Source organism: Eurytemora carolleeae, unplaced genomic scaffold (genome assembly GCF_000591075.1).
Source record: "Eurytemora carolleeae unplaced genomic scaffold, Eaff_2.0 scaffold247, whole genome shotgun sequence".
NCBI classification, from domain to species: domain Eukaryota; kingdom Metazoa; phylum Arthropoda; class Copepoda; order Calanoida; family Temoridae; genus Eurytemora; species Eurytemora carolleeae.
The window spans coordinates 140,049-284,227 of record NW_019396307.1 but is presented as its reverse complement, the minus strand read 5'-3'; the positions used below and the strand labels follow the sequence as shown (position 1 = coordinate 284,227).

The window sequence follows — 144,179 nt, the reverse complement described above, 5'->3', positions numbered from 1 at the left end:
AAAAAAATTTAGAGCAAAAATTATGAGAAAATCTATTTCTTTTCTAACTGAAAAATTGATAATTTTCAATTGCAATTTTTTAATATAGAAACCTGCGGAGTTATGCAGATAAAACCAATCAATAAAATTGACAAAATAAATCTGTTTTCAGACAAATTAAGAGGTTTCCTTAATTGACAATTGACAATTGAAGTGCACAGTCCCTTTAAAGCATATGATTTCCTTACCTGGTTACCAACAATACCTCCTAGTAGTCCGTCCAGCTTAAAATCTTCAATACAAAATTTATTTAACTGGAAAATTTCAGATTAAAAAGCTTCAAATATTTGAAAATATAAAATCATTTTTAAAATTAAATTTGTTTTGTCAAGAAATTTCGTTTGTAAAATATAGGAATAAAATAGTTTTCAATTTATATTGTAATTTTGTTTAAAAGTCTTAATTTTTATGAGAATATGAAATCTTTTGTAGATGAGGCCCGTTTTTAAATATTCTGATTCAACGGTTTTTTACTTTGAGGAAGTTCAACAAGAGTGCGAGATGTGAATCCTATTTCAAAATTACAATCTAGACTAGTTGCAAACTTCTCGGGATTCTAGACTAGTTGCAACCTTCTCGGGATTCTAGACTAGTTGCAACCTTCTCGGGATTCTAGACTAGTTGCAACCTTCTCGGGATTCTAGACTAGTTGCAACCTTCTCGGGATTCTAGACTATAGTTGCAACCTTCACGGGTTTGCAATATAATTAATTGCTCACATTTTCGTGAAACACTTTTATTGTCCAAAAAATATAAACGTCTGAATACGGCCCTCAATGAATGACCTAATAATGAAAAATGGATGAATTAAGATCTAAAACGTACAATGACTCTATTGGGTCAATTGACGAAGTTTTAAATGACAAAATTTGAAGAGATGGCATACAAATGATAGATCCTTAAAACCATGGAATAGGTCATTATAACAATACTTTACTGTGATTGTTGTTGCTACGAAGCATATATTTTAACTAGACACATTATAAATCACTAATTTAGGGAAGTGATTCTTTTGACTCTGCACAATTGCTGTGTCCCTGCTCATTGAACCTTTTTAAGCTGTAACTTGATTCTATAAGTTGTCTTTTTTTTGTTTTTTGACTATCACTGTAGCAAATATTTTCAATTGCATGGGTTCTCTAGATTCTCTATGAGTGCAACATGCGGATATGACATGAAAATAAAAACCTCAATAAACAGAGTAAAATAATATTAAAATATTTTTAAACATAATCTATTTTAATTTGCATAAAATAATTTTTTTCAAATTTGATTATAACAAAATCACGAGCTGGATAAATATTATTCATCAAAGTAGAAGGCAGGAGGTAGAAAATCCATCAGGAAATTCCAGTTATAAAAAGGAAAATAGTTTTAAATATTAAACTTTTAACTTTTTTCTACTTTGTTTCTAATTAGACGCAGGGTCGTATACAGGATTTATTCTCAGGGGTAGGGGGCTGTGGGGGAACTTTATAAAGGGAAATTCCAGTATCTCCAACCAACCCCCCCCCCGCCGTGAATTGTTAAAAAATTAAATGAAAAATGGTATCTATTAAAATCTTTTGTTTTTACCTTTTCAGACATTTTATTTAATCAAAAAAAAACTATTATGGAGCATTTGTCCAATGTTCCAAGAGGGGGAGGGTGCCCCCCAAAAGGCTTTTCCAAACCATGGTTAAATCAATGGTTAAGTTCAATATCTTTTCTTTGTATGCCTGAAAAAGAAAGGTTTTTAATTTAGATTTGTTTCTCTATAATAAAACACTTTTTAATAAAAATTATAATTGACTTTTTCATAAAAGGGTAAATACATCAATAATTCTCAACGACATTCATTTTCTTAATAAGAAAAATAATGAAAACACTTTCATCAGATCTAATGAAGAAGATGCATGTTTTTGATCTACACTGACACAAGAATAAATCTACGGCTTTGATTGTACAAAAGTTATGATTTAGAATTTTGAATGAATGACATGTATTGCCTATAATAATTGGTCTGGTTGTTGTTGATAAACATGCAGGAGATATCCAGGCATTTCGGTTTTTTCCTAAACAAAATAATTTGATTTTTTGTGTTGATGGAAAAATACATCAACATTTAGATGTTAAAAAATTTCTGAGATAATAACTTTTAAAGGAGATCCGTTTTAAATCCTTGATATGATATCTACAAGTACAACTACAAGTAGTTTTCGGTATTCAATGTTTAAACCATAAAGTAATCAAACGAAGAGGTGAAGCTTAGCTCAGATGTACACAACCGACCTCCCTATTAATGTATTAATAGAGTGGTCGGTTGTGTACATCACGATATGTTTACGTATCTAACTCTGTACACTTGTATATAGAGTGATCGTATTTCTAAGGGGGATTTTATGAAACTGACCAATTTTTAGATTTTCTATCTTTATTTAAAGAGAATTCGATGATGTTGACTGCAAACATTTGACTATTTTCAAATTTGTAGGTTTCCAATTTATTAGCAAAAAGTAATGTAAAAAATATTAAGTTTCTAGGGCATGAATTTAAGTTTAAACATTCTTATTTCAAACATTTTTATTGTTTCTTCTCTTCAACTCTTCATCATAAACATGACAGTGTATGCAGGGTTACCCACAAAAGATGAAACAACGATGACGACCTGGAGNGGGGGGGGGGGGACGTTTGGCTCCTCCCTCTAGTTTTTTGACCAATTTTTTTACTTTTCATAAATAGAAATTTAAAGGATTTTTTTTGTAGCTTTTTTTCATGCATAAGGTAGGGTGCAGGGCGATAAAAAAACGGAGTTTGTAAAAAAAATCTTAAATAGTTTATAACTTTTTGTGACTGAAGCTACAGATCTGAAAACTAAATATTTGAAAAGCACTTGAAAAATGGGTGTAGAAACATATGTCACACTTTGATATTTGTTTTAAACAAAAAAAAATATTTTTACATTTTTTCGATCTTTTTATGCATTTTTTTCGACCATTCCTAGCACTATAAAAGTAATCGATCTAATTTTATTTCAATGAGCTGGCCTTGAAAAATTTGGCTATGAACATGCATTTAAACCCTATACATATTCGCCATAAGGCCTTTTCGTAAGGGGGAGGGGGGGACGTAGGACGCCCCCCCCCCCTTCTATACAGAGATTCAGAACCCCCAGCTTTTATAGGGTTAAACATAAACAGCAATCTAAAGGTTGAATTTAGTTTCTGTCTCAAATATTGTCTCGTCCTTTATGGGTATAAACACACAGTAATTATAAGAAAGATTCAAAAATATAATTTTATTCATGTTTAAATAAAACCAACATATTAGATTTTTGACGAATTTTAGTTTTTTTTCTCCTCATGCTTCTGCCTACAAAGATGCAATATTCGCATTAAAACGAATTTCTGAATAATTTTCTTTATTAGTTTTATCCTGTGCATATTTTGGATAAAAATGGCTTCGTCTTCGTTATATCCATATTAAGTATCTATCTAATTTTCAATACTAATATTCAAATATCTCCACCAAACCACCCCTTAGAAATACGATCACTCTTTATACAAGTGTACAGTGTTAGATACATAAACATATCGTGATGTACACATCCCACCACTCTATTAATACATTAATAGGGAGGTCGGTTGTGTACATCTGAGCTAAGCTTCACCTCTTCGTTTTATTACTCTATGGTTTAAACTGTGATACTACAAATTATGTTTAGGAAATAATCCAGCATGAAACAAAAACAATGCAGAAGTTATTTAATTCCGATGTTTATTGGGACACCCTGTATTGCATGCGTGTTTTGAGTATAATTGTAGTTAGAAAGCAGCTAAATATTTTGTTATTGCTTTAATTGATATTTATTCCAAAAAATACCATGTGGGAATACTATATAAGACGTCACAATTATACGTTTTATTATTAAAAACTGGAAAAATTTACCTTTTAGTGATTTAAAAGTTTCTGGATTTGGTTCTATTAGTAATCCAGACCAATCTCTTTTTACCTCTACATTATAAATTTTATTATTATTATTACAAACTAGAAGTTATATTGTTATGAACCTAGATACTAGAACCTAGAACCTAGAAACAAGAACCTAGAACTAGAAACTAGAACCTAGAAACTAGAAACTAGCCACTAGAAGCTAGAAACTAGAACCTAGAACCTAGATCCTAGAACCTAGAACCTAGAACCTAGAAACTAGAAACTATAACCGAGAAACTAGAAACTAGAACCTAGAACCTAGAAACAAGAAACTAGACCCTAGAACCTAGAACCTTTAACCTACAACCTGTAAAATCTAGAACCTGAAAACTAGAACATTAAATCTACAATCTAGAATCTAGAACCTGAAACCTAGAACCTAGAACCTAGAACCTTAAATCTAAAACCTAGATCCTAGAACCTAGAATTTAGAACCTGGAACCTAGATACTAGAACCTAGAACCTCAAACCTAGAACCTAGAAACTAGAACCTAGAATCTAGAAACTAGAACCAAGAATCTAGAACCTAGAACCTAGAAACTAGAACCAAGAATCTCGAATCTAGAACCTAGAATCTAGAACCTAGAATCTAGAACCTAGAACCTAGAACCTAGAACCTAAAACCTTAAACCTAATACCTTAAACCTAAAACCTAAAACCTAAAACCTTAAACCTAAAACCTTAAACCTAAAACCAACAACCTACAACCTTAAACCTAGAACCTAGAACCTAGATCCCTGGACCTAGAACCTAGATCCTAAAATTCTAATCAGATATTAATACCATGAACGCAAAGTAAAGAGAAGTGAAGCAAAAAGTTTCAGATTAGAAAATATTGGTAGAAATTCACAAATAAGCGCAATTTTTTCAAACCTTCTTTTGTTGAACTATTAAGAACTCCATACAAATACATTGATTGTAGCTTTCAAAGTATTTGATGTTTCAAACTTAAAAGCTAATTAAAAGCTAAGTATGTCTAAAAAAATTATTTGATTTGATGAAATAGTGTTACCAAGAAGGAGGGTATTACTGATATGTTCTCCATCCCAGGCCCCTGCCTCAATGAAGAATCCGTCCCGGAGAGAGCTGAAAGCAATCAAATAATCAATCAATCAATCAATCAATAAGGGAATATTATCATATTTATCCTCCATTGAATTAGAGTTATTAAGCACCATTCACAATGGTTCCATGTAATCCTTTATCTGACAAGATATCCTTGTTTTCTATCTGAAAATTTATACTTTTCTATCGTATTTTCGATCAAAATGACTTTAATACTTTCGCTTCTATTTAAAATTGCTTCAGATTTAAAAAAATTTAAAATATTTTTTCTTTGCAAAGATATTCAAGTAAAAAAGCGTAATTACGGACGGAAAAAGTTTGAAACATAAAGAAATTGAGTCTTTGCCACAAATTCAAATTTTCAAATCCATGAATCTTTGCAACTTGATGGTGTAAACCTTTGATATTTCAAGATTATTTGGTCTAATTCTTAGTTTGAAATATCAAAGGTCTTCGACATTGGGTTGTAAAACCGTAGGGATTAGAAAACGAAGTTTGTGGCAAAGACTCAATTCCTTTGTTTAAGGTTATCAAATTGAAAATTCAAAACTTAAAACTTTTTATTGACAACAAAACTTCAGCTTAGAAGATAAAGATTTTAGAAAATGGTCATGTCAAAATTTTAGAGGATATTATCTCTTTATCATCTCTTGAAACTGTCGAAAAAATAGGTAAATCTATCATTGTCATATTATAATATAAGAAAGGCTTGAAGACAGATCAGCGAACAAGATTTAAGTTTATTAGAAGATGGTCGTGGAAAAAAAACGCTTTGATCGCCACAAATTTTACTTCTATCGGTTGCGTCTAAAAGGATAAAATTGTTAAAGACGTCTCATACCGAATAACTTAGCGCCCATAAAAATTCAGAAAATTGCAACATACGACTTAGACCGTAAGAAATCAATTTAATTTCAAACAAATAATTCAGATATTACAACTTATAGTCATCGATTATCTTTAGCCACATTTGTATATAGTTTACATTTTATAATATTTTATTTTTTTAGAAAACGTTTTAACGGATTTCGAAAAATGTGAGTGGTCCGCAGCATTCTTAGATAGTTGCGCAAGCAACAAGAGAAATACTCAAATTCAAAACAAATTAATTTAAAAATATGATAAAATATGAACTATATACAAATGTGTCGAAAGATAATTGATGACTATAAGTTGTAATATCTGAAGTATTTGTTTGAAATTAAATTGATTTTTTCACGGTCTAAGTTGCAATTTTCTCAATTTGTATGGGCGCTAAGTTATTCAGTATGAGACGTATTTAACAATTTTCTCCTTATAGACGCAACAGATAGAAGTAAAATTTGTGGCGATCAAAAGCGCTTTTTTATCGCATTAAGCCTATACCCCCTTTCATTTTTCGCGAACACTCCCTTTAAACCGAGAAGTGTCCTTTTAAATTGATTAGTTCTTGACCTGTTATAAATTTGATCAACCTCCACCGCTTGATCAAACTGTCCTCGCATATTCGAACTTCTTCTGCTCAAATTCAAATTCTAGAAAACTCATAACATTCATTTATTTTTCAGAATTAAAATCTTTTAGAAATTACGGCGTGAGAAAAAAACATAGAAACCTTTGAAGAATGTGAATCTTATTTTGATTAATTTTTTAAAAACATTTTTTGATTAACATTATTTTACTTAAAGGGAGTCGTTATTTAATAATTTTAAAAGAAACTGATTCTGAAAACGTATCCACCCCCAAAGTAGGAGTTTTGAACGTCGAATTTGCGCTTAAACTCAGGATTTACAGATCAGTTTAATATGTCTGAAATGAATCCGAAAGAAATTTTCCACAACACTGCATACTCAGTTCAACTACCTTACATAGCCGGTCACTTCGTTTTAAGGTCAACAAAAACTCGATTTTTCCTGATTCATGGAAATTATTTATTTGCATACATTTATCATGTATATATTTTCCTGGTTGTATATGATGTATCCAAGAAACATTTAGAAACGGCTGAAATGTTCGAGAAAAATTTTTTGTGGGGCCATTCATGATCATGACCCGAAGTTTAACACTGATCAGGATTTAAAAATGTATTTAATCTGTGTATTGCAGTTCATACATAAAATATAAAATTATAACATTGTCTTAGATGATTCCTAAATTAAACTTCAAATAAATGATGAGAAAAATTAAACGACAACCCCCCCCCCCCCCCCCGTAGGGTATGGGGGGAGGTAAGCCAAAATGCATTTATTGCATAAACCTCTTATTTATGTCAATTAAGGCTTGGTCTCTTAAGAAGAGTCTCTTAAGTTGTTTCAATGTTTTGTTTTAACATTTTGTTTTGTTTTGTTTTGTTTTGACCGAAAACACGCTATTTCATTGAAACTCTTAAAATAGGATTTTTCAACACGCTACTCTGACTAAATCACGTTTTTGGCGTGCTGCTGTCACCCCTAAATCTTTTCTATATACGAAAACGATGATTATTGATTGTAATATTTAAAAGATTTGTTTGGAATTAAATTGATTTGTTTACGATCCGATTCGAATGTTGCAATTTTCTGAATTTGTATGGACCCATCGTTCTTCAGTACCAGTCTTTTTTAACAATTTTCTCCTTAGAGACGGCACAGATATATAGAAGTAAGATTAGTAGCGATCACAATCGAATATTTTCGACGTAAGCCTTTACCCCTTTTCATTTTTCGCGAACACTCCAATTAAACAATCACTTGAAATAACAGTTTTTATTAAAATCTAAATGTCACAAAAATTGGGCAAAATTATTATTATTATATATGGATATTATTATTTTTCATATAATTTCCGGAAATTTTGTTGCACTTACTTGTCCACTAGATGTTCCGGTTTTAATTAGAAGACGACTTTTCACATACTCAACAAGTTTTGGGTCGTCTTGCTCGAACTTAAACGTATCAAAATCTATCTCAAAAATATGCTCTTCGCTCAATTCTTCGGAACCAGAAACCTGAAAAAACGGAAAAATTTATATTTAATAAAAAGGATTTAATATATTTTTGGTATTTCCGTTTAATCTTGCATTTTCTAAGGAATAAAAAGTTGCATTTTAAGGAATTTAATGAATTTAATGAATTTAATGAATTTAATGAATTTAATGAATTTAATGAATTTAATGAATTTAATGAATTTAATGAATTTAATGGGAGTGTAAAGTGGAGCAAGATCGAATAATATATTTTCTGAAGTTAAGTTGCAGAGCTCAAGGTATACAACAGGGTTTTTCATTAAACATAATAATTGACGAGTTAATTGTAGTCTTTGAAGATTCACATAAAAAATGTTCCACGACTTAAACACGTGCAATATGTTTCCTTACCCCGGGTCTGTGTAAGTTGTTAACGTATAAGATAATTAATAAAATCAAATTTTAAAAATAATAATAAAAAATTTCTTTAAATCTTTGGTATTTTGAATTTAAAAACTTAAATTTGAAAATTGAAATTTGAAAATTTCTATTTCCCCTTTAATTCTTGAGTGGTAGTAGTAATCTTACATTTAAAATGAGTAGCATCATGTTTAACAATTCAAATCTCATTTTCATCTAAACAAAATCATTATATTTGATAAGATATACAAAAAACTCTAAAAATTAAGGATTTTAAACCTTGCCCCGCCTAAATTCTTCAGATCGAAAACGTCTTGAGGTCAAAACTTTAGAAACAGCGCTGATCTGTAACACCTAATCTTGATATCCTCTGTTGCAACTCTTAAATCTGTGGGAATAAGTAATTAATACTGATCTAAGAGAAATTAGTAATTTTTTTATTTTCAAAAAAATTTACCTTTGTGTGAAAGTTATCATTAGTATACGTTTACATAATCTATACAAACTTGGAATATCCTCCCCCCCCCCTCCATCCATCCTCCAACCAATAGCCATCTGCTATTTTATACAAGGTCCCACAAAGAATAAGAATGTACAGACGACCGTATGATCTTAAAAATATCAAAAGGTCAAAAAAAGTTTTCTGAATTAAATACATCCTTTTATTGGCTTAAAAAGTGATTTGTCAAAGAAAAAAAAACAGGTTTCCAGTTTCCAGGAATAATTAGTATAAGGAAGCGGACAGTTCACTTCGTGTAAAGCACTACAATAGATTAATCCACAATTCTATATAAACTTACATTCTATATACAGGGTTACCCACAAAGGATGAGACTTCAGAGACGACTGTTGTACTCTCTGTTTGTTTCTTTCTTTTCTAAATTATTTAACAAGCCATTAAAAGACTATATTCAAGACAGGAAACTAAATCAAACCTTGCATTCGTCATATTTTAAGAGTTTCAGGTCGTCTTTACAATCTCGTCCTTTATGGGTAGCCCTGTTAATAATGAATTTATAATCCAACATCAAATTCAAAACCATGACAAGTCCTGTTAACTTTTGTGTAAAATTCAAACTGAAGTCTAAATATTAATGAAGATTGATGGACCGAAGCGAAAAATACGTCACCTTACCTGGAGTATATACCTTCCACTATCTATCTATCTACACATGTTACGAATCTAATATCTATCTATCCGTCCAAGAAAAGGAATGAAAATGAATAGTGCAAGTCTGATATGGTCTGATCATTGTTAAATAGTGATATTACAATTTTTATATTTCAAAATTTACAAAATGGTTTTTGCTAAATATAGGACTATGGGGGGGGGGGTTGTGGAAAATATATTCCTATGTTTGATTACATCATTAAATATAAAGTGATTACCTAAAGATAATATTTCCATGCGAAAATGTCCAATGTTTAAGATTTTTATGTCGTCAATCCCGGGATTACATAGCTATCATATCTTTTGTCATCTAAAGATCTCTCTCAGATGTCCTGTGGTTGAAACCTAAATTAAGAAATCAAGCCTTCTCAAATCTAAGAGATGTCTCAGTGGATATCAAGATTCATGTCCACTGCTGCAGTTTAATAGCTAATATTAGATATACAACTTTTGTGATTGAAATTAAACAAAGTTAAACCAAAAAATAGGAATAAAATCAGGTCAATTCTAATGTAAAAGTGACTTTCAGAGGAAGGAATTATTTAACTCAATGTTTTAGAGTTGCGCCCCAANGGGGGGGGGGGAAGGAGGCCATCCCTTCTAATTTTCACAAAAGAAATTTTTTATCGTACTTTATCCTTTTCTTCCAAAGAAAATATATACGTTTTTTTTAACTCAAACGCTTAAAAGAAACAATATCAAATTTGTTTCAGAATATCCTAATAAATAATGTTAAACCGTCTTTTAATCATCACATTTTATTCTCTTCATTTTGCCAGGTAATGAGCAGGAACAAGGTTTGAGAAAAGAAATTAAACTACGATCAGACGTGCAGTTGTAGTCGTTCATATCAATATGGTCAACACGACTTTCGATTTCAATTTGAATTCTAGAAGTTTTTAAACAGCATGTATACACGTAAACAAATATAAACAAAGAGAAGTTGTCAATTAACAACTTCTTTTTCTTTACTTGTAAATTTATTTTCCTGAAAAAAACTTGTAAGAAATTAAAACTGAAATAAAAATGTGTCTTAATTGTATTTATATAAACGCCGACCGCAGTAATTAAACTATTTTTTTACTTTATTTGGAGAGAAGTGGAGAGTCTCTAAGTATTACTATTTCTCGCAATTATTTTAGTCCTTGATTTAATACAATTTAAAAATTGCTGAACATTAAAGAGTTTCTAAACATAACTGACCTTTTATTTTTAGAGCGGCATGTCTGATTAACAACAGCATTTTTAGAAGCTTTGTCTGATCAACCATTTATGATTTTAAAAACTGATAATGTTCAATAGTGGGTTCTTTACTAGTGTTCTGTATTAAAATTACTTGCGCATTCTACTGCAGGAAAGCAGTGCAGGAATTTTCAAGGTAGACAGCTTAATTGATTAGAGACGTTTCAAGGATACCGTTGATAATCGTGAATGTCCCTCTTAGATTTATATTCACTCTTCTTCCCTAGTATTGAAGTATTTTTAATAAAGAAAGTGTAAAAGATTATAATTTTGTTTTCTAGTGCAAATTACTGCGAAATTGACGGAGAAAATTGTGATAAAAAATCTCAGGTTTACAAAAATATCATGTTCACGGATTTTCAAGATTTTAAAATCAGAGAGGTAGGAACCACTTTTTATTAATTTGTTTGTATCCAATATATTTATCAGTTTTTTGTAATGTCATTTTAATATTTTTATAATGTATCCGGGTCAGGTGCGTATTCAGGATTTTAGTCAGGGGGGGGGGGCAAAGACCCTGGCTGGTTTTAGAATAGTGTCACATCTTACTTCTGTCAAATGTTATTCTAAAACCCAAAATTGATTATTTGTGCTTTTTTTAGAGGCTAGATGGAGATCTTGCAAAACTACGAAACAGTTAAATCTTTTTATTTAAATTTATCAAAATATGTTTTTCTTTATATTATGCTTAGATTCTAAAAATAAGATATTCTTTTTATATTTTTTTTCGAATTATTCCTCTTTCAAGGTTTTTTAATTTACAAAATTTCAATCTTAATGAAAATCTTTCTAAAAAAATGATTTATTATAATTAAGAAATGCCGGACGCAGAAGAAGCAATCATAAAGGAAAATAAAGAACTGAAGAAGAAAGTTTAATTAAAAAACTTCAGAAATATTTCTTTTCTGCACAAATATTGTCTAAGACATGAATAAACATTATGTGCAGTTTTCAAACTATTTTAAAAGTTCTTTAAATATTTAAGACTTTAAATGAACACCCCAACAGCACAAGGTAATCAAATAAATTACAGATGGAAATAATGAATTTTCATTTTTAAAATATAAAAAAAATATTCTTAAAATGTTAGAGGTTTGTTGCACTACTTGGCCCTTGTACTCAATAAACCCCATTATACAGGTGAGTGTACTCAAGAAGTATGAAATAGAAGGGAGTTACAACCAAGGTACTAATGCAAGGAAAGTTATTTACGCATTTTTTTCGTACTGCAATGGACTGTCTTTGGGCGAAGAAGTAAACACAAGACTGATGTCAGCGCCTGACATGGAATCCATTTTTACAAAAATAATCTATGAAATATTTGGTCATATAGGAAACTATTATGTGAATTATCAAAATTATCAAAATTAAATGCTTTTAACCTCCTCGGATACTAAACGAATACTGATGCATCTATTCTTGTTTACAAAGTCCGCCCAGAGAGAACTGGTTTCAATATGTACGAAGAGTATACACAACTGTACTCTACGTATACGCAACCATAATTAAATTTCCTTGCCTAGTTCCTTGGCCCGCCCTACCATATGATTATACATACTTTGCAGACTGTACTTCATTTTAATAAGAAATATTCAGCATAGGTTATTGTATACGCGGTACTTGTACATCAGAAAATATTTCTCTCCCTTCTATTTAATACTCCTTGAAAGTACTACAGAGAATATTTTGATTTTTCCCTCAAAACATTTAAATGTTTTTATTCACAATATTTAATATTTCTTTCCAAAAATCATTGTTGATGAAATTTCGAGTGATCCTTATCAAAAGTGTTGAGTGTCCGATTTAACATGAATCCCTTTATATATAACTGTTAGATATCTCCAAGGAAAATTATTTCAGAGGTGTACGCATCTTTTGTACTGCAGTGTACTGTCTCTCGGCGGTAACGTAAACACAAGACGGATGTCAAAGCCTGACATGGGATATATCTTTCACATAAAAAATCAATTAAATATTCTGGTCATAGGAAACTATTATGTGAATTAGGAAAATTTTCAAAATTTAATGCTTTTATCCTCCTCGGATACTAAACGAACAGTGATGCATCTATTCTTGTTTACAAATTCCGCCCAGAGAGAACTGGTTTCAATATGTACGAAGAGTATACACAACTGCAATTAACTTTCCTGACATTATAACCTTGGATATCTCTGGCTTTTCATCTAAAAATTCATAATATTTTTGACTGAGGTTTCTCTTTATACAAGAAATCAATTCTCAAAAAATCTGAAGAAAGAGAAAATACGAAAGATTCCTCCGACATGTGTCGTGAATGGAATATTCAACTTTAAAAACAATTTTCCTCCGCACTTGAAAAAAAAATAAAAATGCTTTTTCACTTTGATGAAAGTAAAAGTTTTTCTATTGTCAACTGATTTCTGTTTTCTCAATTTACTCACAACTTCTTTTAAATCTTTGAAAGTTTTCAATTGATTTCTGATTTTTTTCTAAAAAAAACTTAACTTGAAAAAAAGACGATCTCTAAAAATTTTTAAACGGTACAGTTTTGGTTGAAATTCATATCAACCAGTGTAATTTAACTCAAAACATTGTAAATTATTTTTAAATATTTGTTCCAAAATTTGCATTTTTATAACATGCACTGTACTGATATACCTATCCATATATATACTTTGCTTGTCTGTCTGTAAGGGTGTTTGTTTGTGTGTATCTAATAAACTTGAAAACAACTGAACCGATCCAGTCCTAAATTTTGAGACAACTTACATGCTCTCATAGGAAGGTTGATATCTGGTCAAAGTTGAAAACTTTGACCAGACAATAATGTTGTCAATTTTTTTATTTTGAAAATGCACCAATTTTCAACAGAAAAATCCTCGAAAATTGTCAATAAGAAACGGGGCACCTGCAACCTAGTTATACATTTCTGAAATTCAAAACCCTTTATAAAAACTAGGTAAGGAATCTAGGTTTATCTTTATATTTATGTATATCGTCTTTTTTACGTTAGATAGAACATTAGCTTGGAACCCAGCTTTGCCCGGAACTTTAAAAACAAGCTAAAGAAATTCCCATGGTTCAAGGCAGATCAGAGGGTTCCTGAGTTATGATCCATACAAACAAACAAACAAACAAAACATACAGAGATTACTACTTTACATATATGTACATAAATAATATATTGAAGAGGAAGAGGTTACAGTACCGCTGAAAAGACTGCTTTCTCGACCAATAGAAGAAATAAAACCTGATGTGTATAAACAAGGTAATTTAAAAAAATAAAATTTTAACTTTTACTTTGCCCAAAGATACTTACCAAAAGACTGAAATTCAAGTCCCCCCCCCCCCTCCCCCCAATAATATATTTTACTTAATACTTTAGAGGAAGCTCCAAGAATCCTTTAAATATTTTTGGAAAACTTTTTTTTCTAATTTACGAATAATGTGCACCGCACCCCCTTTTACAAAATTCTGTATTTTTAAAATGTACTTTTGGCAATCTTTAGGTTGGTGTTTTAATAAAATTTTGTGAATAATTTATTTGTTTTATTCAGTTTGGAGGTGGTTTTCAGCCCTGGTGGATCAGAAAAAAGTTGAAAATTCATCTCAAATTTTCGAATTCTCCCAGGAACAATTTTTAGCTGGAAACCAAATTGAGTTTAAAGTTAGATGACAAAGAAAAATAAGTTACTTGAATATTTGATAGGTTTTCACTAATATTGTGCCAGGTTTTTGTGACTGTAGATCCGGACAACCTTGATCACAGGTATTTTCAAATTTATAAATAAAATCTTAAAATAATTTGAAAATAATAGATTTTACTGGAAAGTATCCTTCAATGTATTTGTTAAGAAATCTGTGTGCAAGATATGGGGCTTTGACTGGAAATTATAGGTAACATAATTTTAGATATCTGCAACATAAAAAAAATATATTTGATTTTTGAAAAAAATTTATTTTTTAAACAAAAAATACTCCCCGGGCACCCATGGGTTTCCTCAAAAAAAATCAGTCCTGCCGTTTGGCCAGCTTTAGCTAACATTTATATTTTTCTTAGTGAAGAGCTTTATAATATACTAGTGCCCGGCGTTGCCCGTTGAAAAAAATCTCGAATTTTTTAAAAACAAAGTTTCGATTCTTTGAGGGAAAAAACAAATTTTTTAGCAAATGGTATCCCCATGATACCCAATGATTTAAAAAAAAAATCAGCGATTTTAGTCAAGCCGTTTTGCAAGATGTAGCTAACATATTTATGTATATACAGTTAAACCCTAAATAAGCCATACGTCGAAAGAATTCATCAAATGTCGTATTCATCACTTTCTGATAATGGAATGTTGCAGATATTTAGTTTTTTAATTAAATGATTACATGGAGCTCTTTAAAACTGTTCCCGCATATTCGTGGCTATTTATTTATTTTCGCAAATACTGGGATTTACGTAAAATAGTTAAAAACCCATTAAAAAAGGTATGGCTCATTTAGAGTTTAACTGTATACCAATATATATTTGAGCAAAGAGTTTTACACTAAAAATGTTAATTTTAATTGCAGGAACTCGGGAGAATGAAAGGCTTGTTCTTGGTTTTCAGATTCTACTTTGTGTTGGTTGACTCATAATGGGAAAATAAACTAATTTAGAACCAAGTGCGGGTAAACGGCGGGATTAACTTTGAGTAACCTGGGCAACTCTGGGTTCCCTAGCTTTTATCTATATATATATATATATATATATATATATATACTTTGCTTGTCTGTTTATCTGTGTGTTTGCATTCAATAAACGTCAACACGGCTGAACCCAAAATGCCCAAATTTTGTGTGGGACCTCATATTTTTTTATATTGTTTTACCATGTATAAAAACAGAAAATGTTCACAATTTAAACAGAAGAGGGACGCGAAGCGCCACCAAAGCCTAGTTTTATAAAATAAATCATAAATGTTGAGTATCCTCTCAATGAAAATATTAGGTTAGGAATGAACAGAAATATTAGAAAACAAGAAACCCTGAAGCAGACATGGTTTCCATTTAAGACTGAGCCAGCTCCCCATCAGTGTAAAGTAGTTCTTCATTAATCCTTGTTTCCAGGGTCAGCTCCACGGCAGTGTAAAGAATATCTTAATTAATCCTTGTTTCCAGGGTCAGCTCCACGGCAGTGTAAAGTAGATCTTCATTAATCCTTGTTTCCAGGGTCAGCTCCACGCCAGTGTAAAGTAGTTCTTCATTAATTCTTGTTTCCAGGGTCAGCTTGAATTGTCTGATAGACCCTGTCCTACCTCATATTCCCATTTCAAGGAACAACAATAATTACAAAATTATCAAAAAAAATTAAGGTCAAGGTCAAGACAAAGGTCAATGTCAAGGTCATGGTCTTCTACATTACATCAGTAATCAGACAAGTCTAAGCTGAAGGGTCCAGAAAGAACAAACAACTTAAATTTCACCCGTAGATATTATGGAAAAACCAACATGAAAATCCGTAAAATTGATCAATATAGAACACCTTTTATCGTATAGCTAACAGTAACACTATCCTGGATATAGTGTTCAAGGGTACCGTTGTGAATCAGGTATGCCCTTATCGAAATGGAAAGTCACTCAAAATTTCGTTTACAACCCTTTAAGCCGATTTCCCATTTAAAAACTGATAATTTAGATTAATTAAACAAACAAATTTTCTCCTAATTTCACTCTACAATCTACAGTCTACAGTTCTACATAAATATAACAGTTTAATTTTAAATATTTTGGAAAAAACGTCTGTTTAGCCCTTACGTCTTTTCTAGAATAAAAATGGATTCGATGATTCAAAAAATGTTTTCTTTTAATGTTTTGATTATAAGATTTAAAATAATTATGCGTTTTGAAGAACTATTCCGGTAGAACACATCAATGCACCACCTATATATTCGGTAAGCTTCTAAACCTTTCTGAACTTGACCTTGACCTTGACAGAGACTTTTAAACTGATATTTCCCAAGAAATTGGCATTAATCTTGATTTTAATAATGTTCATGATCATGACCTTGATCTTTACCATGACCTTGATCTTTACCATGACCATGAACTTATAAATTTTATCTTGATATTGGTCTTTCTCATGACATTGACCGTGACCATAACCTAAACCTTTACATTAACATTTAATTTACCTTGACCTTGACCTTGACCTTGAAATTGACCTTGACCTTGAATTTAACCTTGATCATAGCCTGGACTTAGACCATGGCCTTGTCCATGCTATTACCTTGACCTATACTTTGACCTTGACCTAGACTTTGACCTTGACCTTGATCTTATAATATTTATCTTGCCATTGATCTTTTTCATGACCTTGATCTTGAATTTGATCATGACCTTGACCATGACCATAACCTTGACCTTGAATTTGGCATAGACCTTGACCTTGACCTTGAACTTGACCTTGACCTTGACCTTGACTTTGACCTAAACCTTGACTTTGACCAAAACCTTGACTTTGATCTCAACCTTAATCTCATCCTTGACCACTACATTAACCTTGGCCTTTACCATGGCCTTGGCCTTTACCATGACGTTCACCTTAACCATGACCTTAACCTTGAGCATTATCATGACTTTGACCAATTACCATTACCTCAAGCAAAACCTTATCCATGACCTAGATAAGAATACTTTGAACTACTCTATTAACACCAATATAAAGAATATTATTTTAGCTGTTATTTGAGGGATTAAAGACAATACTTCTAGATTCATTGGACATGAGGTACCTAGTGGTCGGCTATACTGTCAGGACAATGAAGACAATTTTTTATTGATAATGCTTTTACCCCTTTTTCAATTACAAGTTTACAAGTATAAAAAAGAGAAGCTGTTTATTGACAACTTCTCTTTGTTTACATTTGTATGGGCCTCTGCTGTTTGAAAAATGTGTAGAAATCCACATTGAAATATAAAGTTGTCTTCATTCTATTGATATATACGAAGACAACAGTATAATTATACAGAAAACCAAAATGACAATTTAAAAATGTCCTTTACAGAGTCTGTAATTTCAAATGATCCTCTATTATAGAGGGGTATTCCTTCGATTAACAACGGAATTATTTAAATCTTTAATCTAATCAGTGTTATGTAAAATATCATGTTTTTCCATGCTCGAAAAGTGTTTAAATCTCACATTTTCCTCCATGTTTCTGTAGCAAGAAATCCACAAGCCGCTTTTAAATTAATTTCAATGTAAAATTTGAATATTATTTGTAAGACTGGGAAACAACTTTATTGTTTATTTGAAATTGTTCTTGATTACTAATTTGATAACATTTTTTTTTTGCTACTTAGTAGTTAATGTCATCATAAGTTTTAATTATTTAAGATTTTAACTTTTTCTAGCGGACAACAGAAGGTTAAAGAAGTGAAAAGAAAAACATTCCAGAGAGAAAAGATATCGAAAATGGTAATAATGGAATATTGTAAAAAAATGAGATTAAAAATTATTTTATCAAACAATTGTAATTATGCAATTTTTAAGCTTAAAACTTTGAAAAATCGTATTTCTTTTAAAAAGAGAGCCTGTTAAAGCATTCTAAAGTATGAATTGTACAAATTGTCGTTGTCTGAATGCATTATAAAGATGAAACATTAAAGCTGTAACCAAAATAAATAAATTGATAAGGACATTTTTAAAACCAAAAACATCTTATATTCAAGTTTAATTTAACTTAATCTTGATGCAGAACTTGTTTTAGGATGTGAGAGAGATAGAAATGTTTCTACGTGAGATGGATTCATGCCAGGAATTCAAACTGAAGAACGTTTTGTTAAAACTGTGGAATGATTGATGAATTGATGGTGGAAGAGATAAGAGAAAAATTGTGATATTTTTCTCCACCAAAATAGAAAAATAAGGGAATTGAGTATTTTCCACAACCTGAAATTATCTAATACCTATATCTTAACAACTTGATGAAACCCTTGATATTTCAAACCTAGACATTTTGAACTTACAGAATTCATAGTTTGGAATATGAAAGGTCTACGACATCGTGTTCTTTATCTAAATTTAACAATCTTTATTCAGAACTTTTAGTCAAAACATTAAAAATAAAGATTTGGCTTTAACATAATCTTTTTTTTCTAAACATCTCTTTGTCAAATACTTCAATGTTTTAAAATATATATTGAAACTTTTGATTTATAAAATAAGGATAGGAAATGAGAGTCTACAAATAATCTAAGATGACTGTTAAAAGAAATTCTTTAAACATACTGCCAGCTCTGTATTTCTCTGAATCATAATACAACTATTAATTATAATTATAATAGGTATGGAATTGACACATTTGGCAGTCTTTTAATTATTATAATTTAATAATCTCTATTCCAGATAATGATTTTGATTGGATTTTTAATAATCAACACTACCACAGTACTCCTTATTTACCATTATTCTAGAAACTCTCTGACAAATTATATCATATTAAAATTTTGTTTTATTTCACTAATATATATATAGAAGATAAATATTAAAAGATAAATAAAGATTTAGAAAGACAGTCCGGCGTGTGTTTTGATAGTTGTGCATCCTCTACACACAGCCTCCCCTTCATCCTCCCACCAGATGAGGACAACCAAACTCTAAGCTCTATTTGCCAAAAAAGTTAAGAAACGGTCTGTTCAAGAATGTAGGTTGAACTCCACCAATGTTTCCGGGTCTGTTCTGAGCTCCAAAGTTGATTCCACCAAGCTGAGGAGTTTGAATGTTTCCTCCTAGCTGAGCTGTAGCCTGGGTTTGTCCGTTCTGTCCCTGACTGAACCCAAAACCAGTTTGAACACCAGGACTGAAAAATTTAATCATGAAATGCTGTTCTTTATTCGAATGGTTGATAATGAAAGCTTGATTACCTAAATGAGTTAGGATTTCCATTATTGACTCCTCCAGCAACAAATCCACCGATTCCATTCTGGGAATTCCCGTCTAACTGGAGACCACCGGTAAAGGTTGGTGCAATAGGACCGTTACCAACCTGAATTTGAAAAGGTTATCATTTAATGAATTAGAATTAAAGATTTGCGTTGCTATTGGTGTAAAGTTAATTTCTTGTCGAATTACTTTACATTAATGCTCAAAACTCTAACATTTAATATTTAAAGCTACACCTGAGTTGTTATGCCAAGTTGAGGAACAAATTGTCCATTAGCATCAATAGCAGCTCCTAAGCTAGGTCTGAAGGAGAGATCACAGTTCCGTCCAAAGATACATTGAGTTGCGGCAACTGCGCCCACCCCGCCCAGCCCTGCGCCGGCCAGGGTATTCTGAAGACCCTGGTTAGGATTCGTCTGAGGAAGACCGAACCCAAGAAATCTTGAATCCTGTTGAGGACCTGAACATGAAGATCAGAGTTAGATTGGATTCCCAACTGTATTGTTAAACTTTGATAAGTTTCACAAATTTCAAGTTACCCTGGCCTTCATTTATATTCATTCAAATTCACAATGGTACCCTATAATGTTTGTCTATTCAAGGGTTATCTAAGTTTCTTTTCCTAAAATTTTCAGTATAAAAGCGACTTGAGGAGAAAAAATGGTTAATACTTTTCAATAAAAAAAACGACTTTCTTTATACGTTATTTATAGGATTAAGGGAATCTTTGTAAATCGGAAATTTTATGTTATAAAAAAACTTATTTGTAACCTGTTGTTATTTTAAACAAATCAGTACCATTGGAAGTCATTTGGTGCATTTTAAGATTTAAATGAATAATTTCTAAGATATCAGTCAGAATTCTGTTTGAATTCCTTTGGCCTGCGTTGCCTAGATATTATACTTACTTGGCATAGCACTCGCCAGTGTTAAGACTAGAGAAGCTGATACAAGAGTGACAACACAAGGAGGGAAAAATCGGAAAGAATCCATAGTTCTAAAATACAAAAAAAGTTTAATTGAAGAATAAAAACTGTCAATCTCAGCTTGCCTCGGCTAGAACATGGTAAGTGTCGAGTGGTAATATTTAACTTCTAATTGTATTTACATAACATGTTTGAAAAGATTATAACATACATTTGAGAAAATATATTCCAATTCTAATATTTTATCATTAAATATAAAAATTGTAACATTTTTCCTGTTTAAAAATTTAGTTTAGCAAGTTTCTAAGGATTTATTAAATAAGCTGTGTTTACTATGAAGGAAAATCCTGTGTAAATACCCTCCCCCCGTTGTTTTAGATAAATAAATGGACAAATGGTTGAAAAATACGGGTTTTAAGATTCTGTTCCTGCTTAGTGCTTATCATGCAATTGTTCTTGTCGCAGTGTGAACTTACGAATTGGGGGATGGGGGGGGGGGAGGGGGGATTGGTCAGAATTCTGTTTTTTTCTTTGAACATATCTTTTTATAAGATTAAAGTAAATTGTAGAAACTGAAGATGCAAAATTCTTTAGAATTGTCCAATCCCTTGAAAATATCTGATCTGCACAATAAATAAAATAAAGTTATTTTTACAGAGTCTTCATTTTTTAATTTCGCATATGAATAGATTTGAAAAAAAACTAAAAAATTGAAATGAAAAAGTTCGTGTTGGGAACCTGAAAAAACTGTGAATCTCAAAATTTTGAACAAAAAATACCAATTAAAGTAAGTTAAAAAATAGCTTGAAAAAAGAAGGATGAATTTCGATTTTATAGCTACAGTGCAACAGTAATAAAAGCAGTCCACGGCAAAACATATTTTTTAAATCAAATTTATAAAGGAAAAAACTTACCGAATTAGAAGGTTTGTAGTTAGGAAATGCGCTGTAACAAAATATTTTTCTTCTAAAATAACATGGAGTTAATAACAAGTTTTAAACTGTAAACCCAGAACTTACCTCTCCTTAGTTCTACAATCCTTGATAACAATCCTCCAATCCTTAGTTCTACAATCCCTGATAACTATCCTCCAATCCTTAGTTCTACAATCCCTGATAACTATCCTCCAATCCTTAGTTGTACTCTCCCTGAAAACTATCCTCCAATCCTTAGTTCTACACTCCCTGATAACTATCCTCCAATCCTTAGTTCTACAATCCTTGATAACTATCCTCCAATCCTTAGTTCTACTCTCCCTGATAACTATCCTCTTATCTCTAGTTCTAAACTCCCTGAAAACTGTCTTCCTATCTTTAGTTCTACACTCCCTGATAACTATCCTGCTGTCCTTAGTTCTACACTCCCTGAAAACTATCCTGCTATCCTTAGTTCTATACTCCCTGATAACTATCCTGTTCTCCCTAGTTCTACACTCCCTGAAAACTATCCTCCTATCCATAGTTCTAAACTCCTTGAAAACAACCAACCTGTCACCCACAGTCTGTCTGTTAGACACTACTATCTGCTGGAGGCGCCACCCCTACCCTTATATATTGAGGCGCCAGGGCTTTGTTAGGAGCCACCTGTGTAAAACAAGTGCATAGATAGATAGATAATTTCCGTTTTTAAGACAAGCTTGGATGGAGATGTTATTACGCGTAGTTTGACTAATTTTATTATTTTAACAGCACTTAAACACAGGGGTAAATAGGTAGTACACATCAAAATAAATTTAAAAAAACTAAAACATTCAATAAACCTTACAAAAAAATGATGATAACAATTGAAGAATGACAAAATATTTTTAGCAAGATGCATTTTCTGTAAAGAATCTCCTACTCAATAACCCTTGTATCCTCACTGCTCTTTGCCTCTTTCGCTCCTAACCAGCTTCTTCCTATCCAGGCCCCTCCTCCTCTCATAACAAACTATTCTGCTCCCCCCCCCCCCCCAGAACCTACTGAGAAAAGTATATAAATGAAAGGAAATGCAAGCAAGTCTCCCTGTAATGAATATCGTTGTAACCCTATATCTGTAAACCTGAACTACGTTGTACATTATTAATTATCTACATTTGTAAATAACTACATAAAACCTTTATCATAATTTGTCTTAAAAGGACTGTAAAGGAAAAATGAAAGGGGGTATAGGGTGAAACCTGAGAATTTCAGGCGCTAAACAATACATAAAAGACATCTATCTGATGGTCCTGTCTTGAGAAATTTCCTCATGCATACTATCTCTGTAGTCCATAAGGCTGTGTTTACCCTGTACAAATGTCATAATCTAAGCTCTATATAATCTAGAATATTAATACGTTTACGTAGATTTTACAGAACTCTCTGATTAAAGCTGGTATAACTCTACGTAAATGATATTCTCTTTGATCACATAGCAATTATCCAGATTAAACCAGAAAATTCAAAACAGCAACATCAACAGAAATACAGATTTAGAAGATAAGATAAGTAAAATAAAGTAAACACAGCAAATTGAACAAAAGATCGACAAACAAAGAAGTACACTTTAAGAGCATCAGGATTTGGCATTTTCAAAAACAATACACAGTTAGGGAGACAAAAGGCAGGAAGTGCGAATAATAAACAATAAAAATGCAAAAATGCAATTTCAGCTCATTACACCGAATACTAAATAATAGTGTAGTGTAGTGTAGTGTAGTGTAGTGTAGTGTAGTGTAGTGTATTGTAGTGTAGTGTAGTGTAGTGTAGTGTATTGTAGTGTAGTGTAGTGTAGTGTAGTGTAGTGTAGTGTAGTGTAGTGTAGAGTAGTGTAGTGTAGTGTAGTGTAGTGTAGTGTAGTGTAGTGTAGTGTAGTGTAGTGTAGTGTAGTGTAGTGTAGTGTAGTGTAGTGTAGTGTAGTGTAGTGTAGTGTAGTGTAGTGTAGTGTAGTGTAGTGTAGTGTAGTGTTGTATAGTGTAGTGTAGTGCAGTACAGTGCAGAAAAATGATTTGACGCAATTAAAGCGTAAAGCTTTATGCGTCAGAAGGCAACAAATGCTGGATAAAGATGTTACCGTTACGCACATAATGCTTGAACAATTAGTGTTGCTATAGGACTGTGCGCAATATTTCAACGTAAAGTGTTTTTAATAGATGTAGAGAATGTTTCTTTCAATTCGTTCGCATATCTTTCGCTTATCTTTCGTTATCTTTCGCTTACCTATCGCTTATCTTTCGTTATCTTTCGCTTATTTTTCGTCATCTTTCGCTTATCTTTCGTTATCGATCCATTTTGTTAATTTTTTTTTCAGTCGCATAGAAAAAATTTAAGTCGTTCGTTTCCAGAATTATTCATTCATTTCACAGCCCGTTTTGTTCAACTCAAATATGTAAAATTATCCAGTAAGTTTAACATCATTTGGATTTTCGACTTCAAAGAGGTTGTTGTAGCAAAAAATGAGGTCTAGATAAAAAAATGGAAAATCTGAAATAAAGATCTAAAGATAAAATGTAAGTGAATTAATCCGAGTGTATTTATTTCTGTATTTACTTTTTATCAAATTCTAATACAGACTTGTCCAACCCCCCTGCACCCCTATAATATTGCTCTTAGAGCCGAGGTAGGGGAGTTGGATACAAGTCATTAGTCCAACTTTTCAAGGCCAGCTCAGTTAAAAAAAGACCTTTATTGGACAGGTTACAAGGGCATGTGTCTTAAAATAAGGTCAACAAGTATTTGTGAAAAATGATAAAAATTATTGATTATATTAACATATTATTACATCCATGTTTCAAGGGATTATCAAGTAAATAAACTTCAGATCTGAAGTTCAATTATAAAAAAGTTAAATATCTTTTTTAAATCACCAACCAGCTATATGACCGTTCTCCACCCTAGCTAGCTTATGTAAAAAAAATTTCTTCAAATTTTGTTGACAACTATGAAGCTGAAAAAAGAAGAAGTTTTGCGCATTCTAGTGTAAGCCATTTCAAAGTTATGCAGAACAAAATCACTAAAGGGAANCCCCCCCCCCCCCCGACTATATTGTGATAGGGTTAATGCTTAATTCCATTCATGATTCTTTTATCTTTATATCGTCTCAATGATAAGTTTCAAGCATGGATGGGACATTTTTTAAAACTCATATTGTAAATAGATATAAAGCCAGATAGATAGATAGACAGATAGATGGGTAAATAGATAGTCAGATAGATTCATAGATAGATAGAAGGATAGATAAATAGATAGATAGATAGATAGATAGATAGATAGATAGATAGAGAGAATGATAGCTATATAGATAGATATTTGGATAGATAGAAAAAACTTTTTAAACAATTTTTTCAAATGAACTAAATTTATTGGAATTTTTTTCTATATTAATGAAAAGTCACAAAATTTCACAGTGATAGTGTCAAAAATGAGAGTGCTAGGACAAAACAAACCAGAAGGGGGGGACGTTTGGCACCACCCCCCTCTGTTAAGGGTTAAAATCGTTGTATTTTAAGGGTTTCTAATCGTTTTTACAGTCTCATCCTTTGTGGGCAACCCTGTATGATGAAACAGTGTCTGAAACGTAAAATTTCAAGTTTCTTTAAAGTTTGAAAACCTTTAGTCAGAACCTTCACAACTTTAAAAGGACTGACATTTTGGTCCAGTAAACAAAATATATATTCAATAAATGTGGAACTAACATCTACTTTTTTTACTCTACAGAGGTTTGGTCCATCACCATCACCGAATTTTAGTTCAAATAATGAGATTTAGGTTTGTTAAGGTTAACAAAACCGATTTAACCCTTAAAATCTTTATCCGATCAATGATGAGGAAGATATTGTATTTTTTAATTCTGACAATTATCTCTATATTGTTTCTGATACAGAAATAGCAAGTCACTTCAGAAATGCGAAAATTACTTTATAGAGAAACCACAATTGAAAATTATCATTTTTTTTTCGTAAGTTAAGGGATATCAGACAAAGCTTTTATCTTCTGGATTCGGACATTTTACCCAATAACTGGAGTAACACTTGTAATCACGTTTACAATAAATCACGTTTAAAAATAAAAACAATATGCAGAACAAAAAAACTAGTAATTAATTTCCTAAAGAACGATTTTTGGAGCCCCCCTTGCCCCCCTCCCTCCTCCNAGTCTGTCCTATGAGCAGCAGCGCTCAGCCCAGAAAGTGTCTTAACCTAACCAAACCCTAAAAATATACTAATTTTGCTGAAAATATGGTTGAAATGGAAGGTTTTTCCTGGCCGCCGCGCTCGGCCCAGCTAATTGTCCTGACCTAATCTAACCCTGAATGAAGTAATACAAAATAAAAATTTTTTGGTTGAAAATAGTTGAAATCTGTACAAATCTGATAGAAGGGGGGGGGAAGGGGGGTCAAAAAATCGTTCTTTATGACAGGCCCAAAAAAGCTTAGTTGAGGAGGATGCAAACAGAAATATGTAAAATCATAAAGAATTAAGTTCTGAAACTAAACCCCATAGATTGTGTGGGCAGAAATGCGCTATAGTTACTGTAAAACAGAAAACACAATTGTAAATAATAAAATTTCCAACAAGAAATCTGAATATCTCATTCATTGTTGATACTACACAAATTTGAGGGTCCTGTTGATATGTACTTTTATCCCTTTAGATGTAAATACAGTTCAAAATCATTCATCATGATTATCGCAAATCACTTTTATTGCAAAACCACAAATGCAAAAATTAAATTTTTTAAAAAGATAGATATCATATTCATTCTTAATTCTTGATTATTTTTAGTTGCACTCCCTCCTTCACTTTACAATCAACAAGGTACTTTAAACTTCCTTTAAGTAGAAGAAAACAAATAAATCAAATTCTTTTAGATTTAAAAGAGTCCAACTCAGATTTCATTTACAAAAAAAAGTTTTCGTAGATTTTTTCCACATTTTCTATTTAAATCAAATTTAAACTTTTTCGCTGAATTTTACATTGCATCATCAAACTTTCCAAATCTAAATTCTTCCTTTATTGAGAAAACTTAAGATCTTAGCGAAAGCAAAATTCTAAAATAAAACAACTTTGAGAAGTAAAACAAACTCAGAAAACACTGAAATTAAAAGCTTCATTGAAAGACACACTCTAGAAGGACCAACTCTAGAATCAGTAACTCTAGAAAGACAAACTTTGGTGACACACAAACTCTAGAAATAAAACCTTTGGAAAGACTGACAATTTGGAAAGATAAAACTCTAGAAAGGAAAACTCTGAAAAGACAAACTCTGGAAATTAAATTTTTACAAGACAAATCTTAAAATAAAACTCTGGAAAGATAAACTCTGAAATGAAAAACTCTGGAAATAAAACCTAAAAAACCTAAAAATACAAACTCTGAAAATACAAACTCTGAAAATGCAAACTCTGGAAATACAAACTCTGAAAAGACAAACTCTGAAAATACAAACTCTGAAAATACAAACTCTGAAAATACAAACTCTGAAAATGCAAACTCTGAAGATACAAACTCTGAAAATGCAAACTCTGAAAATACCAACTCTAGAAAGACAAACTCTGAAAATACAAACTCTGAAAATGCAAACTCTGAAAATACCAACTCTAGAAAGACAAACTCTGAAAATACAAACTCTGAAAATGCAAACTCTGAAAATACCAACTCTAGAAAGACAAACTCTGAAAATACAAACTCTGAAAATGCAAACTCTGAAAATACCAACTCTAGAAAGACAAACTCTGAAAATACAAACTCTGAAAATGCAAACTCTGAAAATACCAACTCTAGAAAGACAAACTCTGAAAATACAAACTCTGAAAATGCAAACTCTGAAAATACCAACTCTAGAAAGACAAACTCTGAAAATACAAACTCTGAAAATGCAAACTCTGAAAATACCAACTCTAGAAAGACAAACTCTGAAAATACAAACTCTGAAAATGCAAACTCTGAAAATACCAACTCTAGAAAGACAAACTCTGAAAATACAAACTCTGAAAATGCAAACTCTGAAAATACCAACTCTAGAAAGACAAACTCTGAAAATACATACTCTGAAAATGCAAACTCTGAAAATACCAACTCTAGAAAGACAAACTCTGGAAATACAAACTCTGAAAAGACAAACTCTGGAAATTAAATTTTTACAAGACAAAATCTTAAAATAAAACTCTGGAAAGATAAACTCTGAAATGAAAAACTCTGGAAATAAAACCTAAAAAGACTAGAAAGATACAAATTCTGGAAAGATAAACTCTGGAAAGACAAACTCTAGAAAGACAAACTCTGGAAATACATATTCTGAAAAGACAAACTCTGGAAATAAAATTTTGACAAGACAAAATCTTGAATTAAAAACTATACAAAGACAAACTTTAGAAAGACAGATTTAGATGACACAAACTTTGGAACGAATAAACTCTGGAAAGTAAAATCTATAGAAGGAAAAACTCTGGAAGGAAAAACTCTGAAAATATAAACTCTGGATGACAAACTTTGGTGACACAAGCTCTGGAAAGACAAACTCCCAAATGACATTAAATTAACATCAAAGTGACATCTTTTTGAGGTATTTAACGTCATTTAACATCACAAAAAAAACATCAAATTAACGTAAAAACAAACCCCCTTTAATGTCAAGAGGACATCATTTGATAACGTCAGAGTGATGTCAAATATCCTTAAATTATGGCTTGTTTGATGTCATTTCAAATGTTTGAGGCATCATAATGACATTATTTGACGTTACTAAACCCTAATTTGTATCCAATAATTAGGATACCTGATATTTCAATGACATTCACATGATGTCACATAATATTTTAGTGACGTCAGAATGATGTCACTTAAACATCACAAACCAAAATCGTTCACCCAAAAAATATGCCCATTCACTGGTCTTAATCTTAAAAGAGCGATCCTCCTGCGTTAACAACCTACTCCATAACAAGTTTTTGAACTTATCTATCCAGGTCCAATTCTTCTGCTATCAAACTCAACCAGGACTGAATCCAAGACTGTAAATGTCACACAGGGACACAAGCGTAGCTATGAAAATCCAGCTACTAATACAGTGTTCAAGCAGGACTGAATCCCAGGCTCCAAATGTCACCCAGGAACACAAGCGTAGCTGTTAAAATCCAGCTACTAATACAGTGTTCAAGCAGGACTGAATCCCAGGCTCCAAATGTCACCCAGGAACACAAGCGTAGCTGTTAAAATCCAGCTACTAATACAGTGTTCAACCAGGACTGAATCCCAGGCTCTAAATGTCACACAGGGACACAAGCCTAGCTATCCAACAAGCTATAAATCAATCCCAAATGATGGGGACAATCCGACCTGGTTATATCAACACAGGGTTTCAGTGCCATGAATACCACACAAGGACAAAAGGCTAGTTATACAACAGGCCTTATATCGATCCCAAATTAAAGGGGAAGATCCCGCCTGATAATAAAAACAGGGCTTCAGGTTTTCTCTGATGCAGTAAACAGTACAGAGTTACTCTATAGAACTAACTTTATTTAATATCTTATGTTACAAGTTAACATGAATTGACGTAGTTACAATTCCTACAATGTTATCCATATTACTGATTAAGACAATCATATTACATATTTATTGCACAGTTGTTTTATGTACGTATTTATAAGCTTAAAGAGAATAGATATAACCCAATTATGCTATCTCCCCACGAGATTTATAGTGTGATTTAAGTATGTCGCATATTTTAAGCTAATCATGCTAAGCATTCAATTAAAACACAGTTTCAATGAATAATATCATTATGTCTAAGTTTGCAACATTTAATCATTACTAATGTAAAACGCACATGTAGCGAAAATCGTGGAAACATGATATTCTGTAAAACTGTAGTACGTTGTATATAATGATTTTATTGACATAATGACATTACTCATTAAAACTGAGTTTCAATTGAATAATTAAAATGATTAGTTTGAACCATGTGACATACTTGAATTACAATGTAAAAAATGAGCGGAGATAGATTAACTGAGTTATATCTCCTGTAAGAAAATAGATAAAGTTTTTTGCTCAAATACATGTATCTGTATACAGAACCAGATTACAATTACAAATTGATGATTATATTAACAGTACAAGTATAAAGCAATTAGGTGGAAAATAGCTCTTGGCTGTTTTGAATATTTTTTCCACCTAATTTTAATAATAATAACAAAACATTTCAATTAAATAGATTTAAGAGGAACGATTAGAGATCAGGGTGTGAATTTATCATATGCAAAATAGTTTATACATTAATTCGAATAACTAGAGTTTAAAGTAATTTTCTGACATGTACACAACAAATATAAAAGCATATTAAAACATATCTAATTAGTTTTACATGAATAGCAATTCGGTTTATAACACATTGTCATGTGATTTTCAAAAAGAGAATTTAGTAGTCTATTTTTAAATATACTTAGAGAATTGCTTCTTTTTAAGTCATGGGGCAGGTTATTCCACATCTTAAGAAGAGAGCTTGATGGTAAATACTGTAATGAGCACACTTTGAAAATGTCCAGTTGATAGTTAAGAGATCTTTCAAAGTTTCCAAGCTTTTTAAAAATATTTTCAAAAGATGCAGGAAGAAGTTTATGTGTATATTCATACATAAATATAGCTTGGTTAAAGTCTACCAGATCATTAATCTTTACAATCTTATACTTAAGGAAAAGAGGATCACTATGAGACGTGGCTTTTGAGTTATCAATTAATCTTATTGCTCGTTTCTGTAAAATGTGAATTTGTTTCATTTCTGAACATTTGTTTCTTCCCCAGGCTGAAATTCCATATTCTATAAATGATCAAAATAAAGAAATAAATATGTAATATAATGGTCTTAATTATGTGATAACAATACCATCGTAGGAATTGTAACTACGTCAAATCCTGTTGACTTTGTGATATAAACAATCTGTATTAAAAAGTCTACTTTTCAAGATTTAGACTTGTTATTTTGTTTTTTTAAATTTTGCAAATTCCTTAACTTGTGCAAAATTATTGCAGCTTTAAATAAAGAAAGTAAAATTTAATATCATTGTATTGTATTTGTATCAAGTTCAAATCTAATAAGACTACCACCAATTCACAAAACTAAGTTTTTGAGAAAAGCATAAAATTATATATTTCTCAAAGTGATGCATCTTCGAAATGATATAAAATTTGTCTTTCTTTTTATATAGATGCAGTAGTTCTACACAAATTTAAGAATTTGTGAAATTTAGAAAAACAACAAGTACAAGTCTCAGAAAAAATAAACTTTCCAATACAAGCAAACTAAATAGGTTCAGGAGAAAATATGATTTAAGAACCTATTTTATTTCTAGGTTGGAGAACTACTCTTGGTAGGTTTGGATGAAGTAGGTTCAGGAGAATATCTGATCTAATAACCTGTTCTATCTTTAGTTTAGAGAACTACTCCTGGTTTGTTTGCATGAAGTGGTTCTGGAGAATATCAGATCTAATAACCTGTTCTATCCCAGGTCATAGTACTACTGCAGAGATGGAATTTAAAGAATTTGAGCGGTGGTTTAAATATGTTTGATCCAACTTGAAATTTTTAAATTTTGAGGTACCCTAGTGAGCAAGAACCGATTGGAGGACAGAGTTTCTGGCGAATTTTGTTTCAACCAGTGAGCGTGCTGAACCCAGTAGAAAGCTCCAAAGATAAAAAAATTTACCGACGCCTTATTGGTTTACTACATTGAGACGGAGTATGGACGTATCTTTACATTTTTTCTTTACTTCCTGTGATCAAGGTTTTAATGCATTAAAACCTTGCCTGTAATACTAGTCTTTCAAGTTTTTTATTATATTTTTTAATTAAGATTTATTGGTAGCTTCCTAGTGAAAGATTTTTGGACCATCCCCCGCCCCCCCTTTTCTATCGAAATTTTACATGGCTCTCAGAAGTATCACATTGATATTATTGGTCATGTGACCGCAGCGCCAGGCCCCCTATTCTGTCATAGAAGTAGTGCTCGGCCCCATAGCCTGTCCTAGCTGCAGCGCCCTGCTCAGAAAGTGACTGAATGTCTGAATATACTTAAATTGTTAATAGATTAAATTGATGGTCAGTCTTTGCCACAGCCTCGGCGGCCCCCTAGCCTGTCTTAACTGCAGCGCTCCGCCCAGGAATTGTCATAACCTAACTTAGCACTAAAATTAAACAAAATAAATATTTTTTGTTGAAAATAGATGAAATTTAGGACATATCCAAAATTGATAGGAGTAGGGTCTGGGGAAAGTGGGGTTAAAAAGGTGCTTTGGAAATCTTCTTACTGCGGAAATGCCTCTATATAAAGTGGAAACCCCTTTAAACTATTTTTTTGAGGTGTTTCCGCAATTTTTGTAAGATTAACGGAAATTCTTAAAACCCCATTTTATAGGGGTTTCCTATTTATTTTGAAGCGCGCTCCTTAAATTGGTAAATTCCCATTATACGCTACTTGGACCTGCCCCCACCCGGCCCCTCCTCCCCCCCCCCTTCCTATCAATTTTGTACATGTATCTTGTATGTAAGACATGAATATAATTGACCATGTGGCTGCAGCGCCCGGCCCCTGTTCTTTCCTAGGGGCATCAATCGGCCTCCTAGCCTGTCCTAGCCACAGCACTTGGCCCCTTAGCCTGTCCTAGTTGCAGCGCACGGCCCAGAAATTTCTTTAACCTAACGTAACCTTACATAAAAATGTTAAAAAATAAATAATTATATTTTTGCTGAAAAATAAGTGTTCATGTACAAAACTGATAGGGGAGTTCCAAAAATCATATACTAAGACGGACCCCTAAAACTATTAAAGGGGTGTCCACTTTTTAGTTGACAAAGAATTTTGAGGGATTTCCCAATATTTTTTTGTGATATCCCAATATTTTTGAGTGATATCCCAATATTTTTAAGTGATATCTCAATATTTTTAAGTGATATCACAATAGTTTTGAGGCGTTTCCTCTGTATATTTTGAAACTATTAAGTTGAGGTATTTCCGTTTATTTTTGGCTTTTCCGCAAAATTTTTTAATTATTATTTATTTTTATCATTGATTCACATATATGTTAATGGTGTTGTTTGAATTTGTTACAGATATAGCTTAAAATGGTCGTTCGTCGCAGAAATCGTCTTGAAAGGCTCCGAAAACTCCAGTGAATCCGAGATGCCCGTGTTGCGCAGCTGCAGGTAAGAGTAAAGGTAATAAACAGGGGAAGTGCCCCGTTACCTTGTTCAAACTACCGGAAATGCTTGACACTGCACTGAGATTTGAGCAGAAATTCGGCCTCTCGGACATTTGTTTAATTTCAGCCGAAATCAAACGGATTTGTAAACATTGACCATACATAAATTATTATATTATATTATTATTAATATAATTACGTTACAACCCTTTTGCATATTCAAAAAATCACAAATCTTAATGATGAGATGTTTAAAATAGCTGAATCAAAAATGTAATGAAAAATTTTTAAAAATCTACAAAATCAGAAAGAATCCTTAACAATCAACTTAGATTACAGTTTGAAAACATTGACTTAGAATTTTCAGTTTGGACCATGGTTAACAATCAACTTAATTTACAGTTTTAAAATGGTACCGTCCTTGACTTGACACCATAATAAAATACTTAGATCATGGATCAGGGTGCTAAATCATGGATCATGGATCATGGATCATGGATCATGAATCACAGGACTGTATCATGGATCAGGAGACTCAATCATGGATCAAGTGACTGGATCATGGATCAGGAGGCTAGATCATGAATCAGAAGACTCAATAATCCCTCCCGGCGTGAAGTTTCCAGATGATCCAAGATGAACCAGGGTTTCTCGAGACTGCAGTTCTGTTAATCCCTCCCGGCGTGAAGTTTCCAGATGATGCAGAAGAATTACTTGGACCAGACATCATCAGGTTTCTTGCTCCAGAAACAGGAAGAACAGTACTGACTCTCCATTAAGTTCTAGAACAATTTTACAATAAAAATGTCATCTTTTTAACTATAAATATAAGCACGACAAAATGTATGTTGTCTTAAAAGCATGTTTCCTTTTATATTTTTCAGATTTTCATAAAAATTTGCACATTTTAATGTAACTTTAAAAGAAAAAAATTATATGTCAAACCGCATTGTGATATTGGGGTAAAAAATTTAAAATATTTTCTGTTGTGATTTTTACTATTTTTTTTTGTTTTTGGTTAAAATTCAAGTTTTTAATTTAAATCAAGTAAAAATCCCAGCAAAAAATGTAGCCCTCCCCCTTCCCATTATAAAATAAACAGATATAAAGGAGAGAAACTCTCAAAATTATCATCTGAAACTGGAAATATTATTTTTTCTAAACATAAACCTCATGGCAATGCTAGTAATTACCTTCCACTGGAGATGGAGGAGGTCCACCTCCAGTTCTGTCTGATATAATATGTTGTTTTCTCAGATTTGCTAGGTAGATTCTCTTGATAAGATTCTAAATAGTAATCAATTAAAATTTAAAAAATAAGATAAAAAATTAACAACACTAAAATTAAACAAAATATTCGCTCTTTAAGTCAACTGACTCTTGACTTAGAATCTCAAAATCAAGCTAAGAACATTCCATGTGGTTCTCTCGAGTTCCCCAATCAAAATTAAAGGTAAATATGTTCTAAAAATTAATTTTCAACAAACTTAAGTTATAATTCCCATTATTCAGAAAAGGAAACTGGAGTGTACTGCAGAATTATAGACATTATATCTCCTTTTGTACTCTAATAACCTTAACCATGTAATAAATCTTAGTCAGACCATTTTATTTCTCAGAAATATAAACAAGAGTATAATAATCAAGTAGAGAATAGTTAGGAAAAGCTAAGACATGCAGTTAATTTTATTCCATTTTTCAATTATTTCTTGTGTTCGAGTGTTATTACTATGAGGCAGGAGATAAAGTTTGTTTATAATCTTTTCCAAAAACAATTTAAAAAAACTGAATAAAAACTATTGACCTTTCTTAATTCAGCTAAACAATTTAAACTTAAAAAATTTTAATTTAAATTTCTGTCTTCCGGTATAAATTTCCATGATGAAAAATTACCAGAATTTTGTTTTCCGATTCATATTTTCCGGTAATTACAATTTCCGACAGAAAAAATTCTGCCGAAAAATTGCACACTCTAGCAGTGTCCCTTCCTCATGAATTGCATAGTGTGCATCATTACCTTTCAATAAAATTGTTTGCTCCTTCTTCCAATTTTTACTTCTATTCTTCATAGGTGTTTTGGAGTGATAGCTGCTCTAACATAACTAAAAAATAACATAAATAGGATCATTAATTCTGAGTTCATCCACTCAAAGAGACTTCAAACTTACAGAGAAGGACTAATCATCGTTTTTATGGAACAACTCATGAGCAGTGTTATACATAGCTATACAGAGGGATACACAATATTGTCTTAACATCTTGTACCATTTTACCTTTGTGTAGGAAATAAATCTATAATAATTAAGCCCTGGCTCGTAGTCAGGAGGGCTGGGGGTGCAAGTGGAAAAGTGCTCCACTTCCCATGAAAAGAAGAATGCAACACACATATTTGCCACCCCCCCCCTCACAAGTTACTTGTCAATTTAATTTTTCAATAATTGCAATCATTCAGTATTTAGCTCTTGAAACAAATGTTTACTTACAGCACTTTTACTCAAGTTAAATGGCGTTGAAAACTTGTATAATATTTTCTTGAAGTGCATAGAGGACTGTTTGAAGTAAAGTCCTAATCCATCTTTNAAATTCATAGATGCGGGTCTTATTTCGATTATGTAACAGGACGTGGGCTATGTATGGGACATGTAGACTTAAAATTAGATAAAATCAACTTAGACTTTCAGCATTTAAATTCATGTGACCCATTGATTATTTAACCATGTAGTTTGTTATTAATTACATTGATAAACATATAAATCAATAAATAGGTTCAGTCCAAGAGAACACTTTTTGGCCCCCTTCCCTCCTACACATTTTGTACATGAAAACTATTTTTCAACAAAATCATTAATATTAATTGTATGTTATTTCAGGATTAACCTAAGGCCATTTTGGTTCAGATCTTGATTTTAACTGCAGCCCTCAGTTTTAACTATTAGTAATAATTGTGTATTATTTCAGGGTCAGGTTAGTTTAAGACAGATTAAAGATCCAAGCGCTCCGGTTAGGACAGGCTAGGGGCCGAGCACAGTGGCTAAAATAGGCTAGGTGATGCTGCCTCCTGGCTCCATAAATGCCCTAAAATGTTATGTAGATAAAAATTATAGGAGGTCCAAAAATTGTTCTGTAGGAAATTACTGCCGTACCCCTATTTTTAAGTTTATATTGTTTAAGTTTTGGAAGCTTGCCTTCCTTAAAATATATTTTTCAAGTTGGGTGGCATAGACAATATATAAAGTTTGTTTACGTTTGTTTTTATGTTTTTATTTTGATTTTTAAACATGAAACAAATTGCAAATACAATTACATATGATATTAAAATATCTAAATTTTATTTTAAATACTTTAACTTGTTCGTACTTTCAAATATTACAATTTTACTAATATGGTGCGCTTAAAGATTCTAGACTCATATCAGCTGATTTCTGATTAGGCTTGCTCATAAAAACCCAATTATTGAAATTTAACTCGAAGTTTTAAAATTTAAACCAGCGTTTAATTTAAACCGGATTTTGGCAGATTTAAACCGCCGCTCAAATTCTTTAAATTCAGTCTCTGGTTAGGTTTGATGAAATTGGTTCAGGAGATTATCTAATCTAAAAACCTGTTCTATCTCAAGGTCGGAGAAGTACTCCTGGTTGGGTTAGATGAAGTTGGTTCAGGAGAATATCTGATCTAATAACCTGTTCTATATACAGGTTGGAGGTTGGTAGGTAAGAGGAGAATATGTGATCTAATAACCTATTCTATCTTGAAGTAGATTCTGAGGAATATCTGATCTAATAACCTAATCTATCTTGAAGTATGTTCAGGAGAATATCTGATCTAATAACCTATTCTATCTTGAAGTATGATCAGGAGAATATCTGATCTAATTCTATCTTGAAGGAGGTTCAGGAGAATATCTGATCTTATGACCTATTCTATCTTGAAGTAGGTGTTGTGCAATTTTAGAGAATTGCTATTTAATCCTGATAAATAAATGACAAGTTTTGAGTAACATAAATCTTTATCTATAAGTACAATCATTTTTGAAGGATCCCCTTCAGTTCCCAGTTTGATAACAGCACAGCAGTTTCAAAAACTAAATAAACTTAATGTTAGTTAGTGAATTAAGCAAATTTGCACAATAACTTTGCTATATTAGCAATGTTGGCAGTTAAGCAATATGTGTTTAACCAAAGGCAGGATTTGACTCGGTGTATTAGCAATGGTGGCTAAACTAAGATTGGACTTCAATTGTGGTTATCAATAAAAGCAATAAATGTGATTATTGCTTTGCTTATCAGCAATTTAAGTGAACAGTATCCCTCTTTTGCACTCTGTAGACTATTGATATTCAGTCTAAATAAATGTTAGGTAATTCAAGTCATGAAAATCACCTTCTTATTCCATGAACTATTTCAGTCATGAACCTTTGCTATTAAATAGCAATAATTGTGTGTTATCCAATTACACACTAAATAAGCAATTAAACCTAGCTTATGGCAAAAAGTTTGTTTTTACTTTATTGGAGCAATAATCTTTATTTATTTAATATTTTTTATTTATTATGGTAAAGTAACTACATTTAAAAAATTAAAAGACGACCTTTAAGAAAACTCTTTTTCAAATGGAGTGCTTCGTCTGTAAAGCATATATAATCATAAGGTAGGGCGATCAATGTCAGTTATATCTCTCTTCTATTCCTTACTCCCTGTAAAAATTTCACTTGAATTTGGAACAGACTACATACCATTATACCAAACCAAACCAAACCTTAAGCTACAAGCAGACGAAATGTAAACAATAACAATTTTTTAATTTTTAAAACACTTTACTTGTTATATCGATGCAAAAACTAAACAAATTATTTTCTTTACTGTTTGAAAAGCTCCAAAACAGTGTGACACAGCTTTTTGCAACCATTATGTTGTAGGCTTTTCACATCAATACTTTGGAAAACTTAAATTTAGTTGGGGATACATTTGTTTTTAATTCAGGAAATATGTCTCAGAAAAGTTAACGTGGAGCAAAGAAAATATCGATATTCTTAGACATTTGATGAAAGAGTGTGATGGGGGACAATTTATGGTCGCACTTAGGAAGGACAGTCAGGAAAACCATATTTACCTAAAAAGGTGTAATTGATTATACTTGGTAATTTCATAGTCAACAAATTTTGGAGCCCCCCAGTAATTTCCTAGAGAGTGGTTTTTCCTTTCAATTTTGTACATGACAATTTTTTTCCCGCAAATTAGTATTGGTCATGTGGCCCCCTAGCCTGTGCTAGCCGCAGTTCTTGGCCCATAAACCTAACCCTAAACCTAACCCTAACCTATCTAACCCTAAATATACACTAATTTAATGAATACATAGTTTAATTGTTTCTGTTGGGAAGCATTTGAAAAATAATGAAATTCTTTAACATATTCTGTTCTCAGATTGACTATTGATTCAGTGAAAAATTCATAAAGGAAATCAGTAAAAGGGGGCGTCGTACAATGAAAAGTTGATGAAATTCTCTAAAGAAATGATAAATTACCATCTTGCACAGAAAACTACTAGTGGAGGCTCTCCTCCGCATCCTCCTATCCCCCCCTCACCTGATAATTATTCTCATAACCCCAAATTTGGTCTCCTTCCTTGACATTCTTCAAATGTGGTTTCATACCCTAATGAGCCACAGATTGAGCCAGAGAAGGAAAACCCTAGATATAGAAGGCCACAGATTGTGCCAGAGAAGGAAAAACCTAGAGATAAATGTCCACAGATTGAGCCTAGAGACCTTCTCTCCACGGATTGTAAAACCCTGTTTTTTGAGGACTAAAACCCACCTGCATTATTAACTTCCCAGCAAATATTCCTGGATGAAAATTCAAGCTGTGAGTCGAGTATGAATGCTACATCTTCTGGACCATTCCAGGAAGACAAATCATGATTGACGGGTAGAATAGAAAACCCTGTTATACCAGTTGTAGTTGAGAAATCAGTTTATTCTTCAAGGAAGGGAGGAGAAGGTAGAAGGGTTAGTGAGGAGAGAGAAGAGCTGTGCAATGAGTCAAAAAAACTACTTAAAAGAAAAGCTGAGATCATGGGTAAATATTTTTTCAATAGTACAATTCTTAAAAACATTTAAAAGGGTCACTTGAACTAAAGTCTACATACCCTTTGAGTCATTTTCTATTCAACAGCTTTATGTTTGACTAATACTTTATCAATCAATTTGACATCTATACTGTTCATTGTCAACTGTATTGGTGGAGTTTTTTCTTTGATTTTTTTATAAGTGTCACTTGCATATATATTATACCATTCCTAGATACCCTAGTATCTATACAGGATGGTAAACTAGTAACTGACCTATATAGAAAACCGACAGACAGGTGGTGTATGTACCTTCTCCCTTCATCTTGACAGACTTGTCAGGATCTGTAGTAATCGTACAACCCTCCATTCCAGGCTTGAGGAATTATCTAAATTGCTTTTTTATAGGTGATTAAGTCATGACCTACCATCCTGCACTACCTTCCTACAGTAAAATTTTGAACAGGGCCTGGAAAGTAATGGATAAAGATCCCTTTCAAAAGGATGTACTTAAAAACCCTCCATGGTTGCCTACTTTGCTGTTAAAATAAAAACTTGTGTACATTCCAATGTGATTTACTGTATATCTTGCAATAAATCTAGTTGCCACAATATACAACAGGAAGGAGATTAGCTGAAAGGTTTAGAGAACATATAGGTTACGTTAAAAGTGCTAATTTTAACACAACCTACTGGAAATCATTTCAACCTTTCAGGACATACACTATCAAATATGAAAGTTACAGTTTTTGAAAAATGTAAAGAAAACAATTCAACATATCAGAAGATCAGAGAATCATATTTTATCAACCAGAGCCTGCGATTTAAAAAATTCGGGGAAATTCGGGGAAATACGGCTCAGGTCTAAGCTGTCGTTGGACCTTATTTATGGCTTGAGCTTTCGGATTAAAGCTGCATCTAATTTTCTACAGAGTTGAATTAAAAAAACCAGTTTAATATTCTATTTGGCGGATTTTCATGGTAGGAATTGGCACATTCCCAGTTTTTATTAGAACAAGACGCAACATTGAGCCTTATTCTCCACTAAAACCAATCAAGGTCGGTTTTATTTTCATTGGGCCTAACTCCTTAAGTCAAGCCGAAGATCTTGCAGCTGTCAATCACGTGACACAAGCTGTCATTAGAGTTGGGTCGAAGATTGGGTCTTAAAGTCGGGTTTAAGGAATTACGACTCGAGCCGAAGCTTTTAAATCGCGGGCTCAGTTTACACAACAGCAAAAGGACTGAACAAAAAAAGATGATATAACTTTCTGTTGTGGCTTTATTGTGGTTGTTTTCTGTTTAACTAATTTTGTCTTTGTTGGTTGTTCTTTAGATGTTTTTCTTATATGCTAATTGCAATGTTTTAAACAAAAATAAACATTCATTGCCCCCTCCTCAAAACTCGGATTTTCGTATCTGTGTCGGTCAACCTATTCTCCTAACCCCTTCGCCCACCAACACCCACCCCCCAACCCTTAGTTCAATGAACATTTCTTTCAGTTTTGACCATAAGGTTGACCATAATTCTAACACTTGTCATTTTTTATTCCACTTCAAAAAAAACCCTCCCCCTAATTTGCTTACTCTTTTTTATAAATTTCTAGAAAGTTATTTGCTACATTATCTACATTTTTAATTTTTAATAATTTTGGTCTTTTCTGTAGGACTGAAGAGGATACAAGATATATCAAATTAATTTCCAAACTCAAGTTTTTCTACCTGTGAGAGTAGAACCTTTTTTTGCTAGTCTGGACAATTTACATTATTAATCATTGAATAAATATTACAGAGCTGGAACATATCCATAAATTAAAACTTAATAAAGAGGAGGCTGAGGAAAAGAAAAAAACTCAAGAACTGCATAGAAGAAAAGCACAACTTCTTTTAGATATCAAAATGGAAATCCTTGTTTATATTCAAAAGTCCATTGAGGTTATTATTTCTTTGATAACTGTATTTTTTTTAGTTTGTTACTCCAAAAACCTTAAAAGTATTTAAAAACTAACGAAATAAAATGCCCAACACTTCCTCCAGGTACAGAGGTATGCATATATATCAATTCAAAGAAAACGACTTTCAAATTGAATTTTGAATAAAATCAAGCTGAAAAAGTAGTTGTCATTGAATTGACATAGTTGCCTACAATTTGAAAAGAGAGATAACAAATTTAAGTTTGAATTAGATATAATAACCTTCTCAGGACCCCGCTCAAAGAGCATCTATAAACTTTGCATAATTTTTTTAAATGATTTTCTAGCAGGGGGATTTATTCTCTACAAATACAGTTTCACATTATTTGGTTATATTTTACCCAAAAATTAATTATTATCCTCTAATAATCGTCTAATTTGGCAAACAAATTCCTAAAAAATATAACCCTCTAGCATCTATTCACAATACACAATGTACATAAATTTAATTTGTTAAATAAAAATGAAATAAAGTTTTTTCCCTTTTAACTATATTTCTTTTTACTTAATACTAAATAAAAGATAGAATAACAAAAAGATGAGTTTAGATCTAACTTTATGCATCATTCATCATTCTTCTCATGTTTTCTCGGGTCTGTTTGCCTATCCTTTTCTGCTGTTCTCTTGTGAGATCGCGTGCATCAATGAGAACATCCTGGTGAGGTACATCAGGGATTGCAGGAGGGAGACTGAGATCTGGATGATTATCTGGCATAATTTCTCTCCATTGGACTGAGAAATTATGCAGGACTGCTGTGCCTACAATAACCTTGTAAGCATTTGGAAGATGAACCCTTAGGCAACGAATAATTGGAAATCTCCGTTTCCAAATTCCATAGATGTTTACAGTCATTTCGCATTGTGCTCCTGAACCCCTTGTTTCGATCCCGGTGTGACTCAGTGGTTGAATAAGGGGTGATTATCACATCTGAGATGGGAAAAGCTGAATCCCCTAAGCAAATATTTCTAGGAAATCTCACTTTTTCCGTCTATTCCATCAAATACTCTCAAACTACAGATATAAATTATTTTTTAGAGCCAAAACCGGTATTTTTAGTGACCCAAAAGAAACTGTCAACTATGATGATTTATGAAAGATACAATTTTATATTATCGATGTCAAGATTTTCCCTTCGTTCTCGAATTTTAATTTAAAAAGTCAATCCACTAAAAATACCATCATTACACAAAAACGAACATTGAATGTTTACTATTTCAATATAACTTTAAGTCGAGAATCGTTTCATATGCACCAAGAAATATTTAAAATTAAGTAGTTCCAACCACTTCACTGTTTTGTTAAAACTCAAAGTTTTGAAGTTGCGCGCCAGCGGTATTTTACGCCGCAATTCAGAATGGGACCGAGTTTGATTTCATCGTCTTCTCTAACTAGTTTTTCTTTCGGTTTCATACGCGTAAATATACTAATTAGAAAAATGGTCGTAACAACGAGGTCAAAATCACTTCCGGGGACCTGTGAATGGTAACAAACTGAAAAAGCATGCACAGAAATATCTTCATTTTTTCTATTTATTTTTGAAAATGTGCAAAATTTTAGCGGCAAATCTGCAAGAAACTATTTATAAAGAAAAAAGTGAGCTTTAAGAGCAATTTTGACAGCTAAAATTGTTCCTTGAACAATGTTATTGGAAACATTTTAGTGTGAATATTAAATAAAAACCGCATTCAGTGATAACCAGAAAACTCTGAAATAGGAAGACAACATTTTTGCAATATCTAAGTGTATTTAAGGTTGTTTCAAAGCAAAAAGACAGTACTATACACTTATTAAATCAGTTATTCAGTAAAATGGGTCTTTATATATATACTATAAAATTGCTGTGTTTCATGCTCATTAGACTATAATTTAAAGTAATAATTTAGTCTAAAAGTCGTCTTACTATTTCGAGTTTTCTGGTTATTTCTATATGCTTTTTTCTTTGTAACTTTTTTCAGTTTCAGTGGATTTTTAAGTTTAAATTAATAAACAAGTATTTACTACACAGAAAAAAAATAACGATATTCCTTAGATTTTTTTTTAAATTATCAATTTTTGAAAATGTGCAATTTAAATTGAAAAATCCACGAAATATAAAGAAAAACACTGTTAAAATTGTACCTGGATAAACATTCATAAGTAACATAAAGCCTTGAATGTTCAATAGAACACAAAAAAAGGCCAATAAAGGGAATAAATTATCTCTAAAACCTTGTGCAAAGTCGCAAGATTCTTCCTCAGTACAGTCCTACCCTCCAGCACGGCACTTAGCAACCCTATGTACATGTATGTTAACAGAAAAATTATTTCACAATATAAACAAAAAATGAGAAATGTGCAAATCTAATACTAACAAATAAATAAATGCGTATTCAAAAAAAAGATTTACATGGGAGAGGGGGGGGGGTATTTATTGTTGAATAAAATATCAAAATAAAATTTTTAAATTTGTTGACTTATTTTTTTTGCATATTTTAATGTTAAAACTTAATGCCATTCAGAAATCAGAAAATTTGTATTATCTCTTTTATCAATAGTTTAGATTTGGGTTTTAGGAGTAAAAAAGTTTTTTTTTGCAGTTTTCAGTCGATATTTGCTCCTTGATTCCAGACCTGTGGATTCACATTTTTTTGCGAATCCAACAGATCCAATTCCTAAGCGCTGCCTAAATCAAATGAAAAAGTTTGATTCCAATCCATTTTGAATATAAGATTATCTTTCCTGAGTTCTAGGACCCCATTTATTATTGTAACTCTTTAATTTTTCATTTACACTCCCTTTTAATTTAATTAAAATTCCTGTTAATAAATATATCACTTTATAAAATCCAAACAGCTTTGAGAAAATCCCACCTGTATTACTGAAAACTCTCTCACTTGGTGTGCTGGTTGCTGGTATTATCTGGATATCCTGCGCTACCTGAAACCATTAATTGATTAATATTTCATAGCACAATATGTTTTAAGTAACAGTGGAACAGAAGTCATTGAATTTAATATAAATGATAAACAATGAGCCTAAGAGTTCCGAAGATCAATACATACAGGGCGATCTAAAAAACAGGGATTAGCATTTTTAAGACTTAAAAATATATAAAACACTGCAGCTTTTTTAAAGTTTGCCTCTAAAAGCTTATTCAACAAGTAAAGTCACAGCGTTACCCGTAAAAAAAAAGAATTTTTAAATAAACCAAATTATTTGAAAAAACTGTAGCTGAGATATAAAGAAATGAATGAAGAGCTTTATTAATAGATTACAAGCTGAAGTGTAAATGAGAGGAGAAACAAGTAAATTAGGATTAGAATGAGAAGAGAAAATAGTAAATTAGGATGAGCATGAGAGGAGAAATAAGTAAATTAGAATGAGTATGAGAGAAGAAATAAGTAGATTAGGATAAGCATGAGAGTAAAAGCGAGAAACAAGTAATTAGTATTTCATATTTATTATTTTTATTCAACTACAAAGCACAATATAATACTAATAAAAAAATCACAATTTACTATGTAGTTTGGACCCGCCTAACCAGAGTAGGTTGTTTTAATTGGTTGCCCCACTATAAATGAATAAGAATTGCAGATAAAAACAATGTACATTGTACATTTTAAACATAAGAATGATGATAAATCAGGAAAAAGGTAAGGAGGAGGTGAGGGAGCATAAGGGAAAGGGAGGATACTCAGCGGAAGGGTTGGAACAGAAGGTAACACAAGTTATTAGAATCATGTTTATTAACAACAGGGTGAAGTAGTAAGTAAAGACTAAGTTTATCCACATGATACAGTTTTTTTTTTACAGATGTAATTTGCATACTATCTTAATAGATCTTGGCGACTTTTCTTTTGAACGATTTTGCAGATTTAGTTTCTTTCATCTCTACTTCAATCGAATTCCATATTTTTGGAAATAAAGTAGAGGGAAAACATTCAAGAGTTTTAAAGAGAACCCGTTCAAGTTAATATGATTTTGTTCTATTTGGTTCAGCTAAAGAATTAAACATATCATGGAAGGAAGCGGAAAGGTTTTCATGAAAGTAATGCATAAAAGATAGAACACCTAGTTTATATGCATCATCAAGATTTAGGAGTTCTAATCTGAAAAATGTTGGATCTGAATGTGCCTTAAATGAACTATTATTTACTGCTCTAATTGCCCTTTTTTGCAAAGACTTGATTTTCTGTAGTTTAGCATTTTTTACGCCCCCCCATGTTATAATTCCATACTCAATATGTGGCCTTACAAGTGCATTATAGACCAGTAGATGAATGTTTAACGATAAAATGTGTTTAATCTGATTCAGAAATAAAAATTGAGCTAGCAAACTTATTGCACACATGTTCAATTTGATAGTTCCAATTTAAAAATTCATCAATTTTGAGTCCAACAAATCTGAAATATTCATTTGTACAGTCAGCTCCTATTCTTTCTAGTATCTCATTTCCAATTTTTAATTTGCAATTTTCAGGATCACAAGTCATATTTGTATTCCTAATTATCATAAACTTTGTTTTGGAAACATTTAGTGTTAAACTATTTGCCTGAAACCATGCAGCTGCCTTTTTTAGTTCTAAGTTTGCATCAATTACTAAAGTTTCGATATGTGTAGATGATTTCAGACAACTAGTGTCATCAGCATATAGATTAGTAAAAAAAGACGTTGCTAAAGGCAAATCGTTTATGTATATGAGAAAAAGTAGGGGCACAAGAACGCTTCCCTGAGGAACACCACATAAAATTGTTTTTTCTTTAGAAAAACATCATTTATACAAACATATTGAGTTCTATTTACTAAATAAATTTGAAACCATGTGTTAGCCACATTTTAAAACAGTAATACTCTAGTTATTTAAAAAGAATATCTAAGTTGCAACAGTCAAAAGCTTTCTTCAGATCTAATTAAATTCCCAGTGTAAATTCTGGTTGGGGTTTATTAAGATTTTCGTTTTTATTCATTAGATGTAGTAAAGGTTGATTAGTATTAAAATGTGGTCTAAATCCATATTGATGTTGATAGAAAATCTCAAACTTGTTAAGATATTTAAACATTAGAGTCGCAGCTATTTTTTCACGAAGTTTACTTAGCGCTGGCAGGGGCATACAAGGGGGGGGGCCGCCCCCCCCCCCCCCCCTCTACGCGTGCCCCCCCTGAGAGGCTGATGGGGGGCATCCATGGGGGAGGCTCTTATAATATTACATCAAACTGCTTGCATTTCCCTTCCTCAGGTCAGGCACCTAGGGGGGGGCAGTAGTCCTCTTGCCCCCCCCCCTGGGAGTTCCAAAAATACAAAATTAAAAGGAAACAACGTTTAAAAAGTAACACCTGACAATGACAAAGACTAAGGATTTGTCTGAATTAACTGTTAATACAAGGAGAGAAAAGTTTTAGCCTTCTAAAGAGAATATTTCATTACACAAGATGTACTATGACGGAGAGCAGACTTAACGATCTTGCACTTATTTATAGCTTTACACCCTGTTTGAGCTCTCTACTGAAAAAAATCATTGAAATGTTGTGCAAGCAAATCCCAGAAAATTGTAGCTTAAAAGAGTTGGTGAATATGTATATTGAGTAAATTCTATCTAAAAATTTCAGAAGAAATTTCGTTTATTAGTAAAAATATAATTTTTAATGATGCTGTGATTATTGATTTAGTTAGCTGTGATGGAGTTAAGTGATAAGTTTATAAAGTCAAAAAGTTAGTTTTTCAAGCAAAGGAATAATTTTTAGACTCTAGGGTTAGTAACACCCAAAAAAGTAGTCTTTTTGGTGTATTTTTATGGTGAACAAAACAAGTCCAGGTGGGAGGGGGGGGGCAAAAAAAATTAAAAAAGGTATTAATATTTTTCCCAAAAAGGGGTTTTTAAGGGGGGGCACAATGTTGCCAAGGGGGAGGACCAAAATTTTTTTTTTTCGCGCTTACGCGCGCGCATTGTGCCCCCCCTAAACAAAAGCCCTCGTATGCCCCTGAGCGCTGGTAGAATACTAATTGGTCTGTAGTTATTAAATTTATCTTTTTGTTCAGTTTTAAAGATAGGAATTATTTTTGCACATTTATAATCACTAGGGAAATATCCTGTTTTTAAAAGAAAGGTTAAACAAATGCGCTATAGGATAGACAATACTTTCAATTATTTCCTTCAGTAGCTTGGTAGAAATATTGTCCTTACCTTAACTGTTTTTAGGTTTAAGTTTACTTACCGTTTCAAGAATAATTTCTGGTGTAATATTTGCAAACACAAAATTTTCTTTGGATGGCTCCTTCAGACATGTTTCTAAATTGACATAAGAATCCGGAATATAACTAGACAAACTGGGTCCAATGTTCACAAAAAAGTAATTAAGACCCTTTGCTATTTCAGCAGATCCCACTTTTTTTAAGATCAGTGAAAATTTCAGGAACTGAATGACTTTTTTTCTTAGAAGATATAATAGAGTTTAGTAAAGACCAGGTCTTTTGGATGTCTTTTGAGTATTCTGTAAATTTTGCAGAAAAATAACTAGTCTTGGCCTTTTTTATTGTTGTGCGATATACAGAATTATATTTTCTAAAAGTTTCTATATTGCTTGTAGTTGGATTCAGAATTTTTTTCTTAAATAATTTTTCTTTTTGTTTTCTTGACACTAGCAAGGCGGACATGAACCAAGGGTTAACAGAATTTTTATGTTTGTTTGGCTTATATTTGATAAATGGAAAGCTTTCTTTATAAATATTACTTAATGTGTTAGAAAATTCAGAAAAGGCTGTAGAAGGATCTTCATTTATCATAACATGAGTCCAGTCATCGAGTAACAATTTTTTCTTAAACTTGGTTTTATTTTCGATTGAAGTGTTTCTAATTAGAACTGGTTTACTAACAATATTATCTTCATGTTGTGTACATTTAGACAATGAAAAACGGGTAAATGGTCAGATAAACTTGAGAAGATGATTCCACATTCTTTTGACTCAGGATCTGAATTACTAATGAAAACTAACGTTTGAAAATTTTAAAGTTTCGTAATACGTATACATTTGCTATCTATTAAACTATCTTCATCATCCTCTATTGACCATGGGAAGTCGAAAATCTATGTTACCCCTTCCCCCCCTTCTATACAAACCAAACCTGAGTAAGAAAGGAGGGGGGTGTGGGATACCATGTTAGGAAATGGTGGTACAAGGTTAGTAAAATATTATTTATTATAGTTTCATTTATTGATTTTAAATTTTCTTCACTGGTAAATACATATACATTATACAGGGTTCAACCATAATATTATCATCACTTGTCAGCTTGTTAGGATCCTGATCCTAAACCGTTGGATCCACATGATTTTGGGTTCCTAGATCGGGATCCGCCAAATATCAACCAAAAACTACCCAAAAAAACAAATTTTACTCTCAAACCCAAAATCTGAACTTTAACAAAAGATAGGTTATAAAAGTTAGAAAATTTTTGTGATTCATTAAGTTTTAGCATAAAAATTAGCGAAAGAAATAAGTGTGGAGCCAGGATCCAAATCTGCTTCTGCTTCAAAATTAAAAGGATCCTCCAAGTAAGGATATAGAATCCAGATTTGCTGCTTGTCAGGCTGTTGGCCATAGGGGTTGAGTGATAATGCTAGAAAATGTTATCTGACTAGATACTCTTTTTCAGAAATTACTGAAATTTAAGGTGAATGTTACGACCTTTTTAAAGGATGTTAAGAAAAGGTTTAAGAGGGAACTGCAGATGGAAAGATTCAACAGAAGTATGTGGTAAGCATTTGTTCCACGTGTAATTTTAAGAGCTTAGATGTGTTTTTTGTCTTGATAAATTTATTTTCATATTCAAAACTTTTTTTTTTTTTTTAAATTCAGTTTCAGTGATTTACATTTTTATGCTTGGGAGGAGCAGCCAAATTTTTTTTAAGGTTTTTATTTGCTGAAATAGTGAAAATAAATAATGTTTATAGAAGAAGGAATATTGTTTTAAAAATAATCAATAAAGGATGAAACTTTTATTTTTATCTTCTCTTTCAATTTTTGGCTTCCCAGACCTTCAATGATAATGTTTTTCTTAAAAATGTATTTTATAAAATATATAACTCAGTTTTGTTGGTAGATAAACAATTATCGGCTCTACCATCAGTTTGATAACCTATATTCAATAATATACTTGAAATTTGATGGCTCAGTATAAGTGAAACTAATACTGATTGGGACGGTCACGAATGCCCTCAGAGAAATAATGGTACACAAAGGAATACGAGGATACCCAGTCCATGGATGTGCACATATATCTGACCTGTTCTATTCAACAGTATTTGAAATTGCAGTCAGGGAGTAGGTAGTTACATTTTACTATAGCTATGGTTGAGCCAAGATAATTATTGTCTCTGGGTTGATCCTAGGATTTATTTCTCCTGTGTTTCCAAGTTTTTACTTAGATCCATCATCCAGTTCTTAGCATTTATTATAATCTATGGTTTTATTCCCCTACAATTGACTCTTGAATTCATCTTTACAAGATATTCTTTCTTAGATTTATTCTATCTCTGGGTTCTCCTCTAAATCATCACAACTTCATGTTTTCCTTCAGATTAATGCTTAATCAGTCCTTATTATGGTTCTTTTTAGAAGGAGATCCCACAGTTAAAAATGATTAAGTTGATAATTTATTTTATGTATAATTTAATAAGATGGATTTAAAGCAAGAGGTTTGAGTAAGAAGTATTCATGGAAGGAATCTTTTTACTTAATGCTTTTTTTCTAATCTCATCATTAACCAAGATTCTTACATACTGCTTAGGTCCATCTGTAATCAGGGTTTTCCTTCTGTTATTTTCTCAAGTTGTGCCATACTTTCATTCCTATGTGTAAGGATGTAAGTAGCTTTAAAACCTAAGCAATAAGGCTTCAGGGGGATACAAAGGGTAAGGTTGAATTCAGGTGAGAATTCAAAGTATCGATAGATTCTAGGAAGAACATGTAGTAGGGATGAAGAGTCTTAAGTTGATATGATTCTATAAATTATCTGAGAGATAGGATTAATATATAGATTCTGAAGTAAGGCTGAAATCAGAGATTCTGTAAATTAACAGGATAATAATAAAACATGAAGGAAATGAGATTACAGCTGTGATCTTTTGTAAGAATGAATGTTAAGAAAACTTCTGAGTATGAATGAAAGTATGTCTGAACCTGAAGTAATGATTGAATCAAGAGATATGTTACAGAAAAATCAATCCAAGGATAAAATACAGAATGGATGGTTCCAAGGGAGAACTTAGGTTAAGGATCAATCCTAAATCCAGGTTCTCACAATGATCTACCCAAATTTGGTTTTAACTTAGAATCATCATTACTCATGAGTCGACCCATTGATCCATCCTTACTTTTGGTTTCCTCCTCATTTACTTCTTACTCCAGGTTCTCCCATTCTTCCATTATTACTGTGGTCTATCTTGGTTCTCATTTATTTTAAGCCTTTTTCTTGCGTTTCCATGAATTGCTATTTACCATCAGTTTCTCTGAATTTAAATCTTCCAATTATTCATCCTGACAGGACTGGGTTACCAGGGTGTCAGGGAAGAGATCTTTGGCATCTGTACAAAGGTTGACTAGATGAAGATTTAACATCAGCCCACTTTCCTAACAACCTAGCATCTTCTTGTAGAGAGGAATGAGCTGGGTATTTTTATGTTTTTATTCTTGGCTGTTACCTTAATCCTGAATTTTCTTGGTTAGGTCCGTTTCCTCATATTTTTGATCCATTTCCTCTTTTTCAAAAACTTTTAAATCATCTTTTTTTGGTATCTGCAGGGGAGTACCGAGAGGATTACCAGAATTTGAAGTAAAAAAATCAGCATTTTTTAATTGTTGAAGGGTTTTCTCTGCGCTAAATAATATACCAAATTCTTATAATAGCAATGGTTTGTTCTTGAGCATTTTAAAAAACATACTTTGTCATACAACTTTAAAATAAAATCAATTAAAATTAACTTTAAAATTAATTCAAAATTTTTTTTTTCTAATCTTCTAGTGCCCGACAAACAAAATATCGTTTCTAGAACATTTCAGAAACGTTATGTAAGGTAGCGTAACTTTATGGATCTGTTTTCCAGATACGTAATAAAAATGAAAAAAGTATATATTGCAATTTTAACAGATACAGGTTCAAGGGTTATCTGAGAGAAAAATATATATTTAAATGAAGGTTTGTTGGTTATCTGGGACAGGTTCTGGTTCTGATGTAGCTTCTGAGTCGCACTAACAAATTTGAGGGTTACATATTTTTATTTATGCTTCCCAAAAAATATTAACCATGAAAAATAAAATTATTTATAAAATCTGTTATTTATGAGTTTCTTTATGAAAATTGATAATTTAAAGTGGGTTCCCTATTTTGCAAAGGTTAGTGGATAATTATATTTGAATATAAGAACTCAGTTCCTTTCTACCTGTGATATCAGATGCTTTCCAGGTAAGGTTTAGTCTCAGGTTGTTCTTGGTGATCAGTTATCTTTATATCCCGTAGTCATAATCTTCACAACTAGCAAAGTATAAGTATTTTAAGGGGAAAGATCCAAAAGAAAAAATTAATTTTACTACAGTAAAGACTAGAGTAAAGACATGTATGGTAGAATGTACCAGGAGCAATCTTAATATTACAGAGTAAAGACATGTGTGGAAGAATGTACCCGGAGCAGTCTTGAACCTACCTACAGAGTTAAAGACATGATTGTGGAAGAATGTACCCGGAGCAATCTTGAACCTACCTACAGAGTAAAGACGTGTGTGGAAGAATGTACCCTGAACCTACCTTAGTTTAGTCTCAGGTTGTTCTTGGCAATCAGTTATCCTGCACCCGGAGAACTTGTAAATGCCACTCTTTAAAAAGTCACTTGTAATTACAGCGACAGTCCCTTTAATTATCAATCACAAGCTTGGATTAGAAACAGATCTAACCTGAGACAGTCTTGATGTCTAAAGAGAAGCAAAGTTTAAGTTTTGATCCTTTCTCTCACTTCACACTTGATCCTGAACATTTAATTATTAGAAGAAGAGGAAGGGTGTCAGCAGAGCTTTCTAAGCCTGTTGAGAGAAAGGGCGCTATGTGCGTTGTACTTGTATAGAAGTCTAGATATTAAGGTCACTTTTCTCCACAACTGAGTGGAAAGTGTGACTAATCCCGAACAAGATATAGTAATAAAGATGAATACAGAAGGAATACAGAAATTCAAAACATCAGGGATGAAGTACACGCTGATACAGGTTTTAAGGGGGAACAGAGCCTTCAATAGACTTTAAATCAAATACCATAAACTGGTTTTTCACCCTTCTCAAAATGGAAACTGGATTACTCATGGAAGACCTCTGACAATGATAGGCAAAAGACACACTCCCCGTGTTTAAAAGCGATGGGACAGCATGCTTAGCGGGTTATTTTTTCTTTAAAAAATCTGTCCACGTGGGAATACACGTTAACAGTGAGGACTATGGTATATCTCATACTTGTTACCCTTACACACCCATCCTCATCCGCCTACCTCCTAAATTCCAACCTTATCCTACCTCACAAGCAGATATAGTGGAACTCAGAAACTGCTTTGCTGTGGAATCTTAATCAAAACTTTCTGAGAGAGATCATCATTGGTATCATGGGTGTTCCTTTCCTAGGGGGTCAAAGATAATATATATATAGATATGCAGGCAGGTATAAATTTTGAGGTCTTGAGAAAAAGTGCAATCAGCACCATCTCTGTCGTACGCATGGCATTTTATCCTCTGGATTGTTGCTATTTTATCACTGTGTTTATGCGTGATAACACTAAATGCGTACTATAGTATCAACAATGTATACTGCATATTATACTTAATGAAACAAATTAATCAATGCAAATAAAACTGAGGTAGGAATTTGACTAGACAAAGTTTAAAATTGCAAGTTGTACTGAATGGCATACGTAAATTAACGCAATTTAAATAAAAATTATGACTAAAAAGTACATCGAATCTAGGACAAAGTCCTAATAGCGGACAGGATCCGGTCGAACAATACATCCCATTCAACACTGGCTCATCTCCCCCTTAACCCCAAAAACTCAAAAAAACTCCATTACTTTCCTAAAATGATCATCCTAGGTTTGGTGCAATCAAAACTTCAATTTGATTGGTATTTAAAAAAGAAATGAGCCAGCCCCAGTCCATTATCCCCTTTGATAGCCTTAGTTTAATTTTTTTAAATAATTCAAATTTGCCATGAAATTACCCCAATAAGTAAACAGTCCCTGTAAACCTCTGTTTTTTAAACTTTCCAAATTCATAGAAAATTCTGCAAACAAATGCAGGAAGGAACTGTTAATCTTTTCTTTGTTATTATGCAATAAAATTAGCCCAATTCTGGCTGGGGGGGGGGGGTTTGGGTTACCACCCTCCCCCTGACATTTTTGGAGACTATAAAAGTATTGGTCTGAGGCCCTTCAAACTTTTTGAGTTTTCTAACTAACACATGCCCATCACTTTTGGCTCAAAGTGGGGATTTAATACCTACTGCCTGAGTCTTCAGGCATATTGCCTGAATGCCTTATCTTACCTTTACCCGACTAAATCTATATTTAGACCTACCTCTGGTCATTAGATTTTGACTTCTTACAACTCTTTGGAAAGCCTTTAACAAAAGAAAGCCGATAACACAACTTTTGCGAAGAAATTCTGCAAATATTTACAACATTTTTCCAAACTTCCCTTTGACTCGGGTCCTTTGGAAACATGTAAAACTTCATTTCATCCATACTGTTGTTGCTTGAACAATTATATACACAACATCTTTTGTATGAGTATGTGGCATGTTTTCTGAAAAAAGGTTGTTATTGAGTAGAGGAAGACTTAATCATAACCCTGAAAAAATTAAATTTTTTTTACAAAACTAAAAACATTTAAAACACATTTTTTAAAATTTTTATCATTCGTAAACCTTCCCTGTGGTCACATGATGTCCTACAAAAAATTTGGGCCGATTGGTTCAGCCGTATCGACGTTTATTGGATACAAAAAAAAAAAACAGACAGACAGACAAACAGACAGACAAGCCAAATTTATATATAGATGAAATGTAACTATATCTTATATGTAGTATTACTACAACACATAGTAATACTAATTTTGTTTACAAATTACAAATTAAAGACAACCTCATTAAAACTGCTTATGACTTGAGGATTGTCAACCTGTATGAAAAAGTCCTCCAAAAAAAATGTTGCAATTTATTTGACTTGTTTACTAGAATTCCTGCATAAAAAACAGTAATTTTAATAATTCTTTAAACCATCAACCCCAAGATCTTAATTGCATATTGTGGTACCAATTAAAAAAGTACAACTGATCATAACATAAACAAAACTCGTACTGTATGTTTGTGTTACCTTGAAATTTAATTTTATTGGTCAAACAGGTACAGATAGCAACACTTGAACTGTACAGGATGCAATTCGCGTACCGTATGTTTATATAACACAAATGCATATTTCCTACAGATGGCAGCAAGGGGAGAAAGGAATATAGAAAGTAATCAATTTGCTATAGATGTCTCTCTTTTCACTTTATCTCAGAGGTACAAATATTAGTTGTCTGCTTCAAGTAATTTAGGAAGGAGGTTTCTACCTGCCTGGGTATCTATATATATTTTATCTTAGGGATCAACTCATTCTTGGTTTGAGGTTTTGATTTATAAACCTGTTCAACTAATATTCCCCATAAGCTATAGTCCAGAGGATTGAATCTGGAAATTTTGCAGGCCATGATCTTCCAGCCCCCAGAGCTCTATGGCTTATTACATTATCACCAAACTGGCCATGAAGATATGTCAGAACCTGGGTTAAAGGTTTTATTAACCATTTGCTTTTGGGTTGTTAACATCAGAAATTTTAAGGAATACACAGGAACAATTGATATACTGTTCTGGGTCTACCTGATTGTTGGTAAGGAGGAGGGGCTTCATCCTGGGTCCAGGTTATATCATCTAAATTCTCCCCATTTAGCAGCTTTAGTTGAGGAGTTCTAATGTTCCTGAGATTATCATTGCAAATGCATATTTAAATGTTACATCTGTAATAATACCTCAGATGCCAGTATTAGATTAGGGATGGCTTGTTTGGCTGAACTCTAGAACCATTTGTTTCTCTGTTGAATACAGCAAAGTAGACCAATACCTTTTAAAATACTATTTTTAAGTCAATCAAGTAATGCTTAGTATCTCCATCAGTTTGTTTTATTTGAGTTTAAATGAAAAAAATGTACTACTTATGAAAACAATAGATTAATGCTATACATATTTTATTTTTGATTGCTCTAGCTCAAAAAGTAATAATCGCTGATCAAAAAATTTCAGTTAAAAATGAAACCTAAGAATAAGAGCTTAGGATAAAAACAAAGTTTTGAAAATATTTACATTTTTCCATACTTGGAGAACAAATGTCTCATTCATGAAAAATCCGAAAAATTGAAAAATCCGGGGAATCTATTTTCAACTTTCGCTCAATTAATTGGTTGTAACAAAAAAAGTATGAGGTCTAGAAGGAAAAGTTATACATCATGAAATAACTATAACATAGAGCTTTTGAATGACACCTTGAATGCGTAAATTGAACAAAAATGTAAAATCTCTACATGAATTTCAATAAATTCCAATGATTATTTAATATCTCTTCTGCTCCCGGACGTCGAGATTTTTAAAATTTTATTTAGTGTTTATTAGATCTATGCAATTTAAAAAAAGAGTTTGAACAAGAACAGGGTTCCGCAGGGTTGGAACAGGCTTCCTCGGGGTTTGAACAGGGTTCTGCTAACTACCTGGGGTCGAACAGGATATTGCGGGGTTCATGGCCACATGGCCCCCCCTCCCTCGCATCGTCATCCTTCAGGATCAGAATTTGACGGTCAAGAACTTTAACTCCCATTGTCAACTTGTGGGTATTTTAAAATTGATTATTTAACTTTTTGTTAAGTTTAGAAACCTTTGTCTGATTAATGATTTTAAATATATTAGTTCTGCATTTCATCTATATCTAGATTTGCAGTCAAGTATTTCTCATCACTGGAAGTTCTGGGACCTATGGAGAGTGAAAGAAGTCATCATCTATTATTGTGATTACCACACTTATATAACCGCATTTATTCCACTATATCATTTATATACATTCATTTGTACCCTCTATCCTTACATTTCTTTAGTACTGTATTTTCTTTATTTTCAGATAAGATAGGTTTTGGATAGTTGGTATCAATCAGTTTATTTGCAATATATTTGCTCATTTATTGCCAAACTTTCTTCTCTTCATCTTGTTCAGCCTGTACACCTGTTCGAGCTGCAGAGAATAACAGTGTTTTACTTCAGAAAGAAAATGTCTTCTAACTAGTAAACTGAGATTGAAATATCTGGTCCTAAAATCCAACTAGCCATGAAATCATGGTAAGCTGTTTCTGTTAAACGCGGCACATTTTTATTTTTTTTTATTTTTATTTTATAGAAGAAACTGATACAATCACATTGAGTTTGAATTAGAATGACTACTCAGATATGTAGGTGCTAATCGTTGTCATCTGCTTCTAGGGCATTATAGTCTATAGGTTCATCTGATAATAGTGTCTTGAGTTCCTGGAGAGCAGCAACCGTATGGTCCTTGTCCCAGTTTGCAGGATAAGTCGCAGAGAACTCCTCTATCCATGTAGTGACATGATTGTCCAGGTAGACCTTGGAATTCTCTTCAAAATACTGTAGATGCCATCTTTCCCTGATCTTCTCCATAACTGCTCCTGCTCCTTCGCACATGAGTAGATCGATTAACTCATCTGCTTCAAGTCCCAACTGGGAGATTGCTATGCACGTATTCCTCAGCCTGTCCAGTCTAGAGTTGCTGCTCATGTTGAACACACATGGATCGCCGAAGATTGTTCCTACAGACAGGTCTAGGTCATCTAGGTCAAACTTGACTTTCTTTGCAACTGATGCTTCTGCAGCGTCAATTGCTTTGTCAGCAGTGACATCTAACTTTCCATAGCCAGATAGTGCTCCAAGGATGATGTTAAGCCAGTCGTCTCTGATAGGGTTATTGATCCCGGAGATTATGCTACACCTAATACTCTCCAATTCTCTTTTATGTACAACATTTCTCTTGAGTTCAGACAGCAAGGGCTCTATCATTCTCTCGGTAGCCCAAGGGGTAACTGTGGAGAGGTGCTTGACAATATTGACTACAAAGTCCCTGAAGTTTGGCTTGCCTTAACAGTCTCGTGTGCTAGGTGATAAAATTCTGAGATAGAGTGGTCAGTTATATTGAGTCCGTAATGCACATCTAGCCACTTCTTGTACATTCTCAAACTAGAGTGGCAGTAAAAACAATGAGGTAAGGACTGTCTACTCTGTTGTATGACATCCGGTTCATGATGATTACGTTCCACAAGAGAACTGGTTCTTGGTTATTTAAAGCACTACATAGCTGTTGGGCAGCAATGTAGGACAAGTTGGGACTAGTGATGACACTTGCCATTTCGTTTACGCTTCTAGCTTTAAGAGTATCATTGGCTATCTGAACTACTTTTGAGACACTTTCCTTGAATGAGGATATTTCTGCATCTCCTATGGGTAAGTCTTCTCAGATCACTGTTGTAATGTCCTACATGGGAGCCAACAGGACTTCCCTAACCTTTGGCTGAGGCTTGACTATGTTGAGAGTGAGGGTAATGAGCAGATCTAACTTCATCCTGACATAGCACCTCTCCTCAGCAGGAATCTTGTTATACTTTTTCATTACTGATTCGCTGATCTTATCTTTCTCAGGCCTCTGGGGGAGAGGTTCATGTGATGGATCAACTGTTGCTCTCCTTTGCCTGATAGGTGCCAGTTCATAAGGTGGGAGAGAAACTGAACTCCAGGACGGATAAAAGTCGTCATCAGATGTTGGGAATGTCTCATCATTGCCAAGCTGGTCGTACCTGTCGTCGTCTCTTGCGTCATATACTATTCCGACTCTTTGTCCCATTGAACTTGCGGATGACATTGCGCTAGGGAAAGGGTTACCCTTGAATTTCCTGATTAGGTTACTAAGCCGTTCCACGGTTGCATCAAAAGCTTCACTATTGTCTATAGAAAACACCTCGTCCTCCAAAACCCTCAATGTCCCTTCTCTCATTCCGAACCCGATCGCCAACTCAACTTGGTTTGATAGTGATGCTTATATGTGAGTGCTTTGGCAACTATATGGTAGGATTTAATGTTTAACAATTTCTTCCTGAGGTCTGACACTTTCGACATGTTGTCCAAATCACCTGACTTCTCTCCTGAGCCTGGGGCAGCAAGGGTAACACATTCAGATGCATTAGGGTACGCTATAATTGAATGACTTGTTTGCTGAGTTGCTCTAGTCATGCACTTGGTGGACACACTTGGACTGACTTTACCCATGCACATTAGGGTGACCTCCTCAGGGAACATGCCATTCATGGCTAGTTCGGCTTCCCATAACCTTTCTCTTGGCAAAGCTTGGCCATTCAGGCACATAGTGACTGCTCTAGCCATATGTATGGTTCTTGACTCTTGTGGGAGGCTCCTGTAGGCCGGGTTGGTTACATCAAAGATTCCTTTAGAGACCTTGGTTACATCTCTCCCTTTTCTAGCTCTCCCAGTAAGCATATCGTTGTATTCGAATCCTGGGCTGCTCCAGGCCATTCCCGTGGTTTTGTCTGTTACATCCTTCCCTGCAGACAATGGTAGTTCATATTTAGCCACGACAAGTACATGAGAGCTGTCCCTAGGCCTTACAACTACTTCAATAGGATCAGGATGGGTGAAGTTGACCATACTCACCCCAACAAAGCCGTAGTAATTCTCTAGTACGAACCCGGGTCAACTCACAGGGGGGCTTTGTACGTGCAATGTATATGACCCTCTTTCTACTGAGCTCAGAGTATTTAGCAGCACATCTAGACAGTATGACAGACACAGCTGTCTGGCTATGGATTCTTGTGTGCCGCCTACATCTAGCCAGCTGTGCAGGGATTAGAAGTTTTCTGCACGACTCACATTCCATCAGCTTGACTAGTAAATTCATCTGACTCTCAAAGGGCCTCATCCTGTCAAGTGATTCGAGGATTGCAGGGTCCCACGTACATGATTTGACGATTTCCCAGATAGCCTCTTAAACCTCAGTACTTGCTTTCCTCATACGTTTCAGATCCCTCTCTGATCTCTGCAAGCACTTGCACATACATGTTGATGGGCCTCATAGGATCAGTTTTCTCTTTGGTCACAAAATTGGTAAATGCCACCCAGCTATCCATATTGTGTAAGCAACGTAAACGCATATTATTTTGGCTCCAATTACGCAATTAAAACGCAAATTTGCGTAAGACTAGATTTCAAATTAGTTTAAATATCTCATTTTTCTAAAGAAAATATTTTATAACCCAGCTTTAAGTGAAAATATCATGAATTTGTGGAGATGTGTATCATTTTATTTCAGGTATACAAATTGCGTAAAAATACGCTCAATTTGCGTAATTCCCTAAAACTCTAAATCTAAATTATTTGTGAAATATCTAAAATTTCCGATACGGCATATATTGCATTTTCAAAAAAAAAATTGAAAAAATAAAATTTAAAAAGAATTTAAGTTGTCTTTGTTAGCATTAAAATTGTGTAAAAATTGCACTCTTTTTACGAATATGTTTTGAGTGTTTTAAATATTGAAGAATTGAGTGGCCCAGGACATGTGTGTGCATTGTGCAGAGTGCAGCAATGTTATATTATATAGAAAGCCGTGTGATTTGAAGATAAGAGTGGGAAGGGGGGGGGGTAATTGGGCAGAGAATTTTCAGTGCTACATAGCACACTTCTTTTTAGTACCAAATTTCACCGCTAGGTGTCTCTGTTTGTTTCACGCAAAATTTCAAAAAAGTAAAAAGGTTCAGATTAAATTTTTTACTTAAAGTATATCATTTAGAAGTCAAGATTTGGGTTTTAAGTTATTTTAAATTTAAATAAAAGCTTGACGCTATAATCTCTGTGTTGAACTGTATTCCCGGATGAATGGAAACAGTTCAGAGAGAGTACCATACCTACTCGGATGGATGGCTTATCAGCATGCATCAAATAATGCATAATTTTTGGTAATTGAGAAAATAAAAATGCACATTTTTGGTGGAAATTTGTATGATATTATTGCGTAAATTTTACGTCTACAAAAACCAATAAATTTGCGCAGCTAAGTGTGCGATTTTACGTCTTTCATGATGTAAAAAGAGCCAAAACCTCTACGCAAAATTTACATAAAAATGCAAAAAGTGACGCTTAAATTGTGCTCTTTTTGCGCAATTTGGCTAGCTGGGCAATGTATGAAGGGGAGATAATCTGTGCTATCAAACTCACTATGTTACTCTTAGCTATATTTGAGTCCCAACAAAGAGCCGTGTTGACCGCCAATCTCAAGGCCATGATGTACACTAGTAGAGGGTCCGCCCCATTCTCAATAGCTCCCCTAATCGATCCAGTAATATCTTGGATTTGGCTTTGGAATGTAACCACCATTCTGTCTGAGGAAGTACAAATCTTCATCATCGTCCTAAGTGGCTTCACTTCTTCGGCGCCTTGGGAGAAGAACCTGTTCAAGAAGGTGAAGATAAGGGTGGAGATATTTGTCTTGTCCTTTGCGATGATCAGTCCAAGCTCTGCATAGGCATCAGTAATAGCCTCCTCTGTGCCTGCACACTTCATCTCTTTTTGCTCTTGTGTTGCCTTCTTAGAGAAGAAGAAACAGAAGAGCGCATCATCTATCATAACTTTACCCTTATAGCCTTCGCTAGACGTCAGTATTCCACTCTTTCTCAGCTTAGCAGTCACATAGAGCAGGATGTGGCCGTGGAAGGATGCAGTCGTACCTCCCAGTCCACCCCTGCACCATTCCATTATCAATCTCCATGTCTATGTTCAGGCCGTCCCGTCTACACACAAACCTCAGTCCCTCCCACACCTTCTCAAACGATATGTTGTGTTCAGCTTGTGTATATCCCATGACTGTGTCGTTGTGTTTAAGGAAGAACTTTCGTGAAGCTCCTGGGCTCCATCCCTTCACATCAATACTTTTAAAGAGACAGGATCCAACTTCTGATGACTTAGAGATGAATGTTCTGAAAGCCAAGTCCATGTCTGCCTTACTCGCTCCCATAGCCACATTGTTTAAATAGTTAGTCAGGAGGGGTCCGCTTGAGTCCATTTTGCTCTTGAAGTCTCTTGAAGTCTCTGCATCCTTCGTGCTCTCAGCCTTAGTAGCTACGTCTGCTATATTATCTCTTTCTATCCTACCCTCGTCATACTCCACTTTATATTCAAACATTGTCAATCCCCCTCCACAGTCATCCCCCTTAAACAGACTGTACAGTAGCTCGTTTGAGGATATATTTCTTTGGAAGTTCCTATTCCTCACAGGAAGGTGGGACTCTAGTTACGTCTTTTGCCTGGACGAATGCTGTGTTGGCTGTGTGGACGTAAGGGAAGTGTTTAACTAGACGTGCAGCACCCCAGAGGCTTTCTGGGGGATTTCCCGGACCGTACTTGATCGCAAAATCAACAGCTGACTTGACTTCATCCTCCTTACCCTCTTTACACTTGTTGTTTGGGATTGACTTCTCCTTAAAAGCAGTAACTAGTAAGTCATAGATTTGGCAGAAGCCTAAGAAATCTCTAGTTGCCTTGGGGTTGGTCACTTTGTCTTCTGTCATCTTGTCTCTTGTCACCTTCAGAGTTGTGATTATGTTCCTGTCTGGGGTCTGCAGATAATGAAACAGAAAACAGAGGTCAAGAACTATGCCATCGTACATCCCGAGACCCTTAAATAATTCTACGAGCCCATTCGCATCCTTACAAACCTCTTCTAATCTTCGAGGAGTTTAATGGGCCTGTAGTCTTCTCCTGTGTTCAGGCCTTCAGGGATATCATTCAGATGGTAATCATTTGCAAGAACTGCCAGGCATTGCTTTAGAGACTTGGGGAGCTTCATATCTTCTCCTGTATATGCTGCCCGGATCATCTCTCCCATATATTTCTCAACTTTCATGACAGCATTGCCAATATCCAGAGGTTTACCACTGTTTATTCCTGTGGTTCTATACACCTTCATAAATAATCTCACATTTACAATCGACTTTAGTCTATCAATGAGATTGATTACATGGTCCCTTCCTAGGTAATAACCGTACCTTGCAGATCTTACACAGACTACAATATACAGTTTTGAGCAGAACTTCCAGCATCTTATGGATTTGTTAGCGTAGACCCTCCCTGGTAAATACCCTAGATCCGGGAGAGCAAAGTCATCTACATCAACCTGTGTGAAATCAATGGATCCTGAATGCTCCATCTCTTCAAGGTTTTAAAGTATTTAATTATGATCATTCCTATATATTTCCCTGCAGTAAAATGCACAAGTCACTTTTGAAGAGAAATCCCAATTTGGCATAGTCAGTTTTCAAATCAGAGATATTAATGTATATTTCATACTTCATCAGACAAAGCTTTATAGGGTACCGTTGCAAATTGGGTATTGCCATCTTTGCATGAAGGGCCATGGAGGGCACTTGAAATTACGCCTACAGTCCCTTTAAGTAAAGGCCAAGGTCTTTCCTAAGAATGGGGTCTGTCCCATTGAATAAATTTTGGACCCCCCCGCCCCCCCCTTCCCCCCCTCCTATCAATTTTGTACATGCACCTTGTTTTTCAACAAAATGATTCATATTTTTTTTGGATTATCTTAGGGTTAGGTGGTGACATAGAAACGCCTAAACACGGGAATTTCTCAAAAATACGGACTCATAAAACTAATTTAATGTTGTCTTCTCTCATTAAATAAATATTTTAACAATTATTTTAGCATTAATTTAGGGTATAAGTTTGGTTGCGCCGCAGGCTACAGAGGGGGCTGAGCACTGCAGCTATGATTGGCTAGGGGGCCAAGCGCTGCAACTAGGACAGGCTAGGGGGCTGTGCCCTGCAGCTAGAACAGGCTAGGAGGCCGTGCACTGCGGCCATGGCTGTGAAAATCGTTAGAATATAGTCTTTTAATTTTAAGTTGAGAGAAGACGACATTAAATTAATTTTATGATTCTGTTATCTTGAGGCATTTCTGTGTTGAGGCGTTTCCATGTCACCGGTTAGGTTAGATTAAGCTCATTTCGGGGCAATTGTTGCAGCTAGGATGGGCTTTAATTCAACAATTTTTAATAAAATTAGTGTATATTTAGGGTTAGGTTAGGTTAAGCTCATTTCTTGGCCGAGAACTGCGGCTAGGACGGGCTAGGGGGCTGAGTGCCGCAGCCAGGCTAGGGGGCCTAGGGCCGAGGCTAGGACAGGCTAGAGGGCCGAGCGCTGTGGCCACATGACCAATGATATTATTTAACAACTATAGGAATTGCAGAAAACAAAATTCAGATGCAGATCATTATAATTTTAAAGTTTTAAGTCGTCATTGAAGTCTCATCCTGGGCAGGGTAACCCTGTAGCACAATACAAATATAACCTGTAGCATTGGAGCTTCAAATCAACTTTCAAGTTTCTGGCCCAGCTGGTCATATACAGGTTCAGCTGGTCCCTGTAGGCTGTATTAACTGGTTAATCAATAGGTACATCCATGTCAGCAGCAACTAGAGCCTCAACTAGATCTATGACTTCAAGAGTACCAACAGATCACCTTCTTCCTTTATGTTTGCAAGCCCTCATCTATTGATCATTTCCCATAGGTTCCCAGCTCAAATTAAATAATAATTAAAATAATAATTTTTTTAATTACTTCTTGCATATAACAAGGTTCTAGAAGATTCTACTTAACCTATTGAAATTTATTATTGACAGTTTTTGGATTTACTTGAAAAGTTAGCTGTCATCTCTTTGTTTCAACTTGCATATTGTCCTTTAAACTGATATCTATAGATACTATAGAGATGAGAATATAGGTCAAGATTTGTCAACTGCTTATTGTTTTAGTAAAGATTTATGGGACTAATTCTTTTTCTAGTTTTCAGTGAAAACTTTTCATGGTTGGTGTCAATTCCTTAATTCATTTTCTTCTATTGTGTTAAAACCAACACGTGAACTATCACATTTTCTTTATATATATACAAGCTAGATTTTGAAGCAGGATTCATCACATTCCCCACCCTCTGTAGAAAAACTTAGGGGGTGGTGGAGAGGTGTAAAATACCATAATGTGTGTATTTGGAGTTTTATCTGATTTAGTTTTGTTTCTGAATTTTGACATTTGTAAATGTTCACATTCGAAGTCTATATCTTATAATCAGTTAAGCTCAGATTTCCATTATTTGGAGCATTTCTAAAGGTTTAAATCTTTTCCCTAAGTTTATATATTATGTTTGTTATGGTTTTTATTTTGTTATCTATTTTACTATTCTTTTTTCTTTTATTTTATTCATCAACAAAATTACAACTGGTTTCATATTTATGGTAGATACTGGAGTTAAAGAGTTTCTTGCAGTTTTGAATTTGCGTTCTGATAGTTAAGAATAGTTTTGTGCTTTAGCTTGAGTATAGTGTGAAAGTCTTTCAGATTTGATTGTTTTTAACATGGTTCCCCAGCTGGAAAATTTCTCTCGATCGGAATTCTGATTTCTGACTTGAGGAATTCCGACTGATGAGTGAAATTGCTCTGCTTTTCCATTCCGATCTGTTCCGATCGTACAGGAAGCGGAGATCGATAGCGTAAACAGGGTGGTTGAACCGATCCGTTTACTGATCAGTCTAACGATTGATAGACCGACACCTGTAAAGAAAAAGGACAAGTTTTATGTGGCAGTTTTGAAACTTGTTAGCTCCTTTCCCCCCTCCTCTCGCTGCTAAACACTACAATCTCTAAATCAATATCTTTTTTTAAAACTAAATATTTATTCATGGTTTATAAAATTTGAATTACAATTTTTAAAATGCATGTATTAGTCACATTATGACTGTTTACTATTTATTTCACTTGAAGTCGTCTGCCGTAGATTGTAGATTGGTTATTTTTAGAATGCCAATGAATAAGTTGACTAGTTCTGGAGTCACCCTTTTGGGGGAAGCAAGTAAAAAATTCACCAATTTTTACTGTACATTTTGTTGGACACAAAAAACAGTTTTTATCCTGACAATATCCGAATATTGGATTGATTAAATTAGGTGCAGCCTGGAGGAAGGGGTGGTTTAGGATCTGATTCTTGTTCTTCCTTCTCAAGCTTAAATTCAGGTTCAGTCTGGAAGAGTGTACCACAAAGATAATATATATATAGATACGCAGGCAGGTAGAAACCTCCTTCCTTAATTGCTTTTAGCAGACAACTAATTTTTGTCCCTCTGAGATAAAGTGCAAGCAGAGACATCTACAGCAAATTGATTACTTTCTATATTCCTTTCTCCCCCTGCTGCCATCTGTAGGAAATACACATTTGTGTTATATAAGCATACAGTACGCGTATTGCATCCTGTATAGTTCAAGTGTTGCTATCTGGACCTGTTTGACCAATAAAAGTAAATGTCAAGGTAACACAAACATCCAATGACCGGAGGTAGGTCTAAATATAGATTTAGTCAGGTAAAGGTAAGACAAGGCATTCAGGCAATATGCCTGAAGACTCAGGCAGTAGGTATAAAATCCCCACTTTGAGCCAAAAGTGATGAGCATGTGTTAGTTAGAAAACTCAAAAAGTTTGAAGAGCCTCAGACCAATACTTTTAACGTCTCTAAAAATGTCAGGGGGAGGGTGGTAACCTAAACCCCCCCCCCCCAGCCAGAATTGGGCTAACTTTATTGCATAATAACAAAGAAAAGATTAACAGTTCCTTCCTGCATTTGTTTGCAGAATTTTCTATGAATTTGGAAAGTTTAAAAAACAGAGGTTTAAAGGGACTGTTTACTTATTTGGGTAATATCATGGCAAATTTGAATTATTTTAAAAAATTAAACTAAGGCTATCAAAGGGGATAATGGACTGGGGCTGGCTCATTACTTTTTTATATACCAATCAAATTGAAGTTTTGAGCGCACCAAACCTAGGATGATCATTTTAGGAAAGTAATGGAGTTTTTTTGAGTTTTTGGGGTTAAGGGGGTGATGAGCCAGTTGTGAGCCATGAAGAGCCTGGAGAAACTGACCATAGTAGTGTTGAATGGGATGTATTGTTCGATCGGACCCTGTCCGCTATTAGGACTTTGTCCTAGATTCGATGTACTTTTTAGTCATAATTTTTATTTAAATTGCGCTAATTTACTTATGCCATTCAGTGCAACTTGCACATTTAAACTTTGTCTAGTCAAATTCCTATCTCAGTTTTATTTGCATTGATTAATTTGTTTCATTAAGTACAATATGCAGTATACATTGTTGATACTATAGTACGCATTTGGTGTTTTCACGCATAAACAAAGTGATAAATTAGCAACAATCAAGAGGATAAAATGTCATGCGTACGACAGAGATGGTGCTGATCGAACTTTTTCTCAAGACCTCAAAATTTATACCTGCCTGCGTATCTATATACATATTATCTTTGGTGTACCTGGAGTAGGAATATGTTTGTCTGTTCTACAACCTCCATCCAGCTGGGGAATAAGTTCCAAATATTTCACTATGGTTCCTATCTTAGGGGGACATACATCCTTCTTAGGGTTACGGAGTCCTCCTCCCTTCCATGGGCGCCTCTCCTCCTTTAATGAGGATCTAACACCCTTCAGGGTGGTCCTCTTCTCCTTCAGGGGGGACCTCACTTCATCCAGGGTGGGTCTCTGCTCCTTCAGGGGGGACCTCACATCATCCAAGGTGGCTCTCTGCTCCTTCAGAGGGGACCTCACATCATCTAGGGTGGGTCTCTGCTCCTTCAGGGGGGACCTCACTTCATCCAGGGTGTGTCTCAGCACCTTCAGGGGGGACCTCACATCATCCAGGGTGGGTCTCTTCTCCTTCAGGGGGGACCTCACTTCATCCAGGGTGGGTCTCAGCACCTTCAGGGGGGACCTCACATCATCTAGGGTGGGTCTCTTTTCCTTCAGGGGGGACCTCACATCGTCTAGGGTTGGACTTTGCTTCTTTAGGGGGTTCCTCACATCATCTAGGGTGGGTCTCTGCCCCTTCAGGGGGTTCCACACATTGTCTAGGGTGGTTCTCTGCTCCTTATCCTTAACTTGGTTGGTTTTCTCAGTTTCAGGTTTTAAGTATCGTTCTCTCCTCCATCTTCTTTTCTGGGTAGAGCTATAGGTTTCCTTGTGCCTATGTCTGGGTAAACGAGTAAAAGAGAAGAATTCTTGTCCATCTCTAGTCCACAGGGGAAGTTTCAAATCCAGTCCAGAACTTACTCCAGCTTTATACAACTGTAGGAGCCTGTATGTATTATTCATGTTTGTTGAACTGGATTTCCCGTTATGATACAGCCGGGTCAGCTGGTTAGATCCAGTTTGGGAGAGGGAGTTGCTTGTTGTTGACAGGAGCAGGTTTTGAGAGAGACTAATGATGTTATGAGAGAGACTGATGAAATCAATATCAATAATGGCAGAAAAGCGATAACTTTTGATAATATATCAATCTACATAACTATGACTAAGTTCAAAAATGTCAACAGTTTTACGGGCAAATATTTAAGGTTTATATTTAATTGGTATAGGTTAAGATGAAGGGGTTAATTGTGCAGGCTCGGTAGGCCGGGAGTAGAACTCTATATTTTAGCTATTAGATATATTAATTGATAATCTAGAGATAGATAGATAGATAGATAAATTTTACATCCACAAATCTATCTATCAATTTAAACTTAAACATACATATTTTCAAGGAGATATTGAATAGAATGAGGGGGCGATAGGGTTTCCGTACACTTTGCTGTGACGTTTTAAAGTTTTAAGCAATAGTATGATATAAAAATCATGTGTTTTCCCTATTTATATATTGAAGTTTTACAGATATGCATCGCGGTGGCGTCGTAAACCAGGCGGTTGTTGGAGGCGGAGAATTGGTAGAAAGGAGTAGCACAGATTAACAGATCGCTGTCGCTAACAATGTGATGGAGAAGGTTATGACTGATGTGGGAGATTTGCTTACAGACAAGGTTAAGCAGTTGATGGACCACAGCAAGGAGGAGGACCAGCCAATGGACAGTGGAACTATAACTCAGGAAGTGACTAGGTAAAGATTATTAAATAGGGGAAAGGGAACAGGTTGAAATGAAATAATTCAGGCCTAGGCTAGTATTTATCATGGTTGAATGAGAACAGAATTGTAATTGATTACAGATTTAGGTATGTACAGGACTGTTTAGTTGGGGGAGGTTTTCCTTTCAATCAGAGTGACAGTGTTAATCGCTGGAGTTCTCTATAGAGTAATCGTTTGGATATGGAGGTAGATTTGGTGGCGGCCCGGAGAAGGATGGTGCAAATTATAATTTTTTTGTTATGTTTTAGATGTTTTGTATTATTTATGTTTTGGTGGCAGTGAAGTTTTTTTCATTCCATCAATTCAATGATACATATTTATGATATTTATTTTAAGGAACACAACATCAACAACTGATGTATTTATATAGCAGGCGGAGGATATGTTTTTAGATTTGGTTTGGAGTCCGGAAGATATTCTTAAAAGGACTAAAAAAATAATAGATAGTTCTGCAGGACAGGAACGAAACGAGTTTATAGGCATAACAAAAGATATCGAAAATTAACGTTTTAAATGTTACGAGAATTCCGCAACCTGTTGGGAGGTGGGTGAGAAGAGAACAGGTGCGGCGAAGCCAAATATCGGAACTGAGACCCTGAGGGCACAAATGGTCACTGTTTCTCCAGTACACGGGTAGAGTTGAACTTTAACAGAAAGATGAGACGTTTTAAGTTATAAAACGGGTATGAAGGAGTAAAGTCATGATAATTATACATTTAACATATTTTGTGTGAACTTCAATTTAGTAAAGAAAGTTATGTTTGTTTTTAAAAAAATTATCAGTTGTTCACGGACAGAACATTTTCCACCTACTTTATAGTTTGTAATAAAGATTTTAGTGGTATAAAAATGTTAGTTCAAACTTATAAGTCTAGCAAAGGATACATGTAAACTTAAAAGTCTAGCAAAGGATACATGTAGAGATGACTAACATTGGGAAGATAAGTGTGAGTACTGTGTGAGTATTGATAAAAACTTATGGTTAAACTATTTAGCTATGAGTTCCTGATACCCTTGAGATTTGTCCGAAGAGGAACCCAGACAGACAGGGATTTTTAAAGCATGCCGGTAATTAAATTTATAATAGAAACAGGGGGGGGGAGTCTGAATAGAAAAGAGGATTAATTAAAGGTCAACACTTATAAATGTCTATAAGACGAATCATGAACTGTTAAATCAAGAATGAAAGATATGAGTAGGGTTTCCATTTTTACGAAAAAAAATTTCCATTTTGGAAATGGAATGATCCAGAAATTTGTTGCGTAAACCGGAATTCCGGGATGATTCCGGTATAGATGGAAACCGGAAAAATTTCCGTTTTACGGAATGGAAACCGTAAAATTTCCAGTTTCCATTTCGTAAACCGGAAAAATTTCCAGTTTTCATTCCATAAACCGGAAATTTTTCCGGTTTACGTTACGTAAACCGTAAAATTTCCATTCCGTAAACCGGGACTTAAAGAATTTTTCTTATTTTAATTAAATTCATACTTACAAAGTTTGAAAATTTGAAGAAAAAAAATCGAGGATCATTGCCCCCCCCCCCCGCTAGCTACTACCCTGCTAGTGGTAGAGTCCCCCCCCTCAGTTTATCAGTTACATTTCACACTATAGTAACTTTGAATATTGATTATTGAGTTTAACTTTTTCTACCGTCCGGCATCCATCCATATATTGTTAGTGTTACTAACTGGTGTTGTATTTACATATGTAAGACTTTAATGTATTTCTGGTACCAATTGTTCCGGAAACCGGAAATTTCCGGTACGATTTTCTGGAACAATATTCCGGAATGTTCCGGAATTCCGTAACGATCCGTAATTCCGGAACAACGTTCCGGAAATTTCCGTTTTAGGGGAAAAAATCGTTCCGGAATTCCGGTTTTCCGGAACCTTTTCCATAATAGAAATGTAAAAAATTTCCTGATCATTTCCGTGCGTAAACCGTAACCCGGAATTCCGGTGGAAACCCTAGATATGAGGAAAGAGGAATGGGTAATCTAGTTCAAAGAAGAAGGAGTAAAGAGGAAACCATGCTATTCTACTTTAGATCTTAAACTAAATATACTTCTCACTATTTCCTTCTTATCTTATTTAGTAAGGTGAGATGGGAAGAAAAGATGTTTATGTGACCTGAGTGTTAAGTGTGTGTATGTGCGCTTTTAGGGTGAACCCTAGAATTGAGGGTGCTTGGTGCCCCTCAAGAATTAATATCTCATTTTCTTTGTTTGATTAGAATGGAAGATTCCCTTAAAAACTAGAAATTAACATAAATTTTTAATGACGACATTTACTACTATTCAAAAAGAACTATTCACGCATTTCAAGATTGTAATTGCAAATGAAAAAAATTGCAAATTTAAGAATTTTAAAACAAGAGTTACTTTGTCAGGTACAAAGAGAATTTGCATATAACATTATTTGATACTGAAGAAAATTGGAAAGGAAAAATAGGCAATAGAAAGGTTTAGAAAGAAAGAAAAGAATAGGGAAAAAAAACCAACTGAAAGTAAGGAACAGAAAGAAAGAAATGGATTGGGGGACTATAGAATTGTAAGAGAAAAAGAAGGAAGGAAAGGAAACAGATGAAGTAATTCGTAAAAGGAAAAGAGTGTCGAAAAAAAGTCAGTTTGTTGATATGGAAGGAAAGGAAAGATGAAAAACTATAAAGGTTCGTGAAAAGGTGGAAAGTGTACACAGGAAAGAAGGGAAAGAATGAGAAAGCAGATAATAATTAAAGGGGGAAGAAGAGCAGGTACAAAAAGTATGTAGAAAAGAGGTAAAGAAAGAAGGTAAAGGAGGAAAGGAAGGAATCGAAATGACAGAAAATTGATAAATGAAAAGGGAAATGTGAAAACATTTTGTTCTTTAGATTATGTAGAAAATGAAAAGTAGTAGACAAGGAGAATACATTTGCAGGAAAACATTTAGAAGGGAGAAAATAATGGAGGAGGATAAGGGTTAAAAATTGGTTGGTAGTTATGGAAAATAATTAAACAAGTAAATTAAAACCCAGTTATAAACAGGCAAAAAAAAACGAACGGGAAAGGTGTTAAAGTGGAGATTGGTGGAAAGTAGGAAGATGAAATAATCAGGGTAGATGAGAAAAGGGAAAAATGAGGAAAACAAATGGTTAACAGTGAAATGATGGAAACTGTAGGAATTACAAATTAATAATTATAGGGAAAAACAGAAGGTAAAAATAGCGACAAGGGATATCAGTAGTGTATGAGAGTGGTTTACCTAGGTAACTTTGAGGGGTTAAATATACTCCATCAAAGTAACCGAGGAACAATACAGAAATATGTACATAGATTTACCCTTTCAAAAATTGAGTTTCTCAACTCTTATTGGTCTGTTCCTACAAATCATCATAGAAGTGGTTCAAATAATACAAGGTAGGTGTCTTTAGTTTACAGATTGTAAACCTATTTGTAAATATTTACTTTCTCTATTGATTTGAGCCCAAAGACATGGCATCGTCATGCATCTTTAGTAATTTTTAAAAAAAAACTGCGAACTCTAAAAGACAATGTTTGGTAAAAATAAGGTTTCTGTTCCTCATTTGATTTCATATACTTTTCATCTCTAACTTAAATAAATGATACAAATTATCATTTTTTAAACAATCATTAGGCATTAATGAGACTGCAGGAACTGTATTCATCCATGTCTCTGATTCGCAATACTACCCTCTCAACATTAATGAGATATCCATTTTTTTCTAGCTGAAACTTTTTATAAATGTGATTTTTGCTGCAGGGTTGAAATTGTTAGAATTTGGTACAATAGAGATCCTTACTCAAATAATTGTCTACCGTTGTGAATTGAGTTTACCTTTTTTAATTGTGTACATTTTAAAACAAAAACTTTTAAACACAAATTGTTGATCAATCATTCATGGGGTCACGCGAGATCCCACAATAAAATTCAACTGTTTTGACGTTTATTAGATATAAACAGACAAATTTATGTATAGTAACCTCGCAAACTAAATAAATAAATAAGTTGGCTTATTGAACCATAAGAAGCCTTGAAAAAAACAGACTCGATAAAATTATTAATTTAAATCACAAAGAAGATGAAAAATTGTAGGGTCCCTTAGAATTACATTATTTTTGTTTTTGTTGACTGAATACCAGCAAAATGCTGAGAGAAAACTTTGAAGATTTTATTTCACATGAAAACAATCCTGTAATATTTGCAGAATTATTTTTTTTCATACTTGGCTCGATTCTAGCCAATGTGGTTTAATTGATTTTGTTATTTCCGAAAAAATGTCAAAAATCAAATTTAGATTCTACAAAAAATGTTCATTTTTTGTTGTTGTGTTTGTGGTTTATTTTGTAGGGATAATTTATTTTAAAAAAAGCTCTGCGGTAGTTTTTTCCAAAAATTCTGATTACATTTTAATATTTACACTGAATATATATTGATTTTAGAAGCCATGATTTTTTTGGGTAAAGTTTCTAGGATATGTCACTATGCATAGTTTTTTGAATGTGAATATATCTATTTATATTGCATGTTTTATATGATATATATATGGGTGTGCCAAAAGTCTCTAGTGATGGTTTTGGGTATATTGATGTATATATGTATGTGGTATATACGTGTACATTACGTAGCATATGTGATACATGACAAAGTATTTGTTATTAGAAATGAAAAATGAGAAGGGTCCAACGATTTAAAGTTATAATCTGTAGAAGTTTGCTATCAAATGTGCAAATTGGTTTTCGAGGTTTAAATATAAGGCAAAACAAACCAAAAACTATCGTTTTCTACTAATGTAACAAATGTGCATAAGCAAACTTCAACAGAATAAAGTTTTAAATATTGGAACTTTCTCATACTGCCGTAAACCCTGTTAAAAGTCTAAAGACATTAAAAGTTTCTATAAAACGAAACTTGCCAATGCCCATCCCTAAACACACCCAGTGCCAGTTAAAGCTTGCTGTACCGCACCCATCCCTAGCCACAGCCATGTAAAGAAAAGGGAATTGAATCTTTGCCACAAACTCTAATATTCTAATCGTTTACAAGAGACTTTATGGGTAATTTCAAGTGATCTTTCATATAAAGAGGATCATCTCCAATTCACAACGCACGTGGATTTAACGGTTCTGTCAATATATCAGGAAGCTTTGGCTCTCGATTACAATTTGAACCATTATACATACTATTTTAGCCTTTTTTCTGAAATACTTTTTTGTCGGCATATACATTTTGAATAAAAAAGTATAAAATAAACAAATCCGTAAGTTTAAAGATTGTTGAATTATCGACTAAAAGACATTTGATTTCAAATAAATGAAACCAAATGCTTTTCAGTCTGGTTAGTCCGGGGTGAACGGTACCCTTTAAACCTTTGACTGTTGAAGGATGTCGGATATATCTACATTTATCTACTGAAACTCTTCTATTTGCTGACCACTAAGTTTGCAAGCTGTTGTATATTTAAGAAATATCAATAACTACGTTCTAAATGTGGTATATAATACAAATTTACTTTTGAAAGATTAAACCACTTTTACGTAAAACAGTCGATACTATGAGTTGCTTAAGTAGCTTACAGTACTTTTAAATTTGAAATCCAAAGTTGTAGATTTTGAATCAAATGTTGTAGAACTTGGATATTTCAAACTAAGAATTCTGAGCTGAAAACTTTAGAATAGATATTGAGATTAATGCTTGATCCTCTCTTTTTCTAAATATCGAGACTAACCCTAATCTTGTTTTTATATCCTGAAAAGTGTATAAAATTTAACCAATTAGAGTCCCGTATCTGAAGCCGGTAAATTTTGAATTTTGCTCGCCTTTTAAGATTATATACAGAAACGGGAGGGACTCTCTAAATTTAAAAAACCGGTTTTTGATTTTTCTCTACTATAACCAGAAAGAACGGTATAAGAGAAAATGAAAAGTGTGTCAATTGGATACTCAGATTAAGTAATCAGGATTAAGGATATCTCATTCTAAAGTTTCCAGTTCTGATCAATTACTCTAATTTTGAAATTTTAAAGGTTTACACCTTCAGGTTGCATGGATATAGGGATCAGAAGAAATGGGGCTCTGGCAAAAATTCAATTCCTTTATAGAATTTTGTCCTCCTGAAGAATATAATTGAAGTAATGAAAGCCCTGTTCTAGGCATCTTTGGCTTTGTGTGAAAATATATAAATATATATTCTGATTAGCTAGCTAGTCACAGATAAAACAGGTGATCTATATATATATATATATATTCTGATTAGCTAGCTAGTCACAGATAAAACAGGTGATCTATATATATGCCACAAATACAGGAAATATATAAATATATATTCTGATTAGCTAGCTAGTCACAGATAAAACAGGTGATCTATATATATGCCACAAATACAGGAAATATATAAATATATATTCTGATTAGCTAGCTAGTCACAGATAAGACAGGTGATCTATATATATGCCACAAATACAGGAAATGTATAAATATATATTCTAATTAGCTAGCTAGTCACAGATAAAACAGGTGACCTATATATATGCCACAAATACAAGAAAAATATAAATATATATTCTGATTAGCTGGCTAGTCACAGATAAAACAGGTGATCTTTATATATGCCACAAATACAGGAAATTTTGTGGATCTAAAATTATAATTTTTAGAAAATTTTAAAAAGGCGTGACAGACAAAATTGATGCTTTCAGACTCACCCTGTTGAAACAGGGTTTAAAGAATTATAGAAAGACAGAACAGTTCAGTTGTTTTCACTGTGTGTGAAATAATTGTGCAAACTTCTTTGAATATTAATACAGAAAAGATTGACTTATTTTTTTGTTTAAGTTTAGGTCTTTTAAATAACTTGAAAGAATAATAAAAAAGTTTTTAATTGATACTTCATACTTTTGCAATACAACATACTTTTACTCCTCACGAGTGAACTTGAACCTATTACAATTCATTAACCTTGCTTTTATTTAACCTTATCACTATGGGGAGGGGGGAGGGGTTGTTCCTCCCTGGGGTTTTTTTCAAAATAACTCAATAACAGCTTACATCAGAACACAAAAACTTCTTCACTTCGTGTAAACAATTTGTTTTTGCATAAGGTAGTGTGGAGGACAGTCAAATGGCGGGTCGGTTTTTCAAAAATTATTTTTTAAAAATAATAACTTTTTTATTGATTAAGCTACAGGGCTAAAATTTATACTTTTGAAAATGGATGCAAAAACATGTGTCACGTGTTAATATTGGTCAAAAATATAAATAGTTATTTTAGAACACATTTCCCATATACTTTTAGACATTTTTTGGAATCCTCCCTTGCACTCTGACCATAGGGTAGATATTTGATGTAATTTTTTTTTAATGAGCAGGCCTTGAAAAGTTGGATTAGGGACACACACGGTTATTTCAACTCTAGGGGCAAAATCATAAAGGGGGTGGAGAACATCCCCCCCCATCTATAGTAGACAACACAATTGGGATAGGGTTTAACAATTCTCTATAAATCTGTCAGCTGTAGGTATGTTGATCCTAACTTGACAAATTTGGGTTTTACATTACTTTTAATTTGGGTTTTACATTATCTTTGAGCCCCCTGGATGAATTCCAAGTAACCCCCTGAATGAATCCTTTTTTTCATTTCGGATAATAATTTGAGGCTGGGCTTAAAGTCTTGATTTGCCGAGGCTGGATTTAGAGGATAGAGAAGGGTAGCAGAGGACAGAGAGGGATATTACGGATAGAGGACGTTTACCGGAGAAAAGAGGGTTCAGATCGTTTAGATCAATTACAGTGACAGCATCTAGATTTCAAGGTCTCCGTGTCATGTTTTCTTGGCACATGCTGGGGGGGGGGGGGGTTCAGCACCCGTTGGGGCCTGAAAACCCCATAAAATTAATATATTTCACTGTTTCATGGGGGGCTCACCCCCCCCCCCCTGAATATGCCACGTTGAATTACAAGACAGAAAGAGAGACTGTTCTACCTACGCCGCTTGGCCCCCTATGCCCGAAATTTTAAAGAGTATCGTTGAACGAAACTATAGAGTTTCCTTTTTTGGGGTCTCAACATTTATGTAGATTTTAATTTATTTAAAAGATTCGAAAAAATGGAAAATATGAAGAATCTTAATAAAATAAGTTTAGAGCTCTACCCTCTTATATCTGAAGCGCTCTGCGCTCAGCCCCCTTGCCTGTCCTAGCTGCAGCGCTTGGCCCAGAAAGTGTCAACACCAACACAACACAAACACTAAATATTAATCTTTCTTGTTGTTCAAAACAGCAAGCACGAGTAACTTCTTTAAACAACTGCTTGTTTTTGTTGGGTTAAAGTGGCCCTCATTTTGTTAATTACATTCCAGGTTTGTACACTGGCCTCTTTTCACCTATAATATTATTGAAAATACGAAAGATTTGTTTTTGCACCAAATCTGCGAGTTGCTTACTAGAAAAACCACAATTTAAAATGATCAAAAAAGGATATTTTTTGCTAAGACAAATGTTTCAAGGGTACCGTACAGATTGATAATAGAGTGATGTAAATCTGTAAGCGGTGGATGGTTACGATTTGAGTTCCTTAAATAGTATTTCTTCTACTTAAGTTTTGTAAAAATTTCAACTCAAAGAAACTAGAAATTTTAGCAAACGACTGTATTATTATTTTGTTCTTTTATTTATTCAGTGCAGTGACCATGCAGTATAAAAGTTTAAAATACACATTTATGTCCTGGAACCCCTGGAACCCCTGGAACAACAACTTTTTACTGTTCAATTATTGGACAGCTAAATTTATCTTTTTTCGTAGCAAATGTTGGAGAAATAATTTGAAAAAAAAAATATTTTGAATCTTTTTTTCAGGAGGTTAAAGTTTTAATTCCCTCATTAAGGAAGCTATTAGAAGTTGTCAGTTTTATATTTGAGTAAAAATAAAGAATTACTGAAGAAGAAATTCAAGCAAAGTTTAACAAAATTTCTGACTTCATTTGTTTACACAGTTGGGAGAAATTCAAACATTGTTAGAAAATTGACCAGGGACAGTTTGACCTGTCAAATATATAGATATATGTCATAATTGCATATTTTTATAGTGCAACAGGGGGGGCTAACATTTTCTCTACTTCCCCCCCCCCTCCGCTTTATTATTGTGACTACTTCTGTTGTGTCTGATGTTTAGTGTACTGCAACTTAATGTAAATAAAACGTTTCCAGCTTTAAACATTATGTCAAACTTAAACAAATATTTTTATTGTAAATAAGTCGAAAGTTAAACATCTAAACTATCCAGGGGCGTACACAACAATCTTTCGATATTCCAAGGGGGGGGGCTGAATACTAATTCTAAGGTGGAGTTTACCCCCCCCCCCCCCNTAAAATATTTAACTTTAATCTAACAAAATTATTTTTAATTTTAATTATTTAAAATTAAACCTTTTTTTGATTAAAAATCGATGCAGATTTGATCTTAATTTTATTTCAGAAAAATTAACAAATTTTAAGGAAACTTGGATAAAAAAAAAATTAGGTAAGTTATCAGATATAACAGTTTAAATACTTTTAAGAAAGCTAAAAACTTTTTTTTTGCTATTCATAAAATTTAATAACAATAAATAATTTGGTAAAATTATTGTATCAAATAGTCTAAGTTTGAAATATCAATACTTTATACACTATACACTATCAGGTTGGAAAGATAAAGAGATTTAAAAAATTTAGTTTTAAAAACATGTATTTAGTAAAAAAATTGAAAATTGAATTTTGTAATATTTTATATTTTAGAACTTTTGATTGTTTGTAGTAAATTAATTTTTTCTAGATATATTTTACAAAAAAATGTTTCTATTTATTAAAATAATTGGTGCTTTAAGACAAAAAACGATACAGAATGTATTTTTATAAAATATAAAAGGACTAGCTTGGAAACCCAGCTTTACCTGGGAACTATACCTTCTCAATAAAAGTCAACCCACTATAAATAGAAGTAGAATTAGAACCAAGCTGAATATTTCAGTGGTTCTACCGAAAAATTCAGGCGAATCGGTCATTGGGTTCATAAGTTCTAATTGGATAAACACACAGAGATCTGATATTATTGATTTATTTCTCTCTAGTAGATATAGTATATAGATATTCCTTTTGTCCTCACTGTTTAGCAGCGCTTACTATTTTCCTTTATTGTCTGGCAGCCCTAGAAAATATAATGTTTTAAAGAAAAGTTGAAAATCCAATGCGCAACATTTCTTCTCGTTTGTCGCAGTTATGTCATATCAAAAAGTTTAAGGATTAACTGTAAAAGTTTTGCAGAAATATAGTTTTGTAGGAAAGATAAGTTTTGACTTAAAACGCGGAAAGTTTAAAGAAAATGAAAAGTTTAAAAAAGAGATATCGTTGTTATTTTAAGGGAGGCAACACGATTATAAAAAGGTACCTTACCTTTATCGTATAACTAATGTGTGGAAGATATCGTCGTTTTTCTTGAAAAATGTTTAATTCTCATACTTCCCTTAATTTTTGCTAAAGCAGAAATCCGCAAGCATCCCCCCTCATGGGTCACAGGGCTAGTGCTAAAATAGCAGCACACTTGTTTGTATATGTTGGATCTAAAGATAACATTTAAACTCTAAATTATTCTCTCAGTCACCTTATTTTTTACATTTTTCCTAATAATTAATGGCATGGACATGGAGAATAGAGATCAAGTTAGTAAACGGGGATATTTGTGCCCTAAGATTCTAGGGGGGGGGGGGGTAATTACCCCCAGGCTTCTAGGGGGGGGGGTAATTACTTCCAGGATTCTAGGGGGGGGGGGGTAAGTAACCCCAATAACCCCCCTTATTTACGCCACTGTGAAAGTGCTATTGAGAATAACAATGTTTTCTATTGCTAATATATTACCGGCTAAAGGAGTCTTTGGAACAAAATCAAATATTTAAACCCCAATATCTTTAGAACCCGATGTTGTAAACCTTTGATATGTCAAACTCTGATTACTTGATTTAACAGAACTCATAGTTTGAAATATCTAAGGTCCACAAATTTTGGTTCCAAAGATATAGTGATTAGAAAATCAGAGTTTGTGGCGAAGACTCAATTCCTTTGCTTTTATCATACGTGTCTATCCAAACTGAAGGATCTACAAGGTTACTAAATCATACTAGTAGTAGAAAGGAAATGATTTTTTGCCACTAACTCAAATTTTCTAATCCGTTTTATCTTTGCAACCTGATGTGTTTGAGTTCAACTATTTTATATTATGTGTCCATGGGATCACCATAATTTTCTAAATGAGATTTGAAAGTTCTTAAAACATTTTTTAAACCAAAAACAAATGTCTTTAACTTAACTTACTTAACACCGATTTGACAAAGTTTTAGTTTATATAGTTAAAGGGGCATATTAAGGGGTAGGAGAAGGAGGGGGGGGTCATGTTGTCAGTAGGTTTTCTAAAAAGGGTAATTTACAGATCAAAAACAAGGGCATGGTGAAAATGAAAAGGATTCAGAATTCGAAGACTTGCGTAGTTTCTTATTAAATATCTAATTTTGCACAGTTTTTTTACGTATCCATCTCTTTTTTTGAAATGTTTACTTCAATTTAAACTTTTTTTGAAAGCAAACTAAATATTTAATTTGTTTAATCTTGTCAATATAAAAATCCAATCTACAACTTTATATCGTAAAATACAGAAATATCCTCTTTCAGAGTTAATATTTCATTTTTCATTTCAAAATTTGAAATTATTTTTCCCAAAAGTGATGTAATTTAAAGGAATTAGGTTTAAAAAAAGAACCCCCTTAGAATTTTATAGTTAAATAAAGAATTATTTTCAGTGAAGTATTTAAAATTATACTTACAAGAGCAGGAGGAAAAGACAGGGGTGGATACAGGATTTAAGTGAGGTGGTGCTGGATTTATTTCGGAACAAAAAAATCCAGATTTAGGAACCAAAAGACGCGCTGCAGCCGAAATTCTTTTTAAGATAGATATTTTTTTCTGTTTTGCAATAGGTTTTCTATCCCTTAAGTGCTATTAAGAAGCTATTCTGAAATCTCAGGGGGGGGGATGCAAAGGTCCTGCCGCCCCCCCCCCCCCTCCTGTATCTGCCCCTAGGAAAAGAGCTTTACTTACTTACGAATTTAAAGCAAAATTGAGCAAATATATTAACAAACATATACATATATACAAATGTATATAAAAACATTATTTTAATTTAATAGGTCTGTTAACACTGCACAATTGTTGTATATCATGTACATTGGACTAGTCAAATTCATATCTTTGGTCTAAAAGTCGTCTTTCAATTCCATAGTTTTACAGTTATCACTGAAAGGAAATAAGGAAGGAAAATTTAAATTTTTTTCAGATGATGAGTGATTTTGAATGTTTAACTAACTGTTCTATGATCGACCCAGAAACCTGCACTATCTTACAGTCTGGTAAACAGTATCAAGAGGTATCATTATTATTATTATTATTATTATTATTATTATTATAAATATTAATATTATGATCATTATTATTTTTATTATTTTTTATTTTTAATTGTTAGTAAATACTATCATATTATCATTATTATTATTATTATCATTGTTATTATCCTTATTATCATAATTTATATTTATAATTGTTATGATAATTTTTTTGTTCTTTTGTTATTAATTGTAAAGGAAAATATATTTTCCCGTTGAAAATAATATTGCCGAAAATTCCAAGGTTAAGAGGAGGAGTTCTAAAATATATATTTTTTTAATATTAGAATTTTATATTTTGTTTTCCTCAGATCAATCAAGTTGGACAATCAAACCAGAGTTAAAGATATTTAGTTGAATAATTTCTCCCCTTCCCCTAACGGGATTTTTTTTTTCAAGCGTATTTTCTGAATTCTGAAATTTTTTTAATTCTGGGGTAAAAAGTTTCAAATGTTTAGAAAAAAAGTCGAATTTTGTCGCCACTGTTTGTAAATCAAAATAGTTATAAGTTTTGGAAACCTTAAAATTTGGATTGAACAATTTTTAAAAATTCAAAATGTTCAAATTTGTAAATTTGAAAGTTTATGAAAATTGTAAACTTTTCGAAAGGCTTGTGAAGGGTTAAACTGTAACAATACAAAAGTTTTGAATTTTCTGAGTTTTCAAGAAATTGCCAAATTTCGGAGAGATTGAGAACTAAGGATCAAAAGAAATTGGACAGGTTCTGGAAAATTTCAGAATCTTTTGTTGGAAGTTTCATATTTCTGAAGTTGAGTTCCACATGTGTGAACCCCTCCCCATCTTTTGGGTGGGGGGGAGGGGGGTTCATTGATCTTGAGATAGGATGGATAATTGCCAGGTCACAAAGATATTTATAATATTTCATAAATATTTATTTACACACAAAGATAAAGATACGTATATTAATGGATATTAATGGTGTAGTTTAAAGCATATGAGTCTTTGCCATACTCTTTTTCTATTACCTATATCATTGCAACCCGATGTTGTAGACCTTTGATATTTTGGCAGATTAAGAAAAAGAAAAGAAATCATCAGGTTGCAAAGATAAAGGGATTATCAAACTCAATAATTTTTTTAACATCAACCTTAAATAACATATGTATCATTCTGTCATTTAAGATCGTTACTCGGGACATTTTTATATTTTTATATTTCAATTGTTTCTTAACTAAAGTTTGGCTCAGATCAAACAAATCTACAAAACATTCATTTGCAATAGAACATAAAATTTTAATCAAAACCATAACTCAGGTCTTTTCAAGATATAAACACATCAAAAGGCCAACATAGTTTTAAAAAGTAAACCCTGAGAAATGCTTTGAATAAAGTATCATATGTATATCTCTGGTACAATATAGAGCAATCTAATAACAGTATTCCATGCTGTATACAATTTTGTAACACATTTGTATCTTAAATCTCGATAACTGAATGCATGAAAACTTTAAAAATGAATATTAAACAATTTCAAAATAACATCTGGATTGTTAAAAAAATGGTTGAAATGGATTGAATCTTTGAAATAAGAATGGCGATATATCATGTATTATTAATAATATTTTTCTGTGGAAAAAAAGCATTTTAGTTTTTCATTTACGTTTAGAAAACTATTAATGAAGAGAGTAATCAGTTCTAAACAATTCTTAATCCAAAACAGATAAACAAAATGTTTATTACAGAAACAGAAACAGAAACAGAAACAGAAACAGAAACAGAAACAGAAACAGAAACAGAAACAGAAACAGAACCAGAACCAGAAACAGAAACAGAAACAGAAACAGAAACAGAAACAGAAACAGAAACAGATACGGAAACAGAAACAGAAACAGAAACAGAAACAGAAACGAAACTAATAAATTCTTATTTCAAAATTCCTATATCTTTGCAACTTGATCTTATAGATCTTTGATATTTCAAACTATAAATTATATTTGATGAAATAGTAAAAGTTTTAAATATTAAAAAAGTTTTAAATATTTAAGGTTTACTCCATTATGTTCCAAAGACAGGGAATTCAATAAAATGTGGAACTAACATCAACTTTATTTTACTCTACAGAGGTTTGGTCCATCAACATCACCGAATTTTAAAATTTGAGTTTGTTGCAATAACTCATTTTGAAAATTGCTTCCTCTAAAATTGCAATTATTTATATCTATATTTGTCACATCTGTGTGCTTTATAGAAGAGGTTAATAAAAATCACAATAAGACATCTAGTGTTTTATCTTTATAGCTCTTAATCTATGGATTAAACTTTATTATTGAGGATTTGACGATTCTCAATTAATTCTCATTTGTGATATATATATATAGTTTCTGATTTCAGGATTTCAACAATACCTCTCTTTGAACGTCAACCCACTTAATTTAGAATTTCAGATATTTCCGTGGTTCCGCCGAGTTCACGAGTTATGATCGGAAATACGATACAAAATAACAGAGATTACTTCTTTACACATTTAGAAGAAACATTGCATTTTTATCTCAAATATTTTGTTTCGGGAAATATGAATTTACGTTTATCAATTTCATAATTAGGGATCTCACCTTTTAAGAAACATTATTTTGATAAAACAAAAACAACATTTCCTTAAAGAATTTCCTTAAAGATTTTCCTTAAAGAATAATCTCTGTGTAAATAGTAAAACAAATCCCATAAATACAATACAAATTATAATAATAAAATAACATAAAAACTGTACTGTACTGTACTGTACTGTACTGTACTGTACTGTACTGTACTGTACTGTACTGTATTGTACTGTACTGTACTGTATTGCACTGTACTGTACTATACTGTACTGTACTGTACTGTACTGCACTGTACTGTACTGTACTGTACTGTACTGTACTATACTGTACTGTACTGTTCTGTATTGTACTGTTCTGCATTGTACTGTACTGTACTGTACTGTACTATACTGTACTGTACTGTACTGTATTGTACTGTACTGTACTGAACTGTACTGAACTGTACTGTACTGTACTGTACTGTACTGTACTGTACTGTACTGTACTGTACTGTACTGTACTGTACTGTACTGTACTGTACTGTACTGTACTGTACTGTACTGTACTGTATTGTACTGTTCTGCATTGTACTGTACTGTAATGTACGGTTATGTACTTTAGGCTCTTTACGACGAGGATGGCTGTTTTGAACCTGAACGATATTTTCGTGAAAACAACAGTATAAATGTTTATATTCAGGTAGATACTCTAACTTTTCATGGTTATATTTATTTTTTACAGAAACCCAGCTTTAACTGGAAACTGTACTTTCCTAAAATTTGAATCAACTGAACTTAAAATCTTTAAACCCAGCTAAGAACATTCCTATGGTGCTTCTGAGTTCCCCAATAACTCTATATAATGGATTCTTCATGAGAATCCATTATATAGAGAGAACTCAATTGTATTTTTTTGTCCGTGAATATTTTGATTCTGAAAACTGCTTGCAATACCAATAAAATGATGGCTTGCAACCAATTTCCCAGGAAAAATTAGTTTTTTATTATCTAAAATTGTTTGAAGATCAAAAACATAAAGTAAATATATCCCAAGAATTGAAGATTTAAAGATAAAATCGGAAAGCACAAAAATTGCAAAATAAAATTCTTTCAGGTTTCTCGAATTTTCTCGATCCTGATTATTGTCCTTGGAGGGGCTGGGTTCGTGGGAAACCTTATCTCTATTCTCATCTTCTCCAGGTATAGATTAGTATACTAGAACAGGATTTACTAGTCTCCAGGTATAGAATAGTATACTGGAACAGGATTTACTAGTCTCCAGGTATAGATTAGTATACAGGAACAGGATATACTAGTTTCTAGGTATAGATTAGTATACAGCAACAGGATATATTATTCTCCAAGTATAGATTAGTACACAGGAACAGGATATACTAGTCTCCAGGTATAGATTTGTATACAGGTACAGGATATATTATTCTCCAGGTATAGATTAGTATACAGGAACAGGATTTACTAGTCTCCAGGTATAGATTAGTATACTGGAACCGGATATACTAGTCTCCAAGTATAGATTAGTATACTGGAACAGGATTTACTAGTCTCCAGGTATAGATTAGTATAAAGGAACAGGATACACTAGTCTCCAGGTATAGATTTGTATCTGGAACAGGATTTATTAGTCTCCAGGTATAGATTAGTACACAGGAACAGGATATACTAGTCTCCGGGTATAGATTAGTATCTGGAACAGGATTTATTAGTCTCCAGGTATAGATTAGTATACTGGAACAGGATATACTAGTGTCCAGGTATAGATTAGTATACTGGAACCGGATATACTAGTCTCCAGTTATAAATTAGTATACTGGAACAGGATTTACTAGTCTCCAGGTATTGATTAGTATCTGGAACAGGATTTATTAGCCTCCAGGTATAGATTAGTATACTGCAACAGGGTATACTAGTCTCCGGGTACAGATTAGTATATGGAATAGAATACACTAGTCTCCAGGTATAGATTACTATACAGGAACAGGATATGCTATTCTCCGGGTACAGATTAGTATCTGGAACAGGGTATACTATGTCTTTGGGTACAAATTAGTATATGGAATAGGATACACAAATCTCCAGATATAGATTAGTATACTACAATAGGATATCCGATATACTAGTATCCAGATATAGGTAAGTATACAGGAACATCATACCATACAAGAAACACAAGGTACAGATTAATATACTGTTTTTCAACCTTAAAGAATTTACGGGTTTTTTTTGCGGCTTCTTAAAAGATCTACGAGAATCAAAGTTTGCAATAAAGGAATTGAGTTAGTGGTAACAATTTTCTAATATTTGCAACCCAATGTTGAAGACCTTAGATATTTCAAGCTATGAATTCTGTTAGATCAAATAAACTGAGCTAAAAACATCAAAAGGTTTCACCATCAGGTTGAAATGATATGGAAATTAGAAAATTTGAATTTGTGGCAAAGACTCAATATCTTTGAACTGAGGATATAAGTTATTTGAAACCTGGTCAGGATTCTGTCAAAGTCTGCATTGTGAATATCATAAAATCAAAAACCTTGTAAAACATAAAATCTTTAAAGTCAAACATTTAAATATTTCTAGAAGCATCTTGTAGGCCAAAAAATAAAATGTTTCTAAACAAAGAATAATCGGAGTAAAACATTTAATAGCTTTTAAATATTAATTCAAATTGATCCAAGATATCTGTTTTCTTTTTCTAATGTTTGTAATTGTGCAAAAATCTAGATGTTTGCATAAAAATTTGCATATTTAAATTAGGATTCTCAAATCCATTAGTTCTTTTGTAAAGAGACTGTATTCTATATATTGTGTTTTATTTAAAAAATATATCTACTTTTCACTTTACAAGCCATGAAACGACTATATCTCCTAATTTATTGATCAGATAAAGGTTAAACTTCTACCGTTTAATGGAGTTCACAATTAGAAATACAAGGACAGTCCCTTTAATATTAAGACATTTATCAATGTTATTGCACGAAAGAAATTTATCTTCAACAGCTGATCGGATCGGATCGGATCGGATCGGATTGAGAAAAAATTAGAGAAAGTTTTGCAGAAATTGCATTGCTTGAGGCCCCTTTACAAAATGAAGATTAAGTATTGTAAAGCAAGAATTTATTAAAAAAATTGTTTTATAAAAAAAAATTAATCAAATTAAGGAAATTATAATTTGTCACAAACTCTTATTTCTAATCTTTTTATCTTTGCAACCTGGTGTTTGACATTAAACATGAATTCTAATTAATTAATTAATTAATTAAACATCAAAGGTTCATATCATGAGGTTGCAAAGATTACAATTTAAAGTTTGCGGCAAAAATATTTTTTTTTTTGTATTTCACTGAAGTTGTATATTCATTGTTAGGCCTGACATGAGAAACTGTTTTGGACAAATTCTGATCTCTCTAAACTTTTTCGACAGGTAACATAAAACATATTTTATCAGAGCTAAACAGTTTGTGTTTTGAATCTATATCTCAGTCTAGGTTTCGTTTAGATTTTAGAAGATTAGAACCTTCATCTTTAAAATTCTAGACCAAAATTTCCCAGCCCACTTAACAAAGCTTGATCAAGTTCTTATCCCTTTAAAGAAAAATTTCTGATCACAAAAGAGATTTTGTAACTTTATGACAAATGTAATTCACCCTTGTCTAAAAAAATGATATTAATATTAATATTATATATTTTACAATTATATTCTAATGTAAACTGAGATTATCCTAAAGTTTCAAGTGACCACAGACTTATTGATCAAACAGATGAAAAATCAGAACAGATCTTTCGTAAGACATATTTATTCTTATTTAAAAAGGATATGTTTTAGTTTACACATTGGGTTCTCAATACTGGAAAGTTTAAGGAATAACTTTGAGAGTTCCTACCCTGATCTCCTACTGCACATCTTTCCATTCTTTCACTACCCTATGTATAGGTAACCTTCTACTTATTATTTTTTTCATATGCCGATTTCATGGGGGGTGGGGGGGGGAGGCAATTCCTCTTCTTGAAGGAAGGAAAAAATGATCATTAGGAAAAAATTCATGCTCAAGGAAGGTTGGGCCTAGGAGGCCCCCCTGGACAAATTTCAAATTTCTGTATACGCCTCTGGATGTTTTCTAAATGTTATCAAATAGATTTAGAATATAAAGGATCCATCATAACCGGTTTTGTATATACATTGTTTGTACAGGATGTCGATGTGTGCGTCTATCTTCCTTCTGATTGGAACAGGCGTAGAACGTTATCTTGCCGTCTGCAGACCTCATCACTATCATACGGTTAGTGATATGAATTCCGTTCATTCATACTATTAGACATTAGTGATTTGCATTCCGTTCATTCATATGGTTAGTATTGTGCATTCTGTTCATTCTTATGGTTATTGATGTGCATTCCGTTGATTCATAATGTCAGAAATGTGCATTCCAGTCATTCATAATGTCAGAAATGTGCATTCCGTTCATTCATATTATCAGTAATGTGCATTTCGTTGATTCATATTCATATATTAATTCATCTTTTTTCTTCATGTCATTCAATAGTTCAACTATTCATTCACCAACCTTCCTTCCATCCACATAATGTGCATACCGTTCATTCATATTGTTATTGATGAGCATTCCGTTGATTCATATTGTCAGTAATGTGTATTCCGTTGATTCATATTGTCAGTAATGTGTATTCCGTTGATTGGATTGTTTTCCTCTATATTTTCTGTCACTGTCCAAAGTTAGCAATAAAGTGTTTATTCTGAACATGTCCTTTTCTTACACTATGCCAAAATATAGGGAAAATGAACCCAAAACAGTTCAACAACAATCCAAAAATATCTAAAATGTTTCTAAATATGTGCTAAAAAACTAGGGGGTTTTCCCTTATATTTTATATACTTAGACCAAGACCAGTGTGTTTACATTGTATCCCAATTAAACTCATTGTAATGGATCAGTTTGACATCAGTTTCATGCATTTTTTAAATACCCTTTTTTATCAAAACTGAACCATTAAGGATATTTGGTCTTGCGACCGAAAACCTAGGCGTTTCTGGAACTTTAGTATTGCACTGAATATAGTTTGTTTATGAAGTATTAATACATACATTATCAAGTTTGTAATTATTAATTAATCTCTATGATTAAATAATTAAAACTTCAGCAATTAATTTCTAAAATACGCACATTTTTTAAGACCCAGACAATTAATTGTTACATTATGTTTGTAAACAGAAAGAACTCATAGAATCAGATGTAACAGACAATTCAGTTCAATTTTATGCTAAGTCCATCTTTTAAACCAAATTATTAGACTAAAAACCCGTTAATTCAATTAAACGTACATCTAGACGAACAACCCAGTTAGACATTAGTGAAAGGGAAAACAATAATGAACCTTTTAAGGTAATGCGACTTATGGTTATAATAGATACTCACTGAAGGGCCCAGCGTTGCTCGTGAAAAAAAAAATTGAAAAAAACATTTCAATTTTTTGAGCCTATGACACCCCCAGCTACCCATGAGTGTCCACAAAAAATGTCTTGTTTTATTATATAGATAAAAGTAATCACTTCAGGTTCAAAATCAGACATTCCGAGCTCTCTACTACATCTTACCCAGCACAATTGCCGCTATTCTCATCAACATTCCCAGGTGTCATTTCTTGTCGTCTTCCTTGATTTGTTTGTTTTTATTGGTTTATTTATTTCCCAACATATGCTTTTCAATTTAGTTGCAATAAATATTAAAAAAGAATATATAAATTTTGTTAATGTTGTAGCTTTTTCAAAAAACAGTCTAGTTGAAGTTTCGATGGAACAAGAACTAATACAGATTATTTGTGTCAGATTCTTTGATATTGAAATTGCAAATCTCTGTCTCGATTTTACTGACTGCGGTTGTGAGAAAATTGAAAGGTAAATTAAGTTTATTAATTCTATATCACGGGCAGCCATAGATACATTTGAATTTCCGAGCCAGGTCAACCTTTCCGGTCCCATGGTTTGTCCTTTATCGCCCAAACATTGGGTAAATAAAGCAGACACTAAATAGGACTAGCCGGTGCAAAAAGGTTGACGCGGTCAGACTTTAGGTTGAATTTACTTTAACTAAAGGGTCAGAGGTGCGTGATATTACATTCAATATATCAAAAACATATTTTATAATGTTGTGAAAACTAAAGCTAAAGAAAAACTACAATAGAATTTTGCATGAACAAACTACTTTATAAATGATGCTCTTTAGATAGACTACCCCAAATAGATTATCAAGTACAAAATTGTGGAAACAGAGAAATAAACCAATTATACACAACGTCACAAGTGTCAAATATAACAAGGTAAAAGAAATTGTCTCAAATTAGTTCACATGTTTTCCAAGATTAATTATTAAAGTGTAAAAACAGAAACTAAAGAAAACACATAAAATTTCACTTATTTTACTGTAAGATACGCACATTATTTTAAAATTATCACTATTTTTGATAATTTTGTCGGGCACAAAAACTGAAATGACACTTGTACGTCAGAATACAACTGTACGAAGTGAATAAACCCTATTTGTTTATAGACTTTTTATAGACTTTAAACCACGATATTTTTTAAATATAATGATTAGTATGTTGCATGAGAGTGTACAAATTCTACGTTGCCATCTATTGTACTAGAATCTATTTGGACTATCCCTGTGGAAAGATGTATTGTCTTTGTTTATCCCTTTATGCTTATTAGATATACAACTGCAGTTTCATTCTCCCCGAGCATCTGAATACCATTTGGGTAAAACTAAAAATGCACCCAATCTAATCCAATTTAATCTAACCAGAGTGTTTTCATTCAACAATTCAAGAAAGAAGACATTTTCTATAATATATCAAATAAAGCTAAAGTTTTTGCTGGCCCTGCCACACAAAGTCTCAACCACAAAACTAAACAATAAAAATACTGCTTTTAGCTTGTCATTGCTGTACAAAGTATTATTGTTACTTGAAACTTTAAGATAATAAAGAAGTTTGAGAAGAAAATGGAAAACAATATTTCTAGAAGTTCAAATTATTTTAAATTTTTTTGGGGGAATATGATTTGGATAACTTAGATAAATACATGGAGTATAGAATATAAAGGAGATAGAAACGACGGGGCCCGCCCTACCATAAGATTATACATGCATTGCAGACGGGGTCCTCAATTTGAAAAAAAAATTTAAGGTCGTCTTTTGATTTTTTATGTTGTGGTTTTGAACTTTGTCATATTAAATAAAACCAATTTTTATATTATAATATATATCTTAAAGCATGCTTGTTTCTATTGCTAATATTTTTGCATCCCAAAAAATGTATTTGTTTGCGTTATTCAGCCAAATTTTTTCCCTCTATAATGTATACAATAACCTATTCTGAATAAATGCAGGCGGTGTTTGTACATTCTTGTTCAAACGATATTGTAGGGCGGGCTGCGTCGTTTACGTCTCCTTTATGTACCATACTCCTTGGATAAATACATTTTCATCATTTATAAAGAAAACCTCCGAAATTCCTCATGTCTCTTGTAGACTAAGATATTTTAAATGCTGAAATAATTGTAAAACTAAGCTTGTCCCAGCTTGACCTAAACTCTTTGAATAATTGAAGTTGTGTACTGCAGTTTCTATGGGGAAAGTAAACAATTAAAGAGCTACCTGCTCAGCTCGAAACTTAAGACAGATAATTGTATTGAAACCCAGGAAACCCGGATTCATGCAGTTTTGTAAATACCAATTATTTTTGTTCAGAAATATTATTTTATATTGTTCCTTAACATTCTCTTTTTGTTTCCTGATTTCTCTTTAATTAAAATCTACGAAAAAGCATAGACCCTCCAAAAACGATACTCTCTTCTATTGTATTCAGAGCCCAAAACAGGGTATCGATATGAAAACCAGTTTTGAAATATTTTCTGTTTCTTCATGTTCTCCATTTTTGTTGAATCTTTTAGATCAAAATCTACAAAATGTTAAGACCCCAAAAAGGAAAGTCAGGAGTTTGGTTCAACGATACTCTTTTAAATTTCGGGCTCAGCTACAGTAAGATGTGTACACTGTACAAAAACGGGAGAGTACCTTATTAGGAGATTAATATGTCAAAGAAATAAAACGGGAGAGTACCTTATTAGGAGATTAATATGTCAAAGAAATAAAACGGGAGAGTACCTTATTAGGAGATTAATATGTCAAAGAAATAAAATTGATCAATTTTGATTTAAGTCAATGATCAATTTTGATTTAAGTCAATGATCCATTTTGATTTAAGTCAATGCTCAATTTTGAATTAAGTCAATTATCAATCTTGATTTAAGTCAATTATCAATCTTGATTTAAGTCAATGATCAATTTTGATTTAAGTGAATGATCAATCTTGATTTAAGTCAATGATCAATTTTGATTTAAGTCAACGATCAATCTTGATTTAAGTCATTGATCAATTTTGATTTAAGTCAATGATAAATTTTGATTAGTCATGATAAATTTTGAATCTTCAAAATTTGATTCATCAATGATTAATCTAATTTATAAACAAACATTTTTTTTATTTTTAACGATCAATTTTATTTCATTATCCATCAATCTTGTTTTGTCTACAGTTAAACCTTAAATAAGCCATTACATCGAAAGAATTCATCAAATGTCGTATTCTTCACTTGCTGATAATGGAATGTTGGAGATATTTAGTTTTTTAATTAAATGATTATATAGGGCTCTAAAACTGTTCCAGCATATTCATGGCTATTTGTTTATTTTCGCAAATACTGAGATTTACGTAAAATAGTATATAACCCATTGAAACATTGTCAAAACGACATTCGATAAATTCTTTCGTTGTATGGCCCACTCAGGGTTTAACATAATCAATTTTGTTTCCTCATTAATGAAACTTGTGTCTGTTGTTGAAGATCAACAATGTTTGCTTCAGAAAAATGAAGAAATTCGAATTAAATGGAAACAAAATAGGAAAAGGAACGATTAAGACAAAATAAGAAAAGGAACCATTAAGACAAAATAAAAAAGGAACTATTAAGACAAAATATGAAAAGTAATCATTAAGACAAAATAAGAAAAGGAACCATTAAGAGAAAATGAGAAAAGGAACTATTAAGACAAAATAAGAAAAGGAACGATTAAGACAAAATAGGAAAAGGAACCATTAAGACAAAATGAGAAAAGGAACCATTAAGACAAAATAAGAAAAGGAACCATAAAGACAAAATGAGAAAAGGAACCATTAAGACAAAATAAAAAAGAAACGATTAAGACAAAAAAGAACAGGAATCATTAAGACAAAATAAGAAAAGGAACCATTAGGACAAAATGAGAAAAGGAACAATTAAGACAAATAAGAAAAGGAACCATTTAGACAAAATAAGAAAACGAACAAACAAGACAAAATAAGAAAAGGAACGATTAAAACAAAATGAGAAAAAGAACGATTAAGACAAAATAAGCAAAGGAACCATTAGGACAAAATAAGAAAAGGAACCATTAAGACAAAATAAGAAAAGGAACAATCAAGACAAAATAAGAAAAGGAACCATTAAGAGAAAATAAGAAAAGGAACCATTAAGAGAAAATGAGAAAAGGAACTATTAAGACAAAATAAGAAAAGGAACCATTAAGACAAAATAAGAAAAGGAACAATTAAGACAAAATAAGAAAAGGAACCATAAAGATAGTGTTATAAAAATTAGAAGTATCATATAAAATATATCCTCTAGAATATAACTCTCTTCAACCTTAGTTCTATACATATTGTTTTGTTTAGGAATATTCCCATTGGTTTGCCTAATCTACCTCAACTACAACATTTACATTTCCATGCGCAAACTCAAAGACAGCCTTTTAAATAGAAGAAATCTAGGTAATTTCATGCACAGTCTCTTAAATGGAGGAAATATAGGTAATTTCATGCATATTCTCTTAAATAGAAGAAATCTAAGTAATTTCATGCACAGTCTCTTAAATAGAAGAAATATAGGCAATTTCATGCACAGTCTCTTAAATAGAAAAAATATAGGTAATTTCATGCACAGTCTCTGAAATAGAGGAAATATAGGTAACTTCATGCACAGTCTCTTAAATAGAGGAAATATAGGTAATTTCATGCACAGTCTCTTAAATAGAAGAAATCTAGGTAATTTCATGCACAGTCTCTTAAATAGAAGAAATCTAGGTAATTTTAAAGAACCATTTTTAAAAGATCAAACATTTATTTGTCTTGATTATCTTAATTATTCAATATTTTTGTCAATAAATAATCTAAAAATACTTGTTAGAAATATTGAAATGAATTTTAAAAAACATAATTATTTCAGCTTTATACATATTAATTATTTTTTCCATAAAAATATAATTTTTATTTTTTTAAATTAGTAGAATTCATAAATATTTTTAATGATTTATTCCTTTATCCTGTTTTAAATGTTTTCTTTTTTAATTTTCTACTTTAAAGTTAATGACCCTCATTCAAATATTTTTATTTACATTTTGCATTTTAGGAACAGAAAGAGAGGCGGCAAAAAGACGAAGAATTCAACAGAATAAGGAAAATTTCATTTCGTCACATTTTATTCCTGTTAATCCACAAATTGCAGAAGCACTTCAGTAATATTAAATACTTAAAATATATTCAAGATTATTTTCGCAGGGTTCTAATTCTCTTATTTCTTGAATTATATATAAAATGAATAAATTAATGATAGGACTGTAATCTAGCCGTGGTTCTTATATTCACAATCTTCATGTTTCTCCTCTGTAACACACCAAGGTAAATATATCATATTATAGACAGGGTGTCCCAAAGAACATGGAAATTCAGTGACGAATTTGAAATCTTCTTTGTTCAGAATTGCATTACTTATTTCTATGATCATATTAAAGTTAGCAGTCTATTTTAATTTTAATAAGCTGTCGGGCCTGCCCTAGAAAAATTGAACTATGAATATTTCATTGCAACTCTGTACCTTTCCTATAAGGCATTTCTCTGGGGGGGGGGTTCCCACGACCCTCCCCCCCCCCAGCGATTTATAGATTCAGACCCCCCACTTCCCAGCCTTTATAGGTTAAAAGTTTTTAAACCCTAATTGTTTAAAAACATCCCAGAATATTCTTTTAATTGATCCTTGTGATAACCTTTCTTTTTACTTGGAGGTAAAATGTTATCCGTAAAAGCATATAATTTACTAAGGAGTCTAGTTTAAGTGCAAAATAATTATAAATTAAAATTTTTTAAATCTTGAATTTTTCACACAGTTTTCCTTTCTGCTCTGCAAAATATTTAAATAAATAATGTCAGGTTAGTTTTCCTTGTGAAGTTTTCATAAATCAACAAGTTTCACAAAAATAAGTGATATAAAGTTATATTTATGGATAGAGAAGATAAAGAATAAAATAGAACAGAGCAGAATATAATAGAATAAATAGCGTAGAATAGAATAGAATAAAATGGAATAAATGGAACAAAACAGAATAGAATAGTATTAAAATCAAATCCATCCTACAGGTTACCTAAATTGAATTTCAATCACAGGATGAGCTTAAATCAATCCAATTACAAGATGGATCGTTTTTACTATTTTGAAAAACGATTGTTTCGTTTTAAAAATGATGAAGAAAAAAAGTCCTTTTTTAGTTTTAGTTTGTCGTTTCGATATTTTTTTAGACGAAAAACATGTTTTGGTTGGAAACCCCTTAAATCAGTTAAATTCAGGTTATTTCTCTCAATAATAAAAAAACCCATTAAAGACAACATTCATAAACTTATATTCCTTATCTTCCTATTACAGGGTGATCTTTAGTACATCCTATTACAGGGTGATCATTAATACATCCTATTACAGGGTCATTTTTAACAGATCATATTACAGGGTGATCTTTAGTACATCCTATTACAGGGTGATCTTTAATAGATCCTATTACAGGTTGATCTTTAGTACATCCTATTACAGGGTGATCTTTAATAGATCCTATTACAGGGTGATCTTTAGTACATCCTATTACAGGGTGATCTTTAATAGATCCTATTAAAGGGTTATCTTAATTAAAGTTCAATTACAGGATGATATTAATTAAAGTTTAATTACAGGTTGACCTTAATTAAATTTCAATTACAGGGTGATGTCTAGCCTGATAGAAGCGTATACTATCAAGGCTGAACTGGCTTGTCAGCAGAAACAAAAGGTAAACCCTAGCTCTTCAATTCATGAAGCTTGGCACCTCTTTCAAAGGTTTGGAAATTGAATATTCTAATCCCGACCTAAATAAATAAAATAATTGTATTCGGGTAAGATGTAAAAAAAACATTAACATTTCCAAATTTTGGATTACATGAAGTAGAACAAGTGCGGTTAATTGAACTACTTCTGTTCTAATAGTATAAAGGGATTGTAAGCGCGATTGCAAACCTTTTCAGTGCACCGTTGTAAATCGGACATTGCCATCTTTGCATGGAGGGTCACTTGACATTACGCTTCCCTTTTAGCGGCCTATAAGGTGGTAGTTTAACTAGTGTGCAAAGTTGATTCAACCACTTCTCTCTCGTTCAGATTTAGAAATACAGAAAGGTAGTAGAACTTTGTACGGCTAGGTCAACTTCTGGCCTTAGTTGAGATGAAATATATAGGTCTCACTATAAATTTCTTTCCGACAGAAAATTCAAATATGCCAAAAGAGATTTAAGTTATTAATTCTATAAAAAGTTACTATTTAAAAGGGTCTGTACTCGTAATTTCAGGTGTCACTTCATTTATAGAGAGATACCGATTCACGTTGAGGCCTTATCTAAGTAACGATGAGGAAGATATTGTCGTTTTTTATCTGGAAAACTTCCTCCATTGATTCTACAGAAGAAAGGTGTTAGAGAAACCACAATCGGAAATAGTTAATTTTCAAAGAGGCGATGTTGAATATCTTAAATGCATACTTGATTAGGCAAAGATATTATAATGGAACATGCCACTAGATTTTAGGTGAACAGTCCCTTTAAAATATGATTATTTAAGATAATTTACTTGTTAAGATCTACAGAGGGATCTGGTATCTATATACCCAGCTAGTGGTTCAGTTCTTGATGCTTATTAACAGGTTGGTATTCAACATAATTTTCATTTATTTGTTGAAAACTGATTAACTTTTATAAATATCACCCTCAATAGATTTTATCCGATGTCAAAATATAATCCTCAATAGATGTTATCCAATTAATAATAAACGTTAAATATTTTTGATATCATAAACATTTTTATGTAAGATGCAGCTTATCTCCAGCGATTGAACTTGATATTCACACAGTAACTTTTAAATTAAGCGATTTATGTGTCTAACTCATAAACAACTTACATTTTTTAAGCATGCGTCTTTTTACTTTTAAAAAAATTAACCCAATTAAAAAAAAAAAAAATAGCGCTTTTTTGAAGGGAGCGATTAAAAATACAACAGTTTTGGCTTTGTATCAGGTAATTAAATATTTCACAATTTTATTTCTTAATGTTTAGTTCTATGAATCTACCGATATATCTGGGACTAAGTACTCACTTTCGAACAACTCTAATCCAAAGCTTCTGCAGGCAGGGTTCAACTCCAGGTTTGTGTTTTAAGCAGCTCACTGCAAACGCCGGTTCATTTTAAAGGGACTGTAAAGGAAACATGAAAGGGGGCATAGGCTGAAAGCTAATCACTTTAGCTCTCGATCGCGGCCCATGAAAGTTATATCTGATGTTCCTATCTCGAGAAATTGATATACAACTGTGTCAAATTTATTACATTTCATTTTTCCTTTACAGTCCCTTTAAGTACCTGGCCGACTTTTTCCTTGCTAGAGCAAGCTAAACAGAACTATGTAAGGCAAACCAGGGCAGCACGCCAAATGAATGATACCCTTTCAGTGAAATTCATGTGGCAGGGTTACCCACAAAGTATGGAACTTCAAAGACGACTGTACAGAATTTGTAATGCCTGATTCCTTATGTTCATAATTCCCTGCAACTTTCTTCGCTAAATCGTTAAATAAGACATGAACAGATTTTATGTCAGGCAGAACCTATCGAGTTATATTTATTGAGTTTCAGGTCGTCTTTACAGTCCTTTCCTTAGTGGGAACCTTTTTGTGGGGAACTCTATACATATGCAGCGAAATATCCAAAAGAAATTGGTCGCACCCCCAAAACTCTATTTAATCTCCTTAACTTTGTAACCTGATAGTGTAAAACAAGGAATTTACGAGGAAGAACCATATTTTTGTTTATATAAATAGTGTACAGCAGTTTTAGGAAGGATAATAACTTAAAACTCAACATTTGTGTTCACATTTCTCTCACAATCTGTATTAAAATTTTATGTATATATATGTAAAGTAAAGCATATGGTTTTCCAGTTCTAAGAGATAATCAGGATTCAAATATATACGGATTTGAAAATTAGAATATGAAGAATAGCAATTATTGGTTCATTTTCTTGAAAAATAAAAACAAGTTAAAAGACTAATGATCCCATATTATCTCTAACTGCATAATTGTTCTTTTTTTACAGCGTGGTTATTTCTAGTTTTGAAGCAAACCTCAAACTAAATTATAAAAATTATTTTTATAAATCATCCAAATTAAATTGCCAATGCTTATTAAATATTCTCAATTTCAAACACGAAATATGCTGACCTTCCTAAAATCCAATTCTAAATAATTCTTGTATTTTGCCTTTTTAACACAAATCATTCATTAATTTTTCTAATATTAAAGCAAAATTAAAATGCCTACATTAATCCAGATTAAAAAATTTCAATTTCCAACACGAACGATTTTCCTGATTTAAAACTTTTGTAACATTTTTTTAAAACTAAATTATTCTTTAATTATGGTTAGCTAGAAAATCCCATATATTTATTACACTTTAAATCAAGAACGTATTTGTATTCTCCGCAGTCCGCAATACCCGGACAATCTTATCTTTTATTTAAAGATTATCTGTCCTCTCTTACTCCTCTTACAAAATATCTTATTTCAAATAACTTTCACTGCGAGTTTCATTTTACTACCCTGAGCTGAAAACTTAAGAATGAAATATCCTAAATCATAATCTGAGTATCCAACGGGCACACTTTGATTTTCTTCTCAAACCGTTCTTTCTTGGCTAAGAAGAGAAAAATCAAAAACCGGTTTTTTTAATGTAAATAGTTCTTCCCGTTTCTGTATATAATCTTAAATGGCGCAAAACATTTTAAATTTATCAGCTTCATATACGCGACTCTGATTGGTTGTATTTTATACACTTTTCAGGATAAAAGTAAAAGATTAAGTAAGTCTCGATATTAAGAAAAAGAGAGGATCAAGCATTAATCTCAATATCCACCATTCTAAAGTTTTCAGCTCTAGACCATTTTTGGACTAGTTCTAGTCTTTTAACATTAAACAGTTTTTTGTACGCCCTAGAACACTTGAAATTTGTTAACTTTCTAAGAATAGTAATTTAAAAGATATTTTGTCAGCCCTCCAGCCTCTATGGGTTTAGTTTTAATCATTTTTAAGTGATATGCAAATGCAATAACTGTTTATTTAATGTATAAATAGGACGAGGTGGGGGTTCTCCATGTACTGTTCAAACAGCTGCTGTTCATGACAGGAGTCCAGGAAACAAGCTGGTTCTCCTGAATCAGGTATTGTAATACAACCAGCTTTATCTCAGTTTTTAATTTTATGCCACAAGGTCCCAATGCGGGGGTAAGGCAAGCCGAACCCATATATAACCTCCATCCCACGATTTACTCACAAACATATAGTTGCGGCAACTCGCAAACCAATAGGGCTTAAAGCCGATATATCCTCCATCAAAATGTCCCCACTCTTAAATTCTTATTGTAGAGAAATGCAGCGTTAATTTAAGATTTTTAAGAGGCCAAGGCACCTTTCTTAACCTAAACATAATTATCCTATTTTTTTGGTAATATAAGTAAAGAATCTCGACCATTGAGTCAATAAACTTTTGTTATAGACTGTGATTCATTGCGATTTCCTCGTAAACTGTAATATTTTGTACATGTGTGCTTATGTTGATCTGCTCTATAAATGTTTTTGTAGGTAAGGAAAATTCAATCTTAACCAAAAAATACCGCAGTTTTGCGTGCAATTCAGTTTTAAATTATTTAAAATCAGATAGTTAGATAGATAGATAGATAGATAGATAGATAGATAGATAGATAGATAGATAGATAGATAGATAGATAGATAGGATATATAGATATATAGATAGATAGATAGATTTAGATAATATTAAACCTAAACCTATGTTATTTCTGGTAAAAATTGAAATTCTCTCTTCCTTCGAAAATATTTTTAGAGAAGATCAACATCAGCAGGCATGTACAAAATATTATATTTTAGGAGAAAAGTACGGAGTAGTGTAAAGGGTGCGACTAGGAAGCGCTAGTTGGTGTGCGCGATACCGCAAATATTTGTGAGAAAATTGTGGGATTGAGGCTATATACGGGTACGGCTTGCCTTCCCCCCCGGCGCCTCTCCAAATTGAGTCTGAAAGGGAAGGAGTCTTTGCCACAAGATAATATGATCCCTGTATCTATTAAATACAAACCATAGATTATGTTAAATCAAATGGTCTAGGTTTGAAAGATAAAAGGTTTACACCAACAGTTTGTACAGATATAAATTATAAAATAATTTATCATTTATCAACATTTGGGAATCATTAAAATTTCAATGCTTATCGGGACACCCGGTTTAGTGTATAATGATAAAAAGTGTTTTAAAATTTCAATTTTAGGAATCTTGTGTAAAATCCTCCCAGATCAACATACTCCACCAAGAGACTATAGAACTCTCTACTGTGGCCTCAGTTAGGTTACAAGATAACCCCACACCCTGATTTTCACTCAGCTTGTTCATGGTGGGGTCCCACGGATCATGACGGTTATTAACAACTTCCAATCACGAAGAGTTAAGATGTCTCCGAAGAATGAAAAGAAATTGAAATATTGAAACATGGAGTAGACAGTTCATCGATTTAATCCTCGCACAATGAATTCAAGAGAGTTTCCTTTCTTGCATTTACTTTAAACCCCTCTCCTAGAGGAACTAAACCCATGTATTCCAGAGGAACTAAACCCTGTATCCTAGAGGAACTAAACCCTGTGTCCTAGGGGACCTAAACCCTGTGTCCTAGAGGAACTAAACCCATGTATTCCAGAGGAACTAAACCCATGTATCCTAGAGGAACTAAACCCTTGTATCCTAGAGGAACTAAACCCATTTATCCTAGAGAAACTAAACCCATTTATCCTAGAGAAACTAAACCCTTGTATCCTAGAGGAACTAAACCCTTGCATCCTAGAGGAACTAAACCCTTATATCCTAGAGGAACAAAACCCTTGTATCCTAAAGGAACTAAACACTTGTAGCCTAGAGGAACTAAGCCCATGTATCCTAGAGAAACTAAACCCTTGTATCCTAGAGGAACTAAACATATCTTATCCTAGAGAATCTAAACCATTGTATCCCGTAGGAGCTAAACCCTGTATCCTGGAGAAACTAAACCCATATCCTAGAGGAACTAAACCCTGTATCCCAGAGGAACCAAAACCTTTTTATCAAAAAGGAACTGAACCCATGTATCCTGAGGAACTAAACCCATGTATCTTGAGAAACTACACCCATGTTTCCTAGAGGAACTAACCCCTTGTATCCTAGAGGAACTAAACTTTTGTATCCTAGAGGAACTAACCCCTTGTATCCTAGAGGAACTAAGCCGTTGTATCCAAGAGAAACTAAACTGTTGTATCCTAGAGGAACTAAACACTTGTACCCTAGAGCAACTAAACCCTTGTATCCTAGAGGAACTAAACCCGTGTATCCTAGAGGAACTAAACCCTTTTATCCTAGAGGAACTAAACTTTGTATCCTAGAGGAACGAAACCCTTGTATCCTAGAGGAACTAAATCTTGTATCCTAGAGGAACTAAACCTTGTATCCTAAAGGAACTAAACCCTGTATCCTAGAGAAACTAAACCTTTGTATCCTAGAGGAACTAAACCCTTGTATCCTAGAGGAACTAAACCTTGTATCCTAGAGGAACTAAACCCTTGTATCCTAGAGGAACAAAACCTTGTATCCTAGATGAACTAAACCCTTTTATCCAAGATGAAATGTCTAATTTTAAATTTTCTACATAAAAGGATTTTCCAAACTTTGAAGGAAAATTAGTGACCTTTGATACTATAATCTCAGAGATGAAAAGAGATTCAGTACTTTTCATTGAATCAGAGAGGTTCAAACTTTTGGTGGAAACTAAGTTAAACTTCAGAAACCTTTTTTTATTGACGGAGTTTCCTGAGGCCGAATTTTAAGAATTTGAGCCCCAGCTTAAATTTAAGCCGCGGTTCAAATATGGTTGGTTCCACTTAAAATTGTATTTAATTTTTTAAAGGATTTAAGCTGGCGCTCAATTGAAACCGGTTTTTGGGCGATTTGAGACGCGGCTTAAATTCATTAAATTTGGACACTGGAAGACTAACAAAATAATAAAATAAATAAAATTTTTTTTTTTTAAAGTGCGGGGAGGGCGACTAAACGGTTTAAAGGGTTAAATCTTTAAACCTGACAGGTTGACCCATAAAAGTGTGAACCTGGATGAAGACATTTAAGCAATCTTATGTGTATTAAATGTTACTGTAAAATAAATCGTTTTTTATGTATTCTGCACTAATTAAAATCATAAATTAAGTCTTATAGTCGTCAGTTGTCTTCTTATTTCAGTGTTGTATCGGTCTCACGAGAAACCACAAAAATATTTATATCATTATTTAAAATGAACTATATATTTTTATCCCACATTGTTTCTGATTAATCTTGTACATAAAGGTGAATCTGTGATATTATATTTTGGTAAAATGGATGTTAATTTACTAAATTATTTGTTCAAATGCATGCGTCTAAAATTCATACTGTAATCCATTTCAAATGAAATAAGTCTGATAAAGAAGATTATAATTCATTTAAAACTCAAATTTGCATTTAATTTATAATTATATTTATAATTATATTAAACTTTTCAAAGGCATTAATTCTCATTCTGAGTACGTATTACATATCATTCATTCATTCATTAATTTCAAATATTCAAAGAACCAAATTTGTTAGGTTTTAATTTTTCAATTTTAAAACTTAATGAAGCCCTTCATTTTTAATTTTTGAGAATTAATGATTTAAATATTTTTTTCAACAAAAATTATAGCTATGTTTTTTTGTTTAATGATGCTTTATTTTTCACATCAAGTTAAAACTAGAAAAATTATCAATATAAAGTATGTGGTTTCAGTATCAATTTATTTTTGGTAAAATCTAAAAGCAACTGAGAAAAATCATAACAATGTAAATATGTAAGAAATACTCTGGAATCGAAGTAAAATAAAACTGTACTGTACTGTACTGTACTGTACTGTACTGTCCTGTTCTGTACTGTATTGTACAGCACTGTACTGTGCTGTACTGTATTGTACTGCACTGTACTGTGCTGTACTGTACTGTACTGTACTGTACTGTACTGTACTGTAATGTACTGTACTGTAATTAACTGTAATGTACTGTACTGTACTGTACTGTACTGTACCGTACTGTTCTGTACTGTATTGTACTGCACTGTACTGTACTGCCCTGTTCTCTACTGTAATGTACTGCACGGTACTGTTCTTTACTGTACTGTACTGTACTGTACTGTAATGTACTGCACTGTAATGTACTGTTCTGTAATGAACTGTTATTTACTGTACTGTACTGTACTGTACTGAACTGTACTGTACTGTACTGTACTGTACTGTACTGTACTGTAATGTACTGTACTGTACCGTACCATATCATTTATTGTAAAATGGTGTACTTTTTATAACCATACTGTGCTGTACATATTATACTATTACTGTGCTGTACATTACTGTACTGTTCCTGTTAATTAAAGTATAGTTTTTAAAACCATGCCTATTTTAAATATCCATTTAGTTCACTTTAAAATTAACTGCTACTTGAAATTGTACTTGTTTAACTGTTGGGACTAACCGTTAACAGAAAGACTCGAACAAGTTTGAACGTGCCCAGCCCTAAACACATTGAAACTTTTTCGAATCAAATATGATACTTTTTAAGATATTGTTATTTATAGTTTATTACAATTGAAAAATCAGGGTTTTGATCCTATATATCTATACTTGATGTGTTACTGTAAACATATATGTTGCTGTGATACCTGGAATAAATGTCTATATATACATCAATTCAATTAAAGAGAGTTAAGTCAGGAAGAATTTAAATATTACATTAATATTTTCAATTTAGGATTCCTGTTTAGCTGAATAAAATTTACTCTAAAAAAATGAAGACCTTATTGTTTCTAAAAAATTAACAGTTCCTGAAGTAAGTTGAGAATCTGAAATATACAAAAAAAGACTTATGTCAAAGCCAATATATTTCTAGAAAGTATACCATCTGAGGACATAAAAAATGCATTTAATCTTTTTTCTTTTCTTTGTCTTGATCTTTGATTTTGCCAATGTTGCCCTAAAGGAATTATAATTATATTTGGGGTTTTATATAAAAATTGCAAGAAATACAAATATCATAATCATTAGGGGAGGGGACAAAGATAGCAAAGTTTGACAGTTAATTGATTAATTATGATAAAAATCTGACTACTCCTATCCTACTATTGTTTGACTCATATATGACCCTTCCACTTTCCAGTCTATTCATGCGTAATATGTTAACTCACGTAACAAAACCTCCCACACTACTGTAACATGCTCACGTACCTATTTTTTAATGTAATGTTAACTTTCAATAGTTTTTAGTTAGTGGTATTTACTAAATATAAATTTAACTTCAATTAGAGTATTCAATCAACCTTTGATTCATTAGATGATATAAAAGGAAATAATTAAGATTAGACCTAGTGTTGAAGTTCAAGTTATTTAATTAAGGAATGTGTTTCGGAACAGTATTGAAAAAGGAAGATACAGTAAATTTGTTTAGAATGTAATCTCTATAGAAATTAGATAGAATTAATATTTACTTAAGAACTAAAACATAACCTCTTTAGAAAATAACCTGGATTTAAAACTGTAATATCTATCATACAAGGTAGGATAGATAAGCTCGGAACAAGGATTCATTCAATTCTAAAAAAACATACTAATGTAGTATAATAACTAAGTTAAAGATCAAACTTGTTATGTGGGGGGGGGGGAGGTATGGAGTCTGTAGAATTTACCTCTGCAAAGATACCCCTAATTTGTGAGGGGATAGACTTAATCAAATGAATTATCTCTATGCATGTTTTTATGTTCAGGTTTCATTCTAGATATGTATAAAGCATTATTGTCTATTGAATTAATAGTTGTTTAGAAGGATTACTACAATTGTTGCAATACTGATACAAATGCATTAATATATGAATTCTGATTAAGTATTATTGTGAAGTATATAATGCTTAAACCAATTGAAATATTGACATCTCTGCTGTAGATGGTTATTTAGACTGATCGCGTTTTGTTTAATGGTCTTATGATCTTTAATAATCCACCTTAGAACTTTTCATATCTCTGGGAAATTGTGCATGTCAGTACTATGAAGTTGGTGTCAAGAAGATACAAAGTGGCTTTTCGCAGAAGAGGATGGAATATCTGAACTACACAAATGCTTGATTGGTTATTATAAATGGTTGTGGTGGTTCTGTTCAAAAATACATTTGTTCAAAATATTAAATAATTTTTTTAATTCAAGTTGTCTTTATGTTATTACAAAACAAAGGTTTAACTTTGATTTGGAACAAAGTGTTAGGAATATCTATGATATTATTATATGCTCAATTTTCGAATCTGTTACATTGATGTTCGTAGTAAGATTTCGATTCTACTGGAGACCACACGAGGGATTTTATTTTCACTGGATAAATCAAGTGTAATTATAAACCCCTAGGAAGGATATCTGAATCCCTGCATGGAATTATAAACTCCCTGGAAAGATATGTGAATCCCTCCAGTGGAATTAAAAATCCCTGGATTTACATCTGAATCACTCCAGTGGAAGTATACACCCATAGGAAGGATATCTGAATTCCTCCAGTGGATTTATAAACCCCCTGGAAAGATATCTGAATCCCTCCAGTGGAATTTAAATCATCCTGCGTAAATTTTAAATCGCAAAAAGAATTTTTTGAAACCCCTCCAGTGGAAATGAATTCCCTCCGGTGGTCTCCAGTGGAGTCCAAATCTTACTACTAACTTTCATGATTCTGAAACACCTTAAACACTAAAATCATAAACAATTTGAATAGATCCCAGATTAATATGCTCTTCCGTTCATTTCAGTACTTCTCTGTCAGAAACCCTGGTCAGACTGAACTTTAACAGTGTTCAATGCTATTCTGCATTTTTTACAACTTTCATTACTACTATAAACCTTTTGTCTGAAACCAATTCATCATTCAAGAAAGTAGAGACCAAGGGAAAAAAAGATTAAATGCAATTTTTGTGTCCTGATAGGATATTTTCTCTAGATTTCAGAATTTAGATTTCTTTTAAGGATGATTGATTTATATGCTTGCACTGGTCCACTGGATAAAAATATAGATTTTACATAAATCTTTTATAAGCAAAACTAATTTAAGATTACTAACTTCTACTACTCAAGGATTGAAAGTTCATCCCTTGATTAGAAAATTATTTACTTCGACCAAGTAAATTGAGCAGCTTTAAAAGTAGTGATTATAAGATCTTTTCACATAATTCATGGTTGAGATGTTTAATTAATTTAATCAGCAAACCCTGGATTCATAGAATGAATGACGAAGGTAGAAAGTAAAATTAATTAGATTAGACTTCAAGATAATTAAATATCAAAGACAGAGACATATTCAAGGGGGCTATTCATGGTGGATAAGACAAAGGCCTGATTACGCCCCTGAAGAAAGGAAAAGGGGAAAGGTTGCTGTAAAATAGGTGATAAATTAAATTGGAACATAATGTAATATTTAAAGTATAGGTGACTCATGCTAAAAACCTCCCCCAGCCTCACACCTTTATCTCTTTGTTCTTTTAATGAATGCGGAGTAGTTAACCTGAACTGATTCATTAAGATTCAACAGTGCACCCTAGACCTTTGAACCGAACAGACGTATGAGTTAAGCTCCGTTTGTTCAACCAAAGGCTAGGGGACGGGCACTTCATGGACAGCTCTCAGAAGGCTTACAGCATGTGGACTTACATGATTATATCTACATGATCATATCTTCAGGAATACAATAAACCATTGATGAGACAGATATCTCCGCTTACAACAGATCAGAGGAACAAACCATTGATGAGACAGATATCTCAAGTTACAACAGATCAGAGGAATAAACCATTGATTAGATAGATATCTCAGGTTTACAGTAGAATCAGAGATATGTGGTTCCACCTCAGTACAGCTGGTTCAACTACCCACACACTCTAATACTCCAGATGTTTCTATGGTCAGAAAAACTGGAGCTATAGAGCAGACAATGGGATCAGAGCAATGTAGTTCCACCTCTATACAGCTGGTTCAACTACCTACACACTCTAATATCCCAGGTGTTCCTATGGTTAGAAACACTAGAGGCTCCGAGGATTGCTGGAACTATAGANTCTTCCTATATAGGAGTTAGTGGAGACTTGCTTAACGGCTGAGGGACTCTTCATATACACGAGTTAGGGGAGACTTGCTTCACTGCTGAGGGACTCTTCCTCATATAAGAGTTAGTGGAGGCTTGCTTTACCGCTGAGGGACTCCACAAATATATGGAATATGATTCAATATAAATAGATATTAACAGATATATTTGTACCAATAAAATGTGTAATGTTAAACCACCCACTTATTCAAGACCTTGAGAGATAGATATTATGCATAAGAAGAGAGGTTTGGGTGAACTATGAACTGGTACTGGGAATGAAAGTGAAGTCTTGCATTAACCCTCCAAGATGGGGGGCAATGATTGATCTTGATTTCCCTAGGATTTATGTCTGGGATTGTAACGATATCAAGGGATTAAATGTTACAATAATGAAAAAAATAATTCTTATTATTAATTTATAAATCTTATTTTCAATAGATAAATATCTTAATCATTAGAAATTCACATAAAAATTTGTAAAGGTGTAAAATAACTGATCCAGGATGTATCCAATTTCTTTAGAAAACTTCTTTAAGAGCCTAAAATTTTAATTTAAACCTGTTCTTTAAACACCAAGAATAAAATGAAGATTCATAAAAAATAGAAATGACAAAGTATTTGTAACTGTCATCATTTAAATTATTATAGAATTTTGTTAAATTGAAATAAAATAAAATATTTTTAATAAAACCAGTTCCTTGTACTCAACTGTGAACTTGAGGCTCTCATCAAGAGAATATTTCAACATTAATTCGATAATCTTATATTCTGAGTTAATTGTATTAACACAGTTTTACAATTAATAAATCAGTCAGTGGTCAGATTAAAGTTACAGCCAGTTAAATTTGAATCCACTAGTCCAGACTTCTTTTGGTTAAGAGAGTTAATTGTCATTTTTAAAGGGAGAGACCGGCTATCTAACAAAGGTGATCTGAAAGTGGAGAAAAATATCAAGATTAATTTGATACCAATAAGACATTTTGACAGGGTAAAATTTTAAATAAAGCGTAAAGTCGTAATATTTTTCCTGGTGTTTCAGACTGCAGAATAAACTTTTTTTTACAATTATCTAATAATCTGGACAAAACATGTTAAAAATTAATAAATTATAAACTAATTTGCTGTTAAGGAACAGATTTCATTTCCTTAAAGAAATTATGGATGCTATAGCAGAACCCCTTGTTGAAAGAATTTATAAACCTTTAAGATTTTAATCACTTATTTCTAATGATAGAAGTCTAATATATTTCTCAAAGTGTTAAATACATTTAGCTATTGTGTAGAATACCATTTGATACATGAATTGTACACCGTAAAAATGTTTCATTGGTATCATATTAATCCTAATGTTTTACTCTACAAAACTACACTTTTAGCTCAACAGTGTTACGTAACCGGTCTCTCCCTTTAAAGCAATATGCATTAAATTATAAATAGTTGCATACCTTTTCCTTATGGTCTTTAAACCTTTGATGTTTCAAATACTAAATTCAAATTGAACTCTTTTTCTTCATATTTTATATTACTTTCTTAAAGAAAATGAAGGAAATGACAATAATGTAAATTTGTTAATCCCAATATTTTATTATCAATTCTGTTAGATAAAACAAATATATGTTGAATTTGAATGATACACAGTTAGAACATGATTATTACTTCAGAAAGAACGTTTTCTTTTAGAAATAGGAGAATTTACACCTTAGGGTAATCCTTTGACAAATATGAATTCTGTATATCGTGGGAGATGTTAGAAACCTCATTCTTCCATATTTCTAACAAAAATGCAAGGAAAACATGAAAGGGATGATGGGAATATTGAATATTGAAGATTCACAAATGAAATAAGCATGAAACTAAAAAATTCTCCCCATTTCTTTTTTTTACACATTTTTTATTAAAGGAACTACTGCTTAATTGGGCTTTAAATTTCAAATATTTGAGAATTACTGCAATTGTCTAATTTTAAATAAGTAGCCTTTATAGTTTTGATTTCTTTTAGCATTGTTGCTCTTAAAATGTGTTTATCAGGAAAGTGTAATTAAAAGGTTCTTTACTGTTAGGAATGTCAATTTCTCCAGTTACTTAGAAAATACAGGGTGTCCCAATAAACATGGGAATTCAGTGACGAATTCAATATTGTCTTTTCAAAAAATTCTTTGATTTATTATAGTGATACCTACTGAGAAAGCTGTAATCTGTAAGAGTTTGTCTGCTATGTTCACATTTTGTTAGTTTATGTTTTGACTGCATACGGTTGTACTTAGTAAAACAGGAAAATTGCAGTATACAAACAGAGTAAACTTGTCCGTCTTCACTGTTCATCTTGCGGAGACATTATAAACACAGCTTTACAGTCTTTTACCCTTTTCATAAAATAAATTCTAGCAGACATGATAATATTATGTCTGTTGAAATTAGGTATTACGATACTAATTCATAACAAAGACGATATCGAATTTGTCACTGAATTCCCATGTTTTTTGGGACACCCTGTAAATCCCTATTTTATTTTAACCATAATTTTGGGGGTTTGTTGACATGCTTTTAAAATATCAGGGATACAGGGTAGTAATGGGCTAGAACTGGGAGGAATTCAAGGTTTGGTTTCATTAATCTATGCTAAATTTGTATTTTTTAAGAAAAATTTTCAGTAAGCTAACCAAAAAATTTCCTTTTTGTTTTAGATATTTTTCTGCATTTAACATTTTCTTAGGGTCAAAATTTGGAATAGTGCAAGGAAATGAAATATTTTTATTAATGATTTAGAAATGTGTAACCTTCACTAGATTTGGGATTTGGCTTCTGTTTTTTGTTTGCTTATATTTTTGATGATAAAGAACATAAATACTATGAAAATAAATTTTCAATTATCATTTATTGGACTCAATCTTACTACTTACATTTTGTAAATGGAATGATCCATAAATTTGATCCATAAATTGGAATTCCAGGAAATTTCCAAATGAAGTGGAACCCAAATTTTTCCAGATTAGTTATGATTGATACCTGGATTTTTTCCAGTTTACGGAATGGAAACAGGAAATTTCCAGAACCCTGTTCCAGAATTCTTGAATGTTCCAGAAAAATTCAGGTTTTTATTCCGTAAACCAGAAAAATTTCCGGGTGTCATTCCTAAACTGGAAAAATTCCAGTTTCCATTCCATAAACTGGAATAATTTCTGGATTCCATTATGTAAACTGGAGTTCCATTCCCCAAACCAGAAAAACTTCCAGGGTTTCCATTCTGGAAACCAGAGTGAGAATAAAAAAAATCAGCATTGTTTCCAGCACACATTTTAAAACTCTGACCAGTTTTAAACCTTCCCTTGGGCCATGTGAGTTGCCTCACAAATTTTGGGTTTATCAGTTCAGCTGTTTTGACGTATATTGGATTCAAACAGACAAACAACAGACGAGCAAATTTTATAAACAGAGTGAGAAAAAATTTCGCAACAAATTTTCCGTAAACCGGAATTTTCTGGAACAATATTCCGAAACGTTTTGGAATTTTGGAAAGGGTTCCGGAGATTTCCCATTTACAGATGAAAAGTTGTTGCAGAATTGATCCCAAATTACAGAATTACTGAACCTTTTCCAGAATGAAAATGGAAAAAAAATTCCAGATCATTTCCATATGTAAACTTTAACCCGGAATTCCGGTGGAAACTTTATTTACTACTAAAACTTTTCTTTCTCAAAATTCTAAAAAATAGAGATCTTTCTCCTGAAGTTTAGTTTTTAGTTTTAGTTTTGTTAATCTTTTTAAATACACTTCTGTAGCATTTGAACAGATTGAGATTAACATAATTCTCAAAAATAGGGATCATTATCACCCTAAGGCATCCAGGAAATCAAAACTTTTTCATGAAGAGAGTTGCTGGTAAACTAAAATTTAAACTGAAATTGAAAATCTTAAAATCTGAAAAATCTATATTTTCCAGAGGGTTTCAGGCCCATTTCCCCCAGGAAAAAAATGTCAAGCCTCCCACCCTGGACAGTGGACAAGTTCCTGTTTATGCCACTGACATTGTTCCTATGAATATCTGCTTGTATGTTTAATATTAATATATGAATGAAATCTACGCCTTGAAGTTTAGATCAGAGCTAAAAAGCAGTAAGAAAAATAAGAAAAATAAGAGTATTTGAAAATAGTTAAACATTCCTATTAATAACCAGGAAATATGAATTATGTATTGTTTCAACATGTTTGTCTAAAGTTTTCCAATATTGGTTTAATCCCTGTAAATCTACAGTTACGACATGGTTTAACAGCCTAGGGGCCTCTTATATCTACGGTTTGGATATTTGCAATCTCTGTTATTGAAGAAAAAGATCCTGACTGGGATAGGCTCCTTACAACAGTAGATAGATTATTGTTCTGGTAATTTAATTTACACCATGATAATTTGTCCAATTGTAAATAATGGCTGCTAGGATTCACAGATGAGTCACCTATTTGTAAGGAACCAGCAAAATGAACCTTGCTCAAATATAAAAATTTTAGTCTTGAAAACAAAATTTTCAAACTGAGCTTGGCATTGTAATATTCAAACTCAACACCAGTATTTAAAAATGTTTTGACAGTTTAAAAACAGAATTTTAAAGGTTTATTGATAAGTTTGAAGACAAATGTGTTTTTAACTCTAATAGTTTTTTTAAATTTTTATTAAACTTTTCAATATTTGTAAAATAACCTGTATGATATCCAATGTAAACAATTTGAGACTTCTGTATGTCTTGTTCTCCATTTTTTCTTCTTGGTCGTCCATTCCTCGTCCATCTTTCAATCATATTATTTGGCTAATTCTGAAAATAAATATAAAATATAAATGGATTGTTTGAATCCTGCAGGTAGACAAATTGAAAGAGAAAGAACTATTAATCCTATCTCAGACCCATTCTGAGGGGAGCAAGGTCACTACCCTCTCCCCTTGTTTTATTTTCTATTCTTTTTTGAGACAGCTATAACTCATGAAGCTTGCAAAAGCTTCTTTTCTACACACTTTCCATGATATTTTCTTGGAGGGGTCATGCTACACATTTTCCAGTTTTTTTTTTATTTCGAGTAGGACATAGGAGGGGGGATGGGACTTCAGCCATCCTGTGTATTTTTCTTCTTTAGTTATCAGTGAAAAAAATCAGATAGTGTAAAGCTCAAATCTGCTTCTAGTTTTCTTCTTCTTGTTTATATTTTTTGATTTCCCCATCTCTACTGTCAAGAGATTTTCCTTCCCCTTTTTTCTTTTCAACATTTTACTTTTTCTTGTTTCTTCTTTAAGGCCTTTCCAAATAGTTCTTTTGCCATCAAGTTGTGGAGCAGGTAGGAGAGAGAGGTTTCGTAGGAAAAAGGGTATATATTATAGGGGAGCCATCATGCTAATGCATTCAACCAGTGGGATTTCTTATATTTGTTATGATTCAATAATTCTCCAATTATGGTGTACACAAACTTTTGGGTATTTAAAAAAGGTTTATTGAAATTAACCATAAATGTGTTTTAACACTGCAACATACATTTGTTTCAGAACATAAGGTCAAGGTTAGTCCATTTTGTCTTTGATATTCACAATATAAACTTTTTATCTTGATATCCACAGTGTGGACTTTTAAACATAGAGCAGATTCTTTTAGATATCTTGATCAAGCATTGATCTAAATATTTTCCTTTTCCATGTCGGAAACACCTTCACCTCATAATAAAAATCTCTAATTTTTTTTAAATTTCACATTTTTATATCAATGTCAAGCTTGGTTGATGAGCCTCCATCACAAAATATTCCAAATACTAACTTGCAAACTTCCTATTTCATGCAATCTCTTAATTACACTAGAGGATGGGTTGTATAGTTGGGTCTTGGTTTGCAACAGTCGGTTAGAAACATTACATTTCCTGATCATGCGCACTCTCCCCTCCCCCAAATTAAGTAAATTTAAATAAATTTTTTCCAATAAAAAAGGAGGACGAAGAAACTCAGCAGGAGAATGCAGAAAGCAAAAAGATAAACAAAGGAAAAGGATGAAAGGAGAGGTGGATGGTATGCTGGAAAGGGTGGATGGTGTGGAGGAGAGAGAGCTGGATGGAGTGCAGGAAATGGTGGATGGGGTGGAGGAAGGGGAGAATTACGTGCAGGAAATGGTGGATGGGGTGGAGGATGGCATGCAGGAAATGGTGGATGGCATGCAGAAAATTGTGGATGGGGTGGAGAGAGAGGTAGATGGGGCGGAGAGAGAGGTGGATGGGGAGGAGAGATAGGTGGATGGGGTGGAGAGGAAGCCTACTGTAGTGTAAGTTCACAAATTAATTGATTTATTGATCCAGATCAAAAAATGTCTGTTTGTTTATGTTTGTTCATCATTTTTTTTGTGGAGTCTGTTTCCTCAATTTCTGGGTTTGTTTCCAGTTTTTAGAACACATTTAAAATTCTCCAGTCTGTTGATTGGTTTCCTGTTTTTTTAGATCAGTTTCCTTGATTTGAAACTTTTTCTGAAAACAAACTGAAAACTGACCCAAAATCAAAGGAAACTGATCAACAAAATGAGATTTAAATTTGTTTTTGAAAAAACCTCCACACTTTTCAGCTTTTCAGGGGTTTCTGAAAATTCATGAAAAAAGGAGGAAAAAGCACCACAAACACTTTTCAAGCTGTGTGAGGCCAGATTGGTTGGCCTTGGTTTAGGGATGGGAAGTATAAGTAAAATCTGTGTGTTTGCATATAGAACTTAGCATTATGAATTTAGAAATTAGAACTGAAAAGTTTCTGGTTAGTCAGATCTTTTTAAAATTATGAAAGAATTCAGAATTGAAGATGTCATTTTTATGTATTCGATGTTTTAAGTAAAAGTGATATTTACAAATGTGTTTACTCCACTTCTTTTTGCTTAAAAACACATAAAAATTAGTTTAAAATTCGAAAAAATATTATTTTTTTCAAGTAGTTTTCTGGACATTGGTTAATTCTGTATTTTTTTACAGTCACTAAGATATTGATATCAAGAATTTTAATTCATGATTGGAAGATCTAGTGAAGCAAATCTTTTCATCAAGGTAAATGTTATTCTTTTCCCCATAAATTCATGTATATATATGTATATGATTGCTGCCCTGCCAATAGGAGGAGAACTAATCTAGGTGAATTTATTAAACCCACAATACCAAGAAGATTTGTAAACCATGGACCTTTTCTTGAACCTGGTTCCTACCCTTGTGAAGGTGCTAGAATTGAACCCTGTAAAAAAGGTTCATGTGATCTTGAAGACATGTTAATCCGTCTAAAATGTTGGTGTCCCCCTGTGATGGAAGAAACTTGACAATTTGTCAAAATATCTGCAGTTCCCAAAACAACATTGTTCATCTAATTTACCAATCTATTTACCAATCTGCAGTACAGAATGTGCCTGGGTCGCCAAAGAAACAAACCCCTAAATCAAGTACAAGATGGGTTGAACCAAATCACATGAAAGAATGCAAATTAATAAGCATCTTGTCAACTTTTCTGTTTGTTTTAAATGTGAAAACCTGTTTGATTATGAATGCAACCCTCCCTGTCCACAAGCCAAATCTAAACACCCCTTTCTATAATAATGTTCTAAACTAAGAAAATTAAAAATGATATTCACTTAACCAATAATATTATAATCTATGTATATTAAACATTTACGTTTGATAAATCTGTAATATGTATGTATCATCAATAAACATTTAGATCTTAAAAAAGATTCAAGATCTATACTGTTTAAAAACAAAAACAAGCAAAAATGTGCTTGAACATGGTTTCTAGATTCACAAGTACGACAAAACTTCAACTAAAACAAATTTATTTGCAAAATGATAAGCTGGGGTAAAAGACTAATGTTAAGTAAGTGGTCAGTATCGTCTGCTTGGTACATACATAGACAGTTATAAATAATATCCTAGAGATAGAATTTGATAAGGGTGACTAAATATCTATTAAACTTTAAGGCATCACATCAATTTTCTTTAGAAAAAAAAATATCCCTTGTTACTTTTGCAGGATAAACGTTAAACGAATAGTAAAAGGGACAGAAATGAGATTAAACTTTCAGGCATCAATTCATTCAGAAATGTTATACCAAATATTAGGAATTAGTGGAGGGGCAGGACTTACACTAAGTATTTCATGATATCTTTTTGTTTTAAAATGTGTTGAATGAATGATGAGTATGACTATAGGATAAGATTGTTTTGTCAATCAAAGTTTGAATAAAGCCATTTGTTATCTATGATTAAATAGTTTATACAGAATGAAATTAGTTAATATTATATGAAACTACCATAATAATGACCACATTGTAGAGGATAAAATCCCCGAAAGAGGATTATGATGGTCTTGAGGGTGTTTCATTTTTGTCTTTGCCCATTTTAAGTTGTAAAATAATTTTACAGTGAGATTAACTTTAATCAAATAATTTGTGAATGATCAGGACATAATATAGAATTGGAACATTGCATTAGGTATATGTTTATAAGTTCCATGCTATAACAAATTTTCTCATAAATTAATATCAAAAGATTTAAAAATTATTATTGAGTCACACATTAGATGGTCATCAAAATAAAATGATCAAGAATTCAGGATCTATTATTGTTACAAAGTTTATTCAATTTTCCAATCCATGTGAGTAGAATTCAAATAATATAAGACAGATCCAGATCTCAGCATGTCATAAATAGACAGTTTGTACTTGAACCAGTTCCCTATAGCAGATGGAGCATCCTTGTAATTCTCTATCCAAACAAGTACATTGACTGGGATTGCTAGAGACTCTATGTTGTTCAGTCTTAAGGCATTGGCAGTTGCATATTTAACTTCAATACTGTCATCATCATTTAGTCTCAGTTCAGACTTCATGGCACCAGTTGCCATGATGCACATGGCAGCAGCTAGGCAAATGTCATTTCTAGCAATGCGCTAGCAGAGACAAACCTAGAGTTGCAGGAACATGGATTCCCGAGTATAACTCCAATTGTGTGTACATAATCATGAAGGGAAGCATGCTTGCTTTTTGACAGATCACTTTTTGAAACAATCTTCGTTGATTTGCAGTAAGGGAACAAGCTGCCCGGTCTGCCTATAGCTTCTGTTAACCTGTGCCTTTTCAGCAGAGTGTCTGCTACTGATTTGTTTTGATTCCACTTAATTGGAACAAGGAACAATTCAGATATGAAGCAATAATCCCTATACGCACCCATATCTTTCCACTGGGTCGTAACTGTTCTGAATTGTAGTGTTTGGTCGTCCGTCTCTTCGAGAAATAGATACCAATCATATGCTGCAAGGAGATTGTCCAACTTAGCAACATCCACTGAGGGCATCCAGTTGAAATAACTCCAAGTTGGTTTTGATTTCCTAGCAGTTTAGCACAGTTGACCTTGGCATGTTTCATTTTCTGCAGACTGATATCTATTAGAATACAACACATCTTGTGGTAGATTCTTATATTTATCTAGAGAAACCTGGGTGCCAACTACAGGGAGAGGATTAACTTTGTACGGGACAAAGGAGAGATTCTGGTGTTCTTTGAAATAGTGAAGAGTGAAGAAACCTGCAAATCAATATCAACAACTTGGGTAAACAACTCAGTAAAATAATAGAGATATTTTCTCATTTTCTCACAACTTCTAGCTTCACATTTATGCCTCCATGTATTGTTTAGTATATACTACATAGATCGTCAAGTTGAACCTCCACTGGTTTCACCAAATCAGGATTGTAGATACTTAGGGTTTCCACGAAATGGCTAAATCTTTTTCGCAAAATTTGTGCTATTTTCGCGCAAAATTTTTTTTTGCGAACTTTTGCGCTATTTTTGCGCATGAAACGAAATGAGTTTTGCGCGGTTTTGCGCTATTTTTTTTGCGCAATTTGCGCAAAACCGGAAATATTTTTTGCGAAAGTTGCGCATGAAACGAAATTTTAGTTTTGGGCAATTTTTTTTGCGCAATAAAGAAAGAAAAATTTTGCGATTCGTTCCGCAAAAATTGCGCAACAGTTTTGCGAATGGAAACCCTATAGATACTCCATTCATGCACTGTGTCTTGACTCATCTTATCTATCTTGAACATGGAACCCTCATATCTAACTCCATCCATGATCAAGGCATAGGGAGTTGAAATGCAGGAACTTCTGTATTTTGACATTCTCTGTTAGTGTATAATTTCTCTTGTGTGAATCAAGCAATATAAGCTTGGTCGTTTCAGAAGTACATTTTATTGCTTCTGGATATAATCAATTACATGATAAATAACGAGTACATAAAAGGAGAGGAAGTTGAGTTGGTCTTCTCTGCTTCCAAGATCCAACACCACTGATTTGCGGATTTCATCCTCAACAACATAGACATTTCCTTGGGGGTGGTGTGAGGAGAGAACTGTTTTCAGTTGTTTCCCTGAACATACAGCATTGTCTTAATGTTTTTTGAAAATTGAATATTTAATAGGATCCATATAAATTAAGTGTGGTATTGGTGTATTGTTCACAATTTATTAATCCCCAAAATTCTTTGATTCTCAGAATTTAATGAAATACCCCTAAACATTATTATTTAAAAGGAAATCATAAAAATATTTTCATTAAATTTCCCTCAATATTAATGATTTTATATTATCATAGATAAATTTCCTGATAAACCCCAGAAACACCTTTATATTTCCTGTTGGATGCAGAGATATTCTAGCCTGTCCTCAACCTTTCTAAAATACAAGAATAGTAATTGAGACCTAACATGCTTGTAGATACATAACATCTTGGTTCAAAAATGTACTTCCTGCCAGATCACTTCATGTACAAGGCTAGGGTCAGGAAACCCGCCGGTTGCGGGAAGAAATTTCTTGAGGTTTTGGAAAGACTCATTTATCATGTTAGAGAAAAAATTAGGTGCTAAATTCAAGAGAAAAAAGATTTAATTTCACAAATTTTCAATGAATCACACAAATTTTATTACAAAACTGGCTCAGGGTAAATGTAAACAAACCTAAACATGTGGGAATTGCCTTTTGATTACAAATGGAGTGCAATCTTTTACTAAGCTCTTCAAAGAACCAGCAGCCTTACACGGTAATAAATTCATGTATCCTTTATCATTATCATGTTACATTTTAAGTCCTTGGTTATTATGAGTATGAACAAAATTTTCGTAATGCTAATTTTAAGTATGATTTCCAAAGGCCTACCCCAACAAATAATCCGACTGAACATTTTAATTACAAGCTTATGTTACCTGTAAAAACTGAGACTCCTCCAAGCTACAAAAACTGATGAAGGATAGATTTTAATTTATGGACTTTGAATGATTTGAGGAAAAGAAAAAGTTTCACATGAAGACATTTTTTTATGTTTTACAATCTTTGAACCCAGCAAAATAGTGTTATTTCCCCTAAAAATCATTTATTTCAAATATCACCAAACATTGCCTAAATTTTCAGAGAACATTTTTATTGGAACAGGTTAGGGGGTGCCAGGGTAAAGATTTGTTGACAAATTATACACTCCACCAACAAATCAAATTTCCAAGTTAAATTCACTTCTCTAATTATACCTATTCTACTCCCCTTAAAGTTCCTGTTTAAGTGAGACTTCATCTTTTGGAAGCATTTTTGAGGTACAGTGCAACTAGAGAATTACATCCCTCTTCCTCAGATGCCTTTGTCTGGCTTACCTCGAACTAGCTTCATCACATGTTTTTTCCTTCATATCGTCAGGAAAATATTTACCTCTAGATACACTCAATGATTTGATAAGGGATTGAAACCTTTTCATTCTGACATCTAAATCAGAATTTCTATAAACATTGTTGTGATTCATTCATCAAATGATCATGTGATATAATTCATTGACACATAGGCGATATAATTGTCAATCCAAGTCCCATTTATTCTCATCAAGGAAAGATCCTGAAGAAAAACACAATGCTTTTTAAATGAATAAAATGATGGCATTGAAGATGGGTTGGGCATAATTTGAGAAAAAAAAAACCTGCAAAAAGAACGTTTTTATTACCAGAGTCTAAAACTAAAGAACGAAAAGTTTTGACTATAATTTTAAGTTCATGGTTAAACGCCACTTCTGACTTAATTTAAACCTGAACTTTAACAGTGAGGTTAAATATTTAACCCGGAAATTGATGAGTTAAAATTAAAACACAGGGTTAAAATTTTGAAATCCCGCAATCCCTATTTGTCTATCTATCATTATTCAGTGGTAAGCCGCATTCAACTAATTACAATATATTTAAAAGAAATACCTTGATTTAATAGAATTCCTTTTTTAGATTAATTCTGAAAAAATAATCATTAGTATTTATGTTAATAATAATAGTCAAGACATGTTATAATGAATTTGTCCCAATTAATTGACTTTAGATAAATGAGAGTATGGGCATTGACGGTTCTAGACATGGAAATAAACAATAAAGTGCACAAATTTACATAATATACTTTAAGAATTAAACAAATTCCAATAATACAAATAATCTTAGAATTTGATATTTAATAATGGTTTGTATGTATCTTTGAGGTGTCATTAAGACTCTAAGATTCATTCCAATCTCGGTGTGAGATCATCAAGTGTTCTAACACGGAGTATTGTCTTGGTTTAGTAGCATTTGTCAAATGTGACTTGATCCAGTCCCCTATCTTGGAAGGATTCTGATTGTAAGTTTGAATCCATACTCCAACATTATCTGGAATCAAATTGACCTCTTGCACACTCAAACTCAGGGCTTTAGCAGTCATTTCGTTAATGATTTTACTATCATCATCATCTAGCTGAACTCCAGCCTTCATGGCCCCAGTTGCCATTATACACATCTAGGGTTGTTAATCGTTTTTGTAAACGATCGTTAAACGATCGTTAAACGATCGTTAAACGATCGTTTTTTGTTTCATTTTCATAAACAATCGTTTCGTTTTCAGAAAAAAACAATCGTTTTAAAAACGACCCACTCGTTTTGAACTTTTAGAAAACGAATAGAGATCGTTTTTAATTAAAACAATTTGCGATCGTTTTTTATACGATTGTTTTTAAAAAAAATGATCGTTTTTGAAATTTTTTTTATTGACAATTATGTTAACAATCGTTAACGAAGGGTCGTCATTAACTATCGTTAACGAAGGGTCACCGTTAACAATCGTTAATGAAAGGTCGTCGTTAACGATCGTGAACAAAGGGTTGTCGTTAAAGATCTTTAACGAAGGGTCGTCATTAACGATCGTTAACGAAGGTTGTCGTTAACAATCGTTAACAAAGGGTCGTCGTTAACGATCGTTAACGAAGGTTCGTCATTAACGATTGTTAACAAAAGGACGAATTTTTTAAAAACGAGCGTTTTGAAAAACGATCGTTTTAAAAACGGCCATTTTTAAAAAAACAAACTTTTTAAAAAACGATCATTTTAAAAAACGATCATTTCATTTTTGATTTTTCGTCGTCGTTATCATAATGAAACGATCGTTTTTCTGAAAAATGAAAACGTTAACATCCCTATACACATCCCTGCCATACACACATCACTTCTGGCAATGCTGTTTGAAACAAATCTACTATTACAGGATCTAGTATTACCCAGAAGGGCCCCCATTGTGTGCACGTAATCATGCATGATTGAGTGTTCAGAAACTGATAAATCACTCTTAGTAACTATATTCATTGCTTTACAATATGGGAAGGAACTACCCACATTTCCGATTGCGGTAGTAATAAGATGCATTTTCAGAATAGAGTCCCCAACTACAGGGTTCTGAACCCAGTGAATGGGTCTTGTTGCGTCTCCAGGGAACAATTCTGCAATGAAACAAAAATCACGGAAAGCGCCCATATCTTTCCATTGTGTGGTTACAGTTCCGAAACGGAGGGGCTGATCGTCCGTCTCCTTCAAAAATAATAACCAGTCAAATGCAGCCAAAAGATCATCTAACTTATCAGCATCCACATTGGACATCCAGGCAAGATGGTTCCAACTAGGCTTGGACTTCCTAGCTGTTTTCTTAAGCTGCTCTTGATGCACTGGATTCTCATCCCTTTGATATCTGATGGAGAAAAACACATTCATGAGAGTATCTTTGTACCTGTCGATAATTGCAGCATTACCCAGGATGTTTACTGCATCCATATCAAATAGGGATAGAGGAGTTATTTTGGATCCTCGTGGTATAGTATAAGTAGGCAATACTATTAAATCAATGTCCACTGTCTGAGTAAACAACCCAGTACAAGAATATAAGAACTTCCTGACATCTGTGGTTGTAACATTCACTCCTCCTACAATCCTTTGATGCACTGCGGCCAAATCCTCAACCTCAACATCCCTGACTTTTATCTGGTTCTTATTATACGTCTTCCATAGCTCAACAGTGTCCTGGGCTTGCCTGCTAAGCTGTTGCATGGCTCCATGATATGCTACTCAGGCCCTCCATAGAGTCAGCTGCTTTCCGGGACAGGTGCTATGATATTGAGATATTCCTTTTTTAGAAGTGAATCAAGCGTTAAACTAGCCTGGTCGTTTTAGATCAATTAATGTTTGCACGTAATCCCAATATACAGATGTAACTAGAAATATGATATGTTTTGTTTTCCATCGTGTAAATAATTTAAGATTAAAAAACAGCTGATTACCAATAGTTAGGTAATAATTCTCCGTAAATCCTTTTCTCTGATTGGTTCAGATTTTTCCTGGGAAATTCAAATTTAAAATTGAGAAAGTTTAATATTTAAGTAGCTTCTCCTTATTTAACAGAACTATTATCCTTAAACTTAAATTTCACGCATTCTATAGTTTTAGACTCAGGACACTTGTTTACATCTCTCTCCTCCTGAAGAGCTTCGTCTCGTAGGGACAGAACTTCCAGCTTTGATTTATCCAGTATTCATGTTGATCTATCTACAGGGTGTCCCATATCAAATCAGACTAAAAAACGAGCGCGTTTTTTGGACGATAATATTAATTTATCCATCATCATTATAGATAAAACTCTGAAACTTGTAGCTTAGAACTCTAACAGACCATAATTAATGTCACATGTATTTAAGATAAACATGGGGACCCTCAAGCAGGACACTTTCATCCATGGCCTTCATGTCTATAAAAAGAAATTGTCTCCTGTCAACACACTTAACTGTTGCACTAGATTGGTTTTGGATAAATGAAAATCCTAAGAGATTCAGTGTTGCTGTTTTTGATTCAAAGTTAAGAAAGGTAAAAAGTTTCACAATTTTCTTTTCTTTCCCTTCTCCCCATATCATGATGTATACCAAAAATATATGATACCTAATTGAATTATTGAAAATCTTTTGCTAAAATGTAGAACGAAAATTACAAAGGATAGGGTTTCCAACGTAATAGATTATTCTCTTACGGGTAATTACGTGCAGTTACGCGTAATAATTTTCATTTCGTGTAATTTCGCAGGATTAAGCGTAATTGGGGAAATATCCATTTCGCGAAATTACGGCGTAATTTTGCGTAATTTCTACAACGTAATTTCGCGAAATTTCGTAATGATTATGCGTAATAATGAAAACTATAATTACGCGTAATTACGGCGTAATTTCACGTAATTTATGCAAAATTTTGTAATAATTACGCGTAAAAAGCGAAACTAATTACGCGTAATTACGGCTAATTTCGCGTAATTTCTACGAGGTAATTTCGCGAAATTTTGTAATAATTACGCGTAATTAGCGAAACTTCAATTTCGCGTAGTTTCAACAAAGTAACTTTGCGAAATTTTTCCTTAATTACGTCTATGAAATTTTGATGTTTTAACTTTTAATTTAAATAAAACAACTAACTTACAAGGAAAATAATGTCACTAGAAGTCGAGGGGGGTGGTCAGCAGGAAAGAATAGAAGGGGGGGGTTGAGTACATACTGTCCCGCTATAATTATTTCTGAGAATTAATATTTACTTTATTTATTACGGAATTGTTACGTAATATGTAATTTCGCGTAGTACGCTTTAATTACACGAAACTAGACTTTCTTTCGTAAACGTAATATATGCGTAATTACGCGTAATGCTCCTGCGTAAGTGAAAGAAAGTGTTACGTTTCGTTACGCGTAATTACGCGTAACGAAATTACGACTGGAAACCCTAACAAAGGATGAACATATGTTATATTTTTTTTCGGTAATTAACATCATTAAAGGCTTTCAAACTCGAGCAAGGAAGGAACCCCTTCCTCCCCCTCTACGTTTTCTCATCTGTTATCAACCTCCTTCTAATTTTGTCCTATGTGTAGCCCTTAAACATTTTTGTGCAATTTTAGGTTGGACACATTGCTAATGAAATGGAGGTCAGCTGGAGACCGTTAATGGAGATTGGGAAAAGGAAGTCTCTATTCAGATTCCAGCTGGGGCTAGGCAGCACAGCACGGGGGATTTGGGACTCCAAATCAGTAAGAATCTGAGCAAATTTCGTCAGTTTAATTCAATGTTTCCAGAGATGAAATATATTTTTTTCAGTCTGCAAGCTGACTGTAGCCTTTGACAGGAAACAGGACTTCAAGTGGCTCTGAGACTATCAGGAGGAAGTCCGGAAGCAAGGCAGTGTTAAGTCTGATCACACAAGATTTGTCTACCAAAGTTTTCCCAATCATTATTAACTGTCCTAAACTGAAATAAAAGATATTGCTAATTCATCTTGTTTAAGATTTAAAGGTGGGACCATTTGGCCCTTTTTAATAAACATGCACATGTCATAACAGTTTCTTCAATAAGAAATCAGTTCACTAGTGCAACTGAAAATACTTTTTTCTTCAAATTACGCCGGTACCAAAAAATCCGTCTTGAAACACTGAACTTAAAATATTAAGATGAAAAAATTGGTAAGAAATAAAGGCACAGCACAGACTTCTCAGCAGAAATTTTCCAGAGTCCTCTTAAGAAACATGTTTTTATTGGCTCTCGAGATAAGAATTTTCAAAATGTAAAAATAAAACAAATGGGCAATATTCAGTGGTTTTAGGAGCATCTTTAGACACCCAAATCAATATGGTTCGAAAGAAATTAAAAATCGACCTCCCATAACGATTTATAATTTTTTAAATGTTTGCACTGACCCATTTTACTCAAAAACTTTTTAAAAATTTCAGAATGTATTGTGTAAGTTTAAATAAACAATTGTTGATAATGGTCACTAATCGAAAATGATTAGACTTTTCTTGACACGAGCTTCAGCTTTGATTTCTGGTTTAAGATCTTAAAGCTATTCTGAAACTGTTTAGCAATTTAATTCTTATTCTGATTAGGAAATTGGATCAACATTTTATTCAAAGTGAAAACATCAAAACTGGTTTAATCACAAAAATGAAAACTGTAAATATTGAAATTGGGTAACAATTCTACAGAAGTAACGTAAAGTGTAAATATTGAAATTGGGTAACAATTCTACAGAAGTAACATAAAGCGTAAATATTGAAACTGGGTAACATTTCTACAGAAGTAACATAAAGTGTAAATATTGAAACTGGGTAACATTAGTAAAATGAAGTGTAATTATCGAAACTGGTTTACATTATTAAAGTAGTAACAGTTACAAAAAGTGTAATTATTGAAACTGGTTTACATTATTACAGTATAAAAAAATATTAATATTAAAACTAGTTACAATATTAAATTAAGAAAAAATTTGAAAGTATCTAAACTGACATACATTAAATACATTACATACATTACATTTACAGTAAAGAATGGTGATATTAAATTATTTCCATTATTTTGTATATCCAAATTGAGAACCATTGTTCTCCAGGCACAACTGTGCGCTTTTCTTTACAGATTGGTGACACCTTCTAATAAGGTCAGGGTCCTCGTTCAGTTCCCTTACCACCTGTAGGATTTTCTCCTCCAACTCCTCTAGAGTAGTTGGCCTTGGGTGGAGATAAACCTTACTCTTCCTAATTGGCCAAATGGTAAAATCTAGAACAGTAAGATCAGGGGACCGTGGTGCCCAGCTGTGACCACCACGGCCATCAAGGTCTGGTCCTAGGCCTAGAAAATAGCCATTAAACTCTTTGTCAAGGTAGTCCATGAATTTAGGATTACGGTGAATATTGGAGCCATCCTGCTGCCAAGTTATTCCTATATCAATGCAGCAGCCTTTATTCAGTAATATTGAATACATACACCCCTGGATGGAAAAGAGAAGTTGATTATGTGGGGGGGGGGATTTTACCATTACTTATAAAATATTGCTCCATGTCTTGCCTTAACTTCGGAATACACACGTTTTTCACGTGTGACTGATAACTGGCTGAATTCATTGTTCCCCGCACAAAAAGAACATCAAATATCCGGCCATCCCAGGTTCCAGCAAAAACCATCGTCTGAAACATACATATTTAATAACTTTAAATTCTAGAAGTTTAGGTTGAATCGTTTTTGGCCTATATTTTTTAAAAATTTTTTTAGGATAAAAATAAAGCAAAGTTTATTAAGAAAACTTTGAAAGAATAAAGCTATGTAATCTTGGAAGTTTAAGCAACGGTCCAAAAAAATTAAGAACACTAAAATATGGATTTACAAAAATCATCATTTATGACAAGCTTTTTAATTCAAGCATAAAAAGATATTGAAATAAAAAGTCAGGTGCTTGTTATGGTGTTTAGGCTGATGTTTTGAACATTTTCTAAATCTCTAAAATTGTTGGGAAACCCTGCTCTAGTGTACAGCATTTTTTTAAAAAGACTACAAAAAAAAATCTGCGAAGTTGAAAACTTTTATAAATTGTTTAAATTCTTATCCTCAACATTTGCCAAATGTTATTCATGAATAACATGCCAGGGGGCCAAGAACAATGGCTGGGACGGTGGCTATGACCCTAATCAGTTGTAAGTTTTAAAGGGACTGTAAGCGTAATTTCAAGTTACTTTCCTTGCAGATTCACAACGGTACCCTATAACCCTTTGACTGATCAAGGATATATATATATCCCTATAAGTCTACTGAAACACTGTAAATTGATAAACACTTTGTTTGCAAGCTGTTATATATTTAAGAAATATCAATTATAGTTGCTTTCAAGCGGGTTTCGATAATTATAGTCAGAAAAATCTCTCTATCTCGATGAACAGTCAAAGGTTAAAAGAATACCATTGTAAACTGTACTTGTAGAGAAACAATAAATGAAAGTACTGTTTTCTAAAACAAAAACATGTATAATTATAATATAATATAATTATAAATATAATTTAAAAGCTTGATTGGACAAACCTTTTAACTGTTACCGTTGTGAATCAGACACTAGACACACTATATACACTGAAAGATTACTTGAGATTAATTTTACGTTTCTTTTAAGATTAATATCAATACTTGGAAAGCTGAGCACACCTCTGATTATTACTTTTACAATCATCGCACTAAATTGGAGTTTTTGTCCATTAAAAAGGTTTTGTTGAACTGCCACTGTTTGGTTGAATTTGACGAAAAAAACGGTTTTTTGGAAGAATTCCCCCCCCCCCCCCACCTCTCAAAGATCTCTCAACTGAAAAAGGGGAAATAGACCTCTGCAGCTTAACGGAACGTACTGATTTATAAGAGACCATAATTAATCATTGGGAGAGGGGGGAGCGGCGTCTTCATCATTAAAGTTATATATCTACCTGTAACTCCAAGATATCCGAGACATATTTAGTTCCTTTCTTCTGGCTGAATTTGCAATCTGGTCATAGGGCCTGTTTAAGTCTTGCTCGACTGCAATTTTCAGGAGTTCTCACTGTTCTTTGGGCCCAGCCCCTGAACCTTTTCCATGATTTGCCAAGGAACCGTGTGCAAGATATTATTTTCTAATATCAAACATGGTTGATCTAGAAGGGAGTTTAACCCCAGGAAATTTACCAGAGAACATTTGCTGAATCATCTGAACCCTTTGAGTCACTTTAACATGCAAAAATTTGATAAACATGTAGTTTATAAAAGTTCTTTGTTCAACGGTAAATCTTAGTTTGGCCGACATTGTTAAAACAGTAGCTTTGTACTTTTGTACCAAATGAAATCCAGATGAGATAGATAGATATTTTGAAAACTTAGTAAGCGCATCTCCAAAGAATTTTGTCTTTTATGGAAAACGATCTCTTTATTATTCCAATTGATAGGGGACACCCTGAACTACATCTAACACATGACCTATAATATTTAGAATTAAATTTTGTTAAAATTTCAACAAAATAAATTTGATATAACCAACATAGTGGTTCTTCTTCCTGGCAGATCCATTCTTGAACATTATAAATTGTCAATCATACAATTTAATAAAGATGTTTAGAATTCCAAAAAGTTGTCAAATCTGAAAGGGAAAATGATGATTATCTGACGCATTCTCGATCAGAAAAAGTTTTACCAGACCCCACAAAAAATATTGTTCTGTAATAAGCATAATTCATTTGGTGGTTGATGCCCACTTCCATTAAATAAATTTCTTAATATTTTCCATGAAGATGTGTCATAAAGTACATCATCACCCTGAAATCACAAAAATTTGTTTAAGGTTAATGGTAGGTTAGTTCTAAATGCTGAATATGAAGTCAATTTGAGTACAGACATGCAAGTTCCTAACAAAAGTGCTACATTTGATGAGATATTGACAAATGGTGTCAACATACTACATCTATTATTTTACCCATGCTTTCATCTTAGTCCAAATGAACATTGTTTTAGAAAACAAATAGGTAATATACTGACATACTGTCACATTGTCTAACAAGTTCTGTTTTTTTTCAAAGATACTCAAAAGGCAAGATCCTATCTAGCAGGGTTGCCAAGTGGTTCTGTGTGGAACTAATTAACTCAAAACTGTGGTTCTGATGGTTCCCAGTTGGTTCTATTTTTTTGGGGGGGGGTCTGTATTGGGGAACCATTTAAATTGCTAGAATTAGCAAAAAATTTTTTATAATTCTTAAGTAAAATATTCTGATTGATGAAAAGTAAGGAATATATTTAAACTATTGTTCATTTCAACTACTGCACGTGGTACCACGTGAGTAGTTGAAATGAAAACTATATAATCTAAGCATGCCCACTCTCTAAATTAGTTACAGCCCTTTTTATTTTTTGATGTGATATTTTAAATCTGCCTTCATCTAGGCAGGTCAAGCACTATTTTAAGATCTGCAGAAAAGGTCTCAAACAACTATAATGGAAGGAACTGAGAAGTGGTAGCTTTAACCTTCAAGCTAACAGAACTAATTCTAAAGTAGTGAATTTGACAATCTTTAGTTAGCATTTATTATTGTTAGCTTTATAACCTAGAAATCATGGGAAATTGATCAAAGAAAGTGGGAAATTCCCAAAAAAATATGGAATTCAGGGATTTCCAAACACTCTGAGAAAACATAGCACCAAACTAGAGAGGGGGTGGGCATCTAACCCTCCCCCCCCCCCCCGTCTGTTTAGGGGTTAATAAAAAGTAAACACTGCACAGTGCAGTACAGTTGTAGCTTGAATTTATCCCAATCCTGAATTATATTATTACTAGACAGTATTAATCAATATCTTTCTAAACTTTGTGGTTTTAATTTCTCAATGTTTTGATCAGTAGTTCAGTGAAAGTGAGTCACTTAATGCGTTATACATCACTAAATAATTAATCTATTAAAACATTCAAAAGTTGAGAATTAATGAAATAAATTTACAAGGTTAATTTACGTAACAGGGGGTTAATCCCATTTGGGGTTGACCAATTAGTAAAAAAGGGGTGCAAATTTATTTAAATGGGAGAAAATCATTTTAAAATGAAAATTCTAAAATTTATTTGGGGCAAAATATGGTTATTGGGTACAATTTTGAATTTAATTGGGTTTTATTTGTCTACTGCTGTGTGGAAAAATAGTTATTGGGGCAAATCTGAGTGGAAATAAAGAAATAAAAGAAAAAAAGAGGCATTTTTTGTGGTTTACTAAAAATTAGTGATAATTTAAAACTTATTTTGAAAACCGGAAGCAAAAAAAAAGAGGAAATGGACCCAAAAAAAGAGGAAATGAACCCAAAAAAGAGGAAACCGATCTACAAACTGAGAATTTATAACATTTTTGAAAACCGGAAACTGACCCAATTAAAAAAGGAAATGGACCCAAACTCACTTTTCGGTCTGTTTCTGAGATGAGGTGTTTCCATAGCACCCAATTAACAGAGGCACAAGTTCAAGCAATATTAAGGGATATGTCCGAATTAAAATTAAACACTCAATATGCTTTTAAATGTATCCTGTTTCAGAAATTTCCTAACATGATTTCTTAAAGTTAGATATGCTATGAAAGAAAAAAAAATTAAATTTACTTCCTTGTGCGCCAAATAGAGTATGGTCCCAAACCTAAGAGAAACTTTGTAGCTTTGCTAAAGCTTCTCATATATTGTCTCAGGACAGGCGACCATGACTTAAAACATGTATGTTTCTACAGGGTTACTCGGAAACTTATAATTTCTCCTTATACCAGTCATGGGAGACAGGAAAGACTAGTTTAGTAAATGAGGAAAACATGAAAATGCTATTGAGGGAATTAATGATAGTTTTCCCCAGAAAGGTTTTTATATGTGCAACTTAGTATTAAAAAATTTCACTCTTCTTTCCCTATCCCCCCCTCTTGAAGAAACTTATATTTACAACCCCCCCACCCCCACCCAGGATGAACAATCTTCATCCAATCCCCGTCCCCCCTTTTTCAAGTTTATTTAAAATAATCAAATGAAATTATTTTGAGAAGCTGGTTGTTTTAAAAAGGTCGTCACGACAGGTGAAGGGAGGCAGGGGAACATTCTCTGCCAGTTTGGCCAGGATCAGATTCACCCATATCTGTAGTTTTCTCATCATTAAAGGCAAGAGTTTCAAGATCAGCCTGAGCCTTTGTTTCACTTTCCTAATGTCCTAGATAGATAAGATTGCTTTGATTATCACAGTTCTTGTGATCCGGTTCCATAGGATCCGCAAGATTTTGGCTCTCTGGATCCAGATACGCAAATATATGTGGATCCATGGATTCAGATTGAAGGGGCAAAATATCAACTAAAAACTACAAAAACAAATTTTTTACTCTTAAACCCCAAATCTCAACTATCTAACAAAGAGAAATTATAAAAATTTCCTGATATCTGAAGGGTTCATCAAGTTTTAGCATAAAAAGTGAAACCTTCTCCGAGTGGTTGGAACTAAGGAACGGGTGTCTATGCTGCTCGGTTAAGGATAATGGGGTTAAGGCAGGAACAATCAACTTATCAATCAATCAATCAATCAATCTATTTATCTATCTATCAAACAGTTTACCTGTCAAATAGTCCGAAACAATTTTTGTCACACAAAAAATTAGCTGTTCTAATTTAGAAAAAAAAGAAATTACAATTTTTCATGGTTTCCTGAATTTTACCTCTATTTCAGGACAAATTCTAAATTCCATTATAATGTCAATGTTAAAATCAAACAAATTTTTTTTCCATTTTATGATGATAATTAAGTTGATGGTAATATTGATAATAATGATGTTGATGTTGATGATGATGGTAGTATTGACAAAATATTGAAAATTTTGCTATGTTGAAAAAAAATAAGTCAATTTTTAAAGAAATAGCCTGGATCTGGATCTGGATTTGAATCCAGATCCACTTTTACCAGAGCTTATTCAGGATCTGAATCCAGATCCCCATACAAATTTAGTAGATCCTATGAGGTTGTCACTTCTGGAAAATTTAAATGAGGAACACCTAATATATTAACTCTATCATATTTACCAAAGGATTGGGATTCAAACTCTTGGATGTTTTTAGTTGTAGTGCTCAATCCATTTCCAATCATAGATCTTCTGGCATTTGCTGAACAAATTTGAAATATCAAAGGGACTGTTTTTGAAATTTTAAGAGCATGCTTCACAGTTTTTATGATCTGGATCCGTTGGATCCGCAAGATTTTGGCTTTCTGGATCCGGATCTGCAAAAATATGTGAATCCACAGATTCGGATTGAAGGGGAAAAATATCAACTAAAAACTGCAAAAACAAATTTTTTAATCTTAAAACCCAAATCTCAACTTTTTAAAAAAAGAGATATTACAATATTTCCTGATTTCTGAAGGGTTTATAAGTTTTAGCAAAAAATAGAGAAAAAAATAAGACAAAAAATTGAAAATTTTGCTTTGTTAAAAAAATTAAGTAAATTTTAAAGAAATAACCTAGATCCGGATTCAATTTTTCCAGTGCCTATTCAGGATCTGGATCCGGAGCAGCATCAAAATTAATTAGATCCTAAGCACTGGATTATCATGAACATTTAAATGAGGAACTCTATTTTGTTTACCTAACAACAACTGAGATTCAAACTCTGTGATGTTTTCAGATGGAGTGCTCAAACCATTTCCAATCATAGATCTTCTGGCAGATGCTGAATAAATTTGAAATATCAAAGGGACTGTTTCTGGAATTTCGAGTAATCCTCAATTATAAGAGGAGAATGCCTAATTAACAATAGTACTCAAATAGAAAGTGACAGCTTGCAAACAAAGCGTTTAATAATTAAAAGCTTGTGAGCAGATAACATGCCCCATAGGGATATTAAAAGATTTAGAGAAGTTAAGCATTTTTAACCAGGAGGAAAGAAAAATTTTAGCAGTGTCACCTAAACATTCACCTACATCAGATTGAGAGTGAGATTCCCGTTTCTCTCCTTCACTTTCAGACATCTCCTCTCTTCCTTATTCAGTCTCAACAACACTAAACAAATTTGTGTTATCTAGATGACTGTTGTCATTTTAAGTGATCTTCCCCTTTGTCTGATCAATATAATGGAAGATATGTTCTTTCTTCTGTAAGTGATCAATTTGCACATTATCCTATATATTTCTGCGTAAATAAGGTAAACTGTAATTTGTTATCATTATTGTGAATTATTATAAACCTCATCAGACACTCCATCATACAACCAGAGGTTGATGCTTTGGGTATTAATGGATTGAGGAGAACCCGAGCATGGATGGATTGAGATTATTAACTGAGTAAAGATGGATTGAGAGGAATTACTGGAGAAATGATGGATTGAGATTATAATGTGAGGAAAACTAAACTGAAAGGAGAAGGATGAATTGAGATGAGAAACTAAGCACAGATGGATTGAGAGGAGAAACTGAGCAATGAACTAACTGTGTGTGTGGGGGGGAGGGGCGGGGGCAATCCTTTAGAAAAAAGGACATACTTTCATGTCTATCTATGTTAACTCTGCCTTATATTTTAAAGACTAGAAAAACAAAGGGACTGTAGTGTCAATTTCTATTGTCTCGCCATATAAAGAAAGCTTTGCCTGATTTACAATCCATTAACCTTTAAAATGAAGACATCTTCGTCCTTCTATCTTAAACTGTTCTCACAATTTTAAGTTCATTTCTTTGTCACTTTTGCTCAGTTAAATATTTTCTACCTATAAATTAAGCAGGGTTAACTGTACATTGTGCAACCTTGAAATTAGGTCTACTATTCCAGAACTTTTTTTGTCCTAGTATGTATTTTGTAATAAAGGAATAAATGAACTGTATTTTGAAAACTGTTAAACTGATTTGAGAGGATCTGGGAAGAAATATTTGAATAAAAATGTAATAATAGCAAACATTGTTTTACAGATATTTAAGTTTTAAAGGGTCAGGATCCATTAGATGCAAATTTTAAAAATCTGCAATTATATGCCGATTCATGGGAGTTTTCTTTGTTTGATGTGCAAGATAGCTGTTGTTAACTCTGAGTGCCCCCCCCCCTTTCCATGGATTAAGATAAAAATTTCAAAATATCTACCAAAACGTCTATAACAAATATATTTTAAGTCAAAGTGATCCTGATCATTGAAGAAAGGTAAAGTATTAAATTGAAAAATAGTTTGAGCTGATCCATATAACAGGTTTCTTCATTCTTTAACAGCAAGTATCAAAATAAAATGGATCTGGAAAGATCTACAAGGATATTTAAAAACTTACAATGATTTTCAAAACAAATCTATAGTTGATTTCGAAGATTTTAAACAGACTAACTTGTGAATAAATTTACCTAAATCTGAATATCCAGTTCAAATAGGTGAAGATGCAGCACCAGGAATGAACACGAGGGAAACTGTACTTGTGTCTTATGGAATTTAAAAGAGAAATTTGACACAATCTTTGATCTTCAATTTAATTTGTCAATTTTCTGAAACTCCTTTCCAACTTACACCCCTCTTATCTTCATTATACTCCAGATTTCTTGAGATGTATTAAATAAATTAACAAAGATAATTCTATTCTATTCTCTGTAGATGTTCCAGAATTGTACACAAATATACCTCAGGATGACAATCTAGAATTCTGTAGAGAAGCTCTTGAAAGCAGAACTGATAAATCTGTACCTACATCATTTCTGATGGAGCTGCTAAACATTTGTTTGAAAAATAACATATTTGAATCGGGTGGTAAACTGTGCAAACAATTGATAGGAACAGAATGGGAATACATCCAGCGCCTTCCTATGCAAACATATTTATGGCTAAGCTTGATGATCAAAATGTGAAACATGTAAATACATACAAACTAACATCAACCTAAATGTACCATTATTATTAATATAAGAACTTAATCATGTTTAAGAGGGGAGGAAGGAGATTAAAGTGGGGTTGTCTTATCTCCCTCCACCTGTCTCCTCATCAATCCTCAAAACAATGCCCATGCCCATCCGCACTGTTAAGAAGCTTTTGGAAAGAAAAAGAACATTTTAGGTGGCATTTATTAATTTAACTTCTCTTAATTAAATACTTAAAATATAAAAACAACCTAAATAATTCTTTAGCTAGCACATATAAAATTTACCTATGCTGAAAACTTTAGAATTGGATATCAAAATTAATGCTTTATCTTATCTTATTTCAAGATTAATTTAATCTTAAGATTGTATCAACCAAATGTATAGTATATAACATCAGCAACCAAGTGAGATTTGGAACCCAGAACAATCAATCCGAGACACCCGAAAATTTCATGCTCCCATTCAATGAGTGAACTCTTTAAAGAGAAAAAGAGTGGAATAAGAAGGAAATTAAAAGTGTCCACATTGGATATTCAAAATAAGAAATCGGGATTAAAGGTTTCCAATTGTTAAGTTTTCAGCTCAATAAAAGTATGCCATTTTATCTTATTATCATTATTATTATTTATTATTATTTACCTATGGAGTAACTGATCATAATGGATTCTGTAAGATCACAGAAATAATAACATTTAAAGCGTTATATGTAAGAATTAGAATTCAGTATTTTTCTCCCCCGCTTTTGAAAATAATCTTACCTCCCAGAAAATACATGTGTTTGCGCAATATTTGTTACTGCAGTGAATTAGGAATAATGAAAAGATTTTTAGGATGAAAAATAATAATTTTTGGTCAAAAACTATTAAAAAGATTTTTAAAAATCCAGTTTAAATTTTTCACCATTGAACAAATTTCTGAAAAATTCTGAAAAGTATATACCACAGAGTCTCATCCTTAATATGAACCCTATACTATCATTAAAACTTACCGAAGTAACTGCCACTCAAAGAAAGTTCCCGCATTGAGAATGCTTAAAGAATAAATTGTTAGAATTGAAAATACTTCCAAGATTTTGTCACACAAGTATATAAAAGAAAGATAAAATTTGATAAACACTGTTTTATAGAACATGAAATTAATAAAACTTTTGCCAAAACGTTTTGTTTTAAATACATTAAAAGTTGCATTACAACCAAAAGAGATCTAAAAAGTTTTAGCTGAACCCCAGATTTTAGAAGATTTGCATGACCTAGTTTAAAATAAGGGTTGTTAAAAATAACTTGCATTATCGTTCCCACAAAATTGTCAATTTATCAGCACAATTAATGTGTATGAATTATGAAAGCAATAAATACATTTCTTTACATTCCCCGCATTGTTTTCTGCACTCTTCGCATTTTCCGCAAAATTTACCCCTTTTTCTGAAAATTCCATAATCGTTGGAAAGTTTTCGCTTTTTTGACGGCTGAACTGGCTTCGAGGGTTGACCAAATACACTGACCTTTTCAATAAGAAAATATAAAAACTGTTAAAAACGTATTGAAACACCCCACTTAAGCTTTCAGAATAAAAATTATAATTATTAAATGCAAAGTTTATGAAAATATTGACACTATTTAGGCAGAATTAAGTAGTTTAATAGAAATTGTCCTGAATGATTAAGAATGGCTGTAAGTATTAATGGTTTGATTCTAATAAACGATTTTAATAAATATTTTAACAACTTTAGATGAATTTAAATGATGATTACCAATATCTCCTATTTACAAATCAAGTGCATAATAATGTACCCACCCCCCCAATTCCCCTAAAATAGAACTACCTTTTCAATTTAATACTCTTTGCAGGAGTTTCCAGCCCAACTTCAGGCACAGGGGTGCTAAACATATATACATGTTAAAGGGACTGTACTAAATGCCACATTCACAATAACGGAGATATAAAAACAATCATTTTCTATTGCAGTTTCCCATTTAGAATTAATCTCTAAGAGAACGAAACAACAATTTCTTCCTCATGGAGAAGGATTTAAAAAGTACTATTTGGACATGGAAAAACTAATATAAAGGTTGAAATTACTTCGACAGTCCCTTTAAAGTGACTGTTCACTTGTTTGGATAATTTCAGGGTAAACTAAACAGCCTATTCCCTGTTGATTGGTAATAGTCTTACTTTTCAAAGAAAACTATGGCCGGAGAAAAAGCCGATTTTTTGTTCAGAATTCGAGCTGTTTAGTTAAGTGAACGGTCCTTATAATGTGAGTGATGCTTAGGTAAAGTAAAACGAAGTGAAACCGTGAAACAAAATCGTAAAAACTAAAATTTACCTGGTTGACCATTCTTCTTCAGAAAAGGAATCTAGGAAACATCTTATAAATCTCTCATTTAAAATAACTATAACTGGTTGACCTAAATAACCCCCCCCCCCTCACAGCATTCTTACAACCCTCCAATTAGCACCCAACTATTAAAGTTAGCGGCCTAATTTGTACTTAGTGAGCTTGAAAAATTGGGATATAATTCATTATAACCCATACCTAAACTATTTATAAGACACTTTCTAGACCAAGCAATACAGCTAGGACAAACTAAGGGGGGCCGAGCACTGCAGCTAGGACAGATTAGGGGGGCCAAGCATTACGTCTTGACAAGCAAGGGGGCCCAGTGCCGAGGCTAGGGGGCTGGGTGCTGCGTTCACATGGTGAATTCAGAATTATATCCATGTCAAGTACATGAAAGATCCATGTTCAAATTTTTTCAGGGGCATACCTGAATCACAATGGTACCCTATACACTAACCCCATCAAAGAATCATCAAAGCTATTGAGTGCTATGTTTTTTTTTGTTTAAATGTTGTATTGCCCCTTTCCAGTTCATACCTTAAAGACATTTAATAGGAGGGAGGGGAGGGGGGCCATCCCCCCAGGCATAGGCTATGTTACTAAGATACAGCCTAAAAATATATTCCGCATTGTGGCAAAATTAAAGGTTAGTAGGGTACCATTGTGAATCAGGTATATCACTCTATAAAAAGAGGGTAAATTAAAACTTAAAAAAAGTATTAATGATAACTAACCTATAATTAACCCTGTCAAAGTATTAGATGTTTCTACCACCGTGGGTACGGTTTGACTGAAAAATGATAAACCTGAACCTATTATCTGGACTAACTAAGGGTGCATGTGGATGCTGAAAACATAAGTACATCTGTACAGTGCGTAAATTGTAATTTGTACTGTATGTATTCTCTTTTCATGGTTTCAGGGGCGTACAAGAGCATTTCTGTAGGGGAAGAGGCAGATTTTGTGAAAAAAATATTGATACTTTTTATCTATTCGATCATATATACACAACACACTTCCATATTACAAGTGTTAGTAAATTAATTATGTAATTTTTCTAACCCTACAAAGGCTAAGGGTTCTGAATCTATGTATAGCCTGAGGGGGCGTTTAGCGCCCCCTCCCCCCTAGAAAAAGACCATAGAGATTAGGTGCACCATCAATCATATTTACTAAATTACTTATTATAACTTTAAGATGATGATCTGAGGAAATGGACCTAAAAAATGAGGAATCAGATTCAAAAAAGAGGAAACAAATCAACAAACTGAGAATTTAAAACTTTTTTTAAAAACCAGAAGCGGGCCCAAAAAAAAAAGGAAACCGATCAACAAACTGAAAATTTTAAACTTTTTCTGAAAACTGGAAATGAACCCAAAAAAAGAGGAAACCATCCAACAAACTGAGAATTTAAGCCTTTTTTCTGAAAACTGGAAACTGACCCAAGGAAAAGAGGAAACGGACCCAAATAAAGAGGAAACCGATCAATAAATTGAGAATTTAAATTTTTTTAAAAACCAGAAATGGACCCAAAAATTGAGGAATTGGATCAAAAATATTGGGAAATCCCTCAAAAATATTGAGAAATCCATCAAAAAGACCTGTATAAACCGGAATCCGATCTAAAAAAAATTTTAAATTTTAAAAATTTTAAATTTAAATTCTTCTACCAATATTTACAACCAAGGCTAAAGGGCTCTATCTCTTTTTACTATTTAAACAATGATGAAGAATTTTCTAGTTATGGAATATTTTTTCCTAGATTTTTAAAATAGTTCAAAACTCTTTTATCTCTGTCTAAAGTAGGGCTGGGCGCGTTAACAGTGGAACGATCGTTCTTTCCCGAGAACGAACGGAATGATCAAGAACGATCCCATCGTTCCGAAAAAAAAACGAACGCTTAGAACGCGTTCTTAAAAATATTGGAACGATTAGTAAAAGAACGGAACGGAACGGTGAACAGAACAAGAGGGATGCAACCGTTCTTCAACTAAGAACGCCAAGAACAGAACGGAACGGGAAGACCGTTCTTCTACTCAGAACGGAACGGAACGGGACAGAACGGAACGAGAACGGAACGATAAAAAAAAGAGGAACGAGATCGGAACGATTTAGCTGAAGGCCCTCGTTCTAGAATGGAACGGAACGATTTCAAAAAAGTTGGAACGTGCCCAGCCCTAGTCTAAAGAACTGGAGACAACTGTAATCAACTGTAGACAACTGTAGTCAACTTAAGACAACTGTAGACAACTGTATCTCTGTCTATCTTTGTCTATCTTTGTCTGGAAATATAAATATCATTCATAGGCAATCAATTAAACACATAAAATACAAGTTATTTTAAGTTTCTAATAGTGGCACAATTGCATAAATCCATAATTATCACAGTCTACTGGGACATGGATACATTATTTTATCAACATCCCTTTTGAAACCATCTTAATATTACAATATTTAGAGCAGAGAAACCTGCCAATAATTCTTGAATCTTAAGTTCCTTAAAAAAAACTTTCATTGGCTTTACACAAAAATCTGTTAGAAAATTCTTTTAATGGATATTTTCATGCTCAAATAAATTTGTTAAACATGGAATTAAAGTTTTCAAGAAGGAAAGCAAGAATTTATACTTAAGGGACCATGTCTTTGAACATCTTCCTTGAGATGTAGTGAGGAGTGAACATCAACTGTCAAAAAAGTTTTGCCATGTAAACATTCTCCCTGTTGAATGAATTTCTTAATCAACTCATGAGCATAATTAAGGTAGTTGGCAGAGAATTCGTCATTTTCCATTATTGTTAATGCAGTACTCAGTAGCAGGAAATGATGATACAATGCTTGGGGATATCTTTTGTACAATACATACTCAAATAAATAAGGAATACTCGAGCCTCAGAGGCTTTCCATTTATCAAATTAGTCAAACGGTCTAGGTTTTCGATCAAAATAAAAATTTGAAATAAAGTATTTTAGAATTAATATTTTCTATAGATACTTTTAGATTAGTTATAGGTCATGAAGGAAATTTTTTTTACATTCTGCAAAAAAATGTTATAAAGTTCTAGGATTGAAGAATACATACTGTATATTGAATATATGTTAAACCTCTGGAGATTTTAAAGGGCACTTGAAAAGTGTTTTAACAGATTTTGGGAGGTAAAACAATCTTGGATCATTTCTCAATGTAATTATTAAAGATGAAAGAGCTTCATGCGAGATATGGCAGTGCAGGCTCCAAAATTTAATCTTATGCTTATAGGAACATTGGTCATCTTAATCTTCTAAATCGTCTTCCACACTTAAGATTTACATGCAGTAAATAATAAAAGTATAAGCTACAAGTGGAGGAGGCAGGAGGGGGTGGGGGGCAATCTTATCCTCTGGAAAAGGGAAGAAATGAAAGACAGAAGACGAGGAAGGGAAAGGAGGAAAAGGGAAGGGTAATAGTATTAATGAACAGGGAAAGTAGAAAAGGGAAAAGTAAGGAATCCCAGGAAAAGGTTGAGAGGGAGAGGGAAAGAATAAAGCAAAGGGGGGAGTGAGGGAAATGTTGGAAATTATGGCAAGTGTAAAACGTACAGAATAAAGTTGAGTCTAGAAAATAGTTAAGAAAACCAGCTCTGTCCAGGCTGAGATCATGGGTAACGGTTCTACCTATTTCCTGTAGTCAAAATTCAAGGCAAATTGGTTGGTCCATGGGCTGTAGTATTACCAGAGATCAGTAAGATTATGTAGTAATAAATGCTCTGCATTTCACAGGAAACAATGTATTTAAAGTTTTAAACCGGATTGAAAGTTCTACACTCTAGAATCCGCCATTGTATCTGCCATTGACCACTTGGGTGAAAGAGTATCTGTGTCCTACACAAATTCTGGGGAGCCGAGGTTAAAATTAGCAGCTCCATGGGAACCAAGTCCAACATCAAGTAAATCAGGTTTAACAGGATGGATATCTGGTCCAAATATAAAAGACACAATTGATGTAAATAGTTATTAATATACTTAGCAATGTCGTCAGTAACTTATACTTAAAATCTTAAATAAAAATAAACTGCAGACTTTTATCATTGCATTAGCTTAACCAAATGTTTTAAGTTCACCGAATTCGAAAATTAATTACATTAATAAACATTAAAATGTTTTAGACAAATTTTAATGTGCTTCAAGCACTAACAACACCTTCCTGTGGCCTAACTACAAAACCGTAAATAATGAAGTAGTATACTTGGAGAAGATGTATCATGCATAAATGGAGAAGGTTAAGTACACTTGGAGAAAATGTGTCATGCATAACTGGAGAAGGTTAAGTATACTTTGATCAGTGTGTATCCGAGGAAGGGTATCAGCAGAGCTTTCTAATCCTGTTAAGAGAAAGGGCACTGTGTGCGTTGTACTCTTGTATAGAAGTCTTGATATCAAGGTCACTTCTCTCCACAACTGAGTGGGAAGCATGACTATTCCCGAACAAGATATAGTAATAAAGATGAATACAGAAGGAATACAGAAACCCAAAACATCAGGGATAAAATACACGCTGATACAGTTTTTAAGGGGGAACAGAGCCTTCAATAGACTTTAAATCAATTACCATAAACTGGGTTTTCACCCTGCTCAAAATGGAAACTGGAATACTCATGGAAGACCTCTGACAATGATAGGCATTAGACACACTCCCCATGTTTTAAAGCGATAGGACAGCATGCTTAGCGGGTTATTTTTTCTTTAGAAAATCTGTCCACATGGGAATACATGTTAAAAGTGAGGACTATGGTATATCTCATACCTGCTACCCTTACACCCCCATCCTCATCTGCCTACCTCCTAAATTCCAACCTAATCCTACTTCATGAGCAGATAAAGTTCAACTCTGAACCTGCTTTGCGGTGGATTCTTAATTAAAACTTTCTGAGAGAGATCATCGTTGGTATCATGGGTGTTCCTTTCCTAGAGGGTACATCTAAATCACCTTGAACCTAGCCGAATGCAGTTAAGGCTGAGAGGTCTTTTAATTTCTTTCTAAATTACTGCAAGACACTGATACATGTAATGCAGCTGACAAAGGGAAGTTCTCATTATGCAACAATGTCAGCAATAAACTGCATAGATGGCCGATATAAAGAACAACTGGAATAAATATAGAAACTCAAGAGCTGATCTGGAAATACTACAAATTGCCTGATCAGCTCTCGAAACTGCATATTAACCCTCCTGGGTTAATAGACAACTGTAGACTGTAAAAAAACAAGGAGGTTCCTCAATTACCCCTCTGACTATTTTAAGTAATATAGATTTAGTAAACGACGTAAATGTAGATGTAATGCATGGGGCATATATTGGTATTGTTAGAATGATTGTAAGTATCTGGGTTAATTGTAATAATGTGTTCCCTAACTTTAAAGGAGATGATTTTAGAATCTTCCTTTTATATGCTGCACTGTTTGTACTCCAAGACATACCACCAGATCGCTTTAACAATTTTATGTGCCTCCATCAGGGAATTTCTCATCTTGAAAATCAAACCTACATTGCTAAATATACTGAATACGCTCATAAACTTCTACACTCTTTTCTTACTCATAGTGAATTTATGTATGGGGCTTCAATTTTAAAGTATAATTTTCATGGGATTTTGCACTATGCAGAGGATGCCGTCAGACATAGTCCACTTAGAGCTTTTTGTTTTGAATCCTTTAATGCAAAGTTCTGCAGATTTATCAAATCACGAACTTATCCCCTTACAGAGTTTGCTTCAGTCCAATATTGGTTAAAATTATAACTTTTGTAATTGAAAGAAATTTAATTGAAATTAATGACAATGGAGATATGACATTGTCCAATTTTAGGTTTATTTACAAGCTAAGGATGTCTATATTAGCTATTGCAACTCACTCCTCTCTATCATGCAATTTGAACTAAACAAGTTTAGAATTGTAGGGATAGATTATCAAAACATTGTAACATGTACACCTTTGCTTCACACAATGTAGATGATCCTTTTTCCCTATACCTGTGGCCGAATTTAAAGAATTTGAGCAGCGGTTTAAACTTAAGCCGTGGCATAATTTTGGTTGGTTCCACTTAAAATTGAATCAAATGTTTTAAGATTTAAGCTGGAGCTTGATTTAAATCGGGTTTTGGCAGATTTAAACCATGGCTCAAATTCTTTAAATTCCATCTCTGATACCAATATTGTTCAATATTTTAACACATGAAATGTAAATTAAAATCTTTTACAATTATATTATTTACATATTTTGAATGTAGCTGGTCCTCTTTCCCCCTCTCCTTACACCAAAATTGTTAAATTAATAAATGTGATTGATACTAAATGTAAATTAAGATCTTTTTCTATTAGCTTATTAAATGTAACTTCTCCCTCTCCCCTGGGCCCCCCTATTATACTATTATTGTTCAATATTTTCATATGCGATTCTAAGTAAATAAGATCATTCTCAATATAAACTAAGTAATAAATCTTAAAATCTCTCCTCTGGTCTTTGCATGTTATATTCAGTATTCAGGTTTAAGATGATAGAGCTGGTAAAACGACCTGCCTGACCTGTCTCCAAGCCTGTGAGATTCAACAGCTAATGTATGACAGAGGAAGAGTAGTATTGACAGACCTTCCCCCAAGCACCCTGGGCACCATACTTCGATGAAGGAGGTGATATTTAAAGCTTGGTGTTCATTCATTATAGTTGACGTTAGTTTTTCATGTAAAACTTTTAGCAAGATTCCAAATAATTTTTAAAATTAATTGTTCAAAAAACAGCCTCATTATTGAAACGAAATTAGAGATCAAAAGGGAAATTTGTTTATCCTTTTTAATACTTAACCCAAAATTTCACTTATTTCATGAAAAAATGTTAACCAATTTAGCAAAAACAAACCCCCAAAAAAATGATTTTCAAGAAAATGTTAATATATTATATTATTTAATATATTAATAAAGTTTAACAGTTAAAAAATTTCCTGGCAAATCTGTCTTCATTTAATTGTTATATCAATCTAGGAGAATTCGAAAGACAAGTAATGTTGGAGACCTGGAACAAATGTGGTGGACACGAGAAGCAGAAAGGAAAAGGAGAAATGTCCGGAGAGAGATAAGGTAAGAATTATAAAATATTTAAATTTTGATGCACATTCTCTATTCCTGACTTAAGGGTCTGCAAGTTAAATTTCAAGTACTCATTCATTTTAAAATAGAAGATTTACACTGGTTACCTTTTAACCTTAATCTAAACGGTAATGTGTTCAAGTGTTTAATTCTGATAATTTCTCCATTACTTCTGAAGCAAGAAATGCACAATTTGTGTTAGTAGATGAGCCACAATTGAAAAAAAACTTGATACATAGATCATACTTGATCAGGCAAAGATTCTAAGGGTACAGTTATGAATCAGACATAACACTTAAAATGAAATTACATTTACTTTGAGTGACTTGGGCATGATTTTATTTAAAAAGAAATTTGACATGAATTGATGTTTTACCCGTTTTTCACCATTATGTAAAAATTCTTTCATTTCCACCTTAAAATTGTCGCATTTTCTGACAAATCAATTGATGCAATAAATCACAACTCATAAACTTGCAATCATGATAAGATCATACATCAGGTCATCTCCCTATTTCGGATTTGTCCCTTATATGGTCAATTATCTTTGCACCCTGATTATACCCTTTTTAATAAACAATTAGGCATTGCACATACATTTATTTCTACATATCTAATAAATGAATATACAAATATGTTATAACGGTTACTTGTCAGATTAACAATTAGTTATGATCCTTTTATTTGTTAGGTTCACTAACCTGATCCCTAAGGACCTTCTCAATAATAATGATCCTATTTAGGATCATGAGCAGGATCTCTTCAGACCTCTGCAATCCTAACAAGCTTGGATCCCATTATCTTAAGGAGGAATAAACCCTCTAATAATACATCATACTCAGGGATCAAGTTCAATCTCCATTGCTCCTCCAGATATCTCTTCATCCTCAGAACCTGCACGAACAAACAGTCTAATATCTTCTCCCTGGTTGAATGTAGGAACTCATGTAACTGGGCTCCATGATGTCCAGGAGGATCCCAGATACTAGGGAGATGAGGTGGAGTAAGTGCCTGTTCATCAAAGGGCTGAGGACAGTCTTGATCCTCATGATCCACATGATCTCTCAAGGTAGAACTCCTTCCTTCAGTGATGAGAGGTCAGTCTCCAAGCTGGGGACACTCTCACCTTCCCCTGCATCCTTATCCTCTACATCTTTGGCTCCATCTTTAGCTGCATCTTAAGCTGCATTCTTAGCTGCATCCTTAGCTGCATCCTTAGCTGTATCTTCATCATATCCATTATCAGGTGTCATTCGGTATGCCGGGTTCATCATCATCTAATCTTCGCTGCTCATCTTCATGGAAGCTTGCTGTATCATTGTAGGATACAGTCCTGTATGCTGTATGTCGTACAGGGCCTGGAACGTTAGTTTGTAGACGACTTGTATGTGTGTCTACTCTTCTAAGGTTTGGGCTGTACTGAATCAATTTGGTCTCTCCGATCTC

At 33.0% G+C, this 144,179-nt stretch overlaps 5 protein-coding genes and 2 long non-coding RNA genes across 9 annotated transcripts in view; 3 read left to right on the top strand and 4 right to left on the bottom strand.

Moving 5' to 3' along the window:
* The window catches only part of LOC111700648 (protein Star), a 17,837-nt gene extending 6,767 nt beyond the window's left edge, over positions 1–11,070 (bottom strand). The window contains exons 1-9 of the mRNA XM_023471628.1: positions 10,794–11,070; positions 9,809–9,935; positions 8,588–8,635; positions 7,901–8,041; positions 6,511–6,590; positions 5,024–5,097; positions 3,967–4,032; positions 2,028–2,093; positions 228–271 (exon numbers count right to left, since the gene is read on the bottom strand). Of these exons, the coding sequence (XP_023327396.1) occupies positions 228–271; positions 2,028–2,093; positions 3,967–4,032; positions 5,024–5,097; positions 6,511–6,590; positions 7,901–8,041; positions 8,588–8,635 (519 nt within the window). The 5' untranslated portion in view covers positions 9,809–9,935; positions 10,794–11,070. The remainder of the gene's footprint in view (positions 1–227; positions 272–2,027; positions 2,094–3,966; positions 4,033–5,023; positions 5,098–6,510; positions 6,591–7,900; positions 8,042–8,587; positions 8,636–9,808; positions 9,936–10,793) is intronic.
* LOC111700650 (uncharacterized) lies at positions 10,302–18,807 on the top strand. Its single transcript, XM_023471629.1, has 15 exons — positions 10,302–10,369; positions 11,114–11,213; positions 11,435–11,468; positions 11,649–11,680; positions 11,818–11,846; positions 11,923–11,972; positions 14,002–14,079; positions 14,369–14,442; positions 14,543–14,580; positions 14,667–14,708; positions 16,059–16,112; positions 16,687–16,729; positions 17,516–17,565; positions 18,192–18,255; positions 18,548–18,807. Exons 1-15 carry the CDS (start codon positions 10,320–10,322, stop codon positions 18,638–18,640), a joined length of 831 nt encoding a protein of 276 aa, XP_023327397.1. The 5' UTR covers positions 10,302–10,319; the 3' UTR covers positions 18,641–18,807.
* A 466-nt stretch (positions 18,808–19,273) lies between these two features.
* On the bottom strand, positions 19,274–22,176 carry LOC111700647 (uncharacterized). Its single transcript, XM_023471627.1, has 6 exons — positions 22,136–22,176; positions 21,563–21,614; positions 20,631–20,719; positions 19,959–20,182; positions 19,704–19,825; positions 19,274–19,639 (listed from the first exon to the last, which is right to left on the bottom strand). The coding sequence occupies exons 3-6, from the start codon at positions 20,713–20,715 to the stop codon at positions 19,444–19,446; spliced, it is 627 nt and encodes a 208-aa protein (XP_023327395.1). The 5' UTR covers positions 20,716–20,719; positions 21,563–21,614; positions 22,136–22,176; the 3' UTR covers positions 19,274–19,443.
* A 58,079-nt stretch (positions 22,177–80,255) lies between these two features.
* Positions 80,256–88,959, top strand: LOC111700634 (FMRFamide receptor). The gene is made up of 8 exons (XM_023471617.1): positions 80,256–80,474; positions 83,649–83,726; positions 84,141–84,226; positions 86,412–86,468; positions 86,871–86,978; positions 87,237–87,324; positions 88,616–88,692; positions 88,887–88,959. Exons 1-8 carry the CDS (start codon positions 80,385–80,387, stop codon positions 88,957–88,959), a joined length of 657 nt encoding a protein of 218 aa, XP_023327385.1. The 5' UTR covers positions 80,256–80,384.
* Positions 88,960–92,809: 3,850 nt separating this feature from the next.
* On the top strand, positions 92,810–101,440 carry LOC111700642 (uncharacterized). 2 transcript variants are annotated; one of them, XM_023471624.1, is made up of 8 exons: positions 92,810–92,926; positions 93,564–93,610; positions 93,768–93,832; positions 95,178–95,244; positions 96,083–96,147; positions 96,558–96,646; positions 98,625–98,710; positions 99,435–99,515. In XM_023471624.1, exons 1-8 carry the CDS (start codon positions 92,884–92,886, stop codon positions 99,450–99,452), a joined length of 480 nt encoding a protein of 159 aa, XP_023327392.1. In that variant the 5' UTR covers positions 92,810–92,883; the 3' UTR covers positions 99,453–99,515. The 2 variants fall into 2 exon arrangements, with proteins under 2 accessions (XP_023327392.1, XP_023327391.1); XM_023471623.1 differs by lacking the exon at positions 99,435–99,515 and adding an exon at positions 99,832–101,440 and having other exon boundaries at positions 92,811–92,926.
* LOC111700643 (uncharacterized) lies at positions 98,588–111,551 on the bottom strand. Of its 2 annotated transcripts, none has more exons than XR_002765023.1 (3): positions 111,444–111,551; positions 104,160–104,230; positions 98,588–98,701 (listed from the first exon to the last, which is right to left on the bottom strand). It is a non-coding gene; the product is annotated as an uncharacterized LOC111700643 (long non-coding RNA). The 2 variants fall into 2 exon arrangements; XR_002765024.1 differs by lacking the exon at positions 98,588–98,701 and adding an exon at positions 103,526–103,613.
* An 18,719-nt stretch (positions 111,552–130,270) lies between these two features.
* On the bottom strand, positions 130,271–135,149 carry LOC111700645 (uncharacterized). Its single transcript, XR_002765025.1, has 5 exons — positions 135,102–135,149; positions 134,268–134,309; positions 131,373–131,455; positions 130,918–131,126; positions 130,271–130,562 (listed from the first exon to the last, which is right to left on the bottom strand). It is a non-coding gene; the product is annotated as an uncharacterized LOC111700645 (long non-coding RNA).
* Positions 135,150–144,179: the final 9,030 nt, after the last annotated feature.

Excerpts from the sequence above, each read along its gene's own strand:
- LOC111700642 (XM_023471623.1), top strand. The coding sequence starts at position 92,884 with ATGCGCAAACTCAAAGACAGCCTTTTAAATAGAAGAAATCTAG. Across the intron at positions 93,833-95,177 it reads CTCCTCTGTAACACACCAAG|GGTGATGTCTAGCCTGATAG; the intron begins GTAAATATATCA and ends TTTCAATTACAG. Across the intron at positions 96,148-96,557 it reads TTCTTGATGCTTATTAACAG|TTCTATGAATCTACCGATAT; the intron begins GTTGGTATTCAA and ends CTTAATGTTTAG.
- LOC111700650 (XM_023471629.1), top strand. The coding sequence starts at position 10,320 with ATGTTAAACCGTCTTTTAATCATCACATTTTATTCTCTTCATTTTGCC. Across the intron at positions 11,681-11,817 it reads CAGAAGAAGCAATCATAAAG|ACTTTAAATGAACACCCCAA; the intron begins GAAAATAAAGAA and ends TAAATATTTAAG. Across the intron at positions 17,566-18,191 it reads CTAGATTCATTGGACATGAG|CGGACAACAGAAGGTTAAAG; the intron begins GTACCTAGTGGT and ends AACTTTTTCTAG.
- LOC111700647 (XM_023471627.1), bottom strand. The coding sequence starts at position 20,715 with ATGGATTCTTTCCGATTTTTCCCTCCTTGTGTTGTCACTCTTGTATCA. Across the intron at positions 20,183-20,630 it reads ACTGGCGAGTGCTATGCCAA|GTCCTCAACAGGATTCAAGA; the intron begins GTAAGTATAATA and ends CTTCATGTTCAG. Across the intron at positions 19,640-19,703 it reads GGAAATCCTAACTCATTTAG|TCCTGGTGTTCAAACTGGTT; the intron begins GTAATCAAGCTT and ends TAAATTTTTCAG.
- LOC111700634 (XM_023471617.1), top strand. The coding sequence starts at position 80,385 with ATGATGAGTGATTTTGAATGTTTAACTAACTGTTCTATGATCGACCCA. Across the intron at positions 86,469-86,870 it reads TCTCTAAACTTTTTCGACAG|TTTACACATTGGGTTCTCAA; the intron begins GTAACATAAAAC and ends GATATGTTTTAG. Across the intron at positions 88,693-88,886 it reads ATTCTCATCAACATTCCCAG|ATTCTTTGATATTGAAATTG; the intron begins GTGTCATTTCTT and ends TATTTGTGTCAG.